Source organism: Pezoporus occidentalis, unplaced genomic scaffold, assembly GCF_034315485.1.
Source record: "Pezoporus occidentalis ecotype Australia unplaced genomic scaffold, CSIRO_AGI_Poc_V1 ctg2, whole genome shotgun sequence".
Lineage (NCBI taxonomy): Eukaryota > Metazoa > Chordata > Aves > Psittaciformes > Psittacidae > Pezoporus > Pezoporus occidentalis.
Window position 1 is genome coordinate 6993698 of NW_026913855.1, and position 121896 is coordinate 7115593.

General features: G+C 39.5%; 1 protein-coding gene and 1 long non-coding RNA gene across 4 annotated transcripts; one reads left to right on the forward strand and one right to left on the reverse strand.

Moving 5' to 3' along the window:
* Positions 1-13149: 13149 nt before the first annotated feature.
* On the forward strand, positions 13150-120203 carry LOC134163128 (cadherin-6). Of its 3 annotated transcripts, XM_062617691.1 has the most exons (13): positions 13150-13381; positions 47110-47179; positions 66664-67019; positions 91645-91939; positions 93354-93473; positions 95493-95660; positions 97137-97324; positions 98805-99058; positions 104886-105022; positions 109498-109619; positions 110399-110516; positions 110604-110855; positions 114469-120203. In XM_062617691.1, exons 3-13 carry the CDS (start codon positions 66792-66794, stop codon positions 114957-114959), a joined length of 2373 nt encoding a protein of 790 aa, XP_062473675.1. In that variant the 5' UTR covers positions 13150-13381; positions 47110-47179; positions 66664-66791; the 3' UTR covers positions 114960-120203. The 3 variants fall into 3 exon arrangements, with proteins under 3 accessions (XP_062473675.1, XP_062473674.1, XP_062473676.1); XM_062617690.1 differs by lacking the exon at positions 47110-47179; XM_062617692.1 differs by lacking the exons at positions 47110-47179; positions 104886-105022; positions 109498-109619; ... (1 more) ...; positions 110604-110855; positions 114469-120203 and adding an exon at positions 101338-102346 and having other exon boundaries at positions 13154-13381; positions 98805-99081.
* On the reverse strand, positions 92519-93578 carry LOC134163129 (uncharacterized). Its single transcript, XR_009964581.1, has 2 exons — positions 93358-93578; positions 92519-92663 (listed from the first exon to the last, which is right to left on the reverse strand). It is a non-coding gene; the product is annotated as an uncharacterized LOC134163129 (long non-coding RNA).
* Positions 120204-121896: the final 1693 nt, after the last annotated feature.

The following is a 121896-nucleotide window of genomic DNA, read 5'->3' on the forward strand; positions in this document are numbered from 1 at the left end:
AAGTGACAATACTATATGGAATTATTATTGCAATACTTGCGGGAGAATTGTATGATATTTACTTGAGCCCTATAATACAAAAACTAGGCACACACACAAAAAAAAAAAAAAAAAAAACACACAAAAAAAAACACAACAAAAAAAACACAGCAAAAAAACCAACCAACCAGAACCAACCAACCAACCAACCAATCAAAAACAAGAAAGAAACACCTTAAATACTGGGGTTGCTTTTAAAGGAAGAAATTACAGTTTAGCCCCCAAATGACACTGAAAAGCAAGAGAAGTTTGGCACCCAAGTCTGACTAATCCAAATGTTTACATACACTTACATGCTCTTAATTGCAGAGAAACAGGGACAGTCCTAGATGAGCCTGAATCACAAATTAAACATCACAAGACCAATTTGCTCACTCTAAAGCTCTTGTTTTACTGTAAATCAGCATCTTCTAGCTTTGTCTGTCTATTTTAAGATGAAGACCACTTGGTTAGAAGTGCCAGTTTAATAGTACACTGTTCCTGAGATACTCATACCTCTGGGGGCAAAGCTGCAAAATACACACCATATCCTTCAACTCTGACATAGAGGGATTGCCAGAGAGCTCAAAACAGAGCAGTTGGCTCAGTGTAGTTATGCACTCTGCCTCTCACCTCACCCTGCAGTCTTACCCTCCCTGGTGTGCCATGGCAACTGTTTATCTGAGTGCTCTGTAAAACAGATCACCCAAATGGTTTGGATTAATGGTAACTTTGGAAAGCAACAGCAAACTAACTCCAGTGATCTAGCTCACTGGTTCAGCTTTCACTGAGCTGTGTCAGCACAGCTGGGAGAGTTGGGACAGGAACTGCACTGAAGTCTTCAGTGCTTCCCAAGCATTCTCCCCAAATATAGCATGGAATTGCACCCTCAGCCGCTGCAACTGTATGAAGCTGTATGGCTTTTACCAAGAATCCCACCAATAATAAGGCTGTGTTTTGCAATACAGGGCATTTGGCTTCAGAGTTCATCACAGCTCTTGGATGTAGAGAGTTGTTTGGGTATTAATTCACTCTGCCAGTTTTGACATGTGAATGTTTGGGGTTTTTTTTATCATTTTTTTATCATTTTCTTATTTTTGGCTGCATCAGCAGTTGTCTGTCTATAGCCAATATTCAGCCCTTGTACCAACACACAGAATCCTCCCTTACTATGAATCTGTGCTCTAGTTCAACAACAAAAATATATGCAGCTGTGAGCCTGTTCTTGAAGCAGGCCAGATGTCTGTTGTGCAGCTATCCAGCTGCCCAGATCCATTTCTCATGAGTGCAGAATTACAGGCCAGAGTGAAGACAGCCTCACTCCCTCCCTGTGCCTCACACCTCGCTCACCCAAGCTGTGTGCCAGCAGTAGCGAAGGTGGCAGTATGGGTGCATATGCGTAAGCCAGCAGCACTCACTCAAGATCACTTCAAACTTGGCCAGGGAGCTCTTAGTACTGCTTACAGTAACAGATACATTGTCATGCAGGTTTAGGAAATGATTTTCATCCAGCTCTGAAGGTGTTTTTCTTTAGAAATTGACCCACAGAGGGAAAGCAAAGATGGATTGCTTTCTAAAAGCAGCTGACACCAGCAGCAAAGGCCAACTGGAAAGGTCTTCTGAGGAGAGAGCTCTGATGTGCTCTGCCACTCCAAAAGCTGAGCTGGGAGAGGAACCTGCCCATACAAGGTAATGGCGCTGCTGGGAGATTTTTCAGTGAGATGCTGTGACATGCCTGGTGCAGCTTCTGCAACAAATAGCTCCTAGTTTCAAACCAGTCCTGGTTGCTACCAGCATGGTGCAAATACACATGGAGGGTTCAGAAATAATAGGACAACCCCCCTCCATAGCTCTTAGGTAATTTCATGACACAACCTGCAGTTTGGGGAGATTACTTTGCACTTTCAGAAGCAATCACTGAATACAGCAGCAGTATTCACCTCATTAACTGATGTGGAGCCTTTGAAAGCATCACTTTTCATTCCAAGATTTGAGATCCCTGAATAAAGAACACTCGTCTTTTCATTATAATATTCCCTATCCTTTCTTTTCCTGTTGACTATGTCTCTACTTCTTGCAGATTTCAAAGAAGAGAAATGCCTCGCCAGTTTTTCTCTTGTGAAGTGCCCAAGAAAAAAAGAAAAAATGGAAGCATCTTGTGAATCCCAAACCAAGACAGTGAGTGCAAAAAAGTAATTTTCTGAAGATAAAATACAAAGGTAAGAAAGGATTGTCTGTGTGTTCTCACCTTCGTATGTATATAAGAGATTCATTGCAGCCTTTAAATGCTGGTGAGGTGGAGAAAATAGAAGGGTTGAAGAACAATTCCAAGGAGAAAATAATGGAAACGTGACCAGTGACAGGAGCTGACTACTGCTGGCAGACTATATAGGTTTCAAATTCATGCTGTGATTTAGGAAATAAGTCCTAGCTAGGATGCATTTTTCTGGAATATCCCTAAGGAATATCTATCAGTGATTCATCTAAGCAGCCACTGGATACCATTACCACGATACCAAAAATGAAGATAAAATAACTATCTGGAAGAAATAAAAGAAACAAGTGCCCCAGATTTTCTCAAAAACTGTAGCAAAAAGATCACAGGGGTGGGTGAAGAAAGGAGGGGGGAAGGAAGAGAGGGCTGAACTTTTCATCTGCATGTCCTCAGTTTGCCTTTAAGCTGTGCACATCTAGTTTACTCTTGTCAGAAGCTACCACCACTGTACTTTGTAGCTCTTAAAGAAAGAGATAATTGCCTTTTTTCCAGTCACATGCTTACTAATACAGAACTTTTTTTTTTCTTTTTCCCAGTCCCACACAGTAGGACCTCCATCACTCAAAATAGCATAAGGTTTGCAAGAGATATTAATGCACTATCCAAAGCAAATACAATGCACAGACTCTGACAGATTCACATTTTGAAGTCCCTTTTGAACTCTGAATTTCTCTCTTTTTTGTCAGATGAACAGTGACCAATTATAAATTATGGCTTTCTCCTAAGGCTCCACTGCAACCGCTCCTGCAGGTTATGTTCTTATCAGGTGTGTGTTATATTAGGCTATTTTTATATCTCACAACAGTTGTTGGGTATTTTCCCTACTGCAGTATTCAGCTAACACATAACTAATCTTATGGGAGAAAACAGAAAAAAAGAGCTTTATAAACTTGTTTTTTTTTTGAGTCAAAGGCATGCCACAAAACCTATTTTTATCCATAGCATGGGCTACTCTGCTGGACCTTTAGGAACAGTTCACTAATTTACATCAGATGTCCCACAGGGTCTATTTGATTTGCAAGTTTAAGTAGAAGATCATTATTGAAACCACTTTTCTTATATATAAATATATAGCTGATCCAAAGAGAATGTAAATATCTACCACAAACCAAATCCAGCCTAGATTCTCTGAACCTTGTAGGAATTAATTGCAAGAATTACACTTTGGAGCTTTTAAAGTTAGAGATAATTGCCTCTTTTTCTGTCATGGGCTTACTAATACAGAACTTCAGTTTTCCCCAATCCTCCACAGTGGGACCTCCATAAGTCAAAGTAATGTAAACTGTGTGAGAGATGCTAATGTTAAGCACTACAAAAATATTCAAATGGGCTATGCAGTATTTCAAGTGTGAAACAAGGCCTGTGGGTTCAGGAAATATCTCTTCACTATATTCAAAGGGAACATTTGAACAGGATTTTTTAACTCTTCATAGTCCATAAGTGGCTTACTGTAGTGCTGATGATCTCCCATAGCATCTCAAACCCTGATTCAATGAAGACGCAAGAATGTCATTCCAGCCTTGGAGGGACTACTCAGATGCCCAAAGTTCAGTCTATTTCTAATTAATTTGCAGAGCTATGACCTAGGTCAATAAACTAACATTTCCAACAGGAGTCCCAAAGCATCTACTGTCTTCTTCTACTGTCTTAGATAAAACTACCTGTTTTTTTTATCATGAGTGTTTGTTAGTCAACTACAAGATATTGTTTTCTTACAAAGCCCACTTGCATTGCTCTACTTCCTGCTAAAATGTTTCTCACTCTGCTAGAAGGCCCACTGAATAAGAGATTAGAAAGGGAACAAGTAGAGGATGTTTAGCTCTCTCCTTTTCAGTACAGTACCTATTAACGGGAACTAGGTATATCCCACAGCGTTGCAGTTCCTAAAATAGTTACAAGAAGAGGATACAGTGAAATGCAGAAGCTAGTGTATTAGTTATCGTGTGAATTACTATCACAGTTTGCTGCTAATTGAGAAAATAGATAAAAAAAGGTCCTGGCAGTATGCTCTTTTCTAGTGGGGGCTATACTTATAGAATGCAAAATAAAAGTTTGATGTTTCTCCTTCTGACTGGAAATCCTTTACAGCAGAGAGAATATTTCTCTTCATTTAATGAAAAAAGACCCCAAATTATATTAATACTGGGCTGAGTACCCAGCTCCATTATGAGTTTCAGTATTTCCTTTGCATTTCATGGCAACCTGCACTGAGCTGCCACATCCTTAGGGACTGTACTAATATCACCCATAGGTGTAGTTGTACAACTCCTTATGCAGGAGGGTAAAAAAATTGTTAAGCAATTTTTTGGTTCCTGTTTTGTACAAGTTCCTTGAAAGGGTCAGGGCATGGGGGACGACTGGGCAATTGTGTAAGTAGTGCTGAATGATTATGATGAGGGGTTAAAAGCAACCATCATGGAAGCAAATGAGCTGGAAATTTAAAAAAAAACTGTAGCCTCCTAACAAACATGCATTTATAAACACTGCACAGGCATTCCTACCCTTTCGGTGGGAATCGCACCTTCGTATGAAGTTTAGATATCAATTTAAATTCAAAATACCCCCACTTTCTTAAGCTGCATACTTAAATTAGTGTCACTCTCCTACAGTAACACAGCTTTTACATTCCCAAGAGGCAGGGACAAGAAAGTTATTAAAATGTTCTGACAACTGGACTCCAAAACTTGGGATCACAAAGAGGTCTCTAATGACTAGTCCACCTTCATGTTTTAAAGCTAGGCACAAGGAGCTCTAATTTCCATTCTTCAGATGAAGGCTTTTGTGAGGAAGAAGATGAGGGGAATTCCAAACAGAAGGAAGAAAAAATAAAACATATTGTGCGGTAGAATAAAATAGCCTATATTTAATAAATTCATCAAATTAATTAATAAATTTAATCAAGAACTTCAGCCAAGCATCTGGAACATCAAGTTATATTGCTTAGATTAAGTGCTTGGCATATAGAGAACCCACAAAGCTGTGGGGTAAAGGGTATTTGTTTTCTCTGAGATGACAATATCATTTGGCAAGTAGAAAGGCAGTAGCAGATTCACTGATTAGCTCAAGTAAATGCTAATACAGAACTCCAGCTCACTTTGCAAATTCTGTGTATAGTTAGAGAAATATCTTTCACAAATGACCTGGGGGACTTTTCATCATTTTTATTACTATGCTGCTATATAATTTCTCCTGAAAACAGAATGTATCTTTAAGGTATAATGTGACACTACATTTTTTTGCAACCACGCAGTCATTTAAGAAGTTTCTCCCAACCACCACCAACCACTACTCTTCTGCATACACACAGAGATGCAGTAGTTCACCATTTCCTCACATTTATACTCCAATAGGTAACTCAAATGATCTAAATTATAAACCTAACTTCGGCAACAGTCATTTTTAAACACACCAATTTCTGTGACCAGGTTACAGCACACCTTGCAGATGGTTTCAATGCCAAAACTCTGGAGGGAGGTGAGCTGAGGCAAAGGCAGGGGTGACTAGCCCACAGGTAGAGGGAGTAAAGATGACTTGAAGTTCTTTGTTAAGAAAAATCTATGTGCATTTGTAACCTTAGTGTAAGGTGTGTGTTGCAGACTTCAACCCTGGTGTGACCACATAGACTCTTGCAGACATGCAAGGAATATACTCAGGACTATCTGAATCAAAAACTGGAGGAGATGGGGAAAGCAGAGAACATTTTTAGAAAACGACTCAAAAAAGATGTACTATTCCTTGTGTAGATTACCTAATCTAAGAGAGACGGGTTGTCGTGGTTTAAACCCAGTCAGGTAATTCGTTCGCTCACTTCCCCCCCTTTCTTGCCCTCCCCCTGCTCCCGGAGGGACAGAGAGGAGAATCAAAAAGAATGCAACTCCCACGGGTTGAGATAAGAACAGTTTAGTACCTACCTAAGGTATAACACAAATCACTACTGCTACCACCAATGATAACAATGATAAAGGAAATAACAAGGGAAGAGAATACATCATCTCACCACCAGCCGACCGATAACTCGCCCCCCCCCCAGCCCGACCAAGCTCTGACCGATACCTCCTCCAACCCTGCAGTCTCCCAGCCCTTCCGGCTAACTCCCAGTTACCTCCTGGGCATGACGTGCTGTGGTATGGAATACCTCTTTGGTCAGTTTGGGTCAGGTGTCCTGTCTCTGCTTCCTCCTGGCTTCCCCTCCTCCCTGGCAGAGCATGAGGCTCACAAAGTCCTTGGCCAAACCAAAACATCGCTTGTTATCAGCTCCGTTCCCGAGCTGAAAGTCAAAACATTGCACTGCACCAGCTACCAAGAAGGGGAAAAATGACTGCTACTGCTGAACCCAGGACACAGGTATATGCAACAGTATTGTTATCTGGAAAGATGAAGAGTTGGACTAAGTCATACTCCTGAGAAGGAGGAACTGACTGATCAGCTAGGTGGAGGGAGTGACCTGTGGATCTCAACAATACTTATCTGAGAAACGCGAAAGATATGCCTGGATTGAAACTTTTGATAGAAACAAGATGTGGCAGGCACTGTGAGTGAGAGGATAAGACACTTGTGTGAGCTGGGTTGCAGTAGGAATCAGGTCTGGATTTTATCTCCAGATCTAAACCGACCTGCTGCGTGAAGCTTAACTCACTTCATCTCTTCATTTTCCTTTTCAGCATTTACCTTTCAGCTCTATTTAGGTGACAAAACGCTCCAGGCCAGAAAGTCTGTGAGTGGACGTGTGTGTGTGTGTGTACTACTAAAAATTATACTGTGATTTTGATGTATTAATTATTTGCATGAACTTGTCTAGTGCTTTTTTGCTTATTGTATTAGGTGCTGTGCAAGCAGGAGCAGAAAAGACAGTCAGTTCTCCAGAGATTATTAAAATATAAAGTATGCTCGTATCAGGCTCACAAGCAGGTTATTACTGCACAGCTAATAGCCTACGGTGGTTCAAGCATAGTAACTGTTCATATAGGCCCTCTCAGCCAGGAACAAACGGAAGACAATTCTTTTCAGCCCAGTCCACAGTGAAAAGGGATTGACAAAGTCAAATTACATGGTGTTCTGTAACATTTGGAAGTATACACAGTTTCTGTCACTCAGGCAGTGAGGAGTAACTGGTTAAACCATGGGAACTTATACAAAAAAGTTTGAGCCCTAAGAGAAGGGAGGATTTATGGAAACAGACAGGGGACCAGTAAGAGTGTCAGCTTCACACAAATAAATAATAGGCTTCATGACCAAAGTGAGGCATTTTGATAGCAGATGGAACCCTGTAGAAGAGTTCTGTGGGTTCCACAATAAATTAAAGGGAGGTTTTTCAGAAAATAAAATATTTATTGAAAAATACTTATGTACTTAGGCACTTTGTAAAATATTCCCAGAGCATCCAAAAATTTGAGAGCTGGCAAAATGGTATTGACTTCTAGTTTTAGAGCAATGATATCACATGTGGAAAGAAGTAGCGTCTACAGATTCTGACTACTGCCTATGACTAAAAACTTACAACAGCAGCATCAGTGATAACATTTCTTATCAGTTACAGCGAAGCTATCAAGATTCTGGCTGCAGCCAAATGGCTTAGAGTGAAATTTGGTCATGAACTGATTTTATTGTGTAATGATTATTCAGCTAGAGGGATAGAATCTGATTTTCCATTTGCTGCTATCTCATGCATGCAGATGTGTGTTGGCTCCTCACCCTAATGATGCAGGCTTTTGGTTTTAAAGACCATATTGGCTGTGATGTATTTGATCTCTATGGTGTTTTGAATGGAACAATGTTTTTTGTCCTTTCAGGCTTCTTCTACAGCAAGCTAACTGCTTGTGGGAGTGCTTATTAGAGCAATTATAACTTCATGTACCTGTTGAGGCAATGAAACTCCCAAGGTATTAGCTGCTATTTACCCGTCTTATTTGTTATGCTGACATTTTTATGCTTCTATCAGGAATGATCAATCAGGCATATTGTTAGTGCAGAGGTGAAGGTACATGCCAGTCTTAACAGCAGTTTCCTTGTAGTTTGCAAAGAGTGAGGGGTAAACCCTGAAATGCAAAAGTTTGGTTCAGCTGAACATACCTCTGCTAGATGTCTGTGAAACTTACCTGCCACCCTTTAAGCTTGTTACTTTCACAACACAATTCTGTAATTACTGACTCCACAAGCAAGAGAACAACAGCTGTTCTTGTGATATTTTAATACCACTGGATTAGGAGAGGTAAGAAATCCAGAGGTGTATGACAGTTTTGAAAATACCAGTTTCAGTATTAGTTTTGCTCAAAATGAGATTGTTTTCACCATCCCTAGGCAAAAAAGACATGGACTAGAATCCAGAAGAAAAACTGGGCGAAGGCCACGGTCACCAGGATTATTCAATTCAGAAGTAATAGCTAATTCTTGAAGAAAAATGGTGCTATTTACAACAGTTGAGATGGACACAGAGTAGCAGAGGAGTAGCTAGCATAGTAGTTGACTGGAAAACTGAATTTCTGGAACACTTTTTAAAATAAATTCTCACCTTCAGCCACAAGAAGAAGACAGACATTTTTTTTTTTAATGATCTGCACTATCTATCAAAGATAAGCTAAATATTTTATTACAATTTTCTAATTACCTTCATTTCCTGATTTTTACCACTGAAATGGGGAAAGACAGACATCAAGACGTCATAAAACTGCAAGAATTTGCAGTTCCAGGTTCCCTGCTTGGGAAGCAGCTGAGCGGTTCAGACAGCAAGCTAAGAAAAAACAGGCAGGTTTCATAATGTTTCCATGAAATCAGCAAGCTCTGATGCAAATTTTGCTTCTTTATTCTTTTGTACTTTGCAATGGGAATCTCTTTCACCTTAAAATATCTATGCAATAGGCAAAAATTGAGTAGTTCCTCATGTGGCTTATGAAGCTAGCAATCAAGCCATCACCTGCTTTTCTTCATTGCTTTTAGAAGGGACTAAAAATCTAACAAACTCAAATTAGGATAGGGCTCTTGGATTTGCTGGAATAACCTCCTTCTCCAGTTTCGGGGGCCTCATTGGAGGAAGGACATTGATAAAGAACAAAACTATTCAGAGAAGAAAATATATGCAATGCAGGGTTGCATGAAGTCACTGGGATCCATCTGGGGACCATCACTCCTCCAGGGATCGAACAGACCAGGAATATGGACAGAATTAAAAAAGGAAGAGTGGCTGGAGCTAACTTATTTATTTCATATTTACAACAGATTAGGAGTAGGAAAACATGTAGGGTCAGTTCCAGTCCTATGAGAAGCATGTCTCACTTGAGGAATGGTAAATTGCAACATGTTATCTCAGCCCATTATAGTTGCCTGGCTTATCCTTGATTACTGCACACAGATCTATAGGATTGGGTTTAGAGATTTAGGAGACACAGCATTCAAGCAAGGGAAAGCAAATTTATTTTTTTTTTTAATTACCTCTATTAGCATGATTAAATGAAAAATATGTTTAAAACTATCTAGGAGCTCATTATTTTCTTAATACTTAATATAAAGCTGACAGTGAAATTAAAAAGCTATAAAGTAAACAAAAACATTTGTTCTGTACGTGGTTACCCGTGGAATTCATTGTCACTGAAGGTCATAAGTGTTATGCTGTGGATTTTTAAAGGTCTGGATAGTGACCATATATAGCATCTGCAATGTTGTGACACAAAGTTGGTAATATATTCTACCTCAAATTTTGGCATAATCTGATTGTGTACCAGGTTCAATGCAAATTTTTTTCTCTTTTACTTCAATAATCAAGATTCTAGTCATACTCATTTTTGGAATGTTTCCTCTATATCTGTATCTCTTCCCCCAAAACAAGCAAACAAACAAGCAAACAAAAAAACAAGCAAACAGAAAAAAAATGCAGGAAAGAGTGAAAATAAATTCTCTTAGACTGTGGTTTCCCCTTTATAAACTCAAAGTAAGTCCCTCCACTTCTCTGTAAAATAAACAGGGCTGAAGAAACTCTGAAGTGCCTTATTCATGTGAGGAGTTACAAAGTGAGACCTTCAGACTGTTTTGCAGACACTGCAGATTGCAGTGAACCATGGGTGGTTTTTCATCAGCTTCAGGAATTTTTGTTCTTAGTCCTTAAATCCCACATAGGCATCTTCCATTGTTTGGAAAAGGGATTTCTCCTAAATAGCTCAGAGAAAAACTGTCACATACTCCTAGCTCATGCTGTATTTTGTTTTTGCACTGGTGGCTGAGATTCATGGACATTTCTGTCATAGTCTGCAGGGTTTGGACATTCTACAGAGATGGCAGAGGAAGAAGTTGCCACTTCGGATATTCATTCTGGCTAATTCAGTTCCATGTCTGTCCATGGACAGGAATACTTGCTTCAGAGAAGAGCCACAGACAAGATAGGTGTGGAACAGTATGTTTTACATGGACTGCTCATCCTGATTTCCAAATATTAGACTGTTCCAAGAGCTGAAAAAAAAGTCTTTTCTCTTTTCCAGTCTTATCTAGATGCACAAACACTGGGTCCTCCTTTGAATCTTCTTAAATTCTTTACTTCATGACATGGAAGTTGATTTCAATTAACACTGATCTTGATTAATTTTCATAATCCTAGCTGAGCCTTTCTCTCAGCTCATGTGTCAGGTATAGAACACTTCATGGGCTAATGATCCGATCTAGTCTGTGAAGTCTAATATCATTATAGCTGTCAACACAAGAGGGTTGAGGAGAAAGAGCACCATCTTGACAATATTCCTCAAAAATGAAAAAAAAAAAGTTTTCTTCACACAGCTATGGATTTATAATTGTCAACCACAAATTCATAAAATTAATGGGAGGATAAAAATCTCACACAGAGGCTCTGGAGAACACAACAGTTCCTGTACAAGCTCTTTCTTTTTGACAAAAATACTGAAGACCCATCTTGGACAAAAATAACCCTGTCTTGTTGGAGGAAATAATAATAATGATAATAAAAAAAGAAGCTTTATTAAAGCTAAGCAGAATGTGACACATCCAGGAATGAATAATGCCCAAGGAGACCTCAGGGTCACAGTGGGCAGTGAGTCAGACGTTGACAATGCAATATGGCAGGAAGAAAGAAAGCCTGCAAATGTGGTCTGTCATAAAGGAGAGATAGACTGTGTCCAGAAGGCTCCTATGGGAATACTCTGCAAATACTCACTGAGCTCCTGACCTGTCATTGTCAGGGGTATTAAAAAAATGGAAAAAAAAAAGATATCTAGAGATCAAAGGAGAGCAACCAGAACAATCTGCAGGCTGCAAAAATCCAGCTGTGCGAAAGATTAAAATGGCAGTAGCACCTAAGTGGCTTTTCTGGATGATTTGCTTAAGCAGAGTTCACAAACACTTGGAAATCAGAATCCAGCCTCTTCATACCTCTTTGGCTTTTGTAGGTATCATACTGAGTCCTCACAAGCTCACTGTAGTGCTGAAGAACTCCTGAACACAGTGACTGTAGGAAAAAGGACCCCAGTACTAGTTTCAGGGATAAGAGCTATGCTGTGGAGACGGTACTGCAGCACTGCAGAAATTACAGCACAAGCAGCAAAACTGTTACCTGAACTGCTGCTGCTCGGAGTATTTAAATTAAACTAAAAGCTTTGAAATGGTCCTGAAACAGCAGGACACAAAGGTGGCTTAGAGCCAGCACAGACCCATCCTTAAGATATACAGCAAGAAGAAATTGTGAGAGATGGGTAGGAGGAAGGGAGGAAGGAAGGAAAAGGAGAAGAGGGGGAAAAAAAAGAAAAAAAAAAAAGAAAAGAAAAGAAAAAAGACGTAAGATTGACTAGCAGGGGGAAAAAATACATCTAAAGGTCAAACTTAAGATTGGAGATGTGAGATTTAAATGGCAAAAAGCTTCTTGCAACATTTTCCATGATTCTTAAGGGGACACTGTGCAGCTGAATTGGAGCGGACTTGTCAGGTAAATAATAAACTGTCAATTTCCATCTTGTCATTTAATATTTAGATTAAAACACCTAATGCTTTATTTCAGGTTAAACTTTGAGATGGGGGGGGGGGGTAGGCTGTACAACATGCATGTGTGTAGAGGGGCTCCGGGAGTCCCACAGCAAAAGCAGAGATTTCAGTTTGTTCTGCATTAAGATTAGTCATAACCTCGTGAGTGAGGAGCCCTCTGGGAGCACAGGGCCCAGGCAAAGGCAAGCACCTGGAAAATCCTCCTCCACCGCTTTCCATTCACATAGGAACAGCTACATGTGATCACCTTCACAAAGTGTCATCTCCATTAATAATTCACTGAAATTCTTGATTCATCAAGTCCAGGAAGTTCCTGGGAAGTGTGGGAAAAGACTAGCCGGGCATTTTTGGTGTCAAGGGGACTTAGAACCGGCTCCGAGGATGAGAAGCTGCACAGCACAAACACACAGTTTACAACAGAGAAGCATGCCTCTCCCTCTTCTTTAACCCCCCCCCCCAACCCCCCCCCCCTTCCGCCCCCGATTTTGTTCTGCTCTTACTGTCACTACCCAACGATTAGGAGGAAGCTGGCTGCTCTCCACCTCCAGCACGAAGCGGCTCTCGGGGGGAAGGGGGGCTCCCTAGCACAGCCCTCCCCCTCTGCCCTCCCACCTCATTCACTTGCAAATTCCTGTGTGCACGGAGTAGCCGGGTCCGCGCCCGCGCTCGCTCCGCGCCTCCCCGTCCCCAGTGCGGCAGCTTCCACGCTCCGGCATCCGCAGCGCCGGCGCCGGGATTGCGTGTGAGTGTGTGTATGAGAGTGTGTGTATGAGAGTGTGTGCGCGCCTGCCAGGGAGGCAGGCAGAGAAGGAGGAGTTTGGTTTTTTTTTTTTTTTTTTCCTCCTCTCCTTTCCCCCCCCCCCCCCCCCCCCTTTTTTTTTTTTTTTTTTTTTTTTTTTTATTAATCAGGAGCACTGAATGGAAACCAATCAGATAGAGAGCCCCCTCTGCTCGGGCTGCCTGCATGCTGGAGTTAAAAAGTGCTGCTGGCCGAGAAGGAGCCCCAGTGAGAGGCGGGGAGCCTGAGCGAGCACCGAGGAGAAGGGGCCAGGGAGCCACCGCCGCCGCCGCGCTGCCGACCCGGGCGAGGCTCGGCCCCGCCGTCCGTGCTTGCCGGTAAGGAGATGCGGCTTTGCACTTCTTCAGGAGCAACTTTCAGCTGTCGGATACCTGCCCCCTCCCTCTTCCTTTTTTTTTTCTTTTTAATTCTTTTTGCCGTGCTCATTGGGAATGCTAATTAACGGGGGGAGGATGGGAAAGTTGGCAGCTGTCTTGTGGAGGGCTCTGCACCCCACTGCCGCTCCGGGGTGTTCCCCCCCGGGGCTCCTCGCAGTGCCCGGCGGCTCAGGGGTGTGCGGCGACTGCGCTCGCTGTCATTTAAAGTCAGGCGGAGGGATGTGGCGTTTTCCTGGGAACTGTTATCGCCGGCAAGACGCTTCGGTCAAGGGGAGGTGATGGGAGCAGGAGGAGGGTCGTGTGCGTTTGGAAGGGAATACCAATACTAATGCTAATGCTAATATTAATACTAACAACAGGAGAAGCTTGATGGATAACTAAAAAATAATAATAGTTAAATCTGTCTCGGTTTCTTGGCACTGCCTACTTGCTGTGAAATGGATACAAGGCAAAACCCTCCGGATCATGAGCAAAATCCGAGGCAGAGTGCAGAGCTGAATGTAGAGCACAATTGAAATTAGGCGCTCCCGCAGAGGAAAGAAGGGGGCAGAGGGAATAGATCTGGGGACGTTACAGGATCTGACAAATGTGAAATCTTTGATTTGATAAAAGAACGGGTTGGGGAGTGATGGAGGTGGTGAAAGATAGGGGGTAGGCGTACAAGCATTTTACAGGAGAGAAGTTAGATAATTGCAGAAAGAAAGTGCTGAATTTGGTTATGTTGTGAATGTTTCTAAGGAGCTGATAACATTGTATGTCAGATAGATTGAACGATTTATGTATTCACATGTGTACAACACCTACATGCACACATAGGGAAACCAATACACAGTGTGTATACTATATACATATATTCTTATGCAAAAGATTCACTTGAGAGATAAACAATAGCAGTGGAGGTCAGTGACTGTGGAAAGAAGTCTTGTCACTGCTGCAATAAAATCCATATTTTACAGAGAGTTAAATGCAGTGCTTCCTAAGTGCAAGTGAATGGTCACCTAAGTAACTCCTGATGACATTCAAGGATCAAGAAGTTTAATGACTGAAATTACTCCGAAGCACGATGGCAGAGCTGCTACTTCTGCACCCATTGAGATGATAAGACACCTTTTCCCTTGTACTTGTGCACGGTGATGGATTTTAAAGTTCTATCAGCACTGCATGGGAGATTGTCTAGCAAAAATTACTTACAGAGTGTAAGGTTGGTCCTTTCTCCAAATTTACTGTTCTTCTAGCACAGCTGGAATAGAGAGTACTGTTGCTTCTTGTCTATTCAGGAATCTGTGAGGATGGTACATGCATCCTACATGTGTACTTCATGAGCTATATTCATGAACATATGCACAAGGGGAACACTACAGTCGAGCAAGGTTATTTCCATTCCCTTTGATCATAAGACCTTATGATAATAGCACCCTGGAAATAATATAATTCCAAGGGAATAAAACTGCTTGAACATACAGACCTCTATGTTTTCAATCAAAACAGACATAACTCTCCAAATCAAGATAAAGACTTATCTCATGTATTTGCTGGACTTAGATCTCTATTATGGAGTTAGTTCTGCACAGAAGTGCTTGCATATTACTTAAAGCATTCCATAAAATTGTTTAACATCTGTTCTTGGGCAATATAATGCTATGGGTAATGGTACATCCCTATTAATTTTTTTTTTCAAATTCCTGTTTAAAGGCAGTAAGTTTGCATGTCACAAGAGAGTCGGGTAGGGCTTGGAGGCTTGTGATCAAGACTAAGTAGATTCCTTTATCATGGATATATACAGTTTTAAAGGCCTGTCAGCAATGACACAATTGGATAGCTCCTTTAAACAGCCCAGACATGCTAATAGAGACTGCAAGGCTGAATCCCTTTTTTCCTCTTCTCTCAGATTTTATCTGACACAGCACCAGTAAATATATAATCTCACATGCTTCTGGCTTTCAGCTGAACCATAATCTTTCTGGACATACTTCTAGTGGCTTGTAGTTGACTTTTGAGATGGGTGAGGGAGAGGGAAAGCAGCCAGGCTGTTCAGAATAGTGTAATCAGAGGCAGCAATACCTTTTTTTTTTTTTTCCCAGGGAAAATGGCATTGATTCAGTCCTGTTGTAGTTCTCTGCAATTATCCTTTGCAGCCATCTAAGGAGCTGGGGTCCCCATAGGGACTTATTAGTCCCTCTAGGTGTTTTAGTTTTCACACCAGTTCAAGTTCTTGCACATCTCCGTGCCAGTACTCCAAAAATTACATTTACAGACATGGTCATTATTTTCTAACCAAGTTGTTCAACTAGAAATATGCATCTTAATTTCGGCATCTTCCTTCCCTCCCTCCCTTGCACATGCAAACGGGAACCTGCCGTTCAAGCCAGCCTTCCCTTTCATAAAGTTTGCATTTTGCCATCTGCTGTTTCAATAATATTTAGCTGAGAGACTTCCTTGAAAGCAAAACACACACGTTAAAAAATGTTCTGGGGTTGTGTTTGTTTTTTTTTTTTTCTCTTCCTTTCTGCTGAAGATCTTGAAACTAATGCAAACTTGATAAAAGTTACGAGTGTGCCTGTGCTCTCACCAGCTGATACCCTGCCAGAGCACCTTCTCTCTGCAAGCAGTCCTCTACTCAAAGGCTACACTGGGTTCCTTGGGGAAGGATCCTCCCTCCCATCCACTATTCCCTAAGGTCTTTTACATCATTTTTGCTTTGACTGAAGATTTCAGCACACCAATCTGCTGCTCATTAATAAACTCCTGCAGTATTTCATGGCTTGGAAGGAATTGCTATTGTTTTTTCCAGCGGATGTCTGTGTCCTGTGTAATGGTCAAGCAGATCTAGGGGGCATCAACATTTATCTGTTGTTGAATGAAATGGCGGGCTCCGTTTCCTGCTTACCTGAACTTTTTAGCGTGCTGTCTGCATTTTGTTGACTTCTTTCAAACTATGTTCCCTTTCCAGTGCAATCTTGTAGCATTATGGCTCAAGACGGTCAGGAAATTGCTTATGGATCTCCTTGGAAATGGTGGCTAATTACTAAAATGAAAGGTAGCTGGAATCTATAAAAACAAGTGGGTAGAAACCATTGGAAACAGCAGTTCCCACTGTGATGGTGCCTCATCTTGCATAATGGTTGCAATTCCTCTAGTGGCTCTGCTGCAATTATACCAGAATAAAGTAGAATTGGTTTTCAGTACCTTTTGATTACCATAAGCGTGCTGGAAATGCCATGGAAGGACTGTTCCTTGGAAGCTAGGTGGTAGGGAGGCTTCTTCATTAACCTCTCAAAGACCAGTTAGCCACAGTAACTGTTCTGATTTCTTAAAAGGCTTTGCATCATTTAGGGTTTGCTTCTTTTTTTTTTCTTTTTATCTGAATTATTACTTGGCTTCATAACTCTCAGAAACAAGGTCTGATAGACTTAGTTGTGATTATCATGACTGCCATGTGGGGCCAAATTCAGGACCTTTTCAATATGAACCTTTAAAGTGAGTCCCTCATTCTGCATGTGAAGTTAACAGTCCCTTTGTTATGCCAAACCCAGTCTCTTCTGCTGACTCTATGCATGATTCAACTTGCAGTATAAACAATATTCTCAAGTTTAAATGTGTTCTGGTTGAGATAAAAAACCAGTAGCAGCTGGTTTGCTCATGCTGCTTGCTTAGTCATGGCAGCCCTTTCAAGAGGTCTGGAGAAACTAACTCGGTGAGGAGAAAGGTGTTATGACATCCCGCCTTCTTTCATTTGAGATGGGGACAGCAAAGTTGTAGATGGAATGTTCAGTGTGATTAAACGTAGAGATTATCTGTCTTTATTGCTTAACAAAAGGTACAGGGTAGATTATTAGTCCCTGTCTGAGTTTTAAAAACACCTTCAAAGAATGCATAGTTAATGCAAAACATCAGCAGAAAAAGTCATCCTTTCTGGTTTGCACTGTGAGTGATGCTGCAGTGGAACGAGGTGGAGAAAGTGCTGGATAAAAGCATTTTTAAAGTTTGAGTTTGATTACTTCACTTCCATTTGAGTTTTTCTTGCCCTAAATATCAGCCTAAAAGCTCCTTTCTCATCCTTCCCCAGTGACTGGCCGATATCTGTTGGGAGTCCATCCAGCCTTGGGTTCCTAAGCTTTTCCAGGGCACTGCTGTGTGTCCTCATCCTGATCACCCATTTAGTGGCTTCCCCTCTCTATTTCAGGCAGTGTTACCTGGCCTTGCACCCATGACCACCTCCTGTACCTACTCCAAGTGTTGCTGGTGGCCAGCATTTTCTTCCACTTTATTTTGTCAATTGTGCACTTGGCACTGGAAGGACCAAACAAATACTGTGAATATTTCTATTATGCTTTTGTTTGTTAACACAAACATTCCCAGAAAAAAAACTAGGATAACTGTAATTTAGGACTGTTTTGAGTGGTGTGAATTAATGTTACCGGTTGGTACATCCAGTCTCATGGAGCTGCCCACTCCTCAAGTATTTTACTTTTTCAAAACAAGCCAGAAAAGACAGTTTTTCCTGCCGCTGCAATCCCCTTAGGAGCAGGGAGGAACAATACAGATGGGGAAGGGAAACTTCGTCTTTCTGGTGAGGGAAGCCTGGGAGCCCTGCCAGGAGGGAAAAGGCACATCTGGCATGGTGTCCTTCATGAGTTCTGATGTTGGACCTCCAAAAAGAAGCTTTAAGTGGAAAAGTGCTTAACTGTGACAGTGCCAGCGCACTTGGTAGCACTGTGCTGAAACATCCAAGATTACACTGATACTGCATTATCTTTCCTCACACCCAGCCACAAGACACCATCTCCGTATTCTCCTCTTTGCCAAGTACACAGACAGAAAAGCGTGTACATTTCCATCTGGTTGCATTCAGGAACAGTGCCAAACTTGCTATGTTTTAAGTAACCTGTTCTATAATGGCTTTATTCTGGTGTTGTGGGCAAATATTTTATGGATTAATTAGCCTGTCTTGTCAGGCTATACATATGTACTTATATATAGTAAGAAAGTGCTTAGTTCTGGCCAGAATGTGACTATTAAATTTGATCTGCAACATAAATACCCATTGTAACCCCTCAGCTCTTCCCTAGTGACACACCGCAATGCACAGAAGAGAGCACTTTATGAATGAGATCAGCCCAGTACTATCTGGATACCTTAATTCCTCTTAGCTGAACTAATTCCATTATCTTGCTGTAATGTTTACAGCTGCCTGTGAGATAATAACTAGTGTATCTTTCCAGCATTCCCACTTCTGCATCCAATCTCAGAGCCAGAGCGGGAGGACTTAGGGGAAGGGTCAGCAGGAATTGAGAATTAGCACAGAAATTAAACACTAATCGAGTTTCCCCAGGTATTGCAGATGCGTGCTTGCGTGGGTATAAGGCAGAGCCGCCTACTCCCAAACTGCTGCATTTCAGTTGTCAGTTAATAGCTTTTATAAGCACAAAGGCTGCTTAATCAACACAATCATTAGCATGTAGCTCTGCTTTGGTGTGAAGGGTAAGATCAAACTCAAAGAAAGCACTTGCTTTTGATAACTCCGTGTTGCATTCTTGAAGGTCATGGGTATTCAGACCTGTCTTGGCTGTCAGGTGGTGGGGGAGTAGGAGAGCCAGTTGTGCCTGGGGGTCCCAACTGGGGTGCTGACACCATGCAGCATGGAAGCCAACTTCTGTACTGACATTCTCACCTGAGAGAAAACCCTGTCACTTAAAAAGCCATCTCTGTGTCCTCCCTCTCATCCCTCCCAGTTCCAGTCAATTAACAAAAATAATTAAAAGCACAGTTGTTTTTAGTTTTGCCCTAAGCATTGAGGTGAAATCTGTTTCCTTGCTGAATTGATTCTCTTTGAATGCCTGGTGGTTTGTAACTTTAGGGGGTCATTAGCCTGGCAATCATTATTTGACAATACCATCTTCCTAGACATAAAGCAAACGAAATAGCTTATAGTAAGTATCCTTCTAGAAAAAATAACACTATCATTGTGGAATGCTCTATGGATGTTTAGGAGTCTTGCTTCAAGTAAGGGACAAAGTGTAGTTGATCAACATAGGGCCTTCACTAAAAACTGCTCAAGTATGTCTAGAAATTACATCTTCATCACAGGGCCCCCCTGCGAGACTGTCCTGTGTAACTGGCCTTGTTTTACAGCAGAGGGAAGAGAATCACAACAGAGGTGAGCAACTTGCCCAAGGTCACAGAGGAGGCCATAGCACAGCAGGGATGCTAAACCAGGATCTTACAGCAAGTACAGCTTGCAGTCAATCCTCCTGACTCTCTGCTGCTCACTTGAGTTGTTGGAGCTGATCAAAGAATGGAAGGGGGGAAAAAAATCAGATTTGGGCCTCTTTTTTCATCCAAAAGAAAGCCAATTATTTTTCTCAAGGACTCCTTGCAGCTACTTTGGCACTTTCTCCCCAAAGGATTTTCTGGATGGTTTTTTTCTTGTTTGCTCAGCCTTGTTCTGTGTGGAGGGGAAGTAGGAGGCTGGGTAGCTGAGAGCCGTCTGGGACAAGAGTGAAAATCTTATTCCCAGGAGAAAGTAATCTGAGCTGTTCCCAAGCAAGGTGGCGATGACCTTCCTCTCTGCATTGGCCCAGTTGCACTGGCCACAGTTATTTCTTCACCATTTCCTGCCTTACCCATTCCCACCTACTTATGCCTGTGGGAGAGAAGGGGATAAAACCAATCTCATTAAAGGCTGCCTTTTCTGCATGCTGCTGCCTATGCTTTGGGGCAGCAGAGGTCAAACCACACTCTCATTGTTCATGTCCATGGCTGTATGAATTCATTTCAAGCACCCCTGCTTTGTAAACTTCTAAGGGGTAGTATTCCTAGTGCATAGATATGAATGTGAATCAAAAGGAAGTTACTTGAATAAGGACCTGGGGTACACCAATACCCTTGTCATGGGTATAAATAAATAGAGGAGAGGTAGAAAAATAATCACAAAAAAGACAAAACAAAATTTATAAATCATATGGCAGGGTTAGATCCAAACAGTAGCAGGTTCTGAGGTGAGTGCCACTTAGTATGCCCCTCTCCTTATGGAGCTGGCCTCGCAAACTGATCGACCACTACAAGAATTCAAGAGAGCCTATTTCCTCATTTTCACAGTGCAAAGAGTGCTCTGGCAGATCACAGAGCAGGAATATATAGAGTTAGAATCCCTTTCAGGGAGCAAATTCTTTTTGTGAAATTGGTGCTCAATTTAGCTGTCACTTCTGAAAGGGAAAAAGATGCAGAAGCAAGTTTAAAGTCCACCAGCCATATCCCTTTAAGCAATTCATGCTGTGCCAACCAGTTTTATAAAACTCTGTATTTCATCTAAACTCCATTTAAGTGTAAATAATATGAATGCCCTGCTAAGGTTTTTCACTTCTCACTCCTGATAATTACCGAGTTGTTTCCGCTATAAACAAAGCAGTTCTTCTCTCTCTCTGCTATATCATACCTGGTCCCAGAGCAGTTTGCATTTAAACGTACCAATAAACTGCACTCAAGTCCACAAGACTGGTTGAATACTTAAGTGCCTTCCTATATCAAGATGTCAGGAACTTGTAAGGAAGTGTATGTAACTTAGCAATTATTTCCATGATGACCAAATTGTGTCCTCCAAAAATGTGTATAGTCTCACTAAATAGTAGAGTAGGAAAAGTGGGGATGGGAAAAAAGCAAAACAAAATAAACCCCACAACTAAACAAATCTGTGTAAGGAATTGTGGGGATGGAAAAAAAAAACCATGTAAGGAATGATCATAATTTCCCACTGAAGCCCCTTCAGCAACATAGCCCTGGCTTGTTTCTGCAGTGTTGAGAGGGATTCTCTGCTGTCCTTCTGCTCCCATCAGCAGCTGGGGGCAGTTGCAGCAGGGATGTATAGGACTGGACCGAGATTGTCACTTGCTGGCTGGCTGGGTCTGCTGGAACGTAACAGGAGGATCTTTCCTTTGTGCAAGTGTCACCGTGCATTACATCTTAAAAGCCAATTCTTATCTCAGATTCTTCCTTCTGGTGCCTGTATCTTCAGGTCATATGTACTTAAAAGTGAGAAGTACATAAACATCTGAGAAAAAAAGATGGCCTAGTGTATCTTATTTATTAATGTTTACAACCATCAGCACAATTCTGCAGACAATCTAATCTCAAGCAGCTTTGAAATTCGGTGCTCTTCAGAGCAGTGTTTCCCACCAGAAACAGAAGTGTGTGCTCTGATTTGTAGAAACGATTTCTGTTCCTCTTGGAAAAAAAAAAAAAAAGCCCAAACCAAACCAAAAAAAAACACCCCAAAAACCCAACAGATTGAAACCCAACAAAACCACAAAAACACAAAGCAGCACAAAACCCAGCTCCCTCTTTTCTCAGCACAGAATTTATATTGTTATTAAATGAAATGTATTATCATAATGTAACATGTTAGGGTGTCTTTTGCAGGGTTTCTGAAGCAACTTTTCATCAATCTACTGTAATTCTTTTGTCAGATATCTCAAAGCTACTTGATATCACAGTTACTTTAAGGTATGACAGAGTTTTCCTTAGCAACAGGTTGTAATTACAACCAGGCTGGTAAATGCGAGGTCAGAAGCCGATTGCTGCAAATCTAGGAGGCTAAAACTCACAGCACATCCTTGCTTCCTGTTGCAACAATACCCCGAATCGTGGATGAGCAAAAGCAAATGCTCAGGTTACTCAGGAAAAAAAACAGGTATTTATGTTTGGTCAAGCTGATATTAAAACTAGCCTTCATATGATGCAGGCATCTCAGGTGCAGATTTAGTTTCGAGCCCTGACCTGAGCTTGTATCTGTTACATCTCAAAGGCTGTGGAGTCACCAGAGGACAGAGCTGCTGGAGCAGTGCTGCTGCTAGGAGGGTGCAGGGGGATTAGCGACAGGCATCCTGATGTGGGCAGACATTCCAGACCCGGGAGGCAGCTAGAAAACCTACTTCTTTCTGGAGGCTGAACTTGGCAGCGGCAACCACATAGGCTAGATGGTTACCAGCAACCACAGCATCAGTAAGTGTTTGACTGGGGCCAGGTTGATGCAATCTGAAACATCAGAGACCAGAGGTCTTTTGTTAAATCCCAGATTAAATGTGTTTGGGTACCATGGTGATAGAAGGTACTGGATTATGGCAGCAGCAGTGGGTTGCAGCTCTGGGAATGGTGGGGTAAGTACAAGGAGGAGGTACTCGGCTAGCTGGTGCCTCAAGGTCCTTTCTTCACTTCCTTCAAAGATGACATGGTGGAAGGTTTGATATTTTTTCATATACACTACTGATGACAATGCAGGACTCGTGGTTATCCCAACTTTATTTATGGGATGTGCTGTAGAAGGAGTAATGAGGACAAGTTTTCAGGCACCACCCAACTTTCTATGTTCTCCTTCCCTTATACAGTTCTCTTCTTCCCTTGAACTGTTTCATGCTCATCTGTTGTCCTATAAGACAATGATCCTTTGCACATCTCTGTGCATGTTATAGAATGACAGAGTTGTTTAGGTTGGAAGAGATGTTTAAGAGCATAAAGTTCAATTGTTAACTAAGACTGCCAAGTCCACCACCATGTCCCTAAGCACCATGTTGCCTCTGGGAAGACAAAAGATGCCAGCAAGCCAGAAGCTCAACAGACGTCAGTCTGTTGTTGGAATTTGGTTTTTCTCTTCACATGAAGTGTCCCGGGCTGCATGTGCTCGTTCTGCGCTTGCTGATTTACCATTGACTGCGCAGCAGAGCAATGAGACCAAGCAGGATTCAGCTGCAAGCTGGGACAGGATGAGTTATTGTAAATAACTGAGCTGAGCCATTAGAAATAAGTTGCTAAAGTAAGCAAGATTAACTTGATGTGCTGCCTGAAATGAGATATTAGAGATGATAGGGCAGAGAGAGAAAACTTTTCAGTTAGATGGAAACAGGACTGATTAATTAAGCAGTAACAAACAAGGAACCTTGCCTTGAATTGATATGAGGCTCGTAGTGCTAATTTAACACAAACTACAGCTCCCAATTTGTTATTAAATTAAAATGGGTTTTTAAATTGTTTACCTTTTTTTTCTTATCTGCTTCTGTGTGGCAAAATGATTATTCTGGGTAGTTACAGAAACCAATCAGAGCAACAGAAATTGTAGTTTGAAGTGGGGAAAGATTGTTCTGTTGTGTAATTAAGAAAAATACGCTAATATCCATGACATCATAAGCACTTCAAAGTAGTAACTGTGCTCTGTGTTGCATTTTAAACTAAACAATTAGCATGCTAACAAGCTGCTATGGACAGACAGTGAAAATGTATTGCACTTGAGGAAATGAATTCTTACTCTTTCAGTGTAAAGATCTGCTTACCTGACTGACAAATATTATTAAGGAATAATAGGGAAGAAACATTTCTTCTTCTTCTCCCTTTCCACTTTTCTTGCAATTTTTCAAAGCAGTTTTAGTTTTGCAGACTTTGTGGTTATCCTGTACAAGGGAAATTTTGATACCCCCATCAAAGCATATGATGAAAATGTAAGACATTTTGTGTGATAGACAAATCCTGTGGAACAACAGGGAAAATAACCTTGTAGCGACATTGCTTTTTTAGCCTCAAACAAGTTTTTTTTTCTATGTAATGGAAAAAAAGGAATGTTTCTATGCAATTTATTGTAGGATAGCTCAACAGTAGCAATTTGTCCTGCATTGTGATGTAATTTGATGGGTTCATTTCTTAAATGAATTATGGATTATAGATTACCTCTGCATATCAACAACAGAGCTGTATCTTGTATGTAAATATTCCCTCAACTTTCCCTTCCTCTTCCAATCCATTTTCCATCATACAGAGATGACTTTTCTTCCATCTAATATTTCTACTAATAAGGTATTTAATAATTTAGCAGCCTAAAAAATGAGCATATTTCAAAGGAGCTGGTATCAATAGTAGTGTAAAAGCCTCAGGCTACAAAAATGTGGATAAGACTACGAAAGTTTTAGAGTCAGGATCCCAACTGTCTTTCTGCTTCAGGCAGCTATTTTATTAAAGTTGGTATTAAACAACACTGCCTAAGGTCTGATTAACAATTTATGACTTCCTAAGAAGGATTAGCAGAAGCCTATAATTTTTATATTTAAATCTTAATTTGCATCTAAGAGAAACCATGCTCAGGTTTATATTTTCATTATTTACTGTTTTTATTATTAGTATTGCTGACTCCAAAATACTGCATATGTGAACATTGAAGGCACCAGTTTGTTGTACTGATCTTTTAGTAACCCATCCCCTCACACGTGTCAGAGGGAAAACAGGCCTCTTGTGTTATGTTATAGCCTTGATCCTGCAAAATGACGGCTTTTGTCTCTTGCTGGGCTCAGTTGCTTTTCTCTGTCCCCAAAGTCCCTTGGGATGGAGGGTGATCAGCACTTGGCAGAGCCAGGCTGAGGTCTGCATGACCAGGAGCTGAATGTTGTCTAGCTAACATTACTTTAGAGAATGAAATCCAGATGTACAAAACTAAGGTTTGCCTGATGTACCTTCCTAGAAAGGAATTTTCCTTTCTGACATTTACTTTGTGTGATTAGTCCCATCTCTATCTCGGCAATGTTTTCCTAAATGCCTCCCAGCCCTGCTTATTAGGTTACTGCTGGGCAGCCTCTCCTACGAGAGGAGGCAGGGGGTGGTTCTGCTTCTATGTTAGAATCATAGAATAGTTAGGGTTGGAAAGGACCTTAAGATCACCTAGTTCCAACCCCCCTGCCATGGGCAGGGACACCTCACACTAAACCGTATCACCCAAGGCTCTGTCCAACCTGGTCTTGAACACTGCCAGGGATGGAGCATTCACAGCCTCCCTTGGCAACCCATTCCAGTGCCTCACCACCCTAACAGGAAAGAATTTCCTCCTTATATCCAATCTAAACTTCTCCTGTTTAAGTTTTAACCCATTACCCCTTGTCCTGTCACTACAGTCCCTAATGAGGAGTCCCTCCCCAGCATCCCTATAGGCCCCTTCAGATACTGGAAGGCTGCTATGAGGTCTCCACGCAGCCTTCTCTTCTCCAGGCTGAACAGCCCCAACTTTCTCAGCCTGTCTTCATACAGGAGGTGCTCCAGTCCCCTGATCATCCTCGTGACCCACCTCTGGACTTGTTCCAACAGTTCCATGTCCTTTTTATGTTGAGGACACCAGAACTGCACACAATACTCCAGGTGAGGTCTCATGAGAGCAGAGTAGAGGGGCAGGATCACCTCCTTCAACCTGCTGGTCATGCTCCTTTTGATGCAGCACAGGATACCGTTGGCTTTCTGGGCTATGAGCACACACTGCCTGCTCATGTTTATTTTCTCATGAACCAATACCCCCAAGTCCTTCTCCGCAGGGCTGCTCTGAATTTCTTCTCTGCCCAACCTGTAGCTGTGCCTGGAATTGTTCCGACCCAGGTGTAGGACCTTGCACTTTTCATGGTTAAACTTCATGAGGTTGGCATCAGCCCACCTCACAAGCGTGTCATGTTCTGGGAAGCAAGGGAGCAAGAACTGTTGCTTTTTGCAGTAACAGGGGCAGCCCAGGAAGGAGCATGCTACCAGGTGGGAAGAGGGTGGGAAGCAGCTACCAGTAAACCTGTTGGCCAAACTTAGCTCAGTCTCCTGAGAATGAAATCAGACCAAAAAACTTGAAGCTTGGTGGAACAGGTTGGAATTTATTCCACTTTTTGCCACAGCTTTATTATTATTATTATTATTATTATTGAAATAGAATGTAATAACAATAGTGTGCTCTGTTACCTATTTTCAAATTGACCTAATGCTTCCCCTTGACTTTGTCTTCTGAAAGTTCAGCTGTTTCAGAAAATTGTATGCCATATTTTCTTTTTTTCTTTTCCCCTCTGTATTTCAATTTCTGATGCCCTTCAGTGGATTTAACTCATTTCACCAGGGGTTGGATGTGGATGTGGTGGTCATAGCCTGTGGAGCTGAGGGAAAAGATTGTTGGCCAGGGTCTATGAGCTCCACTGGCTTACGGCAAGAGAGACATTATTTTTGTCTTGAGCTTCTCTAGTCACTAAGACACTAAAAGGCTCAAAAGAAATGCTGATATTTAAGCATCTTCATTGCTTTATTTGAACTCTCAACGTCTCCATGACTTTTCTTTTAATCAATAGCTTAGTTTTTGTCTTGGACTCGAGGGCTTTATGGTTTAAAGTACTAGAGCCATAATCTGAAAAGTGCTGGTTCTTCAAAGCAAAAAAGAGCATTAACACATTCAAAGGAAAATTTCTCATTTTCCTGGCTTTTCTGGGTGTGATAAAGTGAATTTTAGTTGTAGGGCTGCATTCATATTTCAAGGATCTGCTGTTAGAGGGACTCAGAGAATTGCAGTCAGAATATTTTCTTGTGGCAGTTGTGTTTGGCATATGCTTGTGGGTCATTATTGTCAGTAGGATTTAAGCAAATGTTCAAAAGATTGTGCTGAATCAGGGGCTGAGCACTACCTGCAAGAAATAAGGCTCTTAGATTCCGAATTAACAACACTCGAGGTTTCTATTTTATTCTTGGGTTTCGACTGAAATTTTATCCAGTCACATTCCAGTCAAAGAGGACAAATGAATATTATTCCATTGACTTCCAGGGACCTCCAATGATAAACACGACCTGAAAAACTGGACCAAGCAAGCAGAAGAAAATGCATGAATAAATTATCAATAGTGGATAGGCCCAGGAACTGAAAGCAGTCAGCTCCCCCCACTATCTCCTCATTCTCCTGTTAAAAATTCTTTAGCCGTGTAGCCAGAGAGGAGGAGCGATATGATGGGACTTCTGTGGCCAGTGACACAGCAAACAACAGTGTGAGCAAATAGTTCATACTTAACCTGTTTGAATTATTTATAAAAACTATTCTCTAGCAACATATTATTATTTATTTGTATAATGTTAGTGCCCACAGGTCCTAACTGTGTGAAGTGGTGCTCTAACCTAATACAGTCCCAGCTGGCAAATATGTTCAGAGAAGTCAGTCTTGGCTGTGGGATTATTTGACCAAAATGAGGCAAACTTTGCAGGAAATCATATTAGGACAGAGCAGTTAAGTGAGTTTTACCCTGTAATAGGTGTATAGGTTAAACATGTCAGCTATGCTTTTGCTCAGTTAAAGCACACTTATTAAAAAAAAATAGCTGAATGCCTACTATGTTATGATTCATCCTGTAACCACTGGAATAATTTTAAAGTCTTCTGTGTGTGTGTACAGACTTTTCAGGTGGGGCCAATGTGATTTTCACTCACAATGCCTTCTTGGTTCTCTTAAATGAATCAGATTTTTTTTTTTTTTAAAAAGTAGATCTGATCATCATGATCATAATGCACCAGAATATTTTATGTGGAGGAACAACACAACATGGTATCAGGCCTAGCATAAGGATATCACACTTCTTTAAAGAGAGTAGGAGAAATGAAGTCTAAAACAGTCACTGGGATCTGCTGGAGGTCAGTGGTTACCATAACATGTGCCTTCAGTGGTCTTCAGGGTAAATTCTTCGCACATTGTCACACATCTTTCCACTGTATTTGTGGGTAGGACTCTTGCCAAGAAAATGTCCTCTTTTTTTTTTTTTTTCATTTTATTCCTTTTCTGTGACTGCATAGTCTGAACTAGGCACTAACTAGTGCCTTGTCATATATAACCTGTTCAGCCTTGGTTAGGAGGTATTTTATGGTGATCCTGGATTGCTTTGTGCAGCAAGGTTATATTTTGTGGGAAGTGTTGGCTTTGTTCCACATGAGTCTCCAAAAGCACTCCAAAGTTTGCAGATACATGGGGTATGTGTCAAAAGAGCTGCTAGATGAAAAACATCTGTCAACACCTGGTTTGTACACATCTCTAAACCTCTGCTTTTGGATGCTTATTACTGGTTGAATTCCACAACACACCAATGCACTAAAATTTTCTTGTGGAGGTCACTTCCAGGAGAACATGTGGATATCAGCTTGCAGTAGTGTCAGCTGGCCTGAGTCCAAACTGTAAAGCCAAATACCTTCACAAGATGAAGGTGTTTGGAGCCTGAACTGAGATCCACATTGTGCAAGTGACCTCATCTTGACATGACTGAATGAAGCACATGCATGAAGTTGTGATCTCTTAACATCTGCTCCTGCCTTATTTTCTGAATCTTTTCAGAACAAGCAGACACCTAGCCCTGCATCCCCACACCCCAGCTTTAAACGGTTACTGATACTCAGCTCTGCACTTTGTGGCTTGAGTCTTTCTGCTGCTTCAACACAGCTCTGAAATGTGTCCCTTCAGTTTAACTTGCATAAACAGAAAGTCCCAAATTAGCATTGCAAGCAACCATTGCCCTCAAAACCCAGTAGTTTCACTGTGTTCAGTGAATATTTGCCATCTGCTAATGCATTAAGAAGCGGAAAAAAAAAGGGGGGGGGGAATAAAGAATCTGGGCCAAGTTCTTAATTGGAGTAAATCCATGTGTAACTCCAGTAACTTTAAGGAACTGTCATCGCCTTTACCAGCTGATGAACAGGTCTCTGCTACAACAGAGGATGCTTTGGAGCATTTGGGCTATGCGTTGTTTGTGCCTGACTGAGAGGATGCCAAAGAGAGGGAGTACTTTTTCACAGAGGCAGCCTTCTGGTTATCCACCGTGCAGAAAGGGGTGTATACCTACACACTGCAAGCCTTCTGCAGTTCTAGCTGCTTGGCTCTAGGCACAACTCACATACCTTGTAATATAAATATTCAGCTTTGCTTTCTCAGCTCTAACCCTTTCCATGCAAAGTCAGAAGCACGGGACACTGCGTCAAAGACAGGAAGCAGAGCCCTAGTTTCTGTAGAAATGATCTCTTTAAAAGCCATAAGCAAAGAGGGAAAAGGAGGTTGCTTCTCACACCAGAAAGGGTACTTTGGTTGTCTGTGGAATTTTTTCTCTATCAGAAAAATAAAAAAACAAACAAAAAACAAAAACAAAAAAAAAAAAACCCAATGTGAAAGGTTAAAATAACAAACCCAGCTCTTTTGGACAGAGGAGTGAGCATTTTAACCTGACTGCTGCTCAAGACGAGTAGTGTGTGACAACCTGGTTCATTCTATACCGTTATTATTCAGGCCACTGGCACTGGAAAAATACATGGAACTGCCAAGGAAAGAAATGTAAAATTGTGATAATTTATTAAGAATATGATTATATTTGATTTCTAAAATTCTTTTTATTTCAAGAAGGAAGAGAGACTCCTGGCATTTATCTTTTCCCCAAAATACAGTGGATCGGTTAATGCCTCTGGGGGAGGAATATCTGGCAACAGAACAGAACACTCTCCAAAAGCTCTTACCTAACTCTACTTGGACAAGATAGTTCAGTAAGAGTGTTTAAAAGTCCTCAGAAGAGAAATTTTTCATTTTCACTTACCAGCTCACCCTCGCATGCGTTTCTGTTTCGATAAACTATTGCTCTGACATTGAGAGCACCTGTCTTGCTGGTTGGTATCGCACATTTTTCAGTGTGCTGATACCAACATAGCTGGTATTCCTCAGGGGACTGCCAAGAAAACAGGTTTTTGAAAGCCCTGTATCTTCAATGCCTTTACTCAAACCCCAGCTAGAACAGATGGCAGCCGTCAAAAGTACCATTAGGCGGAAGACCTAATGGCTCTTCAGAGGACTGTGTAGGCAAAACTAGTATTTCCATTCCCTTCCATACAGAAAAATGAAGTAGTAGAGGGTTGTATTAATAGCGTGATCTGCCCAGAACTTCAGTGGCACTGGCTTTTGAACCAGTAGCAGAAGTGGCAGGAGGCCAGCACTGCTAAATAAGATCTAGGCTGCTTGATGATATGGGCTGAATAAACTCTGCTGATGTTTATCCATTATCTGTTCCATGGCCTTAGTTTTAATCTTAAAACTTGCAATATCTCCTATGATGGAGGGGGATTAGGGCAGGGGGGACAAAAGACACTCACAGTTTTGCAACCAGCCATTAGAGATGAGTTTTTAAAAAGGAAATGGGTAACTCGAGGTTTGTCAGTGCCCTTCCTTTCATGAATAATCCTTACTCAACTGAGATTGAAATTCTTAATTCAAATGCTTAATTCAATGCATTCAAAATGCTTTTTATCACTTCCTTTTAACATCTTTGTACCCCAGATTAGACAATTTGCAAATTTAGAATAGAAAAATTGTTCAGGAGGGCAGTGCTGACTCACTTGACTAGGAGTTTGCAGACCTGGACACTGGGGTTTGAAGATTCTCTGAGTACTCATACATTTGTAGGCATGCACCTTAACAGAAGCACAAGCCCGCAAAGCCAGGCCATATGGCATGCATTCGTAAATAGAACAGATTTTGCCCTTACACAAATGGACGTATATGCATCTAAAATGTATGTAGCTGTTCATCCCGTGCAAACTCTATTTTCTTCCACTTAAATATAAGTTAGACCTAAAGCTCAGCCTTACGTTTCAGTTCATCAGACAGGCAAATCAATGTTCTTCCAAGGGAAAAGAAGAGTAAAACCAAATGAAATTTATAACAGCTGAGGACATGACCCTGTTTTCTGTCATTTAAGCTGTCTGGTCAAATGACAGGACCTAGATTTGCTCTTATTTAGATTGGATTATTGGTCTTCCCACTCCACAGGAGATTTTGGCAAAATTTTCAATGGATTTTTAGAAATTTGGGAGGCTGAGTTTTTGCCTGTTGATTTTAATGAAATTATTCTCAGTTTATATGACTAGTTGCAATGAATTAGGGCCTTATAGCTTATTTTTTTGTGATGTTTATTTAATGTCAAAATCCACTGCATGTCATTTCTTCTTCACTCTTAGCATTCATATTCCTTAAAGCTCTGGCTTGTTAAGGTTAAGATGTTATTATACAGGGATTTTAATTATCACTAAAAAAAGTGGAATTGCTAGCTTTTGCATGTTAAGAAAGCCTTGAAAACCTGAAATCTACCAAGGTAAAAAAAAAAAAAAACACAAAACAAAACCAATCTTAAGTTATTTTTAAGTCAGTTCAATTTAGGATTTATTTGGAGCCTTGAGGTTGGCAATACAGTTAATTTAATTGCAATAATTTATTCATTACTTACTAACCAATAGGTTAGTACATATGCCAGCAAAATTGCCCCTCAACTTTCTGGTACAAAACAGATTTCAGGACTTCACCTCTCTGTTCCTGTAGTCTCACTGGCTCACCCATATACAGTTTGGCCAAAGACAGGAAGGTGCCTCGGTCACAGGCGGTTAAATAAAATGGAAAAGTATCAAGTAAAGGTGAATAATAATGAATGTAACACTTAACACTTACATGTTCCTTCACGTCCACCTGCTTCACAAGCAGGAACTAATTACTATATGTTCAGTAATAATGGCATGTTCAAAGAGATGCTAAATTGTGTCCTTACTGTAATAAACTGCTGTGCTGGGATAAGAAATCACTAGATAACAAGATGCAAGGAGGCAGTTTTAGGTTAATCCTGCTGTAACCTCATGCACGCAGGTTCCTCATAGCACACATCTAGACTTCCACACAAACACTTACTTCTCTTTCAGGAGAGGTTTATACCTCGCCTCTGCTGCCTCTGTTTCATCTGCTGTAACCTCATGCACCCAGGTTCCTCATAGCACACATCTAGACTTCCACACAAACACCTACTTCTCTTTCAGGAGAGGTTTATATCCCGCCTCTGCTGCCTCTGTTTCATCTGCATCAGTGCAAAGAGGCTGCAGGGCTACCAGAAATTCTGCCTTTGTCTATTCATGATAGGACGCAGAAGAGGGGTTGGGAAAATGCTTTTTAACTGCCACAGGTTTAAAGAAAGCTGACTAACCACCAAAGTATTTTCAGCTACATACTGCAGAGCAAGAGAGAAAACTCCCCTCTTTACTGCTCTGCTTGTACTGCTGGAGCAGAACCATCTTGTGCTTTCTCCTTAAAGTATGTGATGTCACAAAAAAATAATTACTTTAGCAAAAAGAAATAGGATTGCAGGGAAAAAACAGGTTTGTAATATTAACCTGATTATAGTTACATGTAATACTTTATCTTCTTTATCTTGTGGGAGAAAAGGCAGTTTTAAAAAAAGATAGCTTGTTTAAAAAAAAATATATATCCCATTTTCATGAGGTATTTAGCAACAAAGAAAAGGGAAAAACATCATTCATGGATTTTTGCATTTACTTCTTTGTAGAAAAACTTTCAAGGAATAATTGACATATCAATGATGTCTTGTTCTTTAATTTCAGCCAATAATCCTTTTCAGGAATTAAGTATGCTGCAAGGAAGAGGTGGTGGCAGATGCTTTCTAAAAGGCAACTAAATTGTGTGAGTTGTGTTTTCTCTCTGCAGAACTGACCTCTCTCCAGGAGCTGCCCCGGAGCTGCTCCTTGGGGGTGCCAGGACATGGTCATGCAATTGCCATTGCCCACCAGGGGACAATGGCCTCATTCTGGCTGAAAGAGAACTATTAACCAACCAAGTTTTAGGCATTAAATGAACTTTGGAAATGAGCAGGCCGTTTTTCTGACTTGGCTAAGATCCCTAACAACTGAAGTTCATGGCATTTCTGAGCTTGCCCAGCACCCATCACTGAAGGCAGTTCTGCTTTTTCCTGTAACGAATATAGGCGAGCTTCCCTCTCTGCAGGTCCTTCAGGCATGGAAGTTCTTAAAAAAATATACAGCCTCTGAAGCGTAATGGTGGCAGTAGTTATGGGCAGTGTTCAGGGTTATGGAATAACATCCACCCCCATACAACTTTAGTTTCTTGATGTTAAAAATTCATATGGAAATACTAGCCCTGTAAAATCCATTGAATACCTGTTCTAATGTGAGAGAGACGGCATTTCTGAATCACTTCAGTGTTTATAATATAGATTTAATGAAGGTGGATGTTGCCAGTTTCATGGATGGCAACCAGCTGGGTTGGATTCTTTCTGCTTGTCATTACTGAAGTGGCATTTGATGTCAGTTTCCCTGGGCTAAGCTGCTGAACATCTTTTTCTCCTCTCAGCATTGTAACAATTAAGCGTAATTCAACTCCTGTGAAAGTTAGCCTGAAGATGACATCATAGCCAAAATCACAACTGGTGCTCATTTAAAGAGGTCATTATTCTTTTTAAATAAATAAATAAATGAATGAAAGTTGATCCTTTCTTATTGACAAGGATTATGATTATTTTTGTCATCCACCTACTCTGCGTTAAGTCCTGTAACTTAGCTGAAATCTAAAAGCAATTTTTAAAGGTATTCAGCACAATTTTACAATAGATAACAGACATAATAAAAGCCTACCTCTTCCTTTTCCTTTTTTTTTTTTTGCAAAACCTTCCTAAAACAGTATCTCTTTGACCTAAGCTTTTATGGCTAGCAAAATATGAAAAATATTAGATTATTGGCATAGCTAATATGGACCATGATCTATTTAACTAGAAGAAATAGTTAATTTTCTAAAATGTTGTTTTAAGAAAAATAGAGAAGGTTAATAGTAACAGAAGGTTACTTAGACTAGGAAAACAGATTTAACAGGGAAAAAAAACAGTGAGACAGAGTCAAAACCAAACAAAATATCCCCAGCTACCCAAAGGACTGTGGAAAATGGGAATTATTAAAAAAAATATAAATCTCTGATAAAAAAAAAAAACATCTGCATGCTAATCCTGGTGTTTCAAGTGGAATGACAGAGTAAAAGGAAGAAAACCAGACATTTAAGAAGAAATGTGAGAAGCAAACAAAAAAAAAATGATGAATGGAAAAATACAACCAAGTCAGAAAAATTCAGAGAAAGAAACAGATTGAATCTGTGCGTTCTCTCACAATGGAGCTTCTGCTGGTGTGACTGCATATTCAGCAGTGTGAATGTTATAATTAAAGAATGTCAGCTCCAGCAAAATGTTTTAAAACCTTCCTATTAATAAGCAGATAAACTGCTTAAAACTACTGATTATATTAGGAAAAATGGAAGTGTTTGGGTTTTATGTTTCAGTTTCTTTCATGCGCTATAACGCATTTAAATAGCAGATGTCTCTCCCAGGCAGTGTTTGATAGTGTTGCAGTTGATTTTGATACCAAAGTGATAAGAACAACCTTATGGAAGGGTTCAGTGCTGTGCTGCAGGTCCCAGACCCCACTGGTACCCATGCAAGAGTTGAATCCAGTGCCAGGCAGAGATCCCACAACAACAGCTGAGCTGTACCAGTTCTGTGCTGCGTCCGGGCTGGTTAACTCTGCCCGTCAGCAGGATGGATGAGGCAAGATGCAGTGCAGTGCTGGAACCGCGGGATTGCTGCCAGTGCCTGCGAGGGCTGGGGGCTCTCTCTCTGCATTGCACTCGGCTGCTCAGCCCTGTAGGCATGCCTTACAAGTGCCGCAGTGAAAGAGCGTGTCTCTGTAGGAAATAGGATGGCCGGCAGCAAGCGCTGTGCAGTGCTTTATCCCAGTTTCGGACCAGCCTGTGAGAGAGAGCTTCCCAGTGCTGTGAAATGTGAGTGTGAGATCGATGCAAATCTCTTTCATTGCTGGAGTTGGTTAAATTTTTCACACTAAATTGCAATTAAAGTGAATGCTTATTTTTGTAATAGCAAGACAAAGCTATCAGGCTGTTGGATAAAGGACAGTTACAAGTACAAAAAAAAAAATAAAAATATATATATAAAATTAATTTAAGCTAAAATGAAAAGTGTGCTCTTGTGGTCACAGGTCAGAGCAGATGAGCCTAATCATGAAAATACTTATGCACAGATATGTTTTTAGAGACACAGATAGACTTAAGCACTTATGTGTGTGGCCACTTATTATTCAGATGTTTAAGGAAGATCTAATAATTACATGGAGTGATCTTAAGGAAGATCTTTACAATGTAGCTTATACCCCCACCTTTTTAGGTCTCTTTAAGATACTGTCCCAGTGCACATAACTCAGTCGGCTGAAGTGTAAGAAATGACAGTTGAAGAATAACTGCCGATGTATATATTCGTCCTGGGCTCACAGGAAAACATTTGTCATTTGGAAAGCCATTCTGAGCTTGCTCAGTATCAGAGGGCCTTAAGATTTTTGTCAGGTTCTACCTGTGACTCTGCAGTGCACTTTTTCTCCCCATTGTGGCCAAGCTCTGTGTTGTGAGCAAGACAGTTTACCTGAGGTGTCATTACCAAGTGTGAGAAAATTGTCATCATAAATCATCAATGTGAAAATAAATGCAGCCTCTGGGATTGCAGGATTTCTTCTGAAGTTTTCAGCTCCCTATGAAGCAGCCCGTAACACAAGGTTTCTGTCTTACTCAGTTACTAAAGTGCTGTTCTGCATTCTTACGTTTCCAGAGAGTCACCATGGCAGTTAGACTGTTAACCCAACCTTGAAGAACAAACACCACCACAAGCAACAGCCCAGTTATGAATCTGTAAACATTACCTCATCCTTTTCAGGGAAATTTTAACTCTCTCCCCCATTCAGACAATGAGATACAAACTGTCAACTCCAGTGTCATCTGTTTAGACGCCAAAAACATTAAACATGATAAAAATAAATTTAAAAAATCCAAAGCAATAGAACACATATAGTCACAGCCTGGTGACATCCTGATTAGACATTTTTTGGGTCTTTCAAAGACAAAATTGAATATGTTTCTCTCGCTGTATATGTTTAACTTTGTTCTGTATAGAAATCTCACAGAAAACTGACTGAAGGTTGGAATTTGGCAGATGGATGCAGTGGAGAGGGATGCATTCCACTACACGTTGTGTAGCAGAATTGTGCGATGGAATATGACGTATATCTAGACAAACAAAAGGCTTTGCATTTAACGGATAAGATTTGAAGAGAACAGTATTTGCTAATTTCAGTTCTGAGTATGATTTTCCCTTCTCATTCTCTTATCCAATTGTTGCCTTTTCATTCTATAGTAGTTTTAATTTTTACTATCAGAAAATTATTTTCCTCACATTGATGGTCAATCTCTTTTCACTCCACAGTCCAGTCATATCTGTCACTATTTCTTGCTGCTTGTTGTTTTGTTTTAGGCTACTTAATTGGAAATAGTTATTTGGCCTTAGTGTCTTTGGCAGAGAAAATAATGATCTTAAACTGTATTAAGCTCCTGTAAATATCTCACTTCATGGTAATGTCTGTGCTTCCAGCTGAGCTGTTTAAAATGCTTAACAGCCCTGCACAGCCCCCCCCCCCCCCCGCAGTTCAATACCTTACTAGGAAACAGTGAAAGGATTAGCCATTTGTGTTTTACAATGAGTACCAGTGAAGGAGATGCTTTGGTTTGGGTTTGTTATTCTTTGAAGATTACCAGTCCTTTCCCTTCTACCCTTAAGCTATTTGCCGAGCTACACATCCCATCAAAACACCGAATTCATTTTTTTTCAAGTGTCAGTGGACCGAATCTGCGGACAACTTTAGTCCTGGGCCGGCGGCACTCTGTAAAGCCTGGAGCTCCCCCGCGTGGCGGCCGGGACCGGGAATGGGAATGGGAACGGGACCGGTACTGGGACCGGGAGCGGGGGTCGGGGGCTGCGGCCGCCACTGGGTCAGGCTTCCCTGCACTTCCTGCCCAGTAAGTTTGCACAAGTCGACCAGAAATTCTGCCCTGCCATCAAATACAAACACGAGTCATTGAAATTGACATTGTGGCACTGCTTTTGATTATAAAAAAAAAAACCCAGACCAAAACGAAAAAACACAACCTTTATTTCACTGTTTTCAGAGTGTGCTTGTGCAAGGTTTTTGCCTTGAGCCATGAAGAAGGGGGAATAAATTTCTCCAGAGAGTAGGGTAATCAGGCTTTGATAGCCTGAGTCGTCCCTTTGGGTTGTGGCTCATTTCCAGCCTGGAGTCACCCCAAGAGGCCCCGGGCACTGCAGACCTCTGGGGTGACCCAGTGGGACTTTGGATGGACAGCAGTTGTAAGCAGGTCGTGTCCCTTGACAGAAGAGCCTTCATGAAGGCCTGTGTTGTCCTGCCACGTAAACTCAGCAAAGGCTACCCACAGGCATGGTGTGAGGGCTAATAAGACTATATCTTTCCACTGGGCATGCACAGGGGAAGCATTTGATCCTGGACAGAATGGTGAGGTGGAAATGGTATAAAAAGTTTGTGCCACTAGCTGGATGTTGTCATGTTGCGCTACCAGCAGTTAGTATTCCTAGAGCACCATATTGTTTGGTGCAAAGTAGCCTGGACTTACTCAAACCAGTCTCCATGGATGTATAAATTAAGTGCAGACTTTGAACCAGAGTGTCTGAGGACTGTGCCCATGTAGACCTCTCTGTGGTTAGCTGTGGGGTCAAAGACTTTCAACTGAGGTGCTGTGACTGATCCTGCAGATACCTGTATCATCAGACTATAGTCTGTATACTTGGTCAGCCTCTGCCCTCCATGAGGAGTGAGAGGGTGGTTTTGGCCCCTCACTACCATCCATATTAGCAACATGCAGGCTGTGGAAGATTGTTTTGTTTTTTTTTTCTGGCAAGCCCAAAAATTCACCAAGATAGAAAGCACAAAAATTCACCAAGATAGAAAGCACAAGAAGGCACAAGGGCTGATAGCATGAACTCTTTCCTCATGTTTTTCAGTATCCTTCTTTTCATACCTATAACAAGGCAGAGTGCCTTTATCTGGACATGCTACAGCATCTTGCAGCTTCAATTTATACCCAGCTAGTGCTGTTTCAGAATACCAGCTTCTGAATCACATGTGAAAACACAGAGCTTAGAGGTTTTCCCTTAAACATCCTATCTTTTCTTTACTTTTTACTAGCCTCAGTGAGAGTCCTGAAGGAGCTTTATATCATCCTCAGTACATTATGCCTATGATCAGAGTCATAGTGCAGTAATATGAACACAATTTTGCCTATATGTTTCTATAAGGTGGTTCCTTTCGTGGCTTGGTAAAGCACTCATGCAATTGCATAAACAGGGACTGAAAATGAGTTAAGTTATTGGTTTAATGAATGAAAAATCAAAAGCCCAGCCTCCAGCCAGATAGGTCTCAAATATCAGTCTTTGGCCTTAAATAATTCTGCTACTGTTATTTTCTTTCCACAGTCAGACCCTGCATTAGTGCAGATTGGCACCACTCCTGTAGTATAAATCTGCCCTCACTCAGCCCTGGAAAGGTTATCCCCAAATAGGTGAACTCGCAGACTGTGAAGAGCTTTCCTAGCAGTTTCTGTATTATACTCACTGCAGAAAGTGTAAGTCAGGACTTGTTCTAAAATGTCCTTTATCACCCTGTTGAATCCCTGCTGTGTTTAGCAGCTGGTGCAACTTAAAATAGCCTTCAGGCTACTCTAAATATTTTTTTCTGAATTTCCTGGGAACATAGCACTAGAAGGAATCATTTGGGACACTGAGTCTGGCTCTCCCATAATCACAAGCCTCCACATAATAGATACCTAGCTTGCAGGAGTGCAACAACACACTTCACCCTTCACTACGTCCTGTAACCCACCTGAGACCTGAAGTATAAGATGCAGAAGCAGCTTAAAAATGGCAAAGCATTGCAATAAAGGAAAGGAAGAGATCAAGGGTTTGATCTGGCAGAAACTGACAGAGGACTAGTAGTACATAAAGATGGCTTAAAACCACCTTTAACCTTACCTCTGCTCCCCAGGCTGCTCTTAAGCCACAGCTTGGAATGAGTCAAGCTCCCCTGTGCTGTTTTTGTGCAATGCTAACTTCGTAATCCTGTCTAGAAGTACAAAGCATTGGCAAAAAGATTGGTGGCATTCATTTTAAAGCCTCAGTGCTTTGCAACTGTGTAGGAGTTTGTACCATATGGTTTCTGCTGGATCATGTAACATCATACTGATGAGCTGAAAAATGCCTGATAAAATAGTTTTGTTTGATACTGGCCAAAAGCAGGATCTTGCTTACTGTTATAATGTACTGCCCCAATCTTATGTCCTTGTCAATATATCTGCATATGATATATAGACGCACATGACACATGAACACTATTCTACTGTCTGTAATGCATTACAATAACAGCCAAGGAATGCATTGTCTCAACCTATGCTTTTCCTCCTTTCTTGCTACATTACCACTAAAAACTCACCACAGGCTTTATTACTTTGTAGGGCCCAGTGAAAAGGATTTTGATCTGGTCAGTCATTCTGGTTTTCTTTTAATAAATAACTAAAATATGAATATGAAATATATTCAGAAATAATTTTCAGGAGTTTGAATTTTACTTGCCAGTTTTTCCATTGCTTATTAGCTAGATTGGCAGTGACACTTTACTGCTAACCCAATAGAATTCTATGCAGCACTGGACATAGTGGCAGGGCTTCATCTTTCCCACAAAAGGCATAGTCCAAAAGCAGTAATAATTCCTCTTCTTCAGAAGTCTAGCTGTTTGCAAAGTCTGGAAAAGTTTTAAGTCCTTATTTTCCACTATGTCTACAGTTTCGTGCTGCAGTTGAGCCAAAAGAGGCATATCAAAATACATGTTTAAGAGCACTAATATGTCCATGAAGATAGTTTCATCAGGGCACACAGAGCTGTTAGAATAAGTGATAACAAGGGAAGGATCTTGAAATTTTCTAATGTATGAAATGCAGCAACCAGAAGGGTTTAGGGAAAGACTGAAAAAGAAGCTGTTAGCAGTATCTGTAACATGCAGGAATCCTGCCCCCGCTCCCATTTCCTCCTCTCTCTCATACGCTTGCAATATGTTGTAATGGTGCAAGTGTGAAAAAGTACACATACGGAGTTACTTGTAGGCAGTACAGAGACACTTGTCAGTTTTCCTGGTGTACGCATTTATTTTTTGATGGCCAAACATCGTAATTTGGCCGTTCTCATTGAATTAATTGGGTGGTATGTTTTGCACCTGGCATGTTATTGTTTACCCTAAAATCTTGCAAAAGTATTAGAAGTTAGGGTATCAATTCAGGTGGATCATAGGGACCTCATTTTCCCTCTAATCTGAATTTAGTTTATGTCACTAATACTACAGTATAATGAAAGCTCTTTTATATAAATCCTAATATAGTCATGTACTGACAGTCACCATTCATTCCAACAAAACCTTCTGTAAACCAGTTTTACACAAGAATACGAATAATTTTTGACTTGTTGACTTTTATAATAAAGCAAAAGTTCTTACACTGCATTGTTTGTTGGAAGGGGAGGGAGTAGGCTAGTAGGCTTTTGTTTGGAGTATTCTGACAAGTATGTAAAATTTCACATGTATGGGCTTGACTTGCCATGCATATTTGTGCAACATGGTGGGATCAGCAGAGACAAACACCATTTGTCGGATATCTGTGTTTAATCAGTTCTCATTTACATCACTGTTGAAATTCCTGCCACCTTCCACTCTTATGGCTGCTTTGCAGTACAGATTATAGGAAATGTGGTGGGTTTTTTTTATGTAACACAAATATGTACCAGAGGAACCACTGCAGTACATAATCCTGCCAAATCCAACTTCACTAATGTCCAAAAGGGAATGGGACATCTGTGTGGTCATGAACAGCAGACTGTGAATGAGAATGCCCCAGGGTCCCCGACTGCTTTTGGAGTTCATAATACATCAGCTTTATGAGTTCAAAGCTGTCTCTAACTCTACCAGATTAGGATCTCCACATGTAAAGCAGATTATTCCCATATCAGCCTATTGCTGGAGTATTTGACCATTCCTCTCAATGCTGACCACCTTCAGAGAAGAGAAGTGCAGACTAGATGTGCCATGTGTTCATTCTTACACTGCACGATCGCTCTAGTCCATGTTTTTTTGTTCAAAAAAAAATATTCCATGTATTTTTTCAGTGCTTCAGGAGTTCAAATTCTGACTCAGGTTGAAGTTTGTTGTAATAAAATAGCTGTGGCCTGGAAGTTTTATGATGCTCAATATTTTAATGTACCAGCTAGAACTAGAAGAGGCAGAAGAGCACAGATGTAGCAAATGCCACTGCACAGTATGCTCTCCAGTTACCTGGAGGCGTTCTGCTGTATAGAAGTATAATGTCATCAAGCACTTGGGTGATTCAGCTCCTCCCCATCATCAGTACTACCTTGTAAGAGGTATAATTGAGCTCTTTCTTCAATTCTTTTCAAATTTTTTTCTATATATTTTTGTAAAGTCAAACAAATAGGAAAATTAATGACAGAACATGAGTGCACCACAGAACAGCACTACTTAAGGACTGCTGTGCCCTTGGCTTCTATTAACCTTAGTTTTTGTTATAGGTTGCAGCCAGCTGCATCAATCACAGTTACTCTGGTTGAGGAAAAAATCCATCATTATTGCAGCCACACACAGATATATACATTATTTTGCTAAAGTATCATAATCCTCCACATACCAAAGAGAGGGCCTATGATAGCTGGGAGGAGATGAAACTCAATTTTCCTTCACATCTGCTCGATACTTTGGTATAATCAGCACCGCATGCACCAGGCAAGGTCACAAACTATGGCAATGCTCATCACAACATGCAATCTCTCCATTCTAGTGCCATTAACTGCTCAGCAACCTTTCCTTCTCCATCCCACTGTTTTTAATCTGCTAGAGCACTTCAGAGCAGGAACAGGAGCGCTCACCCCACAGACGTGTTTCCAAGATCACTGTCACAGACCACATTTTGCGAAGGAGTCAGCAGTGAACAACGACCCCATTTGTTTCAGTGGAATAGGAAAAAGAACATCACAGCGGGATTTAATTTCAAGTTTGCTGGCCAGCACCTGCATTTAGGAAGATTCTGATGGCACTGGCATTGCAGGCATTGCAGTATCTCTTCTGAGTAACTTCCTGATAGTAGAGACTTGCACCTGAACTAGAGACAATGAGACCAAAAGCATAGTTTATTTTCTTCCTTTCATTGTTTTAAAGGGTAGAGAGTTGGTGGTATCATTGTTCTCTGTTACAAAGGTGGTTATTTGCAGAATGATTTGGTCAACTGTGCACTATGATTTTCTGAAAGTCTGTTTGCTTAACCTGCATTTTTACCTGAATTTTTGTACAAGACCTGTAGTTTGCTTGAACCAGAAATTAAAGCAGAGCATGCATCACCTGAGAAAAGGGAGGGAGGTTCTGGTGAATCTCATCTAGTATTATTTCATATGGTTCTTCTTGTGTTGCAGCTGCTTCCTTCATAAAAGCAGACCTTTCCCAACCTACCTCCCAGCAGATTCCTAGTCTGATGGGTCAGATGCACTACCCTTGGCTTTGCTCACTAATTCTCTCCTGACTCTTATTGGACTCTCCTTCCATGTAAGGACCTCCAGCATATAGCTCACAAGATAGCACCTCAGCACTGTACTGACTTGCTGTCACTGGGTAAAGGTTTGCTGCATGCAAGGATTAGAGCATTCAAATGTTAACTCCTTACTTTGAAGTTGCCCTTAGCTCAAACAAGGCAAGGTAGAAGCAAGTAGGAGCATTGAAAATAAGCAAGATAGGACACAGGTGCACAGAAGTAAAAAGATAACCAAGTCCCTGTCTTCAAAGTAGCAACATCAGCTCTAAATAGCTTGTTCTGTATGTATCCAGCTGATGAGCTGACAGATACTTCACAGCCCTCTGGCTGAGGATTTGGTTCTTATGCAAACCTATGACTTCAGATTGTATTCATGCAAAAGGATCTGGAATTTTTATAGAAGCAGATGCATCTTTTGGCAGGAGGTGCATATATGTGTGTGTGTGTGGAGGGGGGGCACATTCAAATTCAAATTCTCCTCTCCCTTCTCTGTCCCCACAAGGGAAATTGTTAACTCTAGGAAGACATTTATTTTCCCAGATCATTGTTTGCTTTTCCCAGTTTCAGAAATGCTATTGTACTTTGGGAATGGCAAGGTACAGTGATCTCCAGCATAGATGATAAGCAGAGTCTGGTTTGCCAACCTGTTGTAATACAAAATGTTCTTTACCATTTGGCAAAGGGAAAGTCTCAGTACAGAACTTCTCCTCACACAGAGCCTTCCACCACGCTTACAGATGTGTCACTAGCAGAAAAACTAAGGCTACCCTGAACCTGCAGAAGTATCGGTAGAGCTCATTCACCTTCTTCCTTACCCAGTTCAAACACAAAATGCTTTTTTTTTTTTGAAAGAATAAGTTAAATAAACTTGCTGGAAACATAAAACCATTTATTGCAATGAGTGAGAAATAAGATGCAGAAATCCATTCCTCACCTATAATCCCTGCTGGTTTCATGTGTGCTGAAAAAGTACTTCTATCAGCATGATTCCAGTCCATCATTTCTTAGGTAATGATCAACATTTTGTCTGTTATGCTTTGCCTCTTAGGCCTCAATTCAGCAAAGTATTCAGGTACAGTTTTATCTTTAGGTCTGCTACAGACTTCAGTAAAAGCATACGGTCTGAAAGAAAAGTGCTTTGCTAAATTGGGTCCTTCACAGGACTAAAGGGAAAGCTAACACAAGAGCAAAACAGTATTGCTTTCCTTCCAGTCACACTTGGTTTATTCACTTGCTCTTGCTGTGTACAGCTGTGGATTGCTGGCAGTGTGCTTGGACAGAATTTGCAGGATTCACAGCTTCAAAGATGAGATGTGCCAGCCTTGAAAACAAGCTTGTATAAACACAGGAAACAAAAGCATCCATGTAAACAAAGGGAGGTAATACATATATTCACACCTGAGCAAACACATACACTTTTACATGCAGCCCTGTATCAGCAATGCCTCCATCATTTCTGCTATTGCTTTTCTCTTTGTTTCATGATCAGAGAAGCACTATGGCCAAGCCTTCTAGTTTTGTAGCACACTGTAAAATGCATGAAAAGGTTTCAAAAGCTCTGACAGTGTCTCATCTCTACTGAACTAGCATGATAGTTGTGCTCAGGGAATGCAGTATGCTTCATATAATTGAATTCCTACCTTATTTTGTGTTGCCCATGTACTTTTTGAGTTTCTGTACCTTTTGCCTCTAAGCATGGATTTGTCAGTTGTCTTGCTGAGATTTTGGGGGCAGGGAGATGTTTGAGATTTGAAAAGACAATGACATTTTAAAACCTATCATCTAATTCAAAAGGCTTGTAGAGGCTGTGTGTAATCATAGAGATAGGAGGATCAGAAGTAGAAAAAACCTTAGCAAATATGGCAAATATTGAACATTTCTGAACTGTCACGAAAGAGTCACCAGATAGCTCAATACTTTAGGGGGAGGCTTCCTTGTAGTCTTTACAGCATCAGCTCCTTCCCTACCCTGCCACAGCCTATACCAAGAAGAAGCACTATCTCAATGGCTGTTGCTGGATGAGCTAGATGTTATTTCTTGCTCCATTACAGAGTGGCATGTGTAAATCACTATGAAGATGCTAGCTTTTTGGGGACTACCCATGGCCATGCTCAGTACCAAGTAATTACTGATCCTGGACAGCCAGAACACATGGAAACTGTCGTGTCAGAGCACACTTGATGGCTAGTTTGACGGGCTCCTGGATTATTCAGACTCACTGTCATCCCCTTAGAGTTGTATAGGCTGACCTTCTGTATAACACGAAGTCCTCTTTACTTCAATGAGAGGTAAAAACATTCAGCCCTGATCACAATTGGCTCAGGCTTGACATACGCTTCTGTATGAGATTTAAAAAGATTCAGTGTTACTTCAGGAGACTTCCAAAAGTTCCTGAGGGAGTTTATTCATGGAGTTAGATGCCTTCACAGGATGGACAGAAGTCAGCTGGGTTCCTAATTCCCATTAAGTTAACTCACACAAGTATTTTTGTAAGTCCCTCTTTGCACTAATCCCTCTTGGCTTCCCTTTCCTCTTCTCTTTCCCCTTCAATGTCTTAAAGATAGCATTTAGCATAATGATGTGTTGCAAGGCTCTACTCAATGCCTATAAAGTGCTTTTCAACTCTGGCAGAAGTGCCTAAGTGTACAGTATTCAGTGAAACTGGAAACAGTGGGGATATTTACGGAGATGATCTGCAAGTTCTGTCAGTCAGATACATTATTCTCAAATTTCCCTGGTGTCAACATCATATGGCTAAAAGAGGGTGCTGAATCCCCAGGGCTTTCTGTGCCTTTTGGCACTGCAATTAAATCCCCCAAATCTGATTCCCATTTCACCCATTCCTACGTGACTGAATCAGGAGATGTGGTTTGAGGGATAAATGAATAGGAGATATCTTAGCTAAAGCAACATAACTAAGTTTTAGTTATACTTTCTCTTCTTCAAAGAGAAGACAGATGATACATAAAGCAAATGAATTACAAAAGAAACCCAACACCAATCCCAACAAACAAACCCAAAGAAAACAAACAAACAAACAAAACCCAACCAAAAACCCAAACAAAAAAAAACCCAACACCCACCCACCCAACCAACTGAAAAACACCAAAACCAAACCGAACCAACACATAGGGAGTAGGGAAAGGTAGAAGCGTACAACTGACAAACCAGTAATTTGGTAACAGGAAGATGAAATACAGCAACTGAGTAGTTTATCAGATCATTCTATTAACCTGTAATGCAGCATTTAATCTTTTATAATTGAGCTTTCCATTTTGTTATTAGACCTTCATAGCTAAATTGTCATCTTTCAGACCACATCAGGATATGCAAGCAAGCACAGGGGTTCAGACACAATTCAGTCTCTTCATTTATTCTTCACAGAAGCTGCATCAGCCGCCATTTTACAATGTGTTGGAAGTCTTACATCCTCTTCTGACTGCATTGTGCTTATGAAGGAGACACCACTCCTCTACCTGCAGGCCACCTTCCCAGAGCTGTTCACACTGCTCCTGGGATCCTTCCCCACCTCCTTTGTGTCAAGACTGTATAGGTTTTCTAGAGAACTGCAAGCTACAATGAACTTATTTGAAATGAATTGCATTAAGGCATAGTACAGCTAACCTCCGCTCCTGGCAGGGTGTATGGATGAGTGTCTGGTGACATAAAGGCTCTTAAGTCAACACAGCTGCAGGTGAGAGAGGACATGTGGACAAGACCTTGCTCTCCCATCTGAGCCCATTTGGTTGTGTGAGGTAGAGCTATGATACAGTTTATGCTGTATCCATTTAGGCATTGACAGTGAAAAGGAAAATAATCATGTAGGAAAAGGACTTTAGCCAAAACTTTCCCTTTGCTCCTGGGCCAAAGAAAGGCTGGAAAGGTGGCTTCGATGTGGTGATTAGGGCAGTCATATGGTTAGCCTGGGTGTTACGAATATTAGAATATGTTACACGGACTTGGCACAACAAATTGAAAAGGATCCAGCTCAGACAGCCCCACTGGACACAGTGGCTAGAGGTGGGCTTGAATGCTGTTCTAATTTGGTGTATGCATTTTCATGTCCCAGCTGAGGCTCCTGAGGGGAAATAGGAAAAGGAGGGTCTCGCCTGTCAGTTGTGCCAAGTGTTAGCTGCCGCATTGCCTGCCTGCATCGGATTTGCATAATTTTGGCCTTTCTCAATAGCAGAAGTGCATGCACCTGGTGGGCTTTGATGGCAGAAGCAGGACTGCCTGGGGAATTCTGGCACCACCAGGGTCAGCTGGCATCTGGGAAAAGGTTCAAAGGCTCTAAATACTGAGCTTCAGGGACCAGCTTCTCTGTCCAGGATACAGTACAAGAGAATTGATCCTATTGACTATTTTACTGCAACGTTTGAACAAATATTACTTCCATAACTTTTGCAATTCTCAATCCACTTTATCCCTCAAATGTCACTAATCCATGAAAAATCCCACATTGTAACCACTCTTACTCCATTTCTTTCTCCTTTTCTTTTAGTTCCTGATGTACTCGTCCTTTTAAAAGAAGACAAATTAATAAAGTTTGTTCCCAAAACTCTGCCAATTATGTAAGTGGAGACTGTTATTAGACACATTTGGGAGTAAAAAGATGCCAAACTGCCTAAGCCATCAACTAATGACAGAGCAGATTATATGTAAAACTGGTTATATTCACATGAGTGATTCAGTGCAACATCCTAGGTCACTCCATGTCCATCCCTGTGTGTGTAACATAACTTATTTCATGAGGTAGAGAAGGAAGAAGAAAGTACTATTCGTTAATTGGAAATGGATTCCACCGTGCTGTTCTTGAAGTCCATGCAAGAAATGCTCTGAATTTAAGATGATATAAGAAAAAGACAAACTCGATAAGGAATAATGTATTATTTTCTGGCCATTAAGATGCTTTCACTGAAATATTATTGAGTAGTAACAAACAAACATGAAAACTACAGAACTGTATTTGACATGTCTTTTTAAAAATAAACAGACATGTTTGATTGTTTGTAATCCAGTATAATCCACTGTGTAATGTTAAATATTTTAAGAGAATTTTTATTCCATTTGTTCTCAGCATGGTTGGCCTGAAGCCAAAATGTGTTTTTTTTTAAAGGCAACACTCCACTAAGGGTTTTGAATTCCTTTCATGTTGGTTCTTCTTTTTTAGCATTTTGAAATTTATTGTTCATAGCAAATACACAAATGGAAGACAAAAAAAAAAAAAGACAACATATATCTCTGCTGCAGGTAAATTCCTGGTCTCATTTTCATTTACCAGGGTTCTGCAGCAGGAGGAACTCTATCTACAAGGTAGTTGCTAGGAGAAATAAAACAGACCTATAGGTACGGCAGAACAGTTAAAATCCTGCTTTTACACCTGAAAAGCCAAATTACAACCAGTTCCTTCCAACACTTCTCCCAGAGAAGAATAAGCGGGAGGGTTTCTTAAAATAAGGATGCCACTGGTTAAAGAACAGGTATAACCAGGTATAGACATCTGGAGAGAGTCTGGGTTGTCTGTGCACTGAAACTAGGCCCAGATTTTATCACTCAGCTTTGGATACACTGTTTAATAGCATTTTGGAGCCAAAAGACGAAGTAGATCACTTTCTGCAATAAACTGTTTTTGTCAGTAGAAGGGAACACAGGAATTTTTCTCTTTTAGGTTTTCATTCCCTGGCAGAGAGCAGCATGCTTTTGCTCCTCCTGGGGATGCAGCTAACAGAATTCGCTACGACTATTCTGCTCCTCCTGGTCCCAACGGTGTTTCACACACACCCTTTCCATTTGCCTCTCCACAACAGTCTGCCACAACCTCTTCCATCTGCTGTTCTCAATCTCACCATGTTTCGGATCTTGATTTTAAATATCTGGAATTAACCATGCCACATTTGAAAATCTGGGGCCTGGCCCCAGTATGTATTAGTTTGCCTTCCCACTCAAGAGGTATTTTGTCTCAAACAATCAAAAGGCACCACAAGTAAAGATTGGCTTTCATTGCATTCCAGTTATGGGGTGGCTAGGACACAGGTTATATGTTCCAGTATTATTTGGCAGGTGTCAGACTAGAGCCACGCTTTCCTAAATGAAAATGGAGATTCTATGACAACCACCCATCTCCAAGAGTTGCAACTTTAATTAAAATGTCAATTATTGCAAGACTTGTAATGAAATTACCAGTCAGCTGTGCCGAACTTCTGACATTTCTCCCCTACGAACGCAGGCTTCTAAAAGGGGTAACATCCTTTTCTTCCTAAAACTTTCTTCAGTGTAAAAATTAGCTGCATGAGCAGCTCAATTCTCTTGTAAGATATATGTATAGGCCTACAACCTCTTTCAGGATTTCTCCTTAATTTGTATTCATTCACAACCAGCAGAGAGAATGAAAAGTGTGGCAGGGAAAAACTCATTCCAGGAGTTCTGCAGCGCCCTGCAGCTTAGCAAAGGTAATTTGTGTAGTTACAACTCTTCTTTTATTGAACACATCTGCAGCAGTCATTGGATTGGGATGTTTCCTTTATGCCTCCTTGAGAGCTAATACATGTCCTGGGTGGAAGGTTGAATTTGAAAAATGTTCGTATAGCCTGTGACCAGCTATAGGAATACAAAAGCCAGACTATTTTGATCCTGTCAAACCACAGAAATACTACAACACACACACACAAAGAGAAACAATAGAAAGGACTCACGGGTAAACAGCTATTTATCTGTTATATCCTAAAGATTTTCTCATTAAGACTTGTGATTTGGTACAGGGATGAGCTGAGGAATGGGGTGGTTGCAGATCAAGCCTATAAATAACAACAAGTAAGAAAAACAGTTAAAAATTATACAGAGCTTCTTTCCTTGTCTAAAATAGAATTTATAGATTTCTACTATGAGGATGAAAATAAAATAGGATGCAACAGCTTTAAAGTGCAATCAGAAACAATTCAGGAAAAAAACCTAGTAGTGACTAAACCAAGTGCAGCTGCAGATTAAAGGCAGAAGCCACAAGGTTGATGTTACCCAACCAAAAGTATGAGGAATAGGGCTAGGTATTTAGAGTGCTCATGGGATACTGTCCCCTCACAGTGGCTGAAAAAGATGCAGTGGCAACATACACTCTCTGTTAAACCCAAGGGGAAATTCTGTTTGGCCAAGCCAAAGTTCTCTGCTGCTCCTTTCCCCTCCCTCCCAGGCTCTGAAATCTCCAGAAGTAAAATGGTGACCCATTCTACTTCTGATTTTCTTCCTGCATCTTTGCATTATAACATCCTTCCTGCCACACCTAGAACTGTGAGTATTATATTCACACATATCTAGGGAAAGAAAAAGACAGACATTTAAAAAGTGTAGATTCCACACTGTAGACATTTGTTGAAGTTTTGCACAATAGACCAACTGACAATCTTTTCTCCCCCAGCTGCAAGCTGAGCTTCCATCCCCCCATATCAGAAAAAGCACATGCATCAATTATCTGTCTCTTTCCCATCACACTCACAAAACAGGTGTAATAAAAAAAAAAGGTATAAATAACCTCGTAAAATAATGAGAAATCTCTCCATTTTGTAACAGTTTTGCTAATTTTAAATGGAATGGGGATTCTTTTTCCCTCATATTTAATCTGGTGTATACTTCCTAGGACATCATATTTTGTTATCAATCTACAGCAAGTATCAACTCAGATTACTACAAGGTCCTCCAGCAAATGCAGAAAAGAACTGACATTAAGAAGCCACACATTTTCTGTAGGGAGTCACCTTCTGCAAACCTTGCCTGGCCATAAGTATGCATAAAAATGCAGCTCCTGGGAAAAAAGACTGAATTCTTATCCTGGGGGAATGGGGGAGTGAAGCTGTACTATTAATAAATCCAAATGTTAGGCTTAACTCAATATGCAGAGGTTAGGCAAGGATGATATATGTTATTCCCCATTTGAGAAGGGATGTCAAGGCAGGCCAGACATTGCCATTTTTCGTTGACGACATCTCATTTTCCTTCATATGCTTATTCAGAAGACATGGCTCAAGTGCTTTTTAACTGGGAGTCCACACAGGAACCACAACCTAGCCCTTTCCCCACCATGTCAGTTCCATGCGTATGCAACTCCACTGAAGTGAAATGCTCTCTTTCCCTGTTTAGCCTTCAAGAGCAGTGATGCATGTTGTTTTTTCTTTTTTTATGATTGAGAAAACCAACTCGTATCTCACACCTTACATTGGAATTGGATATGAATAGGGAGCAATCCATCACTCTCCCAGATTCCCTGTGTACTAAGGAGCTGTTAAAGGAGCCTTAAAAGCCCCAGATGCTGCCAGGAAGGACATTTCCCTAGCCTTCACAGGAAGTCTAATTTGCACAGGAACTGAGCTCCACCCATTCTGCTCATGTATATTATCAGCACAGGATGATCTTGGACTTCTAGATGCAGAGATCTTGGGAGGAAGAGACTAATCAACAAAGCACAGGCTGCTGCAGTGACACACGGTAGTGATGGAGCTCCCCAGGACTGCTTAGGTTTTGTCAAGGGACACTTCAGGCCCCAGGGCATGCCAGAAGTCAAGGCTGCTTAAAGTCACCCTTGCCCATATTTCTCTTGCACCTCCAAATTACAGGCTGCACCTCTGAATTTCAGTCAGCCTTCACTAATGAACTGATGCTGCCTGTTTTGGCATGGGGCTTGTCCTTATGGTGCAAAACTGCCAAGAATAGGGGGCTGCTTCAAAAGCAAAAGTTATGCTGGGACTAAGAAGGCAGCTACAGACCTTGTGACCACATGCAGTCCCCTACCTCTAATGCTGCTCCAAGCAGACAGTACAGGGGAGGGACACCCACAGATATTCCTTGCCTGGCTGGAGAAAAAAACTGCCCCTTGTGATACCAGTTGATACGTCAAAGTGCCACTGGCATGAGCTTAATATAAATTCAATGAGAATGTACATCTGGGGGGTGTGCCCTGAGTCTTCCTCTTCTGGCTGTGTCCCAGGCTCACAGCTGGATAACCAGCTGTGTCTCCTCTCTGAAGCACTGCCAAGCTAGGAGCCTCTCTGCTGACATTCCTCTTTCTCCTTGCTGCTACTTCTCATTATTTTCCCTTTTCCACACTTCTGATGTATAAAAATTGCCCATCTGAATGTTACAGTCAAAATCTCATTATTGCCACGGGAAACACACCTTCTCTGCAAACCCAACAGTTAAGAGTTTATTGTTAGTCTAATTAACATTTCAACAGTAAAATCGAAATGGATCAAAGAGTTATTCTAAATCCAGTTATAATGATGCTAACATTTATAGTCCATATTATCTAATCATTGCTAATTCCCATTAATAGTACAATCCAATTTGTTAGTCACCAACTTCCTGGTAGCTACCTCTTTTTGTCATGTCATGCCTATCTTTCTTATGAGTAGCAGAAGCAAATAATTAGCACCTTCAGTTCATCACTGGAAGAAGTATGCGGCTGAAGGTCAGTTTCTTTTCAGTCCTGGATTTGCTTGGGATTTTCACACAGTTTGTTGCTAGTGTATTTTTCATTGGTGCCCAACATTAGTTACAGAATGATCAGTTAGGAGTTGTTGGAACAATTTACATGGTGTAATTTCCTGAAATGCAATTTCACAGACTGAAGCCAACACAAAAAATAAGTTGGATATTAGTCACCTGTTGGGCAATTCAGCCAAAATAAGAAGCATAATCTCACGACCAGACAAAGACTGAAGTGGCCTGAGTTAAGGTAAAACAAAATCTGCAATAGCAGTGGCAGCATCTTATTTCCTACGGTGCAGGCTGCAAAAGCTGTGTTCACACTGCTACTGCTGATGCATACACACTCTTGTACATACCAGTTACGTCAATGCTTTTGTCAGTAGAACTCTGCTTACCTGATGTTTTTCGGGTTAAAGCCAAATGAACTGCAGTCAAAGTGTTATATGGTATTCGTCCAAACACCCAAGGTTTCTTTTCAAGCTGAAGTCGCTCAGCTCCTTTCACATCTGATAGAGTCACATGATGATTTCGAGGAACAGTGGCTTATGATTGTAACCCTCTATCCTATTCTGGATACTAACGTCAAGGACACTTTTCAGCCATTCAGCACTGTAATCAAAGTTCAGTTCCCACCAGCAGCAGTAGTGTTACTATAGCCATTACTAGTATAGGTAGTAGTGTACAGTACACAGGTGCAGGCATAAATATATATATTTTTAATGTGTATATATATCTATATATACACACATGAAAGCTCAACACTCACAATATGGCACTAAGTGACAATGTATCACACTTCTGACAAACTTCAGGCATTTAAAACCAGAAAGGAATGAAAATCTAAAATCATAAATCTTAAATTGCCCATTTAATGAAATACCATGTTTTTTCATAGACAGCCTGAATCTTGGATAATCCCTAATGCTTTATAAGGGCCTATACTGGAAAATAAATTATCTTACAACCTGCAGTGTAAAATAACCTGCAGTAAATCAGATGAAAGGTGTAGTGGTTAGAGATTATAGGGAAGGAGCAGAGGCAGATAACTCCAGAGCAGACTTCCCCTCATGTTACCTATATATCCCTAACACCTGCATTGTTGCTAAGTTGCAAGGGCTTTAAATAGGAGAGAGAATCTAATTTCTGTTTTAAAAAGGATTAATTATGGATTGGTTATGTAACTGAAGAAACAACCTTTTATTACAAGACAATTCAACAGATAATGTACAGATGGAGCTAATAAGCTGCTGGTGTAATTTTGATTTTGTTTTGAAATTTATCTTCATCCATCAGGTGAGAAATATCATAAAATTGTAAATGTCTTAAAGCTTATTAAAGAAAACATCATTAAAAACAAAGTTCTTAAGTCTTGAGTTGGAATACATGAAAATTTACAGAGTAATGAGAAAAATACACATGTAAATATGAGTTTATCCATCTTCAGTTTATACTGATTCCTCAGATTTTTCAGTGTCCATACTGTTCTCTTGTTTCGAATTAGTGCTAAAATATCATGGAATAAGAGGCTTAAATGCCATTGACCTGATTGCAGTAAGAGTTGGGTTTCTAAATGCCTTTGAAGGTCTGGTCTTTACATTCACTTTGTTTCTATCTTCAGGAATGCTAGCTTTGCAAGTCTCACAAATTTACTCTGACAATAAATACAGTAAAGATTATTAAGTGATCAAAATCCTTGGTAACTGAGACAATGTGGGTACCTTAGACAGGTGAATGAACCTTTCAGGGAAATCAGACAATTTTCAGCTTACTTTAGTTTGCCCAGAATTAAAGGTGAGAAAAAAACAGGAAAGCAGAAAGGGGGACTTCAGGATCAGTGCTAAGTGACCTTGACAGGAAGGAGGTTTTTATTCCTCCAGAAGGAAGCAGCCTAAACTGACAACACTCACAATGCACTAGAAGTGAATTTATTATTTAAAATGCTGGGTTGGAACATATTATGAGTGCAAATAAGTGTAATTTTTAGGAATGTCTGAGATTTAATACAATGCATACTTTGTTGCAAAAGCATGGATTTCTCTAGATACCGTCAGTAAACATTTGGTCACTTCATGTGGTATTTAAGTTCCACTGCCTTCAGCTGTAGCCATTAAAATCAGGCCAACTGAAATTTTGTCAGTAAAAACAGTGACAACTGAAAGAAGCAGTAGTAGAACTAAGGAATATAAAAAAATAAAAGGAGTGACATGCTGGCTTTTACAACATAAAGTTCTCAGTTTCAACAAGACTGAGGCTGGTTGTTTCTGTTTACCGCTTTTTGTGAGAGCATCAGAGAAGTTCAGTTGTGGCTCAAGAAAATACTTAAACCTTTAGAGCAGTCTTTCCACTAATGAAAGAATAGCAGATTTACCCCTCTCTCATACAAGGAGTAGTGTCAGGGATTGTACTAACGCCTCACTTGGTCAAGTTTCATTTTGTACTGGAAATACATTTCTTGAGCATTAACTGCTCAGGGGAATGCCTTTGAGATGAAAAGGATTTTCTGAAATAAGAAATCTCTTGTCCAGATTAGTATCTCTTTGTTTTTTTTAAACAGAGACAGCTGTTTAGAGGCATGAAAGCACAAATTATGCAGAAATAGTTTCTTTTAATTCTGCTCCTCCCAGTGTACTTATCCAGGATTTTTGATCTTGGCTATCAGTCCTGGCAACTCCATGGAATTAATTCAGAATCAAAACCAGAACTGTACAGAGCAAGGAAAGCCAGTTTTGCCATCTTCAGTGGCTTGCACAGAGCAATGTTCAGCTGAATCCCGACCAAGAACAACCACTTGCATTGCACTTTTTATATTTTTAGGATTAGCTCCTTCAGTTGTCTCAAACATAATTGCAAGGCTGTGCTGGAAGCTTTTAATCCTCAATTTGCTGCATATGATGGTCACATAGTTATTTAGCATCAACAGTATAGCTAAGATTTGTAGCATGGCTACCCCTCCTTTCCATGAAAAACAATGCCAGAATCTGTCTGGAACAGATTTTAAAAATAAAGCAACATGTTCATTGTCTGCATTACACAAGGGGAATATTTCAGTAATTCCATTAGAGACCCCACTTCCAAAAAATATATACTGTGTTTAATCCCCCAAATATTCCACATACAATAGCAAAAATTTCAACAATTCTATGAACACCGATTGTTTTAAGTCAGGTTGGAATCCTTCCCAGGTTTTTTTTGCACTCCTAAGAAAAAATGTTTACAGGGGTGCATAACATTGAAAGAAACTTTCTTATTGGTTTCAGTGCCCAGAGGAGCATGCTTTAATACAAGCAAAGGGATTAGTCACCTGTATAGTATTTATTGTTCACAGTGTATGTATGCAGAGCTGTGTGAACTGAGAGGGAATTCAAGTTTCCTCAATATTCCTAATTAAACAACTCATTAATTTTTTTCAAAGAAATAGTGACATAAGTGGCATTATTAAATACTTCAGAAGCTATTCAGTCACAAGTAACATTATTCTTTTATGCATTTTCATATTCTGAGAAACTCAAAATTACTAGCAAAAACATATTAAAAGGCCCTTGTCAAAGAAAAAAAGCCACCTCTCAGATTAGTGATTTGAAAAGCAAGTATGTACATTTCCTATTCAAGAAACTTCAAGAGTTTCAGAAACATCACTCACTGTTCACAAAACATCAGTAAAGTAATGAGTCATCGTGGCTGGAAATACACACTGCAGTGGTAAAGTTTATTGCCTCAGTCACAGGCAGAGTGTAGATGCTTCTGGCCTGAAGTTGTAGGATGAATGAATATTACCCTGCCTGGACAAGAATTTTCTACTAGTCAGACTGCTAGAACATCTCTGCCATCATGGCTTGGTATTTATTTACCCTGAATGAACCTCGGGCAAGCCTTTTTCCCATTTAAAGTCACTATCCACTCCTAGTAACTGATGTCACTTGGAAATGGTCAGCTCCTCTCACTCCTACAGCTTTTTTTAATACTATCATGAGGATAGCCCAGGAGGACTTGCCAAAGGTGAGTCCTCCTGCCATCTCTCTTCCAGACCTTCTGCCATCCAGTCTAGCCCTGCTTGGTAAGATCTCCTAGATCCTTAATGATTTGCCAAGTAGGCTAAGATGTCCATAAAGGAGGCCAACAGATCTGTTTTAGCCTTCCTGTCGTTTGCTACAGCTTCTTAAGCTTTGCAGTTAACAGGGGTAACATTAAGAAGCTTTTGAAGAAGTTGTAGCCACTTAGTACAGCGAGTTACTATCAAGATCAAAGAAATAATAGACTCTTTCATCAAAAAAGAGATGACCCACTAATCTACGGTTCTTTTAATAGCACATTCGTAATGAAATTAGTCTTAATGGGTATCTCTCTATTTTCCAGTTGATTGCTCCTGTTGGAATGTGTTTGCACAAATGGAGTTCGGTTGCCTACAATGAACAGAGCATTGCAGCATTTCTGATTTGGTAGCATTCTGCATCCATTTCACAGTGGTAAATGACCATGAAAGTCTATGAGCAATAGGAAAGCCCTTGGCAATCAAATACAGATCCAAAGTTTAGCTATTTCTATCCTCCCCAGGTCCAGTACCTCCTGTACCACCTAGTGATTGTTTTTGCCTAACTTCAGAGTAGGAAATTAGCATATGTTTCTGTCAAGAAGTAAAGAAAAATATAGTGAGTACTGAGCCTCTAGCAGAGAGAAAGAAGCAAACAGCAGCTGGTAAATGGAAAACTGCTTAAGACAAACAGTGACTTTGCTCTACCACAGATGAAATGAGGCATGCTGGAAATGGGGTTGGCAAGGACAGTGTCTGTAGGGGGGGACTGCAAAAAGCAGGCAAAAGAGATTAGGGTCACTAAAATACCCCAACCAAACAAACAAGCAGCCAGACAGTAGCAATAGCAGGTGGGATTGTGGTTATTGAAGTGAAAGACAGTTGTAAACAAAAAGGAAGAAAGAAAAAAAAAGGACAATCTCTATTGTACATATGAAAAGTGCATAGTCTCTAACATGCCTAAATTAGAATCAGGTCAACTCTGCTTCCCTGTTTGCCTTCAGTTGTACCACTTGCTGTAACAGTTCTGTTATCTCAGTCTGTGGGTTTCTTCTGTAGGGAATAAATCAGGGTTTTAGAAATTAATACCCTGTTTAACAACAATGTACACTGCCTAAAACATTCCTGTCAAAGAATTTTCTTTTACTTGTATCTGTTATTGAGCTGCCTAATTACTACTGTCAAAAACAGTCTTTTATAGGAAGATACACGGCTGCCTGTTGAAAAAGGAACCTTGTCCCCTCCTTTCTTTTATTCCTGGCTATGCACATGGCAGTATAGCCTCTGCTTTCATTATCACACTGCAATACTTGAGGGAGAACTGCAATTCCACTGAAGCAGCTGCAAGCCCAGATTTTTCTTTTGTGTTTGGAGAGTATTGTTAACACCTTGGCTTTGAATAATTGCTGATCAGCACAGAAAGGGTTAGTTGTTAGTTCTGTCTCACTTATGGAAGCTTGTGGTTAATTTTCCTCTGATGGCATAGAGTTAGGCACCTACGTCTGAGTGTGCATGGAAAAAACAAAACAGGATATCCCACCTACAGTAACAGAAACAATTTTCAGGGAGCAACTCACTTTTTTTTTTTTTTTTTTTTTTTAGTGTATCTAAAGATTTGGGATAGTTCCCTTACTAGATAATTTTGGGTGGTGGAGCCTCATATGTTTGTTAGGACAGAGTCTTGTTTAAAATAGCTCTATTTTTGTTTTACAATAAAAACTCTAAAATGTCACTGATCTCTTCTAAGATCCTGTTTGTTTAGGAGACTTTCATGTAACAGAGTCTAAAAAAATAAAGCAGAAGAGGTGTCCAAACCATGCAGTTTTTCCAGTGGAAAGATAAAATGCTTTAACTTAGGCATTTCCAGTCACCTAAGAGCCTTTCACTTTCTATTAACTACAGAGGGAGAATAGGCTCTTTTTCACATATCAAATTTCAATGCGTAACTTAGACTGAATTTCTTTTTGATGACACTTCTGCTTTGAAGAACCTGCCTAGTTCCCTGTTCTAAAATAAATAAATAAAAAGGGTTAGGAAAACCACAACTTTATATAAGCAACTACAATTTTGATGATAGCTTCTGATTCTCCTCCCCATCCTGCCTGGGGTGGGAGGGAAAGAATGGGTGGGAGTGAGTGGCTGCATGGTGGAGTTACCAGCTGGGTTTAAACCATGACAATATGTCTGAAAACAACAGTAACTTTCACATGATCACAATACTGCAGACTTCCATCAAGTACTGCAACAAGGAATAAGGTTTCATGACTTCAAGGATAGTTTTGGTACTGCTGAAAACCCTTTGGCTATGATTCCGTGAACATTTGCCACTCTGTAACATTAAGGTATTGGTCAAGAATAAAAGACCCATGTACCATATATGCACAGCAGCAGGAGTGCTACTGATTTGTTCTAGTAAATGTAGATGATGGCTTAACTGTTTTAGTCTTCTTTCCATCAAGGAACAACTTAATGTAATTTACAGTTTTAATCTGTTTTACGTACTAGTCGCACACCTGTCCCCCATTTTAGATTATAACACAGCATTAACAGAATGCTTCACACTGGAAGGGAACAGTGAAAGCTCTTCCTACTGTGAAGGCCTGTCCCCACATCTCCTGCAGAAGGCAGAAGAAGCTAGAAGCTTTTTGTGAGACCCACCCTTCTTCGTGTTAATGCCATGCAGAGGTAGCACACAAAGAGGACCGGATCAGCTAGAGCTGGGTCAGTCCTTCTTTCTCCATATAGCTTCTTGCAGAGATGACTAGGTGCTCCATCTACAGTCTCCACACACCCTCCAGCATACACCAGCATCCAGGCAGTATGTGCAGCACAGGTGCACGTGGTGGTTAAAGCACAGATATTTTGCCTTGGACTGGCATACCATCAGAAAATAAGAAGAATAACCTTGTGAAAAATGCTGCTGTATGCCTCAAGAAATCTAAATCCAGGTTCCAGACCCACCAGAGATATTCTTGAACAACCACAGAAAAGTCACTTAATGCAACCATACAGTGGAAAAAAATATTTCCTTTTCTGTGCCATTATTATATCTTGTGTGTTGAGACGGTTTACGCACAGTGGATAGAAGATACACTCCTAGCATGGTTAAATCAAGAGCTTTAGAGTGGGCAGCTTGAAACAAGATGATACTAAGGCTCTTCCAAATGCCAGGTAAAAAAAAAAATAAAATCATAGAATGGTTTGGGTTGGAAGGGATTGTAAAGACCATCTAGTTCCAACCCCTCTCTCCCCAGCCACAGGCAGGGACACTATCCATTAGCCCAGGTTGCTCAAAGCCCTGTACAACCTGTCCTTGAGCACTTCCAAGGGTGGTGTATCCACAGCTTCCCTAGGCAACCTGTTCCAGTGGATGCCCACCCTCACAGTAAAGAGTTTCTTCCTAATAATCTAAATCTACTCTCTAGCAGTTTCAAGCCATTACTCCTTGTCCTATACCTTCATGCCCTTGCAAAAAGTCTTGTAAAAATCAAAATATCTGAGAGCAAAAAAACATCATCATCAGTTCACTCCCCAGCTACTGAAGTCATCTTTTGCCACTGCCATTCATGACCTAAGGAAGAAGATACACTTCTCACTTTCTGTCTTTTGTCAGCGTGTGCTCTTGTGAAGGCTGGTGTTTGTGTGCATCCAGGTCCATTAGAGTTAAAGCAGTTGCATTGTTCAAAAGCACCATGTTGATAGATCCCAATGCAGGATGGAGGTAGTAGTTATCTTAATATTTCTGCTGCATTTAGGTATTTTTATAGTTCTGGATCTTCTTTCCTGCTGAGAGAACTGAATAAAAAAGAATGACTTTGAAAGACACTATAATCAACCACTGCTGGCTGCAATTACATTGTGTACTTGATGTCTTCATAAAGTACCTCAAGTTTAAACCCACAAGTCTTTCAGCTTGAAATCTCTCTTGGCTCTTTTCTGTTTTGTTATTTCAGAGGTGTATTTACAGGAATGATCACTAGAGTATATGGGTTTATATAACAAAGATATCAAAAAAGTGAACATCAGAAGATTAAATTCCATCAGCTACCTTTACAGTGAAAAAATGACCTTTTTTTTTCAGTTTATGACATATTTACAAAGGAATGCCTCATGGACAATGAAGGAAAAAGATAATTTTTATTTCAGATCTGTAAAAGCCAATTCAGACTTGAGAAAATTATTAGATAGAGACTTTCAGATCTGACTGGTCATAAAAGAGACAGAATTGCAAAGTAAGCTTGAATTCAACAACTGCTTTTTAAGTCCAAGGCAATTATGGACAAGTCTTCAGTGTTACAGCTTCTGAGCATGTGAATCTTAGCTATTACTGAAGATCTAGCAAGGAATTCTTTGCTATATATGAAAATGCAACAGTAGGATATATTAAAATATATGAATATGACACTGAAAATAAATGAATATGATAAATTTGGAAGCCTCTGTCTTTTTGGAATACTTTCTTTTCTTTGTGCAACTATTGCTACTTTAACCTTCCTCTCCCTCCCCAGTGAGAAAGTCATTTTTCTGCAGTTTTTCCCAACAGCTTTAATCATTTCCTTTCAGTCTTGCCTGCGGGGTAGCAGAGACACATACTTTACATTTGCAAGGACAACTCCAAGAACAGCCTAGGGTCCTTGACTCCTTTGAGTCATTAAAGTTCTCTTTGGGACTTGGGACACTGTTTCTTTAGCAGGGCTTTGCAACAAGGTAAAATCCAAGCAAATGATCACCAGGTTGTTAACCTGACATGCCTCATTCCATACCACAGACTGTCACCAGATGAGGATAATTTGACCATTATCTTCCTTACCCGTTAATGCTTTCCCCACCTTTCATTCCTCAGGCTTTGACAATGAAGTGTTGATGTCTTCCTCTCTCTCAGGCTTGATAAGTTAAACAGGAGCACCTAATGTTTGAGTCAAGGGAAGGTCTTTCCTGCAGGACTGTGTGAATATGGAGACTATGGTCTCACCAGGGGACTACCAATTGATTCTCCTGCACAGGGTAACTGTGAAGTTGAAGACTGCAGTCCAGTTATTGTAGCTGGCAATCTGCTCCTTAGAATTGTTTGGGATTTAAGCACGGTCAGTTTGCCTGGCTAGGTCAGCATCTAGAAGATATGATACCAGAATATTCTTAGTGCATCCTCCCATCTTCTACAAAAATAGATATGAATTAAAGCTTACAGATCAGAACCCTCCTTTTCTTCCAAAGGTGGTGCTACACATTTCATATAGTACAGCTGTTGGCAGGGACCAGTCTGTGTCTTTCCTCCACCAACCATAAATCAGACCTGACTTGGGGGCAGTAAAGACACGTATACTGGTACAGTCATAGTGAACCTGCTGGGATGAAAGAGCAGGGTCTGTTCCCTGCCTTTATGCATTTTTCCCCAAGAACCTAAAAAATAGTCATGAGGATGAATACAGTTTATTGTGTCATAGGAATAAATTAAAAAAAAAAATCCAACACACCCCCCCCAAAAAAAAAACAAAAACACCACCTGAAAACCTAAACCATTTCCCATGCTCAGCTTCCTAAATTGCTATGCCACATCATCCACTAACTTTCACCTCCTCATTCAGTCTCTGTGTGAGAATAACAGTACATTATCAATTCTTGAAAATACAATTAACATTCATACCAGTGTACTAATGGACCTTAATACTGACACGTGAAGCTTTATACCCAACCCTCACACAATGAAACTGTACCTAGATGACTAGGGAATAAAAGATTTATTTTACTGACACTTCTGTTTGAATAAAGATTATGTACGCCAGAAACTTTAGATGTGCTCATCAGCACATCTGTTGGCATATTTATAGGCTATTTAAAATCTTATAACCAGGACCCTGTATTGTCCAAGATGTATAAATACATACAGAAATATAATTGAATGCATGGGTTCTGAAAAAGAAATTATCCTCAAGTGCAGAGTGTAAGAGACTTTATAAATCATACTCCTTTGAGAGTCTATTGAGGGGGGAGTATTATCGTATAATCAGAATGGTTTGGGTTTGAAGCGACCTTAAAGATCATGCAGTTCCAAACCCCCAGCAACTGGAAGGGGCACCTTCCACTAGACCAGGTTGCTCAAAGCCCCATCCGGCCTGGCCTTGAACACTGCCAGGGATGGAGCATCCACAACTTCTCTGGGTATCCTGTGCCAGTGCCTCACCACACTCACAGTAAAGAATTTTTTCTTAATATCTAATCTAAATCTACCCTATTTCACTTTCAAGCCAACCCCTTGTCCTATCTCTACATGCCCTTGTAAAAAGTCCCTCTCCAGATTTCTTGTAGGCCCCTTTCAAGTGCAGGAAGACTGTTACAAGGTCTCCCCTGAGCCTTCTCTTCAGGCAGAGCAGAGAGGAATGAAGAAAAAATGTTTCCATCTCCTTACTGATGCCTGTCATGGGAAAGCTCTTTGTTAGTCTGGTTTATTTAACCACTAGCTGGGAAGAACAGCACAACCCACAGTGCTGAGTGTCAGCAGAGGTGGAACCTCTTTGAACTTCCTGATGTCAAGAACCAACACCTGGTTCTCCCTGCCAGAAAGGCATCTCCAGGGCAGAGCTCCCAGAGTCATATGAGTGGCTCCAATAGATGTGTTTTGTCTTTGATTTATAGTTGAAATAATTTAAATATTTCTCTGCAAGGGTGCAAATTTGCACTGAATTCTGGCATTGGTGGCATTAAGACATTTCCTACGTTAACAAGATGGTAGGGGAGAGGGTGAATAGAAAGTTTGACTATGAATCACCTAAGGGAAATAATTTTGAGGCAAGTTGATATTTATAGTGATTAAGCAATTGTCTAAGGTTTTGATCCTTCAAAGAGGCATGAATATAAACTTTAAATCTGCGACTTGTCATACCAAAGACAGTTCTGTGACTGCAAGTGACATTGCTTTTATGTTAACAATCATCATACCTAAAGTTAGGCTGGGATTTTTTTTAAGCTTGGTTATGCAGATTCCTTCTTCTCCTGTAAAAAGCCCAGATTTGCTATAAATTTGAGCTGACAGAGCTAAGCCACTTGTCTGAGGCTGTTCTACAGTAAAATTGTTTTACACTCTTGACAGCTGATTAACACAGAGAGTTCCCTGACCAGCTGATGGTTGAGAAATGCCATGTTTAAAGAGCCCCTTTTGTCTTATTGCCTGTCTTTGTGCACTGTGAAGAAAACAAAGAAATGTTAGCCCAATCCCAAGGTCACATTAGTTATATTTGCACATCTGTCTTTAAAGAAAATAATATATCCCTGGTGAATGACTTGTTTTCAAAATAAAGGAGATTGCACGAGAAAAACTATTACATTGCAAACTTCCCTGCAGCACGAGACATCAGGCCTGGGCCACAAAATGAGATTTGGGAGCCACAGGAGCTCACTATTCACTAAAAGCTTATCTCAGAATATAGTGCCCCTGCCCTTTTTATTCACTTACCTGAATTTATCACTGTGACCCATAAAATAGTTATCAGTACCTATAGGGCAGTGATACACTGGACTTCAGTTGGTACTTGCCCAATTGCCGTAATCCAAGGTCTGCAAAGGTGTGTTTCATCTCTTGCCACTCAGAGGGAAGCTGCTGGGCCTTAGCTGCTCTGCTGCTTCATGAAGACTACCGAGAGAAGAAGGATATTATGGGATCATGCCCTTTTTTCAGCATTTTGGACACATCTCTGCAGAAAAGAGTAAAAGGCTGTATTTCACAGCTATGATATCATTCTTGTAAGCTATATTTCAGCATGAGCCACTATAAAACCTCTCCCATGACATCAGAGCTGTGAAATATAGCCAACTTCAAGTGCACAAAATTCCCCCATAGGAATAATTGTTTCCTGGCAATTGGCATTTGAAGGACTGATTCTTTGAAAGGCTGGCACAAATCCTGTCTAGGTAATGCTGCTCGAGGCAGCACTGCTCAGGAAATGTTATGTGCAGGAGCAGAGGTATGGAGCCCCGCTGTGGGGTTTGTCCATAGGGGTAATGGGATGAGCACTGGGGGAGCCTGTCAAGTGATAATCTTCGCTTTCTCATGCCTCAGCAATCCATGCAGACTTCACTAATAGCAAAATAATAGGTTTGCTCATATGCTGCACTCCCTACCTCAGTCCCTGCCTTCGCAGTAAGGCAAGCCACACGCACACAGCCAGAGCTACCATCTCATCTGTCTTTTCATGTCTGTGAGCACAGATTATGATGGGTGTGCTGCTACATGGCAGCTTGCCAGGGATGCTGTTGCTGGGGCAATAATTAACTCACCTGGGCAGGCCCCAACCTCCCCACAAAGCATCCTAGCAAGAACACAGAAGTCCTGAGACATAATCTCCTCTTTTATATCAAGTCAGGGAAGATGCCCACCAGATCAGCTCCACTCAGAGCTGGCGTTAGAGTGGTGGATGTTGGCAGAGCCGTAAAGGACGAGACCCTACATGGGTCAGAAGGGTACAGGAGAAGGGTAAGAGAGACTATGAATGGAGAGAGAGTTAAAGCCACCCCAGCTCTCCCTTGCCTGGTATCTTAATCTGCCCATGTCCCCCTCTAGCGACCTGCACATTTACTTGCCAGTGCTCCATGAACAGCACTGAAGGCAGTTGTTGAACACATTGTGAAGCTTAGTTATGCTGGCGTTTTCTGTTCCTCCTCTGAGGAGGTCTTCTTGTGGTGGGCAGGGGGTCTGTTCTTGCTGTTATATCTCTGTGTGTGCATGTTTACATCTATATGTATATAACCTTGTGTGTCTGTGTCTACCTCAAAACACTCAGAGCCTTATGTGGACACGGCTCCCATGACCTACAGGACACAGTTGTTTTTACCTGCAGACAGTTCACTGGCATTAGTGAGAGCTAACTAGAAACCTTCCCTCTTCTCTGGAGGAAACTACACTGCTTCAGAATTAACTGTAACTGTTCCATTCTTCCTCTTAATGCTGGAAAACTGACTCCTTACATTTTTACAATATTTTACCTTGTGAAGCAGTAAAATTATTGTTTGAACAGCCCTGTTCCATTACCTACTATTCATCTAAAGGCTAAGAAAATTATTTACTAAAAGGAAATGTAAGAGACTTGATCTTCTATTATACAATTACAATGACGCCTAGGAGAGTGGCTAACCCGAGGCATTGCAAATGCTTTAACTCCATCAGTGTAGCTCAAAGGTTAAATTCTGCCTGATTCACATCTTTAAAAAAAAACAAACACACATCGGGAAAAAATTGGCCTTTGCTATAGATTATGATCCAAGTAGTGTTGCATGAAAACACAGAATAAAACAAATTAAAAAAATCTATTTTCAATTTGACTGTCATTCCACAATCTTAGTTTACAAATATTGAGAGTTGCTCCATTGAAGTTTGTGAATGATTTATTGGGCTTTGATCAGAATATTGAAAAAAATAACTTTTTCAAAGAGCATTTGCGTGAAACTAAAGAAAAATTAATTAAATGATACTTCTCTGTGGATCTGTTCAGACTAAAAATTTAACAAAGTGTTTATGAAAAATACATGTGGTGGAATGTTTCTGTCAAGTAATTCTGTTCTCTTCACATTATAAAATGTTCCAAAGCTCGTTTATTAGGCATTTTGCAGGACTGGTTACCTGAGACAGATAATATAATTTCTTATTCCTGAAAAGAAGCTTTCAAATTTAAAAAAAAAAAAACAGAACTGTCTGCACTGTACCCTGGTACTATATGTGTAGCTTTTTTTTTTTGTGTGTGTGTGTGATAAAAATCATGCAATCTTCAGAGATAAGGATAATTTTCATAATTATTTTGTAGGTGCACAGATACTTAGTATTAATAATAGTAGAAAGTAGTAGCTAGTAAGAGCCCACAGGTAAAGATGAACTAGCAGATTTTTTTTTTTTTTTAGAAGATATTAATGAAAGTATTAACATATAAAGTTATGCATTTAAAGATCTAAAACTCAGTACAAAATTCAGTAGGTAACTGAGAAAACCAGAATGTCCACTTCCTATGCAGTATCAAACAGGATAGTATGTGGGAGATATTAACAAATATGCACATTTAATTCACTTATCTGTTTGCCTGACCCTTCTTAAATGAATTCAAAGGGACAACTCCTTGAATGTGAAGGAAAAATCCTGGAGTTACCTAAGTTCAGGCTCTTCAGCCCATAACAGAACAACAGAATGCCTCCTGGGAAGACAGTGAGCAGTCTTGCTAGCTCTTCTTCCATGTAAGGAGGTAACCTCATTGAGATCACCAATCAGAAAATAATCATTTATATCCCAAAGCTCAAGCAGCAAAAAGATAAATGCCTGGTTTGCCTTAGTTGATTAATAGAATTAAATAAAGAGAAAAAAACAACCCAACAAAAAAACAAAACCACAAACATTGTGACTCCTTCCTACTCAGTATAAATTCACTCAGATTATTTGAAGGAATGCTTGCAACATTTTGAACCAGAAACAGCTCAGCTTTTCAGCAATCATTGTTACTATTCTACTTCTTTTTACTTATTTGCTGTAGATGAATATTAAGTACCTTTGAAAATGGTCAAAAAAGTTATTTTTCTTTTCAGAGATCCTTTGAGACTGCAAAGACTATTTAAAGAAGGAAGACAGCATGAGATTGGATTCAGTGCAGTAAAGTAGGTTAATCTGAGGACAAGACAAAACCCCATTATTTAGACCTTCTTGTGTTGCCGTGATGAGAACTTATCATTGCTTCTGGCTGCTGTTTTGGGCTGGTCAGCCCCACCAAACTTTCTTAACTCCGCTATCCCAAAGGACTAATGGCTTTCCAGAAAAGGGAAAAGTTTTGGTGTTGTCTGGAAACAGCAGGCAAGACATTCGTCGTTCCAAAAGAAGCTGGATGTGGAATCAATTCTTTTTGTTGGAGGAATACACAGGAACGGACTACCAGTATGTTGGCAAGGTAAGATTCTTACATATGCATTCTGTATTTTGTTTTTAGAAACACTGGTTACTACACTTCAGCTTCAAATTGTAATCAGCAACAGGAAGTTCCTCATTTAACCAGTAAATCCCATGGCAAATCATGCCCAATTATGTTTAAGATTTTCCTTTTTATTTTCGGCTGGAAATAATGCAGCTTAATTACAGAGTTGTCTAGGCTAGATTTTTAGCTTTAAACTGTAACAAGCATCTTCCCTCATGCTCATTAATTTTGCTAAAGTCAAAGTATATAAACCAGAAAACTTTCTGGTCCAAAATATTTAGGATTAACAGTACACATACTTCGGTGAGGATTCTACCCAGCAAAAGGCAACCATCTCCCTTTTTATTTCCCACCCTTTCTCATTTTTATTAAGCACACAACAATGCTTGCAGCCATTTTCTGATGAGGTTTTGTGGACTCTCTAACATGACCTTAATACCACAAGCTATGCTATTACAAAGGGTTGAAGCTCACTGTGCATACACACTAAGAAGCAAAAGGCAGCTGAAGATTTCTAAGCTGAAAGCATGCTAACAGTTAGAAAAGGGTCTGTAAAAATAATAATGAAAAAAAAAAAAAAGGCACAGCTTAACTATGAGAATATCCACCTCCCTGAGCAGCAGACCCCATGTAGGTAACAACCTTTGTGTGAATTGAAGAGCTAATGCACTTGTGGTAGGTCTAAGGAGAATCTACACTGCCCAAGGTGCCACAGTCTATAGGAGTCCCTCTTGCAGAATGTAGAAATTATGCTATTGATGGTGACATTCAAAGCAGAAACAATAAAGCTTACATTTCCAAACTGAAATGTGATTGCATCTAATCTAGTTTGATCTCTCAAGCCTTTTAGCAAAGTCTGTAGATCACAGTGGTTTTGGTATTTTATCTCCCTCTGCAAGCTTCCGAGCAATCCCATGAGAGATGGTGGCTGCTTTTCTTGCCTGCCAATCAGCTGTCAGTCAAAGTTGGGTGTGACACTCCTTTCCTGCTAAATGGCTGCAAGGTACAATTAGTGTAATACTCATAGAGCTGTGACCAGAATAATCAGCATTCATAAAAGATACAATTGAACTCAGTCTATAGGAAAAAGCTGAAGGCAGAAAGTCCCCAGAGAGGAGAAATAGAGAAGGAAGACAAGAGGGTAAGGAAGCAAGGGGGAGGGAAGAATAAGAAGGAAGAGCCAGATAAAACAGAGGTGGAAAGAGAAGAAAATTTACAAAGAGGAATCAAGATAGAGGAAGGAAAAGTGATATCAAATGGGAGTAGGAGATAGGAGTTGGGAGAAAAATGTTACCTAAAGAGAGCACATATGAAAACAGCAGATGAGTGAAATAAAAAAAAAACAAAAAACAAAAAACAACAGGTAAGAAATGGGGGGGGGGGAAGAAAGCAAATTGGAAGACAGCAGTCCTCTACATACTCTCCTCTTTTACAGTCTACTGAGGAGGTGGGGGTGGGGGTGTTCAGTGTAATGGTAATCTCTTTCTCCGAAGATAAAGCATATGGTACTGAGGTAGGTTTTACAGCCTGTCAATTTCACTGTGAATTTTAACATTAAACCTGCTCAGCCCCAAGTCCCTCATTCTCCCTGCTGAAGAGCTAGAGTAGAAGCTATTGCCTTCAGAGGGAGTGATGGAGGAGCAAATATTACCGCAAAATGAATTTACTGAGTAAAAAACAGTGTAGTTGAAACAGAAAACCAAGTAAATTTGAATTGGAGGCATTGATAGGAAAAATAATGTGGATGTTATTTTTAAAGGTTGTTCTTCTACCTATTGTACTTCAATACACTTCTTATTATAAGGCATAGAAACAACACTTAACGTATAAATGTCATTGATTCTGTTTTCCTGGGGTGTTCACAAGTGGCCTTTCACATGTCTTGCAAATGCCAGAACTGCTCACACCCTTGTAATTGAACAATTAGCCAAAAGGCATGGGAGAGCAGCCATTTATTATTAGGGCAAGTTGAGTATTGGTGTGAGTATAACTGATAGAAACAGCTGAATGTCTCCAAATTGAGGTAACTGGGCAATTTAACTGAGCAATTAAACTTGATTGGTGTGGGCAAATGAGGATAATGAACATGTTTCTGAAGCATATTTTTTTCTCAGAGGACTAAATGTTAACCTTGAGTATGAACTGAAAATGGTAAGAACATTCACTTATAGTCTTCTTATATTATAAAGAAATGTGAACAGGAAAATGTTTTAAAACAATAGCAATATAGGTTTGTAAAGGGGAATTGTGTTTATGTCTTACTGTATAAGCAGTCAGACCTGGATCTTCTGAGTTTTCTTTTGTGCTTACTGGCTAAAGCTTGTGGGAATTAACATCATAATTACATTTAAAAAAATTCCATGTATACTACAAGAAGAAAAATCTTTTACTCATGCTGGTTTTACTTTTGTCTTTTCATTTGTAAACATCTTTATTTCAAACATCAAAATTTGAGATGCAAGAAGTCTGTTGTGAAGGATTTTAATAGCATTATTTTTATGAACTGCCTAGATTACAGTTGTAAAATCCTGTAACCGTTATACTGAAAACCACACTTTTGTATCATAATTTTAGAGAGAAGGGAAAGAAAAATGGAAGAAAATGCTTTCAGGTTTAAGATAATAAAAAAGGTACTCTCTCTGAAAATATTTCTTAAGGCAGTGCTGAAGGCAATACTGAAGCACCACCTGAATCATGGACCAGGGTACTACTGTGCTCCGTACCCCATGTACTCTATAACCAATGAAATCAAATGCTTTCCATCTGTTAGGAGATAATTGTCTAGGCACATGTGAAATAAAATAGCCCTGTGTTTGGTACCCATGCATACTGTCAGCTATTAAAAAGTGCTCCCCAGTTTTGTATGCTACACACTTTACTGTCAGTAAAGTATGGTGCTGTGTCACACTGGACAAGAATATGCGGCTGCCAGAAAGAAGCTCTTGTCAGTACAAGGTGATTGTATGCTTTGGCTGCGAAACCAGATTCATCATTTTATTACACAGTTCTTGTATTTTTTAATTTCTCTATATTCATGAAATAAGACCTTTTAGAAAGATAGAAACTCACAACTTGTCTTGGTTAGTCTCAGACATAATAATATAAGGAACTTGTAGAAAAGTTCTAGACTGGAATTATTCATTGCACTGCTGAATAACTTGTGAACTACAGCTATTCATTGAAGTGTGATTGATAGGCACAGTGACATTTTAACCTGAAGATATCTTTTCTTCTGTTTCAAGAATTATGGCACTTGGTAGGGACTCAGTCCCAAAATAAAATATTACATGAGCATTGAAGTAGAGAAGTGCCCAGCGCTACTACCCTAGCCAAAATCTTCAACATTTGATTTGGGTTTTAAAAGAGTTCTAGTTACGCTTAGTACAATTTTAAAGGGCTGAAGTGAATGCATCCCTAAATCCCAGGTAAATGACAAAGTGGCAGTGCAGCTGTACATAGAAATGGATGCTACATTCCCTAGTCTTCAGATATTCCTGGGCAAAAGAGTAAAAAAAATCTGCCCTACTCCAGGGTTATATTGAAAGTATAGTTGTTATTTGTATGCACTTTGTCTTTGCATGCTGTCCCATTAGCTACGTAAAGTCCATGTATTGGCTTCCATCATTGAGTGGTCTTGTGAGTGAGCACAAACCTACAAATCATTGTTATGTAAAGGGATAGGATACTGCTTTCTTTTAGGCTAAAGAAAAATCTGAACAAGTCTTAAATCTTACTTATTAACTCAGAAACAGCTTCTGGCAGACTGCAGTGGAAAGGAGCAACTTGCTTTCCTGATAACAACAGGCACAACCATGGAACAGTTTTGTCACACTCAGTCTATCTGGCACTAAAAGGAAACTTCCAGACATACTTTTCATTTTTGCAGTCTTATTGATGTTCATATAGTTCAAGCAGTATGCTAGCCTGGAAGCTATCTGATGTTATTACCTGTATAACCTATCATAAATAATCATCCTCTGCTGACAACTCCATTTTTCAAGGAAGATAAAGTCAAAGTCCTGCTGCTGTGTGGCTTGGCAAAACAGAAAGGATACTACATTGCTGTAGGCAAAATCAGAATCCTTTTGTCTGATGCTTAAAGAACTACGGGGAACGATAAATTCCTCTCTGTCAGGAACAGTTTAAGGTACTGTTGATCCTGCTTTGGAGGAGGAGGGGTTGAACTAACTGGTATCACAATATAGTTTCAGTACCGGTTTTCTTTCTTTTACCAAATTTTACTTCTGGCTATAACTATTCTGAAGGCAAGTAGAACTGATCCATGCAATGTATTTCTCCAGAAGCAATTCATACAAAAGGTAGAATCTCTCCAACCCACTGCAAGCAATGAGATTAAGTCACATACTGAGACACAAATATCTGACTGTGAGTACACACAAGGGGGTATTTAAACAAGAGGTATCATATCTTAATTGAATGACATGACTACTAGCAAGAGAAACCTTCAGTTTCTCTCAGATCTTCAGTATAATAGCATTCTAACCTCATCAAAACTTTTGTTCCCTGCAAAAAAACTAAGATGGGAAGGGTCAAACTAAAATGTTTCTACCCATTTGCACTTTTAACATCTTTTATGTAGTTCTACCGCAAATGCTTGCTCAGTATTTGTTGTGTTTTTTTTTTTTTTTACTTTGTAACCTGCACTGTGATATACACCTAATGCCTTTAGTTTCCTATTCCAAACACAGTGTTTGTTATCTTTGAGGCCTAATATTAAAAGTTCCACTTGTGACTTCCACTTATTCAGGAAGTCTACTCAAAACAGTTTTCAATTTGCTTTGACACTCAGAATATCCTTTCTCTAGGGCTAGATTCTGCGCTATGCTTCCAGGAGAAATGGCAGCCCAAGAGCCAGGCTTTAAGTCTCTGAATGACCTCCCAGTCCTGAACAATTCCTGGGCTTGAAGTGACTCACAGCAAAACTAAACACAGCTATCAGTCATCCCTAGGTTGCCTCAGTCAATCTGAGGAGGGCTGGGTGTTGCAGCACTGCCTAGAGTATACACAAGGCACCGGGCTGGACCCCTGTCCTTGGCAAGACCTTAATAGTCTTCTTCCACAGCTAAACATGCACATAAAATCTGATTCTATGCTGTGCCTCTCAGAGGACTTCCACACCCTTTACCATGCAGAAGGAGGACAACTAAAGTTTTGCAGTTTTCCAGATTTAGGCTCCCTCCAGCACAACATCTGTGTGGGGGTGCTGTGGTCCTCAGGGAGAACTAACAGCTGTCTGCACCACTCTTGGCAGAGGACCTTGTATCTCAGCAAGGCATAGAACTTTTTTGGCCATTTTATGGCATTCCTGCCCTTGTTCCTGACAAGAAAGTTGCAGGGTCCTTTATGTGTACCAATATTAGTTAATTGCAATGATAGGTTTATCTCTGTGGTAAAAGAAGCATTAAGACCAGCCTTTTACACATGAGGAAACTGATGAACAGAGAGGTTAAATGACCTTATGCACAGCTAAAAGTCAGAAATTTCTAAACTGAGATTAAAAAAAAAAAAAAAATTAAATCAGAGTTCTTACCCCTTCCTTCTCTTCCCCGTTTAAATGATTAGGTCACCTGCCTCCCGCTTCAATAGGCTGAACACTTATCATTCTCTTAAAAGATAGAACAAATGCTGGGGTGCATCTGCACTTCCTTTATTCCTCGTCCATCAGTCATATTTTATGTTCCACCACTTGACTTTCCCAAGCGCCCTTCATTCCTATATTGTATTGCACACACATACACACACTTGTCTTCTATTCCTCTTTGAAAGATTTGCTGGCACTGATAGAAGTTCTCTGTACAGTCAGTTGGTCTCTGTGGAATAGAGATAACTGAAATGAGGGACAGTTGAGAGGTTAGAGGCCTAGGATGACAGTCCAGAAACAGCCTGAAGATTTTAAAGTGTTATAGGAGGGCTAAGAAAGGAGATATGAGAAATGGGTGGGATGGGCAAGAATGTTATTCAGAAAATGAAAAAACAGGAAATATAGCATGGTTAATGTTTACTATCCTTGTAACTGTGAATCTACTTGGCATCATCCTTGTATCCAAATGTATTACACAATATAAGAGCCTTACAACCATCTGTTTCAAACATACCACATTATGGCACTTACAGTGTAATGGTACATACCTCCTCACCTTCTTCGCATTCTACCTAGAGAAACAAGCAAATCCTGGGACCCTCAAGACAATATTTCTGTTAATTCTTATTTTTCATTTTTGTGCCCAGAACGAATTTTTAAAATTTTTTTTTTTTTTTTTTTTTTTTTTTATAATGCCAATGATCCTCTTGTACCAGTGCTTCATACTGGGCTACTCTTCTCACAGATCATCTTGTTAGCAATCCACATGTCTTCCTGAATTGCTTGCTTCTAGGCTTCTAGCTGTAGAAAAACAGCTGAACACGTTAATCTTCCTTCCCAAGGACATACTGCAGGTAAAGTTCATGCTTTATTTTGGGATGTTTAGATCACTGGTCTTTGGAGCTGTGATTACATTTTCTTTCTGGTTTGTATCGCACAGTGAAGTCCTCACTATAAAGCTGCAACATCATTAATATAGAACTTGCAGGCTAGCAACAGCTAAAAAAAAGATAAATCCATCTGTCAGGCTCAGGACAAAGAACCATTGTTACTCCACCATTTATTGTTTACAGTTGGCTCACCAAAAATATTAAACCATAAAGCTTAGAGAAATCTCTTTATTAAATGGGACTCCCATTGTCTATGACTTTTTTCTTTCACTGCTGTTTCCTTCACTGCTGAGCATAGGTTCACAGTGGGGCAGCGGCATGTTGAGAGCTGTGGCCAGTGAGTGTAACATTTCAAAACACAAACTGAAAATGTGTTGTGATGTGAATACCTACTGTTGATCTATATGCGCTAATGCAGACTGTGGCTTGCTTTCACCATTAATGGGGTGAAACAAACCTCTTCATGCACTTTCAAGTACTTCAGGATTCAGTGAAGCTTGTAGTTATCATGAAAGTCTGAGGTGGCAGATGAACGAAAGGGAAGAATCACCCTCCGGAAGGAAAGGAGAAAGGAAAAATACTAATCCTTTTCTCTCTTCTAACTTCACATTAATGAAAAAAAAAGGAAAAAAAAAAAAACTAACAAAAATAAATAAATAAATACAACAAAACTAACAAAAAAAAAAACAAAAAAACCCAAAACAACAAAGGTTGTTAAGAAATAAAAACACTGAGTGAACTAGGAGTTAAAAACATACATTAAAGCAGAAAGGAAAAAAATCAGCAAATGTTTATGCTAGAGTTATTGTTCCCACTGTTTTCAGAGTTGTTTATTTTGGAGACATATCATTCAATGAACACTGTGGTTGTTCTATCCCCTTCTTGCATATGCCAGTTCCTACAGAGTGGGATTCCAAAACAGCTCAGCTGGAATGGCCTCTCTGTATAGGAATGTTGTCTATCTGGCATTATTTCTTACTTTGTCTCTTTGAGAAACATTGAGCAGTATTTCACCATTCGATGTCTATTGGAACAAAGATGGCTTTACTTTCCCATACAGGCTTATATAGTGATCATCTTTAGCATGTTTGGCAGCTTTGCCCATACTATATCTTCATGTTGGAAAGCAGTATCAAGTTAAGCCATTATTGTATAACTTCTGTGTTCAGCATCATGTTATTATTAATGGAAGGTTAAATTCTCTCTCAAAGACACAACCAAACAGCACAAGTGCACCTCTGACTCTGTGACATGCTTTCTCCTGCATAGCAGCTCTTGCAATCAAGTTGATCAGGCACTGATTTAAAGGGCATGCAAACTGAGGTGTCAGAGCATTCGTAGTTTCTTTCCACTCCATGCTCTTTCTGTGGTTTTACACTCTTCAGGCCAGTTGCTTAAAGCAGAATTAATGCTGCTCACAGTTGCGAAAATTCCTCACAAAATGTCCTGTGCACATAAGGAATAACAACTGCCAAGGGGGCTGTGGGCAAAGAGTTAATGCCCTGTATAGGAAAACTCTTGCATGTATATTCAAGGTAATCTTAAACTGATATAAGCTTGAGCCTTGTGCTACTTCCAAGTAACAAAGCCTGGAGGATATATTGCACTCACCTAATAAACCCATCTCATAAAAATATTTATTATTTTACCTACAGAAAATATTTTAGCAAAAAAATCTGTTTAGGTTGTTTAGACTTATGGGATCCCACTAATTTTGTTTGTTTCAGAGAGGATTCTTTTCTTTCATGAATACAATGTATGATATAGTTGGGAGAGCACAGACACAATTATTCTCACTAAAAGAGTTACAGGCTCTCCAGTCAAAATGAACCCACATTTCTAGGCAGGCGATGCTGGATCTTGAATTACCTGAAACCTAGGACTGAATATCATTGCTGCCAGATAGAATCACAGAATAATTAAGGCTGTAAGAAACCGCTAGAGGCTACTTGGTCTAACCCCATCCTGAAGTAGGTCCAAGTAGAGCAGGCTGCTCAGGGCAGTGTCTGATCAAGCTTTGTGTATATCCAAGGATGTGGATTTCACAACTTCTCTGGTCACTTCTCAGTGCTTAACCATCTGTCCTGTCTTTTCTTTTTTCCTCCTAATATTTAATCAGAATTTCCCGCATTGCAACTTGTGTCTATTGCCTCTCATCCTATCATTACCTTCTCTAGCTCTGCCTTTTCTATACACCCTCCCATTAGGTAAGTGTAAAGAACAATAAGCCTTCTCTTTTTAATTCCAAACAAAACTCTTTCCTTCTCCTCTCCTTTTACATCATGTTCCAGCCTCCCCTCACCCTCTCAGTGACCCTTCTGTAAACTCACTGCCCTATGTTAATAGCTTTCTGGTACAGAGGAGAGGCAAAATTAGATGCAGTACTCCAGTAGTATTCTCTCAAACTCTGAATGGAGGATGATCAATTCCCTCAACCAAAAGGCTACAGTTTTGCTAAAACAAAAAAGTTGGCCTTCCTCCAAGCAAGGACGCACTGCTGATTCAGGTTCAATTTCTTGTCTGCTGGTATGCTCAGATACTTCACTGCAAAACTATTTTCTATCCAGCCTGTACTGTTGCAAGGGATTATTCCAGCATAGATGCATGACTTTACATGCTGAACTTCATGAGGTTTCCTTTAGTCTGTTTCTCCAGACTGTTGAGGTCTACCTGTTCAATATTGAGAGCACTTCACCCAAGCAACCTCTATTTGTTATGATTTGCCAAACTTCTGAGGATGCATTCTATCAGTTGAGTCATTAATAAAGACACTAAGCAGCACTGACCCCCAGTATCAACCCTGAGGAACACTTAGTAATCAGCCACAGTGAGACTTCCTACCACAGATCACAGTCCTCTGAGCTTAGCTATTCAGCCAATTTTCCACCCACCTTACTGGACATTTTTCCAATCAATATCTCTCTGATTTGTCTGCCAGGTTACTATGGGAGACTATGTTAAAGGTCTTGCAAAAGTAATACAGTATCCACTGCTCTCTACTTTTCCACCAGTGCCAGCAGGCAATCAGATTAGTTAAGCATGAATTTCCACTACTAAATCCATGTTGGTTGTTCAATGTTAGGTTTTTTCCTTCATGCACCTGGATTGAGCTTCCAAGTAGATTTGCTTCATAACTTTCCCTGGAACTGCAGTATAGCTGGCCAGTGTCTAGTTCCCAGATCCTTCTTCTTGCCCATCTTTAGAATAGGTGTGGCTTTCCTTATTTTCAGAATTTATGAACTTTATCCAATGACTATCACTTTTCAGGCATTATTGAAGGAAAACATTTCATCACCATCCTTAGATGCATCCAGTGTTGTCCTACAGAACTGACTTCCTCCAGTTTACTTAAAAGGCTTCTAATTAATTGGATTTCATCTGCTGTGGATAATGCTTCACCAGAATTTTCTGCCAGGCTTAAGGATCTTTACGGCCTGTGGGCAAATTGCACTTTCATGTCCCTGAGCAGTTCTTCTTTATTCGTGAGTAATGGGTCCAACATAATGCATCCTCTGGTGAACTCATCAATCAGCTGGGTCAAGAAATTGTCATGGCATTCTGCAGAAAACTGGGTTGCTTGCACACAGACATATTGCCCTTCCAGCTAAAATCAGAATGATTGAAGTCTCCCACAAATACTATGGCCTGCAATCTGAAGGTTTCCTCCATCTGTCTCAAGAAGGCTTCACGTACTTCATCTCTTTGAGCAGGCAATCTGCAGCAGATGCCTACTTTGATGTCTTATGTTGGTCTGTCCTCATCCACAAGCTCTTGACTAATTTGTCAGCTCTTTCAAAGCTAAGTTCTGTCTACCTGTGCTGATCTTTTGCTAATCCACCTCCTTGTGTTCCTGGACTGGACTTTCTAAAGGGCCTACATCCTTCTGTTGCAGCATTCAAGTCATGTGAGCTATCCCTTCGCATCTTGACTCAGGCACTTTGAGGAATAATCATTTGAAAGAAGGCAGCAGCCTTGGCTACGTTTTCCCATAAATATATTCTTAGGTATGCAACCTTCCTCAAGAGGGTCCTGTTGAGGTTTAACTGTGCAGTTTTTTAGATTGTAGCTGCTGCCTCATACAAATACCTAATTGTATGTTTACACAACACAAATTTTGTTTAGAAACAAAATTGTGGACATGACAACGTGGAGATACTTTCCTTTCCCCAGCTTCTGAACTGTAGAACTATATGATCCAGGCTTCCAAATAAATTAAAGACTCAACCAAACCTGTGGATACAGATTAATTTCCTTCTTGTTAAGTCTTACTAATTCTGTTAAATATTCTTAACTTAACTTACATATTCTGTTAAAACTGAACATGGGTGATCTTTGTTTGTCTATATCCTCCCTTCTCCATCCCCCTACTTTCCTGCCTGCCGCACACACTGTTATATAGCATATAAAATTCATACACATATTTCAGGATTTGATTGTCAGCATCAAGTGCTCAGAATATCAAAGGGTCACCTTTGTCAGTAAGCAAAGAATGAGCATTTGCTTTCAAGCGCATCCATCAGGGAGTAGTCAGAAGCTGTTACTTGCTGAAGAAGCCTGATGTTTTATTCAACTATATCCCACTAAAAACATTTCTGGATATTAGGCCAAGGAGTTTTTTTGTTGTTGTTTTGTTTTGTTTTTTCCTAGTTCATCTTTAAGATATATTCTTCTCTACCCCCACAGGAAAATAGAGGTTTTTCACAGAATTAAAAATGTATTTGTTCATGTACCTTATTTTAGGTGCTGTATTTCCCTACCATATAATTTTGAGGCATTTTTGAAAGTTCATGAATCCAAAGAAAACACTTTTTCAGCGATGAAAAAGTAAGCAACTGTCTCTGGGTAAATTCCCTGAGAAATCAAAAGTAATCAAAGCTGGGCACATAATACAGACTGATTTCACTAACCATGTGCATCATGCAATTTAGAGATTAAGGGATATATACTAAAATAAATTATTAATTATAGAAGTGCATGTTTGTTGAATGTACTCTTTTCTGAAAAAAAAATGTTTTCTCCTAATCTCAGTTGAATACCTGCTGTCATCTACTGATGGGTGAGTTCCCTTTATGGATGAGTAATGCAGTAGAAGACAGAAGTCTCATTATAGTCAGCTGAAGACCTTCAAAATAAATAAAAAATATTTATATCAAACCCACAATTCTGCCATAAAATTGCTGGGTCCACAAAAAACTCATATGATTTTTTTTTTTCCCTGTATAATTTATAAAAGATGAGACATACATGTGGGCCTTTTGGATCATTTAGTATCTTTTCTTCTAAAAAAAAAGAAAATGAGATATAGTTTATATATGAATTAGTGAGCTTAAAAAGTAGAGGTACATTAACTATGCTGTAGGTAGATTTTCCTATGTACATACCTGTCTTACATATATACAAGGATATCAAGATACAGGAACATTTCGCTCTGACTCTGGAAAAAAGCTATAATGAAAGTTAGTGCTCTTGAATTGCTTACACAATTCACACTGAAAAATAGGGCTTTAGAGTAGAGAGTTCCCTGAGAAGCATGCGTCCCTTTAGGGATTCATAGTTTTCCAGTTGAAAATAATTATAAATTAAGCACTTAATTTTCCTTAACTCCACTGATTACTCACTAAGAACAAAAGCACATACATTCCTTTTCATTTTACCAGAAAGTCTTAAGATACCTCAGAACGTTATTTGAGCTAATACAGTCAGCCCTAGAGGGAAGAAACTCCCCATCTACCTTATCCCTTAGCTAACCTGTGGTGACAGTAACCTTCAGCTTGTGGATAGTAATAAAAACCTGAGAGCAATTAGATTTTCTAGCATTGTAGCTGGTTTAGGAGTAGCTCCCCCCCCAACCCCCGGTCTCCCTCTCCATCTCTAAATCCAGCAGGCTGTGGCAATGCCACAGTATTGCTAATCTTTACTCCAGTTAAACAATCCTGTCTTTCCACAAACTAACAGAACAAATTACGCCCAAGGCTCTCAAATCATGTTATAATCATTTTGTACAGAACTGGATGTTGTTAACAACTCACATTTTACTGCAGGGAGAATGTAGAAGCATCACATAGTGATCTGTCTAAGATCAGACAGGAAGACTGTGACAGAGACAATATTAAAACCTGCCAGTCCTGCATTTGTGGCTACAAGCCTATCTTTCCCTTGCATATCCCTCCTTTTGTCAAAGACACACTTCACTCCTCATTAGTCTTTGTTTCAGACCAAGAAAATCATCAGTAATGACTCCTCAGATTTTCCCATTTAGCCTTTAAGACTCACACTTGAATCCATTGACTGCCTATTCAGTTATAGTGGTAAATCTGCAGTGATGAGAGAGTCTGTCTCCTAAAACAAAATTACTTGTACAGCTCTTTATGGCTTTCCAGAATTCAAAGGCCTGAATTTTCATTCTTGATCACTGAAATGTATACACTAGCTAAAACAATAATTTTTAATCTCTCCTAATCTTCTGTAAGTTTTCACAGTACCTGAGCTCAGGTATGACAAGTCTTGGGGTGGCTATGTCCTTTATGCTTTTTAGTGAGTAAATGCTGATGCCTCAACTAAAAGCAGTCCTCATGGTTACCAGGTACTGTTGCTACCATAGTTTAAAACCACTGGTAAAAAGTGTTGATGATGGTCAGTATGACAAGTGCCAGATGCTAAAATAGATGGACCAAAAAGCACTCAAAAACCAGATTTTTTAAACTGTCTTGGCCTTTCCTAAGAGAACGACCAGATGTCCAGGCTTTTGTGAGGGTAATTGCAGAAGTCTGTACAATGCTCTTTTGTTACCATCACTACTGTTTAGCTGGATAGGGCTCTTTGATCTTTCAGACAGACATAATGAAACCAAACTGCTGTAAGTAAAACTGGGAAAATTCCATTTACAACCAAGGATTTTTTTTTCTTTTCTTTTTTTTTTTGAGAGGTAAGTTATTACTTAGAGGCAGAATTGTTTTGATTTCCTTAGAGTCTAAAATGAAGACTGTCTTTCTTACTGTTATACAGGAATTCAAAGAAAAACAAGAAGTTTGATGAAAGAATATGAAATTCAAGGGCCCGCATGTATAGAGATCAGACTTGACAGCACGGTCTCTTGTGACTTCTAAATTAAAGACCTGTTTATCTTTGTAAGGGCAAACTTTGTAAATTCCTACAGTAATTGTGCTTAGAGATAATAGGAGGAGGAACAAATAAAACTGCATTAGCACAGAAGAGATGAGCAGCACTTAGCTTGAGAGAACATGGAGGCACCTTCACCCAGTCTGCAGATTTGCTATATATTCATTAAGATCTGATAACAAGCTGCTCCTAGAGAGAAGGGCCAATAGAATAACGGACCTTTCTAGTCAGATATACTGCAGTGCAGGACCAAAGCTCTTGTTCATTGTCCCTGTTTATTCACAGTGAAGAGCAGCAGCAGTTGGGGAACTCAAGAGGGAAAAGAGTTGATAGGCTGTAGGCTATGTTGAAAGGATTGACACTTTCCAATTGATTTTTTTGCAGAGCTGATTAGCTGTGGCTGTATGTTTGCACTTCAGGTTAGAAAACCCATTTGTGATTTTGAAGGGTGTGTAATAAAGGTGTGAGTCACCGAAGTATGGGTGCTTATTCTTAGCTTCATACATTTAAAATAGAACAACAGGTTCCTGACTACTGTTTAGACAGCCTATTCCATAAACCAAGGATCACAACATCAGCCAGACTGTTGTTGCTGTCTATCTCAAGCCATGTTGCCTCACATAATGGCCCTCACAAAAAAGAGAATAAAAAGAGCCTTCCAGTCTGCCTGGAGGGTGTCAGCCTGAAGGTTCCAAAGGGAAAGCATTTTGCCTCTTGTCTAAAGGCAAATTCTTATTCCATTGCCCTTTATACTCTACTTCTTACTCCTCCTCTTTTTTTTTTTTTTCTGACTCCAGCACACTAGATTCTGATTATTGTGCATTTCACATGCTCTGTTTGTTTGGTTTTAAATCAGGTACCATTGCCATTTATTCTCAGATTACCTTTTGAGTACCTGGTTACTTCTGAATCTTAAAATATGCTTATTTCCTTTTAGTCCATTCATTTTCTGAAGTTGGTCAGCAGCAAAAAACTCTTCTTAGCTTCTATTCGTGTCATTCATTTACAGGGAATAAATTGGCACTGCTACTTTTGAGAATGAATGAGAAAGTTTTCTGCCATTTTGATACTGTCCAGAAAGAGACAGAACATCACCCTACTGTTTTTTTCTTAATTTTCTTTTTCTTTCTTTTTTTTTTTTTAATTCCTCATGTAGTTCTTGATAACAAGACATTCTCTTTTGCAGGTGATACTGTTGTTGCTGAACAGTTCTATCTGACATCTAGGTTTTTTTCCCATTTTCAGTAGGTGCAGTTTTAGCATTCTTTTTCTCCTTAAATCTCACTACTTGCTTTTTTGTCTAAAAACCTCAGGGTTAGAGCTAAAAAACAGTGCTTAAGTTAAAGGTGGCCTTTATGGAGTATTACTGTTTTACCCTTTGCTTGTTATACATTGAGATAACTATCTTAATAAAACATTTGATTTATGTTTTAATAGACCATCTATCGGATTCCTATATCCTTTACAAGGTTTTTTTTATTAATTGTTATTTCATTTTTCACTGAGTTTTTCCTGTAATCTACCTGATTCCATACAATCAGGGATGATACAGTTTTCTTAAACAAAGTAGCTTGCAGCTATGGACTTTTTATAAATCACAATCTGTAATGTAATATTATATTAATAAGCTTCCACACCTGAAGTACCAGGATTTAAAGTATTTCTGGTTCTGCTATGCAAACTTTTATAGACCAAAAAAGCACAATAAAAATAGGACATACTATGTTTTCTAGTAGCTCCAAAGAAACCAATACCCAAAATGTATCAATCTGCTATAACGTCAGTAATTCTTCAGTGCTCTATTTCTTTAATTTTTTACAGATTCAGTGTTTGCATTCTTGACATCAGTACTGAATTTTACCTTTTATAGATGACCAGAATATCCTACTGGGAAAAAAGGGTGATCTTATGACTGAAGGAATAAACACAGGAAGAAAAATGCAATATTCATGAAATAAGAGTTATTAAAACAAACAAAAAAAAATCTAGTACACGTTGAGTAGTCATAAATTAGAAATAGCAGGACAAGTAGAAAAACCTGAGAGGTTTAGACAGGAAGAAGCTAGTTTGATACGGCAATGAAAATGGCAAATGTTTGTACTCAGTTCTAATTGAGATAGGAAAATATTAACATCATTATATATTAACAAGGACCTGTGTCCATTCATACAAAAGGAAGACCAGTTGAAATGCAGCAATTACAGAAAAATGACTAGCGTCATCAGCCCTTCATAGCTGGCCTCTTCTTCACTGGCTCTTTGGAATCCACTTGACATGAAAACAGGTGAGTGGGCTTGTAAACAGGATTCCAGCTGAGGACTCAGAAGTTCCTATTTTACAAGCAAAGACTGCATACAGGCTGGTAGCCCAGCAAAGAGAAAGAAAAGCATATGAATTATTATCTTTAAATGCTGGATGAGGATGAATGTATTTATGTGGGAGGAAGTTCTTAAAACAGAAAAATAATGCTGGTACAAGAACATCACATCTAATCTGGGCAAGAAGATCCTTTTTTATCACCAGAGCAACAGAGCAACATTTTCTTCAAATAGAAGCCTGTTGCACCTTTTTCTTCTCTAAGCATAGAGCTTAGCATAATTGATGCCATAAGAACATGGTACACATGTCCATAAGAAATCTGTCATTTCTGGTGTTGCTAGATACCCCTGTGGACCTTATCAAATATATTTTTATAAAAAAAAATAGTTTCTATAAAAAATTATCCTTTATGGCTTGAAATAAATGATTTGTGTAGGTATTTGCCCTGATGATACATGATCTAGTGTGTGTATGTGTAGGTATATGGAACACATATATAGTATTTGGGGGTTATTTTTTGTGCACTAGGAAGTTTTTGCTTAAACCTCATCAAAATTTACATAAACACTTATTACCTAATGTGCAAAACCAATGCCATTTTCTTTATAGCACAGAGTCACTAAATGGAACAAAAATTTTCCTGGAATTTTGTTTTAAAAAGAAGCAGTACTATCTATTGGAGATGAACACAAATGTATAAATACATCCACCCTGGAAATAATTAAAAAAAAATCTTAAAAAATAAAGTCTTATGGTACAAATACTTTGAGCACTGCATTCACTTCCCTTTTCCTTTCTGTCATGCTGAAGATGCCCCATTGCCATTGCCCTTGGGACTTCAGTAGGGCTCTGCCAGAGACACTGTGAAGAATGAGGTTACTCCAAATTGTGGCTAATTTGTAAAACAAAACCAAACAAAAAAACAAAAGCCCAACATAAACCATAAAAACCCCTTGAAAACCAACTCTCTTTTTAAAGTAATTATGTACTGACAACAAGCAGAATGCCCAATACAGGCAACTAATGCTTCAGTCCTGAATGCACTTTAAATGCCTTTTCCTGGAGGCATGAAGAAGCCTTCATTGTTCCAGGCAGACATATTTGAATGTTTTGGGCTAGGAAGTTTGGGAGAGGCAAAAGAAAGACAGAGGCTGGACAGTTTTTATCTGACTCTAAGTCATTAAATGCAAATCCGATGATTCACTTAACAGTGGTATTAAAGTAAAAAGAGTAAAAGTATGCCTAGGGCATAGTAAAATCTTTAATTTGTCTTTCATCCTCAGATTTAGCCGGTGATTGATGGGTGATTTCACAGAATTTTCCAGATTAGATTCTGAATGAATCAATTTAGTATAATATTAATACAGTACAATTGCTGATGCATTTACTTTTTATTGCATAGACTTACTTCTTCACAGTTTTGCTTACCTTTGGGATATTCCTCAGTTCAGCCACCAGTTAAAATGAATGACATTGAGTAACACTGAGTTCATAAGGAAATAAAACACCTTACCTTTGCATCAAGTCCTAAAAACCTTTGAATGAAGTAAATTTGTCTTGAGGAATAGTAATACGATACAGCCCATATGACATGAGCACCATGTCCCAGATGTTTTATTCTATCCCATGACTATCTGCCACGGCCCATTTATCTGACCAACTTTATGCAGAGGATAATGGACAGCCTTTTGCAAAACAGGTTAGCACATGGAGTGAAGCTATAATCTTGCATTGGCAGGGATTGGTATTGCTAAAAGCATCTGCAGTATAATTTATATGCATACCTCATCACAGCAAACTTTCTTTGCAAAGAGGTCTGAGTAGTGCAAAACAACTTAAAAGGAATGTGGGGAGTTGTTATTGCCACTCGTGTCGTCCTCATAACCTAACAGTGGTGTTAAGTTTTTTATACAAAACCATTAATTCTATTTTTAAGTGCATTTCACATCTAAGCCCTTCTTTGGGCCTCAACTTGTACTATTTGTTTATCCTTTAATTTTTGTTGGTTTTTTTTTTAAACAGAGCTACAATAGAAATTTCCCCCTTCCTATAGGTCACACAGACAAAATACTGCTTCTAAGTTAAACTGATGATACCTAAGAAAAAATAGAACAGATTGTTATAGTTACCTGGATAAAATGCTTCTACCAAGCAGTCAAGGACAGATAACATAATCTAAAATAATATATAATTTTGGGGGTTATTTTCCTCACATGTGAATGTTACAGATATATCATCTATGAGAAACTTGCCTAGAAATCTGCTTGTTTTTTCTAATATGAAAAGCAATTTTTTTTCCTGAAAATAAGGGAACAAAATCCAAAATATTTTGGCATAGTTACTAAGTAAGTAGTTGATGTTGTAATGTAGGTCTATCCCACAGAAACCCTATGATGCGCATTTAGAGAACTACCCTAGTTTACTGAAATCAAAGATTGTAATCATACCTTTTCAGACCCTTTGTAAACCAGGTTCTTGAAGCCTCACCCTATGGTAACACCCTATAAGCTCCCAGTTGGTTTGAAGAGCAGGCAGTCAGCCAGCCTTATCTCTGCCTAATATACACTGGTATGTAGGACATGACCCTCCTTTCAACAGTAAATAATCCATATACAGCCTGGCCTACTGAGAGCTTGGTTTGTTCTTTTATGTCTTAGAAAAGCTGTAAAACTAAAGGTGTTGAAGTTGGAAAGGATTTTGTCATAGGGAACATTTATTTTCAAATGTTAGTGCTTTTGCTAAAGGGCTAGAGAGAGAAATTTGATGAAGATCACCTCATTCTCATTATTGATGAGTCATTACACTGAGATACACTTTGTCATGTCTAAAGTCACAGTCGATCTTACACAGGTGAATTAATTGTGGAGGGGGAGTAGAAATTTCATAAAAAGTTGACTTGAAAAAATCACACAAGTTTCCATTTTTACCTCTCTTGGTGACCTGGGCTAGGTGAAGGACATTATGGAAGACAATTCCCAGTGGTTCCAACACCTCTTCTAGCTTGACCTTTTTTGCTACCTTGTTCATTAAAACCAGGTTTTGTAGAGAGCCTGACAGCAGAATGGCTGCAGGACAAAGGCCACGAAACTGTGCAACTAGTCAAGATCTAGGCCGAAGAACACAGCAGCAACTGTGTGGTCAATGGCTGCTCAAGGACAGGATGTATGCTTGCTGAGATAGCGCAACGGTAACGCTTGAGCAAGAGTGAAACATATTGAAACAAGAAGCGGTCGCGATTGTTTTAGAAACCCCTGTGTTAGCACAAACTAACCAATGATTTTATTGTACCCTAGCAGAAATTGTATCTAACACTGAGACTATAAAAATGGCTGTATTTTGCTAAATAAACGAGACTTGCTGACCATGATAGCATGAGGCTTGTCTCCCGCGACTCCGACATTTGGCGCCCGAACAGGGACCAAGGAAGGGACCATCCCTTTCAAGAGTTGCGGAGGGTGCAGGTCTCGACATAGAGACGGCTTCTGCAGGACAGCAGTGGCACATCGGTGGACTGCGTGATCTCTGCTTTGGCCCGGAGTGCAGCATCGGCTGGCTCTGCTGCTACGCGCTGCCGACGCCTGGAGGGTGCAACGGATCCGGTAAATATGCACAGGCAAGCGGCGTATGATCTTTTTACTGCCTTCCTCCGTCGTCGGGGGCTAAAAGGCTTAGACTTTGATAAGGACCTCCCTGCCCTTCTTTCTCATGCCCAGTCTCTCGGCATTTTTAGTGACCCCCACTCTGTTCACCAGTTATCGGAATGGCGTCGCCACGGCGATAAATTATGGGATCTTACATTAGATGATGATAAAACTGCTAAAAAGTTATCCAAATTGTGGCGTTTGATACATAACGAACTCCTGATGGTACAGGCAGAGAAACGTGCGGCTGAAAGTGCCCGTTTGGCACAAGATCAGAATCGTAACTATGATCCTTCTGCCCCTAACCCGCCCGCGAGTATCGATCTGCGGGAAGATATCTGCCGGCGGGCTGCAACAGCAAACGAGCCAGGCAAAGATGACCCTTTTGATCCCGGAATAATCGACCCTGACAGAGAACCCCACCTCTACCCCCCTGACCCGCATGATATGTGGAAAAACATTAAAAAACAAGCGGAAAATCAAGGTGCTGTGAGCCTGCCCCACAACCTGAATGCTCCACATCCCGTCCGTCACGAGGCGAACCGGGGGCTGGACGGCGGGGAGGAAAACGGCGCTCCCGCGGGAGCCGAACGGAGGCTGCGGCGGGGGCTCCCCGCCGACCGAGGGGCTGCACCCGGTAGCAGCGGTGGGATAAGGAGCTGCGGAGCACGGGCGCGCCGCCTCCACCTCCCTGATGCCGCGACCTCACTCACTCGCCCGGCGGCGGCAGCAGCAGGCTCCGGCGGGCTCCCCCCATTGCCGGCCCGCGGGCAGAGGGCTCTGATACTCGCCCGCCCCTCGCCTTTCTGTGCTCCGGCAGGCGCGGGGTGCGCGGCGGTGCGGGGTCCACTCCTCCCGGTGAGAGGCGGTAAGAAACCCAGCCTCTGCCCCGGAGGTCTTTCACCCACAGCAATGGTCTCTTAACAGAGCACGATTCAGTCAAACACGCTACCCTTCAAAACAGAGCTGCCATAGATTTTTTGCAATTATCTCAAGGACATGGATGTAAAGACTTTGATAGAATGTGTTACGTGAATCTATCTGATCATTCTGAGTCTGTCCATGATGCAGTTCAAAACCTAAAGGACGGAGTTAAGAAGTTGTGAGTGGAGAGTAGCTGGAATTGGCTAGAAAGTTTGCTGTCAGAATAGGGCGTCAGTGCATGCTTGAAAAATATTATTAAAATCGCATTAACCTATGTAAAAATCTCTATGTATTTTAATCAAACTTCCTTGTTTAATTGCTTGTGTAAATCGTTTGTTTGCTAAGTCTATTAACAATGTTTCGTTAGTTTATAAAGAAGGGAGAGATGAGGGGAATGCTGCACAAGAAGCTGCACCAGTAGACCTGGATGAGAGCCCAGGCATCTGGACTCTTATCAGCCACAAACCTTGGGAGAAGTGAACGGGACAAGTTAGAAAGAAGTGGAGAAAGAACACCGGGTGGAACCGAAGAAACAGCATCAAGATAATTTCTGAGGACTGTACATTTGGAAACAGGAGGATGCTTAAGACAGGATAAAGAATGTGTAGTCAAGGGGAAGTGGAAGTGAGATTGTAATGAGTAGTGATAGCAGAGAACTATGTTTAGAAATAATTATTCAAACAAAGGTGTGTGGACAGTAATGTGATTAGCTGAAAGAGTGTGCGATTAATAAAATTGTTTTGTGATGGAAAAGTACCAAAAGAACTAACCGCTACTAACTGCTAAGCAGAATACTATAAAAACCTGTAAGCTCACTCAATAAGGGATTTCATTTGTAGCCAGAAACAGAGTCCATGCCTCAGTTGCCACAAGATCGGGCCTGGGAAAGGGTGCTATCCCATATAAAGGATGGCCCGTGTGCAGTAGGGACCTTAGGCATGTTTATCTCTAATAACACTATGATAATAAATAAACGAGGATTGTGTTCTCGAAGGTCAACGCACGCTTTTCAACCGAGCTGCGATGACAAAGTAAATTTTTGGAACCAGGTGAAAAAATAGCTGCTTCATTTTTAGCTCCCGGAGTAGCTAGCGCTCAAGCTTTGGCAACATTGAATAAGTTAGGATGTTGGCTTGCTAAGAAAACTAATGCTACAGCATCCGCTCTCTCTGCGCTGCTCACTGATGTTGACTCTATAAGACATGCAACTTTGCAAAACAGAGCAGCAATCAATTTTCTCCTCTTAGCACAAGGTCATGGGTGTGATGAATTTGAAGGTATGTGCTGCATGAATCTTTCAGACCACTCTAACTCCATTCACAAACAATTAGCACACTTAAAAGACAATATGCGAAAATTACAGGAAACAAGTGATCCTTTCACAGACTGGTTAGCGTCCTTTGGATTATCTCCTTGGTTAATCACTTTGATAGAAAAACTTGCTTTGGTGCTGGCTATAATTTTGCTCGCAATTTTGCTTTTACCGTGTATCATGCAGTGTTTGCAAAAAATGATATCGAATGCTTTCAATCATAAAATGGCTATGCTTGCTACTAAAGAAAACGGGGGAAGTGTAGAGAGCCTGACAGCAGAATGGCTGCAGGACAAAGGCCACGAAACTGTGCAACTAGTCAAGATCTAGGCCGAAGAACACAGCAGCAACTGTGTGGTCAATGGCTGCTCAAGGACAGGATGTATGCTTGCTGAGATAGCGCAACGGTAACGCTTGAGCAAGAGTGAAACATATTGAAACAAGAAGCGGTCGCGATTGTTTTAGAAACCCCTGTGTTAGCACAAACTAACCAATGATTTTATTGTACCCTAGCAGAAATTGTATCTAACACTGAGACTATAAAAATGGCTGTATTTTGCTAAATAAACGAGACTTGCTGACCATGATAGCATGAGGCTTGTCTCCCGCGACTCCGACAAGGTTTGATTAAAATGATGATAAAAGTGAGTTTGGGAGTTCAGCCTGCAACAAGTCTCACAACAACACTATACTATAATTCATGTGAATTAATGGTAGTCTTTTACCGAGGGCTGTTTTTGCCCCAGTATGATACATACAAAGTTAAAGAGGCTTTCAAGGCAAACAAAAGTAGACTTTTTGATATGAAACAGTTATAAAAAATACACAGTTTCAAAGACAAAATTCACACTTTTTTTGTTGCAGGTTGCCTTTGAGAAAAATTGTGCTTAAATAACCTATTGAAATGACTTCCCACAGCAGTCTACTCTTCTGACTTCTTAACAAGCAGGTCTAATAGATGCTTGTCAGAGTTTGAGCTTGTATCTGGTAAATTGTATAATTCCTCTCAGCATTATGGCAGAGTCTTTGGCCAACTGAACTGGACACAGGAGGCATGATTTCTATTTCAAATTCCAAGACTAGCCTTATGGGAAACTTCAAGTTTCTATGCTTCGTTATCCAAGAGACATAGCAAATGGTGTTGACTGCTTTTGTGATGGGTTTTGAAATCAGCTTATGAAAAAAGATGCATACAAGCTCCTTCATGGCACTCTTATTATCAAGAGAAAGGGCTCTGTGCAAAATTACATGGAATGCCCATTATCTCCCTGAGGGAGAAAATTAAGAAGAGTGCCTCAGCATGTCTGCTAATGATTAACCATGCTACAGTTCTGATATTTTGTATTATTGGACACTTTTGGTATGTGTGGTGACGCAGAGTTTTGCTCTTCAAGGCAGACTTTTTGCACGGAGCATGCTTACTTCAGAGACCATAGACATATGCACACTGTGCCACTAAGTGGGTGTCAGTAGACTGCCAACATAACACTGATCTTGTCAGGAAGTTGGAGGAAGCCCAAAACATTGATCATATTGGTCATGCTGGAGGCTGCCCTTCCAGCATGGTAGAGGCATAGCCAGCCACTGGTAAAGTCTGTGTGAAGATTTTCTATATTCTTTCAGCCTACAAGTCTTTCATTTTTACGAAGTATGCCATCCAACAATGTTAAGTAATTTGCTGTGCAGTCAACTAGGTATTCTTTTTCTAACTTGTACGCAAGCAAAGAGAAGCAAAGAGCTGGATAAGTCCAGTTTTCCTCACTCATTAACATGTCTTTTCTATGAAATCAACAATTTCTAAGCACCTGCTACCTAATAGATTCTTTTTTCCCCCATAAATTTCATTACTTATGCCCTGACTTTAAAAGCCATTTAAATGCTTCATTTTTTAAATTTTTACTTTCTCTAAAGTAGCGACAAAAGAAACTGTAATTGATTAGCTTTGATTTTAAGGCCAGGGGATAAATAAGTCTTTATCAAAGGAACAGCCAGGAGAGTATGATCTAATGATTCATACCTTGTGTGTGTGCTAGGCAGCATTTCAAGAGACATAGAAATCTCCTGAGGATAAAAGATGACAGACTGGGCAGCTCATGCTTTGTATGCTAATTACCATCATTGCCTTCTTTCCGCTGCCCCCACCATGTTTCAGCTTGGTCTTTCTCCCTTTGGATAAGGCAACTGCCAGTGCTGTAGTGAGCTAGTATGCTCGTCTGCCTCTGTTCTTAGTTTGCCGCATCTGTGAATGCATGTATTTATCTGCTATATGTGTACGTATTTAATATGTTGTTATGTTGTGAACTCTATTACATAATCTCCATGGGGTGTAAGAGCTGAGCACCCAGAATTTAAACTCAAAAAGTGGCTGATCTGGCCACTTTTTAATTCTTTGCTTACTGCAATTTCCAAATCCACTGTTTTCTCACTGTAGGATCTCTTTGTCCTACATATTCCTAGGATTCCACCTACATAGCTAGCATTTAGATCTGATTGATGTATGCTTAGCTTGGGAAAGTGATCTGCCTCTTCAGTTCATGGGTTTTTCTCAGTCAATTTCTTATAATACTGTGGCCCATTTCAATTCTGACATCAAGACACAACTCCGTCAATTCACTACTACTGTGGTATCATCTCATTTCCCAAAAGCAGGGTACAGACTTTTTGTTTGGGTATTAATAATAGTAAAATATGTATCATGATATCAGTAAAAGTATCTAAAATTGTGTCCCAAGTATTTACTTTCCTTTCTTTTTTTTTGAATTTTTTTTTTTTTTAATTCCCATTTCACCACCAGCTGCACTCAGACCAAGATAAAGGAGATGGATCACTTAAGTACATCCTTTCTGGAGATGGAGCAGGAGACCTCTTCATTATCAATGAAAATACTGGTGACATCCAAGCCACAAAGAGACTAGACAGGGAAGAAAAGCCTGTATACATACTCCGTGCCCAGGCTGTAAACAGAAGGACTGGAAGACCAGTGGAACCAGAATCTGAGTTCATCATTAAGATCCATGATATCAATGACAATGAACCAATGTTTACAAAGGATGTTTACAATGCCAGCATTCCTGAAATGTCAGATGTTGGTAGGTGCTAACTAATAATTTATTTCAGTGTGTGGTCTGTGTGCTTTCTGAGGAGTTAATGAAGGGCCAAATTTTAGGCACTAAATACAGACATCTGCTGTAGTGACAGAAGTTTGCTGGAATCAGAAATGTCAGCTGAGTGAAACCCACTCCCTCTGACATACCACAAAAAATGCAAGTTCATGCAATCGAGTTTAGCTGCAGTGAAAGTGATCTAAGTAAGTTCTGTGTGACTTTAGTATGCTTTGTTAACATCATTTAGTAGTAGTGTAAAAATATGCTATTCCACAGTCACCTGTGTCCATATCACCCCTGGATCAGTTCAGCAACAATTCTTTATTTCAGGAAGGTAAAAAAAAATGGAAAAAGGCAGATGCAGAAGTGGTTGTACACACTTCAGGAGTGAAAACTGTGACCTGAGTCAGGTCACCACTGATTCTAATATATGCCACTAACTTATGACCTTTTTTTCTCTTTTAATGCAAAATAAAAGAGCTCCAAAGTCCACTGAAGTCCACTGAAATCTTTTTCTTGATTTAAAATGTATCAAACTGTAGGAATTAATCAAAAATAAATAGCTTTCTTGAAATATAATTTTAATATTGGGTCTTTTCCAGAGAAGTTGACGGGATTTGATTCTTTGTTTCTGATTCTTATGGAGGTCATTTTGATTTCTTTGTCAGAGAGCGACGGATGGTTAAGCTGCAAGAATCACATTTCTAATCTGAAATAATATCCAGAGAGAGAAGTATTAATTAATCATGATCAAAAATGAGATTAAAATAAAGCTCAGGCAATACGAAAATAAAGACTTTGGGGCATACTCTCTCCTCTCATTCATGGGACTTGTCACATGGATAAAATCTCATCTGGTGGAGAGAACATAATATTCATATTTTAATATGTGAATATTTTATTCGCAAATCTGTTTTAAATGCCAAGACCTAAGCTCATTTTTTTAATGTTTGTTAACACTTTGCCTAGGTTTCAACACCATTTCTTTCTCTACAAGACACATGAAAAAACAGGTTACATTTCTGTGTCAAATACCTTACAAGCATGAGTAGGTTTACAAAATTATATTCTTGACCTAGACTGAAATTCTGAATGCCTTCAATATCTGGGGAAAGGTGCACTTCTGGTTTCTTTATGAGAAATATGATGAAGGAACTACACAGCCAGTCAATAACTGTGTATTTTAATGAACTGAGAATAAGCCAGCTATCATCTTGATTGTGAATCTATCGCTGTTATGAACAGAGAAATTTCTACAAAATAAAAAAGTCTCTAACTTTTTGCCACAAGTTTGACCTGGACCTGAACTATGTGTATTTCTACATCATAAACTGTCTTGAAAAAAAAAAAGTCTATTTTTGTTACTTTTATTTATTTATTTGTTTATTTATCATTGCAGGTACCTTTGTTGTGCAAGTCACTGCAACTGATGCTGATGATCCTACATATGGAAACAGTGCTAAAGTTGTCTACAGCATTCTCCAGGGACAGCCATATTTCTCTGTTGAATCCGAGACAGGTCAGGGGACCTTATCTGTCATTCTGTGACAATGTCTGTAATTCAAAATGACATGCTAAGCCAAGCTAGAACACATTGGACAAAAACTTCAGAGAGATTACATCTTAGTGCAAAATCTGACAAACTTAATAGAGCGATACATCTGTAAGCGTGACACCTACTTTTTTTTTAATTTTACCAGTAAAGTCTAATAAATACAATTAGTACTGGATGTGAACCCACTTGCTATAATTTTTAACAAGCAGTAGGTACAGAGACTACTGTGGATGCTTAAATTAAACTAAATAGGTTGGCTTTTAGACAAAAACGAGAATCAGGTGGGTGTGGAAAAAAGTGCTTAATAGTCATAGATATTCATAACGGATAAATTAAGATTGAGGGTTTGTTCAGGTTGGTTTTTTTTCTACTTCTGCTTCTTCAAAACTTATTTAAAGTAATTATAATTTCTGTGCATCTGCAGCACATCACTTTAATGTTAATTTCATGAAAGAAATCTTAATTAAGAATAATGATAGAAGAGGTAAAATTGGCTGTTGTGCTACACTAGAAGACCACAAATAGAATCCCAAACTTGAGTTCTGTTTTTGGAAGATGTTTAAATTACACATAGTGACTGGAATTTTTTGTGGGCTGATTAACAGACAGCTTTGGAATCTGTGCATGTAAAACATGAATTCTGTCTGACTGCTGCACCACTGACTATCTGACTACATAGAAATTCCCAAGATTTATAACAAAATTCTCCAACAAGAAACAAAAGATCTCAAGAAACTCCTTACATGGGAAAAATCCACTGTGATAGGTTGTTGGAAGCTAGAGAAATCATTTCTCCTCAGCACCCTTACAAGAAAGGAATGGATTGTCCCAGATAATTAATCTGGGTCATTAATTTAACATTGTTTCTGAAATAAATCTTAGAGACTCAGGCAGGGAAAAGGAGGGAGAGATTAGATGCCCCGAAGAAAAACCTGAAGTGAAAAAAATGTACATAATTTTGAAAAGAGGGAGAGGTAAGATCAAAGGGAACTTCCCTTCAAGCATATGGTATTAGATAATACAGTCAAGGATTTTTGCACTGATGCACTCATTCTGACTTGGACAGTATGCTGTGTGCTCTTCCATCTAGAGTTATAATAAGGATAATGTAGCTGGGAGTTCACCCATAATAACCTTCTAGCAAGAAACTTGTATGGAACGCAGAGAGGAAGCAAGGTAAACCACAGGCTTGATCTTGCCGCCATGGAAATCAATTGCAAAACTCCTAGAGTGAAATAAGTCTCTGTCAAATATGCTATGAATTTTGCCATGAATTTCAGTAGTTGAATTTCATCCCTTTTGCCTACAAAGGAATCAGTTCTTGGCCTTAAGAGACCCAGTAGGAATGCAAACATTTTTCTTCATGGTAAATATTCAGTAAGAATTTCAATAAAGTTTGGCCTCATAATTGGTGTTTGTACCTTTGAAGAAGAAAGTGACTGGCAAAATAATTTCAATCAGTGTATAAATAGAAATATACATACTCAGGCATAATTTTCTTAATTAATTCCTCTTCTCCCATTTAATGTTGTTGTACTGCTTCTTTAATGATGTCTTGCTGAAGTTAGTTTTTTTTTTAACTCACCACCTCTGTCAAAATAAAAATATTAACAGAACAGGAGAGTGAAGATGGAGCACATTGTAATGAACAAAGAGCCTTTATCCAGTTCAGTGAGAGACTTTTAGCATGGAACTGAAAGGGGATAAATAGTTATGTGCAATAACACTGCTCACAAATAAGTAGAACATGTTTCTGGGGTTGCCACTAATATTGTATCTGTCACGTAGGCAGCAGCCTGAAATATGATATAAGTCTGTAATTCAATGAGCCGTCTCATAGAGGTAAATATTTGTACAGGGCAGATTTTACATATTACACAGAAATTGTTTTGTTCTTTAGACTGTGGGTATTTTTTAATAAGAATTTCCATCAAAGTCAGGACATTATTTGTAACTTCCCCTCTTTTATTTTTATGTTTTCAGGTATTATTAAAACTGCTTTGCTAAACATGGACCGTGAAAACAGAGAGCAATATCAAGTGGTCATCCAGGCTAAGGATATGGGAGGCCAGATGGGTGGATTATCAGGAACCACCACTGTGAACATTACACTGACTGATGTAAACGATAATCCACCTCGCTTCCCCCAGAGTATGGAATATTTGTATTTTATGTCTTTACATTAAAATGGATAAAAATTGTTTCTGCTTTTCTGATCTGAGTATAAAACTTCCATTAAGAGAGAAAAAGAGAAAACACAAGCAAGCAATAGCATCGTACTAAGGCTAATTGCAATAAGTGGGAAAAAAATCTCATCTTTTTACTCCAGTTGCAGTAGACTGAGAGGTGAATTAAAGTGCAGAAACAACTTCTATTTTTCCTACCTATTAAATGGCTTTGACTCATATAATCTATATTTCTTGTTCAGTATTATGTCTATTAGACTTTGTGTTTGAAGATATCTGTTCTAATCTAACATATTTAAGCTTTGCAACATACTTATTTAAGTATGTAAAATGATCCCAAAATCAATTCTATTAAAATTAGTATTTTCATCCAGGAAGCACTTGCCTCAATGGGTTTTCCTATATTCTTTGCATACAGAAACAACGGCACATACATAAATGTACCAGATATTTCTACCTATTTTCCATCCCCTATCTCAGATAATTTGGTTTATATCTGTGTGACATTTAAAGGAATCAGTTGAGCAAGATCTATTGGAAACTAATTTCTACTAATGACCATTCATGATACAGCTTTCATCAGCTTTCTCTTTCCCTCTCTTTCCTTCTTTCCTCTTTCTCTGTTTCCTTCCTCCTTTCTTTCTCTCTTTTTCTTCTTTTTTGCTTTGTCTAACCACTGCTCTGTATGTGATGTGTGTATATCACAGTGTCAGTGTGTGTGAAAGTCAAGAGCAGCTGTTAGAGAAAATAATTGCAGATACTATCAGACAAATCAGCAAGCTTTGGCGGTTAAGTCACTGGGAAAGTTATTGGAAGCAACTTGTCATTTAAGTTCAAAGTCTGCTCTTAGCTGTGGGCAGAGTGTTTCCATTTAAATTAGAGCAACTTTAGAGAAAATATAGCACTCTGCCCCCAGTGAGTTAATTATACATCTCTGGACATAAATGTCTTCAATATAAAAGCCAAAGATACAGCTTCATAATGCCAACATTCCCCGAGTAGAGGTTTTTCAGAGGACAATTCAATGTAGCACATTATTAATAGGCATTTGCACTGGATTTGGTTTTAGTGTTAGTAAGTTGCATTAGCCTCCGGCAGTTCTTAATATTTGTCTTTTGGCCTCAAGACATTTTTTGGATACAGTTTTGATATGGCCTACGGAGACCTTGATAATATCTAGAACGGAACGTATGTTGATAAAAATACATGTTTGTAAGAAAACAAAATGCCTACCCTTCATAGTGAAAAATAGAAAAAAAAGTTACTTTTATCTGCATGAAAGTAAGACAGAAGCTGAAGGCTTGTTGCCCCAGGAAGGCCTGGAAATGACAGTGAACTCATGAACTCATCTGTGCATGCCCAGCATGGAGAGTGGGCTGAGAGATGGTGTCCAAAGTACCACGAGACTGACTGACAAAACTTTCTTCTCCCTCTGCTGTAGGTACATACCATTTCAGAGTTCCTGAGTCTACACCACCTAACTCACCAGTTGGCAGGATAAAAGCTAATGATGCTGATGTGGATGAAAATGCAGAGATTGAATACAGCATCACTGAGGGGGATGGATATGACATGTTTGGAATTACCACAGACAAGGACACACAGGAAGGAATTATAAGTGTCAAAAAGGTACACATTTTAGCATGCTTAATCCCAGCCTCTGAAATACCAGTCAAAACTTTATCTAGCATATATTTGTTTTCCATTTTTAGTGCAACATGTGTTGTTTATTAACTTGAATTTTATCAGTTAGGTATCTCTACATTACCTATGTAAATTTTCTTTTATAAAAGCAAATTATGTCCTTCCTTTTATATCCTCCTTTACTAGACCAATGCACATACTTTGAAGGACCTAAGCAGGTAAATAATCTAGGGAGTGGAATGGGGCTGAGAAAAAAATGCTACAGTCAGAACGCATCCACAGAATAACTCAAGGAGGCAAGACTATCCAACTGTGATTTTTTTTTCTCTGTGATGTTTGCAGGATTTGCTCACTTACTAGAAAGTGCTGTGTTAAGACCACAGAACTAATCAGTATTACGTTGCCTATTTTGCATTATCAGAAGGTCTTGAATTCTATAGTTGTAATGTAATAAAGTACACAGACTAATTAATTTTGATTCACATTTTGTAAAAATGTAATTAACAAATCCATCAGCATGCTTTTGTTTTAGAAAGCATCTGACGCCTTACCAGATTATACTGGACATCATCTATGAGGTTGCACATTGGCTGTCAGAAAAGGTTTGAGAAATATTGTTTACAGTGGGCTATCAGGAAAGCTTGATAAGGTTACAGATATCATCCTCCATCAGTTCAAGTTCAGTCATCACTAGATAGACATTGTATAGATTTTCTGACCATGCACTTGCTTGTTGCTATCAGTACGACACCTGTCATTTCTTGTTTTTTAAGAGATGCCTTCCAGGGGCTGATTATTATATCAGTCTAACTCCATTTGCATTTCTGTCCATTGTTGACAGAAGCTGTGAATCTTTCACATCGTAATGGAAAAACAGGACAACTACTCTATCCCCACATTTAACAGAGAATTGCTAAGTGCTGCTTCTTCATACTTTTAATAACGTGTGGTACAGTCATAGCCTATCACAAAATCATGTTTGGCTTGATGGGTAGTTCAGGATGTCCAGACACTAGATGTCACACAGATGTCACAGTGCTTTGTTTCAGTGATGGAATGCCAATATTTAAACAAGCAGCTCCTAGAAAATCTTCCCCCCCTTTAGTATGTGGTGCTTAGGGGCAAGGAATATACCAGAAAACGTCAAAATGCCAAAAATGACAGAATCTAAGGCATGAAAAGTTAAGGCCATTTGAGAATGAGAGGTTAATTGATATTTAGGAATGCCAGCCATAGAATTCCCTGAAAAAATGTGTTGGGTTCTTTTTATAACATACCATGGAGCCATGGAGACCTTTTCCCTTTATGCTGGCGTTGTAATTCCAGTTCAGGCTTACGTTATCTAGCAAAGGCTTCTCTATGACATCTGCCTATTCGTTTGGGTCATCTGGCTGCAAGCCACAGGAGCGCCCGCAGACTTCCCAAATTTTTTTCTTTTCTTTTTTTTTTCCCCTCCTCTTCCCAGGCATTGGATTTTGAAAGTAAAAACCTGTATATACTGAAAGTGGAAGCTACCAATATTCATGTGGATCCTCGATTCCTCTATCTGGGGCCATTCAAGGACTCAGCTACAGTCAGAATTCAGGTGGAGGATGTAGATGAACCGCCTGTGTTCAGCAGACCGGCATACATAATGGAAGTGAAGGAAGACGTTCCAATAAACACTGTAATAGGAACAGTAACTGCTCAGGATCCAGATGCTGCCAAGAACCCTGTCAAGTAAGCATAGACTATTTCAGCTTGTGAGTAATTTTTTTTACAGCTTTAATTTTGCTTTTTTCATGTCAATATAGAAAAAATCGCTTGTACCAATGAAATTGTTCAGGAATGCTTAAATATGGAGTATTGTAGATGGTAAATGATCTCTCACATTTGAGCATATCTAGGTATGTGTAACAGTGTTTGTATGGCCCTTGCATCTTGAATTACATCCTATCCACTCCAGTAACTAATGTTTGTGCCTATTTCTGCTATGGAAGAATTTACTGCAAGAAGACCACTAAGATGTAAGTGTTCTCCTTCCACCTTTAATATTTTCTAGTGCTGTGTGTTGCATCCTTTTGGCTATATAACAGGGGGGTGATTCAGCAGCCCTTTTTTCTCCCATGCATCTAGACCTATTTAACAGAGGTCACATTTACCTTCTGTAAACTGCAAGTGGAAATGGTTTAAAAGCAGCTCGTGCATGCAGACTCCATCTTAACTTGTATCAGTGTAAGGTTAGTGAGATAAGAATCAGTGTCTTGGACTTCACGAATTAGACTTGCCATGAACTAATAAACTAGTCTCAGAGGAAGTGGATGCAACATTAAGGTTGGAGTAGCTAAACCTAAGCCTTTGTTTTTTGTGTATTAACAGGTACATTGTTTCAGTACATTTGAAAACATACTGGAGTACTTAAGTCATATGGGATAAAGGAACTTTTAAATAGTTGTGTGCTTTAATTAAAGTTCATTGCTACTGACGAGGCAGTAAGAGGAGGAAATGAAAAAATGCAACAATATTAAACCCAGGTCAATTTTCAACATTCAATTTTCTGTGTTGGGCATCTTGGAAATGCAGCAGTAGTCTTAAAACCAAAATAGAACAATACAGGTTTAATAAAAATCGAATCCATCAATACTTTTCACTTCTGTAAAGAACTTTCATCAAAATATCTTACAAAGTTTATGAGGCATGAATAAGTTTTAAGCTCTCAGATCATCTTGTAAGGGGGGTAAATATCATCATTTTATTTCCTAGATGAAGAAATTATAATCTAAAACGTTTCTAGCAGAAACCCTCCCTGTCTTCAGTTTACATGCAATGCCCTGCGTGTTAATTCTTGTTCAAGACTAAGCCTTCTAATTTTAATGAAGGTTTGTTTTCATTTATATCTCAACATGCAACAATTATATGGAGTTCTGGACTAGCAGAGCATAGTAACCCAAAGAGTAACATAGTGTTTTGTTGGCTTTGGTGAAGCCCAGAAACAGAATGAACAGCCTCCATAGCATGTCTTCATGGGCATGCTAGCACGAAGAGGAAGAACTGGTTGGGGTGGCACCCAGGCCCATTGCAGTCTTCACATGAATCTGCCTTTTTATATGCAGTGGCACTGGAGAGTGAAGGGAGTGCTTTCCTGCTTCCCTGTGGCGTTAACTACAACCATTTTCCTTTTGCACCACACCAGATCCTAATTATAGGTGATTTAGAGTGGATAGGGATTATGCTGTTCATTGTTGAGTACTGCCTACTGGCTCTTTTGTATTAATTGAATGTGTGTGCTAAAATTTACCTATCTTTCAAAGGGCAGTTCTTTAATACAGTATAGGTACTTTGCATATTAAAGTATCAGATAATTATTGAGCAAAATTTAGCAGAGGCATCAAAATTGATGCAGTGCAGTGGAAAACTTGTCTCTTTAATAACATGCAACAGCAAGGTGAAAGGAGAAAAAAAATTGAGGAAGGGGTTAGAATAATAGAAATAAACACAGCAAGAAGAAACATGAAAATCAGTGAGAGGGGAAGGAAATCAGCAGAGAGCAGTAGCCTAAGAGATGTTAGCTTGCAACAAATGTAATTTTGTGGTGCTAATATCCTGGGTATCTCCTAGAATTTAGGGGCATTGGTTGACTCTGCATCTTTTTGACAGGGTGATTTTTATTTTTTTTTCCATCATGCAATAGAGATGTTAAATCTGATTTTCACTTTGAGCTTCAGGGAAGATGCAATTATACTGTATATATATGACTTGTCACTTGCTTGTCAATTTTTCTTGACGGCTAAAAATAAAATCTTTAGACACTTGATATTACAATGAAAACCTTCTATTTTCTCCTCTACTTGAGTGAAGTTTTCTCTTTTTAAACAGAGTACTAACTCTGTTAGATGAAAGCCCCTTTGATCTTCCATTAAAGGAAACCTTCACAATATCATTATGAAAATGCATTATGAAAAATTCACACACACATCCCTTCCTGACCCACAAATCTTCCTGACTTGTGGTTACTTTAGACTGCAAGCTGCTGAACATCAGAAGACAATGAAGCTACAGCAAAATATGAAGCGGATACCTGCCCTGGTTGCAAAACTGTGTAACCATTCATGACCTGTGTATTGGTAGAGTTACATTTCATCAGTTCAGCCCTTATAAATAAGCTTTACTTGTAGTGTGACGTTAAGAAAATACAAAAATACACCGATAGATGTTTGGCAATATTTGGATATCCATTCATGCATAGTTACATTAATACACTCCTGAGTAACACTCCACTGTCCAGCTCTGTTATAAAAAGATTTTCATTCTGCTTGTGTTTGCTCTAAACCAAAATATTATGAACCACTGCATAATGAAAAAAAACAAAACAAAACCCAACACTGCAACTGGCACTGCTGTACTGTACATCAGATCTTTGTAAATTGCTAGCTGAGTTTTTTTTGCTATGGTAACTCCTCAGAGGCATAATGAAGTTCATCAGTCACTGGAACTGTCTCCCTGCTGTGATTTGATTTACTAAAGTATCCCAGATGAAAATGATCTGCAAACAAATGTAAGGCTTAATTTTGTTTGTGTATTTTACTGACAACATATTTGCATGTGTTAGATTCTCTCTTTCACCCTCCCCTACCTGTTATGTACAAGGAGAAACTAAAATCTACATACCTTTTAACTTCTTACCTTGTCAATTCCTCAAGGCCTGAAAGGAATGAAGTCCTGAAATCTGACAAATATTCACCAGTAATTTCATTAAATAAATGTAAAAACGGGTTTGATGTTGCCTGTTTAATTCTTACTGGGTTATGATCTGTAAGTCAGAATCACCACCAATTCAGCATAATTAACAGTCCCTGATCAAAAGAGACCGGATTATACAAACTGAGAAACAGAAGCGACAGTCTAGCTTATTAAAATCATCCTTCTGGTCCAGGGTTAATGGTATAATTAGAATATACTTTAACTGCATTGACCTTGTATGTATTTTCTTTTGAATATGAAGAAATAAAATTAACATTTCATTAAGAAGCTGTTCTCTGGCTCGTTTTTTGGTTTTTGGGTGTTTGTTTTTTTTTTTTTTTTGTGATTTTAACTTTCCACTGTACAAATGACTGAATATACATAGTTTTACAAGGATTTAGATTTTATAATTTTTAGTGTCTCGAAGAAGTTCTCAGTGTTACAGCTCTGGCAACCTTAGTTGCCAGAAACTGAAAAGTCCAGAACAATTTTTGTCTTTTTGTTTGTTTCTTTTTCTTCCAGACGCTGTATCACAGATTGAATTTGGGTGATCTTATAAAGATAGTGAATGCAATATGGCCAGTCATTAAAATGTGCTAAGGCAACAAGACATTTTATGTCCATTCATAACATGGAGCGTGAGCAAAAAAATAAGGGGGAAAAAAAGCAACAAACAAATGGACAACTCATGCCTAAAGCTAGTTGCTTACTTAAATGTCTTGCTGAATAAGAGCCTGAAACGTACTATTGCAGTTGGCTGTAACAGCTAAACTATGGAAAATCCTGATATTTAATTTCAAATAGGAGCACAAAATCTAGATTTACTGCAAAATGGAAATACCAAAGTATTTCAGCTGAAAGATATGGAAATGAGGTACAGAATATCTGAAAAATAATTGAATTCACGAAATACCAACATAATATCCTATAAAAGCCTGAATGGATGAAAGTTAAAATGAAATGTTTACCATATCAAATACTTACTTAGTCAAAATACAAGAGTCAGACTGGTTTGTATAAACTTATTTCCATCAAACATTTCAGCTAAGTCAACAGAATCAGATGTGCTATTTAGATTTGGACAAAACAACATAGCTTGCTGGAGCTGTCCCATCTATCAGCACTGTCTTTTAGGTACCTCCTCACATAATCTTTTCAAGATGATGGTAACATTACAATGCTGCATAAAGGATTTACATTAGTGACACCACAGCTGACTTTGTGCAGCTGAAATTGCAGTACTGTTAGTCAAGTGACAGCAACAAATAAAAACTAAATCAACACCTGAAGAAGTAACAAGGTGTGTCCATGCAAGTCCTACTGAAATAAAAAAGCTTTTCATGAGAGTACCTTTGACTCTCATTGGTTGTTTTCATAGGAATTTAATGTGGAAAAAAAAAACAATTTAGTGCAAACAATTAATATTTGCTATTTGTTTAGAAAGATAGGCTACACTAAAATTCTTATGTTAGAATAAGGCCAATTTATTTGCTGTGGATATATCCTATTCTTTTTTATTTCAAAGAAGAAAAAAAACTGCAATTACAAGATAATTAGCAAGTTAGTTCATTTTAAACCTCTGTCAGAATCACGTTTCAACTAGGTTCTTCTATTCCCTCTGTCTTCCATGCCAGATCTTTCTGAAACACTGCACAGGCACTGGGAAATCTGTGCAGAGTGAGCAACATGTCACACAGCTCCTCCTAGGGTGCAGCAGGGAATAGAAATTTTTCTTCAGTCTCTACATTCCCCTCAATTCTATAGCGGCAGTAAACTCTGCCAGTCATTCTCCTGGCCCAGTTTTCATCTGACTGCATGCCAATTCAGCCATGTCTTTACCCCTGTCTGGACACAAGCGCTAGCAATTGCCTTATTTCCATTGACCTGTCCTGCAAGGAGACCAAGGGAGCACACTGGGCCTCCTATAACTCTGTCCTGTATTGTACAACAGCACACACATGGGCTTGAAACAAGAGCAAAATAATGCAATTGCAGTCTTGTTCTAGCAACATCAGAGACATATTTCTGTCAAAACCTCCATAATTTAGGCAGGACTTCATGATAGATTAAACCAAATCACAGTATTTGGATCAAGGTGGCAGCACACTCTCCTGTGAACTGGAGAGCTCTGCTTTTAAAGTTGGAGTCAGTTCAGCAGAAAAAAGTGAAAGATCAGGTTGAAAATTTTAATCTGTTTATAGATGCTGAGCTCCTCCAGAGCTTGATAGCTTTCACTTTCACATCTAGATACCATCAACCAGGGCTGAGCATGTTAGTTTTAATGAACTATAGCAAACCTTTATGTGATATGTACCATAGAATAATGAGTATCTATTCCATGCTGACTTGTCTGGGGGCAGGGACCAGTCTTTTTAAACACTGGGAAGTGAAAGGCAGAAATGCACTCCAGCTGTCAAATTTTATATCAGAAATTATCTGGAACAGTTGAGATATCAAACCATAAAAACAGGGGTTTATAAAGGGAAAGCCAACTCAGCCTTAAAATAGACTTCATATCTTTCAGGACACAGACTTCACATTTCTCACTAAAAACAAAGCTTTGATGATTCTCAGAGGTATGTAAATTCCGCAGTAATTCATTTATTCAGTGACAGTGCTCCACCTTCTAAATCAAACCTCCAATGTGTCATTATACAGTAGCTTGAGACCAGCTCTTTGTGTGAATATATAAAGACTCTGAATCCTGTGCTGAAAACAAAAGGCAAACCCATTTACAAGCTGTTTGATGTCTAGTCTTAGAAAATGGTTTAAGAACATAGAAATTAAAAGGAAAGCGTTCGCCTAACCACTTTCTCTGTATTTGCAGGTATTCTGTAGATCGACACACTGATATGGACAGAGTATTCAACATCAATTCAGGAAACGGTTCGATATTTACTTCAAAACCCCTTGACCGGGAAACACTGCTATGGCACAACATTACAGTAATAGCAGCAGAGATCAGTAAGTCAAACCTAAATACCACTGCTGTCTTTGATGTAATGAATTTAGCCTTCTAGCTGAGCATGTGGAAAAGCACAGCTGGACAGATGTCAGGTTTTATGTATAGTCCACTCAATGCTAATGAAGAAGCAGAAACTCTGCAAGAAGTGGTCTGCAATTTTGTGTTTACTAGGGAAACAGTTCATGAAGTAACTGAGTAGGAAGGAAAGGCAACAATTGTGTGTTTTCTAATCGGTAATAGGCATTTTTAATTTTGAACATGATTGTTGAATATTGAAACTGGCATTGGAAGTGCACCTAAAGAATACTTACTTGACTCCAGCTTTCCTTATTGTGTAGATCTTTTTAAAACTGAAAGCTGATGTGAAACAATACTACTGAGGCAAGCACATGGGGTTATATGAAAGCATTGTGGACTAGACTCTACAGGAATGATGTTTCTTAATATTTTTGCCCCTCTTTTGAAAGTTTGCACATTTTAATGCTACGCAGGTGTTTTCAGCATATCAAACACTGACTTCTGGCCGACTGTTAGTCAGGTGTTTGTGTTTTTATTAAGTCTAAAGAAGTGATGGTAGGTCAAAAGTTGCACGCTACAGATAGCTCCTGGACAGAGGAGGAAGAGGGAAACCACCTAAAAAGGAAAGAACAGCAAGAATATTTAGGAAGCACAGTTGCACTGACCCCAGCAAAGCTGAAATAATATAAAATATACAGAACAATATACTACCTGAAAATCAGCTTAGCATCTATATGAAATACTCGTTTAGCTCCTTGACTTCACCCCTAAGAACAGACCTTCTACTGGACCATCACAGCGAAACCTCTTGTGTCTGACAGAGGATTCTGTCTTAATTACTCTTCAGTCTGGATCTTTCCAGGCCACAAGAAATTACTCCCCAGGTTGTGCTTCACTGAGCCTGGATCAAATTCGGCATAACTGGGGTAGATCCCTTCCAAAGGCAATATTCTTGGTTGAAATACAGCTACTGTTTAAACAAGCCTTGGTCTGATCCAGGCTACTTCATTAATTTTAGTCTCAAGAGACGAGGCTGGAAAGTACTCCTTAATGTTCGTAGGCAAAACCAGTAATTTCTAGCAAGGCTAGCTGAAGTCCTATCCAACTAAATTCCAGCTAATCTCTGATTGCTCTCAGTGACATAGTATCACATCAAACTCCAGGTATATTTCACTGAAGTTATCTAAAATAAATATCCAGTCAAGTTACAGGCAGGATGTGCAGTCAGATGCATGGGTGCTCCCTTTGATATGGAAAAAAGATAAAGCCATAAAGAGAAGCATGTTTCAGTGACAACTCTTCGTGGCCTTTAATTGTCTAGAATTGTCAGTAAGTGTAGCTAGCTCCTTTTATTTTTTTTTATGTTCTTTTTCACAGTATGAGCTGTAGTGTGCTCAGCAGCCCAGAGAATTATGCTGTGAATGCTGCAGACATATAGCTGGTGAAACACTGGGTCGGTACATCTGCCATAGTCAGAAGGCAAACTGGCAATAAAATTCAGTACACAAAGCTACTCATTCACAGCTGCAGAATTACAGCTGATTTACCAGAGAGAATCCCTGGAGTATTTTTAAATATTCTTTCTTAACCCTTAAGTTTAAATCAAATATTGGCAGGACTTCGAGTTTATATTCAGAAAAAGAACTTTAGCAGTTTGGTTGCTTTCTCAACAAAAAGCATATCACTACAGAGATGAATAGATGTAAGCAGTTTGTTGAGTCTGTAGAGCTTCTTTTTGGAAATGGACCCCAGTGGTAATTAAAGGATAATGAAAAAAAAAATAAATTACATCAATTAATTTGCAAAAATAATTTGAAAGATGACAAAAAAAGGCTTAAAGATGTGTATATATATTTTGACTTACAATTCCATTAAATCAGAAGAAAGGCCCATGCCCATAGAGCATAGAGGGGTTTTATGATATTTCTATTTATTACAGTATCATTTTAAATTGTCAAAATCTTAAGCATGTAGAAGTAAAATGAAAAGATGTGATTCATGGTTCAAAAAGCAGAAAAGAAAACAATTGTAGTTCTTGAGAGGAGAAGAAATACATTTGCCAATATATTTGAATGTATTTGTTAGAAAGTTATGCCCTTATAAAACAGTCTTGCCAATAGTCCTGCAACTTCAAATGAGTACCTTTGATTTCTGCCTATTATAAAAATTCAAGATTTGTATTGATGCATTTTAGCATAACATTCAGTCTAATCTATCTTATACATAAACTGTTATTTAATACACTGAATGAATTTAGCCCGATGGTTCATATTAGAAAGTGGTTTATGCCTAATGGAATCATATTAACTTCAATGGGACTATGGAGCTTTAAAGCACAATATTTTGTCAAAATGACTGAGCTCTGTAAGACAAATATACAGTCCCAATTTTGGAGAAGGCTTTTTCAGATGTATAAAAGTATGATAAACACAGTAATAGGACTTTTATTAAAGCCTAACACCACAAGCTACTATAATGAATGCTTGCAGAATCATACAGAGTCTTAGATCGGCTGTATTTTATTGCACTTTTTTTTTCCCCTTTGAATCATTGGTTAAAATGCATTAATAAACTATATTAATATGGGTAGGAAATTAATGTAGCAAAACTCAGTGTGAGCCCTTATGAAATGGAGGGGGGATGTATTTATTTTAAATGAAACTAATTTTGATCACAATCATTCCCTTATAGATTTCACTCTCTCACATTCCCACAACTACATATTCCCAGGCACGGAGGTGGGTATGTCTGGGTGACCTGGCCTAGACAATTTTTATGTCATGTAGAGCACAAAAGACAGAGATTGAGTCCTGGCAAAGTCTTTTGATTTCCCTTTGACTGGTGTTGACAAAATGGTTTGAGGGCAGATCTTGTACCTTTTAGCAGTCAGTGGTGCCTTTTTGCCTCAGAATATTGACTATTTCACCATTCTAGCCAGCTCCTAGGCAAGATTGCTGCCTGTTGCCTTTCTTCCTTATTTCTTCATGAAATCTTCAGGACTAAAGCCTGTCTCACCCCAACAGGGAAAAGAATGGTCCAACAGGATAAGGAATGGTCTATACAATCTGGTGCATTTCCAAACTTTTTCATTTTTATTTAGAAAGATGACAACATTTTCTTCAGTATTTTGTGCTCAAGAATATCCCTGTCAAATTCAAACTTTTGGCACTATACAGTCTCTATAAGGAAAAAAACATGTTTACATGGGATCTGCAGATTCTATATAGTGCTTCTGTTCTTCAATGATATCTTTTAGTGTTAACTTTAGAATATCAGCCAAATCAATTCAAAACAGATTAGAAACTATTTGTGATCACAGCCACAGTTGCTATTTATATAACATAATAATCTATATAATATATATGATATATATATATAATATATATTAAAAACATAATTATGATAGCTTAAGGAACTGTGTCCCGAGATTTGTAAGGGGCAGAATATTATATATGAGGTGGAGAGGGGATTAAAAAAAAGTCACTCAATCCAATCTTCACAACTTTTCATTCTTCCTGTTAAGGAAGGGACTGGTGAAGCAGTGGTGAGGCCAGACCTTCAATACTGTATTCAGTTCTGGGCCCTTCACTACAAGAGAGACATTGAGGTGCTGGAACGGGTCCAAAGAAGGGCAACAAAGCTGGTGAAGGGTCTGGAGCACAAGTGTGATGAGGAATGGTTGAGGGAACTGGGATTGTTTAGTCTGGAGAAGAGAAGGCTCAGGGGGACCTTATAGCTCTCTACAACTACCTGAACGGAGAATGGAGCAGGGGGGTGGCTGGTCTCTTTTCCCAAGTAACAAGTGATAGGACAAGAAGTAATGGCCTCAAGCTGTGCCAGGGGAGATTTAGACTGGATATTAGAAAAGATTTCTTCACCAAAAATGTCGTCAGGCATTGGAACAGGATGCCCAGGGAAGTGGTAGAATCACTGTTCCTGGAAGTGTTCAGGAAATGTGTTGACAAGGCCCATACAGACATGGTTTAGTGGTGGGCTTGGCAGTCCTGGGGTAATAGTTGGACCTGATGATCATAAAGGTCTTTTCCAACCTAGCTGTTTCTATGATTCGATGAATATGTTCTAGAAACTTTGTTGCCACAAAACTGTATTAGGTTAATAAATAAATTTAATTTAATTTCAGAATTATATTTATGTGTATGTAGATTTCACACATGCATTCATAATCATTCGAAGCATTCAAAAGAATTTGTAAATCCAGGACTCCCACCCAATCTTAAATGTATAGTTCACACAGAATCAGAGTAATGATAACACAGCATGATTTGTGGAATTCACCCCATAATGCATTCCCAAGAAATCAACAGAATATGAGTGGAGTGTTGTGACTAAGACAATTTAAGGCACTGAGCCCATAAGTCTGTCCTTTTCTTCTCCTGCACTGAGTCAGTAGATGGGCTAAATAAAATCTTTCATCTTTCTGATTTTACCATTTCAGACAACCCAAAACAAAGCAGCCGTGTCCCAGTGTTCATTAAGGTTTTGGATGTAAATGACAACGCTCCAGAGTTTGCCATGTTTTACGAGACCTTTGTCTGTGAAAATGCAAAGGCAGAACAGGTATGATGCTTACTTGTAACAAGAAAATGTACCAAATTAATTGAGTTTTGCTACTGCTCTTTCATCACCTCATCAAGAGGTATACTTTGCATTGCATCACATTGTTGGGTTTGCAAATTAAAGAGTGGCTGCACAGTATCTGATTACACTTAGCATTCTTGCAGGTAATGTGACAATAGGTTTTAGACTGCTGTTTTCTGTACTGCACCTTGTTATCCCTGATTCATTTTTATTCTGTAATTCTCTGCTTTATTAAGGCACCTCCACTGCCTCCTTTAAGTTTCAGGTTTGTATTTGTTACAGGTCCTGTCTACGATATAACTATTTCCTGTCATATAATTTTCACACTACCAGTCCTATTGCTAAATGGTTCAAAGTAGCAGATAATTTGGAAGATTCAGAAAAACAGTTCCTGTGACATGAGATTTGTGTAGTCAGCTTGGACTGTCTCACCTTTTGTCTCTATTTCTTGTCACATGCAAAGGTTTGCTACCCATCTGGAGGGGCATCAGCTCAAGACTGCTCTTGAATTCAATATGATTTTCCTGCCAACTTTCAAATTCATCGTGTTACAGGCTGGTGGTATGGGCTACAACAGTGTGGTGATCCTAAATAGCATCAGCAGCACATGGATCATTTTTATTAAGCTAGCCATAGCAGCATCAGCTGCCTTAAAGCAGAAGAAAAAATAAAAATATATAAAAAGATTTCTTTACAATCATAAAGTACATAAATAACATTTATTGATTTTGAAGATAATTTTGTTCTTATTGTTTCAGCTGATACAAACATTAAGTGCTGTTGATAAAGATGACTCTTACAGTGGACATCAGTTTTCATTCTCCTTAGCTCCTGAGGCAGCCACCACCTCAAACTTTACACTGCAGGACAACAGAGGTAAATTTCTTGGAAGACTTTTCTTTATTAACTCATCCTTGCTTTCAGTCTTCAGATGAAGATTTAATGCATGCTTTGTGTTTCCAGACAACACAGCAGGGATTTTCACCCGAAAAAACAGATATAACCGGCATGAAACGAGTACCTACTTCTTGCCAGTGGTAATATCAGATAATGACTACCCTATCCAAAGCAGCACTGAAACAGTGACTATTCGAGTATGTGCTTGTGACCACCGAGGAAAGATGTTGTCCTGTAATGCTGAAGCCTTGATTCATCCCACCGGTCTAAGCACTGGGGCTCTTATTGCCATTCTTCTCTGTATCATTATATTACTTGGTAAGTAGCTCAGAGGCATTTTCTTCTTTTCATGGTTATTTTGCATTGCTACAAGTGATTATAACAAGGCTAGGACAAGAACAAAGCAAAGTCATCCTTGTTTTATCCTGCTTTTTTTATTATTGTACTTCCTCCTCTGAGGGCCGCTTACACATATGGTGTGCGGAACACATCTAAGATATCTAGAAGTCTGCAATGTCAAAACAAGAGGAGGCAACTGAGCTCCACCCTCTGGTCAATGGAAAGAGACAGGCACTTCTAGACACTGATCCCATCCCCATATTGCTATCTGAGGTGGACCAGACTAAACCAATGCAGGTGTCTATTTCTTGCTGACCACAGAAGGAGGACAGGTAATTCCATTTAAAAAAAATTAACTTCCCACATGTAAACTGAGGAGAAACAAGTCTCAGTACTTCTGCTGAAAAAGGATGCTGAAATGGAGTGGCTACTAAAGCACTCCCTCAAAAGCTGTAGAGTCCTCCTTTTCAAACACCTGCAAATATGAACAGTTGGATCCTGAATGTGGAGGATATACAGATTTCTGGATACAGCACTTATAGGTGGTCAACTTTTTTTTTAAATAAAAATAAAGACAGATTGCAAAATCTCTTACATTCCTTTCAGGTTTTGCCCGTTTTGCACAGGAGAAACAGTCCCTTGGCCATTAGCCAAAGTCTGTTCATCTGGGGAGAGCTGCATGATACAACACAGGCAGCTCTCAGGAAGATGATGTTAGTCACCTTTAATATCTGGCTAAGAAAGAAGGGAGTCAGGCCAGTTTTATTGCAGGAGGGCCAAGCAGGGGAGAAAACGTTTCCTCAGTGATTCTGCTTCTTTCTACTATACTCATATTTTCCTTGGACATGTTCATCGCCATTGCAGAATCATCCTGATCTTTACTATTAGCAAAATTCCCTCTCTAGTGATGAGTTAAAGACTATGTTGTGATTCTCAGACTTTGGCAATATAGTCATGGTTTGCCCAAATAAGCACTATCCCATTTTCATAAAAGATTCCCACAATAACAATCTTACCCTTAATTCACCATTCAATTAATTTTTCAAAACATCATATCATTTCCTCCAAGAGCTGAGATCACTTTGTATCAAGCTCCTTACCAGAAAAAGAAATCTAATGCTGCAGGTAGTCTTGCACTTGTTAGTACAACTGTGCTCATTAATATCAATCTGACATTAAATGATTTCCTGTTTTATGTCAATTGAAAATAAGTGATTCTGTGTGCTATGCAGCACTTTATGTCTATTATTGCTCACGCCACCATGCACCATAAGCAGATTTTCAATTAACTCAGCTATATAATTTTCTATTTTGAGACTCTTGCAGGGTTTAAATGTGCAACCACTGCTGAGTGTAAAACAATACTCTGGGCAGACCCAAACCACAGCTTAAAAGTTAGCAGCAACAAAAAATGCCTGTAAATTGTTAGGTTTAGTTGCAGTTTAAGTAAGTCTAGCAGCTTATCAGGAGACCTCAGATACTGTTAAACACTGACATGCAAATAAAGATTAGGTGCTTTAACATAGAACTTCTAATGTTTTGGGGGTTTTTGCCTGCAAGTTCAACACAAAATAAAAAAAAACTAAATCCAAGTATCACAGAAGTGGCATAATCAAAGTCTCAACCTTGCATATTCTGAGTAGCACCTTTTTTTGTCGATGATACTTCAGCAACCCTTCCACATAAAAGCTATCATTCCTATGATATTATTCTCATATAGTTCTACTGATCGCTATCCTGGGTGCCCATATAAAATTGAGGCTGTGTTTCTCAAGTTCTCAAAATCTTCTCCAGCTCCCTCTATTTTCTCACATAGACCTTTCTCCAGTCCTCCCATGTAGTGTCACAGTTTTATGCTCTTAAGGAAGAGAATTCTCTCTTACCGCATTTTTACACAGAAGCACAAAGAAGCATCACTTGGATTAGGACCCTTGTGTAACACCGTAAGTAAATCCTCATCATTAGGTTGAGAGCCTGAAGCTTTCACTATCGGAAACACTTCTAATTCCTTCAGTTTCACCACCTTACTTATTTCCTTTCAACTCATTAACTGATGTTTTCCCTTACTCACACTATTCCTATGGTAAAGACACAACAGGAATTAGAGCACCTTTCTTCTTTATCCTATCTTCTTAGAATCCCTCTATAGTCAGTAAACTGAGAGCAAGAGCATAAGACTCTTCCACAACATGCTTGAGCACACCTACAGATAATATCTTGCTCTAAGCAATCCTGCAGGGGAACCCATCATTATAATAAAATAAATAGTCTTACTGCCTGTTGAAGGAAGCTAAGACAGACAGGTTTCAATGGGCTAAAATTTTGTTTGAGGGATGACCTTAATCCTTGGCATTGCCCTTAGAAAGGTTATAAATGAGGAAGGTACTGCCAAAAAAAAAAAGTCTTTAATGGCTACTGTGCTTTGACTCACACACCGTTTTAGAAACACATTATATGAAAGATAATTTTGATCCACCGTATAATCTCGTATCAGTGAGCTTAGTTATTTTCTGATTTGCTTTGCTTTGCTATGAAAGAATTATAAAGACCGCAAGATGTGCCTTTTCTTGGAGTTTACACAGCAGAGCTGAAATACCAGGCACTGTGGACCTCAGACTACCAAAGCAACAGTGACAGTAGCAATACATCCATGCTCCTTTCTGCTGCTCATTTGTAAATATTCAGCCTTTCAGTATCCTAAAGTAGAATCCAGCTAAGAAATCTGAAATTAGCTTCTGAAGGACATGAACTGTTGAACATATCCCCTTCTTCCCTCTGTGTCTACTTCTCCATCAGTACCAGGATTATTATTGAGTAAAAATATTTAAATTTGGATCTTGGCCTTGGAGACTGTTCCTGCCCTTCAAATAAATAAAAAATACATGTATACACACCTACATTTTAGAATGAAAGGCATAAAATATCTGTTCGAGAAATCTCGTGCTTTTGTCAGATTAAAATATACCATTACCATATCTCATCAGTCTAAGATTTAAGCCATTATACTTTTTAAGGTGATGTACATTGTAAAAACATGCCAGTGAAGTTAATAAAACTTGGACCTTGTGATGTCTGAAAACCCACTCCATATTCAAATCTTTTTCTAGAGGAGGATAGATTTACTTATCTTGAAATGCAGCTTTGCTAACCTTTTACCATAGCCCAGTAGGTACTAGCTTTGTCCATAAAACAAGTTGCATCTTCTCCCAGGGGTTCAAGGTAAATAACATCTGATGCTACTTATTTTGAAGAAAGTGTTTCTTCCTTCCCAGCTCTTATGAAACTAGTTCTGTTCTCAAGGCAACAGAACTACTGTATGACTCTGGGTAAAAATGGGCCTACTGACAAAAACACACTCCACTTGGCTTCTTACAAGCTTGACATCTCCTTTCTTCTAGTGCACATCTATGCCATTTCATCTCCCAAGGTACTCCCAGAGCATACAAAGCCTGAAAACCTGACGTGCACATTTGCAGTTTTGCAAAACATCTTTTAAAACTTCATATTCAAGCAGAAGCACAGCATTTCTTCTGGATTTTAATGGATTTAGGGATTAACCTTTCCCTTCTCTTCCTGTTACTTTTGTTTCCAGTTACAGTGGTGCTTTTTGCAGCACTGAGAAGGCAGCGGAAAAAAGAGCCTTTGATTATTTCGAAAGAAGACATCAGAGACAACATTGTCAGTTATAATGATGAAGGTGGTGGAGAGGAAGATACCCAGGCATTTGATATCGGCACGCTGAGAAATCCCGAAGCCATAGACGATAATAAATTCCGCAGAGACATTGTGCCGGAAACACTTTTTATGCCACAGCGGACTGCCACAGTGCGAGATAACACGGATGTCAGAGATTTCATTAACCAAAGGTTAAAGGAAAATGATATAGATCCAACGGCACCCCCGTACGACTCGTTAGCAACCTACGCGTACGAAGGTAATGGTTCTGTGGCTGAGTCCCTCAGCTCCTTGGAGTCGGTGACTACGGATGGAGATCAGGACTATGATTACCTCAGTGACTGGGGACCTCGGTTTAAAAAGCTGGCAGATATGTATGGCGCAATGGACAGTGACAAAGACTTTTAATATGTTGCCTTTTTTCTCTTCCGTTTTGTTTCCATTCCTCATTTTCAGAAACAGCATTGAGAAATGTGAGGTGGCTATTTTTTTCTATTTCTCCAGAGCTGTGTGAAAGGGTTCTCTGTTCTACCCACTCAAATTGTCTAATGATTGCAGTCTGTGTGGATCAGCCATCAGAAAACTTTTTCTAGTATCATTTTATGAGCTTCCAAGAGGCAGAATTCTTATTTTTCACTGCATCCAGTTTACCAAGCCAATCTTAGAGGCATGGCAGTATTGGAGGGGGAAAAAAGGATCCGATGGGAGCAATGTTTTTACTCATTCTGCTTATATTGTAAATTGGAATATACTACTATTTAAGCTCACTTGCTCTTTTTACTTGTATTCAGACTATTCAGCTCAGATGACTGCTCTGTTGATTGTGTATTGCACATCCCAATGTAATGAGGTACCCTAGTTTACCCTATGTATTATAGCCAAAAGTAGTGGTGATGGAATGAAGGTTTTTTATACAAGTAGAGTAAGCTGAGACAAAAAACATCAAACATGCATTTTTCTCATTAGAAGGGTAGAAAGGCCTAATGGTCATTTAAACCTAAGTGTTTTTCTAGGACTTGTCATTGCCCCCAGTGCACTGAATCATACTATCACACACATATATATAGTTCATTGACTGCTATGTATATATTCTTCTGACCTAGCATTGCTGGAGAGATGTGTGTGCGTGATCAGTAGCCCCAATATCTAATTCTTAGATTATTTCCCAGTTCTAACCCAGACTTGCCTTGTGAGATGGAGAAAATCATCTAATTCAACCCCAGATTAGGTCATGACTTGGAGGAAGGAGCAGATCATAACTTTGTTTTTCTTTGTACTTCTTTAGTCAGTCTTCACCTGCACATCAGTTCAGTGATGGCCACTGCACTGGGGAGGTGTGAGTCAGGCTTCTTATATTCAGCCTGTTCTCACATGGAGGAGAGGAGTGGTAGTCTCAAGGGGATTGGCACCCACTGGGACAAAAGGAGCAGCTGCAAAGGAGGAAAGGGTGTTTATTTTGTCCTGATCTTCCCCTGCCTGGATGCCCAGGGTGGATCCCTGACTGACTCTTTGCCTAGTTTTGCTATCTGTAAAGAGGGGAAATAGTGCCTACCTCATCAGGATGTTGCAAGGATTATATAAGTCATTTGGAAAATGTTTTAGAGATGGAAAATTATGGTATTCTGCCAGAGGAAGTAATGTCTCATGCTTTTGGGCGGTTGTTTCATTTCCAGAGTCAAGCCCTGTATGCACAAGTAAGTAAGAATCAGTTGTCATTCCAACAGCCTGAAAAGTAGGGTCTATAACTATAGGTTGTTTGTTGTTTTTTTTTTTAATAACCTATTTAGCCAGGGTTGTTAAAGACTTCACCAAAAGGTAAAACTTTAATCACAAGTCTCACTGTGTAAGTTTGTTTATCCACTTTGCCAAGCTAAGTAATTTTGGTCCAGGGATGGGGTGAGGGAAGATGCTGTAGTCTCAGGCCAAAACAGGTTTTTTTTACAGCTTGTGCACCATTTAGTATCTCTGCTGGTCTGTCAAACGCATGCAGTTGCTGCTTTTCAAATCCAGCCATCTAGAAGAGGTTATTTGGAGGAAACCCTAAGGGACTGCCATGGGACATCCAATTCCAGGAGCTAAAAGCCACCCTGAGTCCCAAAGCAGGGACCCAGCCCATGACATGGTGCCAAGGAAACAAGGAAGATGTTTTTATTTTTTTTTAATATACCTCATACATAACTAATCTCATTTATTTACTTTTGAAACAGTATTTAATACCAGTATCACAGGCAGGGATCTATTTTCCTCCTCTCCTGAATCTTAAGTGAATCAGTTTAAAAATTAAACAACAGCTCCAATTTACTCTAAATATAGAGAAGGGGAAAAAGTTAATAAAGAGAAAATTAAAAGGGATTAAAAAATAATCCCTGGAATTCATTACTCCCAGACATTTAAACAGAAAGAGCAGTAAAATTCACAAGTATTAGACTTCTACAAACATGACGACATAATTTCAGGTTTTGTGAAACAGTCCCAGTGAAAAGGACGAGCCAGCCATATGGCAGTGCCTTGCTGGGACTGAGAAGAACAATTCTGCAGTGGAAAGCACTGCACATTTGTAGGTTTAGGGCAAAGCAGCTAATGGCTTGCTGATGCCCAGCATGACAGGCAGGTGGATGTTCAGTGTGGAGGAGTCCAGTGTTTCCAAGGATCCTGAGCAGCCCCTGGTCTCCCTGATGTGGGCCTCTTACAGTGCTTCAGTCCGGCAGAACAAAGTGCCCAACTCTATTGCTTAGGGAGGCTGAGCCTGCTGCACCTGTCACAATGGCAGTGGTACAATGAGGTCTTTATTATGTCCTTCTGTGGGCCTTTCAGTAATTTAAGATGATAAAAGCCTGTGAAAGTCTAGCCCTTCATGGATTCCTTGAAATCAGAACTTCCAGAAGGCAACCTGTCCAAAACCTGGGTCTGGCACATATCTGGATTTCAGATAAGTGGAGGAGCAACAGATGCTCAGCACCACCTGCCATATGTCCCTCACTTTGGGCTGTTTTCCTCATTCACTCAGTGGAGACAGTGTACCCCTAGGGAGCTCTTCCCAGTGGCTTCCTAACACACCTTTGTCTCACCCTTCACTGCCTGGCGTTGCCTCAAGCTCAGAGTCCAGCTGGACACCCAAAGTGAGCCAGTGCTTCTTCCTCTCCTCAGGCCCTAAGGAAACAGAGTTGTTAATGGAGGGAATGACACAGGTGGCTGTGAAACTGCATGCATATTTGGCCCTGCAAGCCACCCCCAGCTCACAGGGAAGAAGGGTGCTTGACTTGTCACTGTCATCTGATTGAAGACAGACCTTACACACTGAAAGGGCTGGGCCACCCTGCAGGTCAACTTTCATTAGTCATTCTTTGGGGTGGAAAAAACAACAGGAGGATCACTCACCTCCTTGTAACTAGTTTCCTATGTTCGTACAGTGGTTTTGTCTGATTTAGTGGTTGTTAGTAGCAGTCCAAGCGCAAGTTTCATTTGTTTTTTTTCCTTTTTATTTTTAATTGAAAGCTGTTTTGCTCTTGTCCATTGCATGGTGCAGTAAGTAACAGAGTGGCTAATCATGCCTGTTTTGTAAATATATTACATAGAAAATTGTTATGTCACCACAAATATGGTGCCTGAATAGCAAATTTTCTTCTAAGAAAGTTCAAGGCAAACTTGCATCCAAATTATTATTTATGCACCTAGGTTTTAAGGTCTATTTTTTCCTGAAAATTAGACAGATTTAGCATCTCTCACACAGCAAGAAGAGTTCAATTCTGTCTTTTCTTCTTGCTTGGCAGTACCACAAAGTGCAATTATGCAGTACTGCATATTAAATAGTGAAAGTGCCATATTGCAGTGAATACAAAGCTTTGCAGTAGTATTTCTTTGCACTTTGTAGCATGCCAGAGTACTAGATGATAGAAATGAATATTTAAGAATGCTTTAATACAGTGTTAGAGTTGTCATTTATAGATAAACGAGTGTTAGACTATGGGCTATGAAGTGTTTTTCAAGGCTGTTTTAAGCCTGATTTTCTTACAACTGTACCTATTTAAGAAGAAGAGATATTATTAAGAAGCTTTGCTAAGCCAGGTAGAGAGATGAGCATTGCAGCTGTCTTTCAATTTGGAAAAACATCTGATCTAACAGGGGACCTATGAAAAGATACCAAGGAATTCAGTGGAGTTAACACAAAACAGGTGCATGTTTACATGGGGGACTTTTCTGCTATGGCAGAACAATAACCTCTCTACACTTGAAATGGAAAAAGGTTTCTAATATAGCTATTTCATCTCAGTTCCCAAAACAGCCACTTTATTCTATAAAAATGATTTTTTATTTTTTTTTTTACTCCAGAAGAATATTTCAGGTTGAAACTAATTCTATCCCATAGCAGCACTAGTGTGGAGAGACACAGCAGCACATGCCTCCAATGTTGTTGTGGCAGGAAATCTCTATGTAGAGAAGTGCTTGAAAAAGAGCTGAGACAGAAACTTCCAGCGAGCTCTGGACAAGGGAATTTGGGGTTCCCACATGGTTCTAGCAATAGTACAACAGGACTGGGATGTATTCCCAAACCTGACATAGATGAAGATCTGTCTAACCATGAGAAAAACAAGTTGTTTGTGGTTTTGAAGTTATTGCTAGTGAAAAAAATGCTGGGAAATATTCTGAGTAGAAGAACAACACTCCACCTATACCAAGACATATATTTTCTAAATTTGTCCTAAGAAACAGATATATTTTTCTGATTTTTTTACTTTTTTTTCTTTTTTTTTTTTGTTGTCAGGTCTTATTTCACTTTATGGACAGGTGCTTCCTAGCTGTTAAACAGGAATGGGAGAGGCAACCTTCAAATAATGCACTTTTGGAAGTACCAGGCTACATTACAAGGCACAACATTTCCATTTCTCTGTCAGAAAACAAACAGAAAAGTCCCACAAAACCCAACTAACTGAATATCTGTAGTACCATAAAAAGCAGAACAGTCATAAAGAAGTAGAGCAGGGAGAAATGGCTTTGGAAATGTTTGTCTGCACATGTACAATATGAATAAAAAGAAGGGAAATGATGAACATTGGAAGCTGGCCATGTTTCAAAACCAGACATCCATTTTGAGCAGGACCAATGGTGCACAGTCATTTCTAACTCTTCCAGATTTCCTGCAGCAGCCAGAGGGAGGCTTACATGGATAGGAAGAAAGACATCATCTTTTTTCAGACCAAGAAAATTAAATCTAGGCCATTTACATGCAGATCTCTGGGAAAGTTCCTTTGTCTTGATTATTATTAAAAAATGTTAGATTTCCGCAGCTGATCTATCTTGAGGGCCTTCTGCAGGGTGAATTACAGATAGTGAGCAGGTAACTTTGCAAACACTACTGTATTAGCTCTTCCTGCCACCATCTGTTTTAAATCTCTCCATGCTTCCTTTGGCTGTAAGTAGTACTGAAGTGTTCAGAAGACCACTGTCTCAGCTGGATGCTGCCAGCTCCTGCCCATTTGTGTTTCAATTAGCAGTGCAGTCTGAGCTCCCTTATCAAATGAGAGGTGGCAAATTAACAGTCATTACACTACTTCCAATAAGTATGAACTATGTTGTTGTGAAAGGCAGGGCTTTTTTCCAAACTCCCCAGACCTGTGAAACAGCAGCCTCCTTCAATAAATGTCAAAACTACAAAATTTTCAGTTCAGTCTTCAGAAAGACTTGTTTTCTTAGAGATTTTCTCTGTACTTAAACAGGAACAAAGGCATATTTAATGTCCAGAAGGAGGAAAAAAGCCCATAGCAGCCACACAATATTTTGATGTAGCTTTACATCTCCCCTCAGTAGTTTTATTTAGGCACAGCTGAAACAATCTTGATGGTGTCCATCATTTCACACACAATACTACACTTCTGATCCCAGACCTGCATTTGTCATACACTAAACACTTTCCTGAACAGTTCATAAAATTCAGCAGTAGGTATCCAAAAGCCATGTCTGGGGTTACAGGGAGTGCAAGTCAGAGAATTGAGAATTTCAGGAACAACAGAAAATTAATTGAACGGGGGGATGGGAGGGAGGTAGTCAGACACTCACAAAGCAGGTCCATGGCACTGAAAAGCCACAAAGATGTCATATTATACATAGAGTTACTGGAATTCAAAGGAGTATTTACAGAGCCTGCTCTTTTTTTTTTTTTTTCCATGCATGTTTTTTTGGTTTTAGAAAAAAAAAAAGGAACAAAAAAATTAGGAGCTGCTAACTTCAAATTTCTCCTTCCATGAAGTCAATTTGACAAATTGAAGCATACGTCCAGCATATAGAGAAATCCTTTCCACTCCCATGAGCTTTTGACCTTTCCTATGAGACTGCACTATTTATGTAAATATATCTGGAGACACTTTCTATAAGCTTTTAGTTTTCTATGGTCTATTACCTTAGTGTTTATTAAAGAAACAAATGTATAGAATTATTAAGTATTCAGGTGAACACAACAAAGAAACAACACTGCAAACACAAAATTGTTGTGGATTTTGACACATAAAAAATCCTTCAGAGTCACTGTACTGTTTTAATTCTGTGATTACATTCACTGCTTTGAAAAATTAAACTTAAAAGAAAGGCCTTATAATAAATGCTATGTGCATCTTAACTGTGTTGCTGAGCGAAATCAATCTGGCAAACTCCTATTGCGATTTGTGATTTTTAAACCCTTAAAATAAATGCTTTTCGGTATTGATCTTTTTTAATTAAAATACTGCCAAGCATAAATTGAAACTGATGCCTCCACCTGAGAAGATTTACTTGCTGGCATGCTCCAGGCACACAGTCCCTGGTGATGCCATCCTTGGTTGTGCCAAGGGAGCCTCAGCATCAGATGGATCTGATCACTGCTCAGCCTAGAGGGACATTTGCATGCTATAAGATTTTTGTCACCCAAGAGATTTACACCTAGAAGCTTCCCTGTGCTGCAAAGGGATCCATGCTGGAACAATTATCTCTCCTGCAGCGTGGATGGGCAATTCATTATGGTCAGATGGCAAGTGTGCACTCTCTCCCTTATGTTTCCTGTTCACTGTACTGGCTTCTTTTTGGGGGTTGGGGGACAAGGAAAAATGAAATTTAAGGATTTAATGAGAAACCAATTTGAACAAAAATTTATCACAGACAGAATGAATTTGCCTTTTTGCAAATTGATTTTTGTAACAAGTTATTTATATGATATTACTTAATAAATTGTTTTTTTCTAACTCGTTTTTTTTTTTTTCTAATTCCATGTTTTATATTTACAACACTATCACAGAAATAAGCCTTTGAAAAGATTCCACAATCATTTTAAGACACAGGGGTAAATTCAGTCTTTCAAATGTCATTTGTAAGTGTCTGG

Bases quoted from the DNA above. Each gene is read 5' to 3' on its own strand.
- LOC134163128 (XM_062617691.1), top strand. From the start codon at position 66,792: ATGAGAACTTATCATTGCTTCTGGCTGCTGTTTTGGGCTGGTCAGCCC. The intron at 109,620-110,398 runs GTATGATGCTTA...TTATTGTTTCAG, and splicing joins AAAATGCAAAGGCAGAACAG to CTGATACAAACATTAAGTGC. The intron at 110,517-110,603 runs GTAAATTTCTTG...TTGTGTTTCCAG, and splicing joins TACACTGCAGGACAACAGAG to ACAACACAGCAGGGATTTTC.